Source organism: Oncorhynchus mykiss, chromosome 3 (assembly GCF_013265735.2).
Source record: "Oncorhynchus mykiss isolate Arlee chromosome 3, USDA_OmykA_1.1, whole genome shotgun sequence".
NCBI lineage: Eukaryota > Metazoa > Chordata > Actinopteri > Salmoniformes > Salmonidae > Oncorhynchus > Oncorhynchus mykiss.
The window spans coordinates 46,718,457-46,862,635 of NC_048567.1; the positions used below are offsets into that span (position 1 = coordinate 46,718,457).

At 41.6% G+C, this 144,179-nt stretch overlaps 3 protein-coding genes across 4 annotated transcripts; 2 read left to right on the forward strand and 1 right to left on the reverse strand.

The window, feature by feature from the left end:
• Positions 1-226: 226 nt before the first annotated feature.
• rprma (reprimo, TP53 dependent G2 arrest mediator candidate a) lies at positions 227-3,367 on the reverse strand. The gene has a single exon (XM_021597022.2). The coding sequence runs from the start codon at positions 3,165-3,167 to the stop codon at positions 2,856-2,858; it is 312 nt and encodes a 103-aa protein (XP_021452697.1). The 5' UTR covers positions 3,168-3,367; the 3' UTR covers positions 227-2,855.
• A 2,231-nt stretch (positions 3,368-5,598) lies between these two features.
• LOC110520045 (polypeptide N-acetylgalactosaminyltransferase 13) lies at positions 5,599-58,936 on the forward strand. 2 transcript variants are annotated; one of them, XM_036974307.1, is made up of 13 exons: positions 5,599-6,067; positions 11,170-11,432; positions 23,834-24,002; positions 29,925-30,091; positions 30,476-30,683; positions 32,276-32,446; positions 36,709-36,826; positions 36,928-37,108; positions 40,734-40,873; positions 41,995-42,093; positions 43,007-43,141; positions 45,106-45,320; positions 55,375-55,492. In XM_036974307.1, exons 2-12 carry the CDS (start codon positions 11,291-11,293, stop codon positions 45,289-45,291), a joined length of 1,716 nt encoding a protein of 571 aa, XP_036830202.1. In that variant the 5' UTR covers positions 5,599-6,067; positions 11,170-11,290; the 3' UTR covers positions 45,292-45,320; positions 55,375-55,492. The 2 variants fall into 2 exon arrangements, with proteins under 2 accessions (XP_036830202.1, XP_036830203.1); XM_036974308.1 differs by lacking the exon at positions 45,106-45,320 and having other exon boundaries at positions 55,375-58,936.
• Positions 58,937-82,601: 23,665 nt separating this feature from the next.
• On the forward strand, positions 82,602-113,832 carry LOC110520046 (G protein-activated inward rectifier potassium channel 1-like). The gene is made up of 3 exons (XM_021597024.2): positions 82,602-84,206; positions 84,797-85,013; positions 111,741-113,832. Exons 1-3 carry the CDS (start codon positions 83,367-83,369, stop codon positions 112,376-112,378), a joined length of 1,695 nt encoding a protein of 564 aa, XP_021452699.1. The 5' UTR covers positions 82,602-83,366; the 3' UTR covers positions 112,379-113,832.
• Positions 113,833-144,179: the final 30,347 nt, after the last annotated feature.

The following is a 144,179-nucleotide window of genomic DNA, read 5'->3' on the forward strand; positions in this document are numbered from 1 at the left end:
ATAGGCAGAAGTGGAAGTCATCATCTGATACAATGTACACACACACACACACACACACACACACACACACACACACACACACACACACACTTTAAGAGGCAGCGTGGCGTACAGCTGCCTTGTTTTTAACCAACCCTGTTTAGCCCATACCTTATCAATCTCAGACCTACATGTTACAGATGCCTACTCCCCCATTTATAATGAAAATTACCACATATTGCAATCATTCAAATAAATGAAATACATGTTTAATAATGCAATGACTATTATAATACAATACAATTAAATACAGGAAGAGAGAAGATATTTGGATGAAAATATACAGTCTATAAATCAGCTGGCTTAATACATGGATGATACTAAACACAGTTTAAGCTATATAAATACAATCATCTAGATTATTTTTCCATAGTTTAGATAGGATCAGTTTCCACAACTCATTGGCTACCACTAACTTGTTCAGGGTAATCTAATTATCCATATCTCTATGATGGCTGATCATTTCATCTAATGGGTAACACTTCATTGGGTTAACTGAACTTCACTGAGTTCAGGTTGGTGTTGAATGTATAATCTCATTCAACCGAATTGACACTTACGCATCAGATACTATCAAAGTTGTTATGCTTAGGATTTTATCAAGGGCAAATGGGAATATCATGAAGTACCTGTAATGGCTGCACACAAAATACTTAATGATATAGTATTAGTTTGAGAGAACATTTATCAAACAAAATGTTCTATTTGTTATGACACTCATGTCTCACTAGCATTCAAGTGTAATTATTAGGTGAGATAGAGAGTGGTTTGGGACTTCGGCCGGTGACACACCCCGTAGGCTATGCTGCCGTCCATCAATCATAACACATCTTAATGGGCCTTGTCAAACGCGATTCAGTAAACTGTAAAGGGTGGGTCACCAGATTGATTTGTCCTCGACGGCAAGGCAGGCAGGAAGCGTGATTTCGGAGGAAGTGAAACGACTTTAGACGCTTTTCAACTTTAACACCGTTCCATTGGAGCAGGGGCACAGGTGGCTTATCAGAGTGTAGCAGTTTGTGCAGTGCAGTCCTCCTTGGTTTGATTTGACAAGACAAGTCATTTTTGAGGAGGGACTGTTTGGTTCCCCCCGGGGGGCTGCATTGGGGGAAGCTGGGGTGGGGGGGGGGGGGGCAGAACAACAGATGCTTTCACTGAGGGGAGAGAAGCCACACTATGGTCTATACAGGAACAACTACATAATACAGACAGAGAAGGAGAAAATGTCACAATCTCTGACTGCAGTGCAATCAATACATATAGTGTGTAAAATGACATGTATTTCAAACCATCGGCAGCGTAGCCTAGTGGTTAGAGCGTTGGACTAGTAACCGGAAGGTTGCGAGTTCAAACCCCCGAGCTGACAAGGTACAAATCTGTCGTTCTGCCCCTGAACAGGCAGTTAACCCACTGTTCCCAGGCCGTCATTGAAAATAAGAATGTGTTCTTAACTGACTTGCCTGGTTAAATAAAGGTTAAAAAAAAAAACACCCCAAAAAATATGTTTATATAATGAATTGAAATCATGTGCATATGTCTAAGAGTGTTATAGAAAACAGGAGACCACCACATTAGAGAGAATGAATTGATCAAACCAAGATAAGTCCTATATAGTGGATTGTTATAACACCATGCATTTGTGAGTTAATCATGTTCAAGGTCCCCAGACAAAGAGAGGTCTAAATGTGGTCACACTACAATATCCGACACACTAAAGAATAGTTGGGTTGTTTTTTTAACCCATCATTTAGAGTGTATATGTTTTCTGAGCATCTGATATGGTACGAACACTGTCAGGCAGGTTTCCATTAAACCCCAGACTGATCAATGGGACTAGGACGTCACACATCAATCCTGGAAAAAGCAACCTTGCTCATCACATTGGTTTCAGTGGTTCACCATTGGGGGCTCCAAGAGTCAATCTCCAACAAGGTGCTAATGTCACACATTTTCTCTCAATGTGCCCTGTCAATTATGACATTTCCACACTTTCAATAGAATATGCTGCAAAAATAAATGTGGTGATATTAAAATAATAAACAGTACATGTTTAATATATTGATACAGTATAAAATGTTATCATTTGAAGGGTTTTGTAATCAGAATGATCTCAATACAACTGAAATAGTCATACTGTGGCCATGATTGTTTGAAATGAACACAGAGCAGATTGATGGACAATCAGAATCGCTCAAACTGAAAACGTCAACATAATTACATGATGAATTTATTTCAATAAACAAAGATAAACTACTGTTGTTTTATTATATATCCACCTTCCATGCATTTAACCACTCACTATTTACAAATGTTCAATAGGAAACCCATTAGACACATTGACTAAATCATAATACTGACTTGCATATTGTATGCAAAAACACATAGGTATTTTTCAAAAACATTCATTCATCCCCATTGCTTTAGCAATACGAGAAAGTGTTAGAAGTAAAAAACGATTGTCACGTTGACAAATAGGCTATAACAATCTAGTGCGTCCAATTCAAATGATAGTACAATTCAATTGACATTGTTTGTTTGTCTTTAACAAAAAGTGAAAGATGATTTTGGCTATATACTTCTTGGAGATGTGTGTCCTTAAAATGTTTAGCCCTACCCCTAATTTGTCCCCTGACTGTTCAGTCACCTGCTGGATCCTACATTTTCGTCAACTGACAAGAAATGAACAATGGAGACTGGATTTTATGTGAAAATTGAGCTCCGTCTCTCTGCTGTTGGTGAAAACTGGATTAATCATCTGGGCATCAGTGGTAGGACAAATCATTTTGACAAAGTCTCCAAAAGCGCTCTTTGGGCTACTAATATGCCCCAACAATGACTGTTTCTACCTCTTTGGATGGTCTTCTGTCCGTCACCAAAAAGTTGATCATTCCCTCTGACTTAATGAGAAGGTTGCAGCCCAAAAAGAATATACCGAAAACCACCGTGAGCGATAACACGCACATAACGGCAATCTGGACAACTCTCATGAGAAAGAGACTTCTCTCATCCGGAGTCGGCGCCACGAAACCATTATCAGTCACCACTGATGAAAAGTTACAACAAAAAATATCTTCAGTCTTATTGAAAAGTCCTGAGCTCTCCGTTTGATTGAAAGCGGTAGAATTCATCTCCACTTTTCAACGTTCAGTTGGCACCACAAATAACAGCCAAAAGCGCACTTTCAAGCGCAATTTCAGAAAAATTCCCCACAAGCGCAGAAAAAAATTAAGAGTGAGAACCAGGAGATTGAAATGCCACCTTTAAATCTGGTATAGGTCTTCTGGTGTGTATCAAACTGCTTTGGCATACCTTTCCAAATGTTCTCTTCCCAGCCACAGTGCATTTATGATGTTCCAGCAACCCATGGTTATTATAACCTACCTGGTTGGGTGAAACCATTTCAGGACGCACAGGAGAGAGCTGTTTTCCAAGAGTGTATAGTAGTAGCGCCACCATGAGCATGATCAATGAAACACGCAATGCGTAATTGGATGGCTGAAAACCCTGCACCTGCCCATTCCATCCAGTCCAATAATGGGGAAAATAAATGCAATTTGGTGAAAAGGTGCAATTTTGGATTCAATATCAAATATTGGTTTACATTTTTATAATGTAGCAGATTTTTTATTTTATATTGTTATTGTCAGTTAATACAGTCTCAACCTCTGTCGAATTCGCGTCGTGACTCTTTAATTTCATAGGTGCGCAGAGTGAACTTGATTTAGCTCGCACGCCGGTGCCGGGTACTCAGGCTCAGAGCTTTTATTTTGGAATCATTCCATTGGCCCATATGGACGTCAAGCCTAAACTCTTTCGTCCCTGCACTCCGGGCTAGCTAATTCAAGTGTACATTATGATCAATACTGTAATGAAACAGCAGGGAGCAGGTCTCGAACCCTCGACATTCTAGCTCGTGCGGCAGGGTCGATTTCCGCGTTTATAAACCCAGGGTCGTTACAATACTTTCACTGACATATAGTGGATGTCAAATGGTGTATCTAAAACGAATTAATTAATTGAATCTTAATTAATGTATCCTTTAGAAAATACATGCATATATTGCTGTTTTCCAAAGTATATCCAAATGCAATCAATTCTAGTCTGAACTATGCCTTTTTAATTATACTTACTATGCCCAATATTTGACCCGAACTATAGTCTTTGACCTACTGTACATGTACCCTATTGGTATAAATGCCTGACTTTTTACTGTTACGTGTTGTTGGAGCTGAAAGCTGAATGAATGTTATATTATTGAGATAATAAAGACTTGAAAAATATGCCTACTGTAGCTCATCCCTGGTTCCAAACTAAATCATCAGCAGATGGCAGTATAGTACTTGATGTAGAAAAGTGACACCATTGTATGTAACCTCCTCTCAGAGCATTTAGTATTATTCTGTACACAAATCCGGGAATCTCCAATTAGGATGATACAGTACATTAAGTTTGGTATGGTTACGTTGGACACATGGTTACTTTAGGCAAAAAGAAAAGGTTAGAGGATGGGTGGACATTTAACGTGAACGTCTACCAATCCAAAGGTTGCGAGTTCAAACTCATCATGGACAACTTTAGCGTTTTAGCAACTTTTAAACTACTTCCTACTTTTTAGGTACTTTGCCACATCTTTAGCATGTTAGCTAACTATCCCCCTTAACCCTTTTAAATAACCCTTCGCCTAAACCCGAACCTTAACCCTTTTATCTAACCCTTCCCCTAACCTTAACCATAACCCCTAGCCTAGCTAACGTTAGCCACCTATCTAGAATTTGTAACATCATATCTTCGCAAATTGGTAACATATTGTACATTTTACTCATTCGTAACATATTGTATATTTTGCAAATGTGTAACATATAATACAAATTGTAATTCAAAAACATATCATAAGAAATGAGCGATTGGAATCCAAAAATTAATACATACAATACGAAACATACTAAATGGAGAGTCTCAGATTTACTTACAGAATAATACAAAATGCTCTGAGACCAGTTTGTGGCATGAGAACAGAGCAGTGCTAACATAGTAAACCTAGGTCTAGGTTACAAAACTGGCACTCAAAACATTTTCTGTTCAGTTTTGCTGTGATGAGAATTAGGGCCAGATTGAGAAATGATTCATTCTTCTGGATAATATTGGTTTGTATAAGGTGCCAACTTTGCTCCTAATTTAGGTTGAATTGATTTTGAATTGTTCATACATCAACTCAAATTTTGGAAACACCAAACGACAATCACACAATTTGAACAAAGACTTTATAACTATCTACTGACTATTTAACGTTATAGATCCTACATATTAACTCATTATTAACTGTGTATAAACTACTTATATTTTCAGATATAGCCTACAAATGATTCATACCACGAATATATTATATTATGTATTGTAAGATATTTCAATATGTCGTGTGTAACCTATGTATTTGACTTTTGTGCTTTAGGCTATTTCCCATATGATGCACACTGAAAGAAATACATTTACCAGACGCCCTTGATGCTCAGGATCAGCAGGACTTCCTGATCGACGTGACTTGCAACCAATTACGGATGAATAAAAGGACTATTGCCTCTATAGTTTTCATGGTAGATTGCACCAGAATGTATCGCCTGTCCGTTACCCCGTTATACATTATTCTTTCCGAGAACAGGTGGATACAAAGACATATCATTTTGCGCTGCATAGAATGTTAGAGATTACAGGGGAACTTGTTTAGGCTACAATATATCGGTAGTCTACGTGTCGCGTCGGGGGGACTGCGGTACATCTGAAGACGGACTAGCAAAGACTGTCAAGCAAGGAAGATTGCCAACCAGCAACATCATCGGGACGTAAAATTATGCTCTTCATTCAGATACAGGTTTCCCGTCTGCGGAACATTTGGATTGATAGTTTGATTTACCATTTCAACCATTCAAAAATGATTAGTGAATTACATTAGTGCTGTTAACCCAATGCAACACGTTGCTGGCAAGCGAGAAATCATTGTGCCATTAATTGATTACAATAAGACATATTTTCTGTAAGTATTGTACAAAATGACATGTTTCTTGAATGACGTGCTTTCATATTTCAGCATTCAGACAATGTCATAAGAGATGGCTACAGTAGAAATGTTCATTTGGAATATAGCATGTTCTAGTGTTCCGTCTATTAATTACTAGATTCTAGACTGTCAATTAGATATTGCAGGAATGTAAGGTCCTATATCAGCCTGCTGCTGATATAGGCTGTATCTACAATATTTGTTGTAACATTGTCGCTAAGCTTTCCAATTAGATAATCTTAGTCTTGAATGTAGGAATGATATCGATGAGCTGTAGCCTGGATATACACCTGTCCTTCTGCAGCAGTTTGAAGTCAATACCCTACTCATCCATCATAATGACAAGATTGTTGTGGAGGTCCGATATCAAGGATGACATTTTGCCACACGATTGTTCTAGCAATTTACCTTTCGATATAGTGCTGTGAGGCCGGGTTGGGGGTCATTCAAAAATGGGAAAAATCTTTGACACAAATAGCTTCGCTTTTTTTTTTTTTGCTTCTCTTCACTTATTGAACAGTCATTGAAAACAGATGGCCTATTGTAATTATTGAATTGTAATTTCAGTATTACTTCCTGAATTGACTGCCTTGTATTCAAATTGAACCCAACCCTGCAGTGAGACACTGGTAACAGTTGAAGTGGTAGTAGCCAGTGGGCACTCAAATAGGTCAACAAGTTAAGTCTCACTTAGCCTATTTGTTACGGACACGTTGTCTTTAGATCAGTTCAGCTGTATAAAGACAACAGATGAATCGATATGTTCCCTTTTAGCCTATTTATCGGTCTGCTGCTGAGTGGAGGGAGTGTGCGCTTGGCTTTCCACCATATCACACCCTGTGGGTTGTCTCTCACTTCATAATGGTCTCGATGAATCGAGTGGTACGATACTTACATTACGTCCTCTTCCTGGGGATCTACCGTCCTATAGGTTTTCCGGTCCAACCCTCATAATGCGTAGCCTCGTACTACCATCCTGATCTCGTGAGCTTGGGATGGATATAAGTGCACAGAATGGGCACCTGGAGGAAAATGGGGGAGGGTCATGCTTTTTCAATTTCAGTCAAGGGGAGGATTTAGTATTTTCTTTTTTCAATATAGTCCAGGGGAGGGTCATGTACTTTGTAAATAATGAAATGTTGATATTTGTCAGTGTTTTGGAATTTGTTGCTTATTAGGCTATATATCGATGTGTGGCTGATGCCGCCCCGCATCTCTGATTCTTCGCTGGGCGTGCGCCTATAGGCTATTTAGTGTGGTCTCAATCAAATGATCCATAGCCTATAGGCTACGAAGTGCATGCTTGGAGAAGAACAGAACAAAGTTATATTCACAAGATAGCTTCTGGGATGGTGTAAATACAACTAGGCTGCATTAGACACTGCAATGGATATTACAATCCTGAGCCCCGGCCTGCTCTGCTCTTGCTGATTCCATTTTTTTTTGTGTGTGTGCTGCCTAACCAATGGCTGTGCTGTGTAGGTCTATGATGGCAGTTCAGGAGGAGAGTCAAAGGCTTCTTCTGAAAATAATTTATGATTAGGCCTAGTCCAAATAATCTAGTCTTGCACGCGGACTGGCCTATAGCCTATGCTCTGTTCGGTTTGAGAATGAGAGTGCGAAGCTACATCCTTCTATAGCCGAGGAGACCAAAAAAATTGATTTTGCTTGAAAAGTAATCTAATTCTGTCAGTATCAATTGATTAAAGATATTCACTTTCTGTACAGTAGAAGATGTTTAAACCCAGACAGCTTTTAGGGAAACACTTGTGACCCTCTCAAGTTGGGTTAAGCCATAGAAGAAGAGTAGCCAGCAGTGTCACTAGGTCTACTCTGTCTGGGTAGGTTAACTTGTGGAAGTACCATGCTCAGATTCCTAACGAAGTCTCAGATTCAATTATTTGCAAAAAAGGGGACAGTTTCATTGCAGACAAGACACACTGATTTAGAATTGGAGAAATATGATCAGATGAACACATGGGCCTATCTCTCTGTCCATTCTTATTATAAATAACGTTCACTCCCTAAGTTCACCAGATCAGGATGGTAGTGTGAGGCTAACCAAAGCACACCTGTTTTTACTAATTAGCTGCTCACCCAGACCTTTAAATAGCTGAATCAGGTATGTTGGGTTACGACTGGACTGAACCTACAGGACGGTATCTCCAGGATGAGAGTTGTGGGGCCCTGCCCAATACATATGCCACTAAAGTATTCCCTCGTGTACTTTAGTAGCACAGCCCACCTCTTCCCTTTGTTATTGACGTCGTCACAGCACCCCATTGGATCGGAGCGACGGACGGACTTAAGAGGATCAGCCCTCTAGTCCATCCTGATAATCATTTCCTGTCCCCTGAATGCCTAACGCTGAACGATTTGTGCTGATTTATCCTTTTCTGAACATTGTAAAAGATTGGGCTCAAAGTGCTCCCTGTCATAATGCTTATATCAGTGGCCCTGGAGTGTACCTAAGTGAGCTTGTATTAAGAGAAGTTCAGTCTGCTTCTTGAGTGAAGAATCATGTACTTCAGATAATTCTGCATCTGGGATTCCAGAATAAACCAGTCAGAACTGATAGAGGACATTAGAGCTGAATTGCCATTGTTTGAACTTCAGAGCAGCCTTGTTTGATGTGTAGGAGTATGGGTACAGTCAAACAGTAACTGTCAGTGTCAGAGGTGCCCAAAAAATGTTACACTTCTGGCCCGTGGGTTAAAGCGTCAAAGCGTCGCCACGGTCAATAAGGTTTGCGTTGTTCCGACAAGTGTTTTCAGCTGAAATGTATGCTGTAATGAGGGGAGAGACCTTGTTGTAGTGCACTGCTCAACAGACAGGAAATATTCATCCGTGCAGATGGTTGGACTAATGACCCAGCCGCTTCAGAGGGGGAACGCGAGCGTCGCCTCCAGCCTGGTTGGTGGCACCAGACCCAAACATTGCACTCGACAGTTCTAAGCAGATGGCCGCGGGAAAACACAGCAGACATGTTTCCGAGTTTTTTTTTTCTTCTTCTCTCTGCAGAAATTAGCATAGAATTCAATATGATGAAAGTAGCGTGGAGTAAGGTTCCAAGCGGTCTAGTGTTACTAGGCGTTGGTCTCTTTCATTTCAATCAGATTCATGATGTGTTGGAAATGGAGGATTTGAATACCTTATCACCGGAATCTATACATTTTTATGGTTTGCGAAAAGTCTGCAACAGATGACAACATTGCACACAAAGGAGTCTTTATTTTATTAGACTGCCGTTCTCAAGGCCATTTTGGGGCTAATGTCCCACCTTAGATGTCCTGTAAATTTGGTTAAGCTTTGTAGGTCTACTTATGACAGAAAGCGGCCAATTATGAACCATTGTCAGTGTGACTGGTTGTTTACGGGGCTGTGACGCTACTAATAAACATGACTGGGTGACCAGGCTTATTTTTGGAAGCGATAACAGTTAACTCAGGACAGGCTTGTCATCTACTGTGATTGACGAATACAGGAAGCAGAGGGGGATGTTGTGAGCGCAACGACGTTGAGGGAGGGTTGAGGTCAATTATATCTTGCTGAACGGATGGCCATCCATTTTTCATTTCAGAGAGGTCCGATTTTCTCCATGTAGCCCTTATTACAAATAACGTTCACTCCCTAAGTTCACCAGATCAGGATGGTAGTGTGAGGCTAACCAGAGCACACCTGTTTTTACTAATTAGCTGCTCACCCATACCTTTAAATAGCGGAATCAGGTATGTTGGGTTAGGCCTGGACTGAACCTACAGGACGGTATCTTTGTTTTTGGAAGCGATAACAGTCAACTCAGGACAGGCTTGTCATCTACTGTGATGGACGTATACAGGAAGCAGAGAGGGATGTTGTGAGCGCAAAGACTGCACTACGCTGCACCTATGCAGCAGGAGAATGATAAGGAAATGGGAGAGTCAAATTTCCTTCTGGGGATGAGTCTAGAGGGGTGTTATAAGAACCCTCCATTGGCATAGGGCCTTGAGCATATTGGAGGATGATGTGGGTAAACAAAAATGCGCACACACACACACACTTATACACACACACACACACACACCACTTCAACGTACACCAAGGGGGTTTCTGTTTTCAGTTGTATTTTTGCGTGTGGTTATGTGACCGCGTTTATGGAAACTCAATGCCCCACAGAACACTCCAATACCAGAATTTGTGTGTAAGACAGAAATATTTGATAGCCTTTTATGCCATTTAATATGGTCTAATTTCCCCCCGAAACGAAAACGCAAGACTTTGGGATCATGGATAGCTCTTATTGCTTTACAGGATATTTAAAGGGAAAGTACCACAGTGCAGACCTTTCAGTCAAAGCAACCTTCTTGTACATCCTAACATTCGATTGGAGATGAACATTTGTAGGAGGAAAATAGAAAACGTGCAAAGCATGCTCTATTTCAGTTGTGATCTAATCCATCACTATCGTAACAAAGTTGTCAGGTGGATATGAATTAATATTATGAAAAGAGTGTCCATTTTGTTAACATTGTCTATTTATTCTCTTCGGACTGCTTCTTTTAGAGCGGTCTTGTCCGGCACATCTATTGTGATTTTACACACACACAGTTTCATACAGGGAGAATTGAATGCAGCTTGTTGCCTCTGTAAACCAGTAATTCTCCTTAGAGAAAGTCACATTACATAGCAATTTTTTTTTTTTCATGTGGAATACTAGTGAGGTGTTCATTTCATTCCATTGAGATTTCTGTTCCGCACAAACATTCTCATTGGACTGAAATCTATCTGCCTGGTCTAGGCAAATCTGCCAATAAACCACAGATGATATGCAGACTCTCTGAGGAAGGAATTAGCTTTCTGCTTTTCTCTCTCAAATGGAAAAATACCAAGTCATTGTCAACAACCGTGTTCCATACCAAAAGACATGTTCAAAGGAAGTTAGCTGTTGGTGGAAGCTGTATGGTGAAATCAATGAATTCTCCTCAGTTTCATTGTCACAATGTTCACTCTTAACATTTCATCAATTAAATGGTTTCTTTTCATTTCTCAAAGTTCTCCCTCCAACCAGGTCTGTGTGTTTTTCTCTCCTCTCTCTGTAGTGGGATGACATCCCGGTGTGTCTCCCCTCCGTTACCTTGTTTAGTCTCCAGAGTTCCTGCTTTCTGTCAGGGGCCAGCCTGCTGATTCCTCTCTGCCGCCACGTCACGTCACGGGGGGCCGATGCGGCGTTTCGTATACTGTAAGGTGGTGCTGACCACCTCGCTTGTCTGGGTGCTGGTGGATGTCTTCCTGCTGCTCTACTTCAGTGAATGTAACAAATGTGACGACAGGAAGGACCACTCACTGCTGCCTGCTCTCAGAGGTGAGCCCGAAATTGAATCAACTTTATTAATCCCATGAGGTGAAAGGTGAACTTTAGGTTTCTCACCAGCAAGACACAAACAACAACACCAAAAGCATACGTCAGAGACGCATAGACAATGCACCGATGGTTGGTGAAACAAGCACAACTGATGACTTCCATAGAAGCCAATGGATTTGATACTATAGTCTTAAAACCTAATCAAACATACATTAGAGCGTTTGCTCTGTAGATGTGGGTTTGTGGCCCTGTGAAACAGTCACCATGACTCAGGCTAGACAGACATTTATTTGACACAGATTTGCCAGCTCGACACGGTAGTCCAACTCAAACAAGTAATTGTCCGATGTAAACACTGTAGTCCTATTCAAATTACACTATTCTCATGCTATTACTTTTGGGAAGTTTGGAGAACAAACACCAAAGTAACTTCAAAGAAAAGCAATGGAGTTACTAATAAACTTGTTGAATCTCAGCCTGGGTGCACAATTAAGAGAAAAACACTTGAGAATGAGAAAAGGGGTTGAGTTTCAAATGGCACCCTATTCCCTGTATACTACACTACTTTTGACCAGCGTTCATAGGGCTCTGGCTGAAGCTAGTGCACTTTATAGGGAATAGGGTACCATTTGGGATACACTATGCCTTGATCCAACTGTTGGCTTCAGTTGGATCTTCCGTATCCCTGTTTAATCAAGCTTATCCACAGGAGTGTCCTTTCCTTCTCTGGCCCAGTATTTCCCGACATGGCCTTTCCAGTAAGCAGGTTTACAAGTGGCCCGCTAAGCTGCTTTCAAGGTTGGAATTGGGGAGAAACCTCTGCCAGAATGGAGCTAAAAAGTTACGTGGCCTTCTCGATTCCAGACTCATTTCCATCACAACAAGTGCCTGAAGTTAGAGTACATACGAGTTACTTATGCTCTTAGTTGAATTGAAATGGTGTTATCCGGTTTGGCACATGCGCTCAGCATTGAGGTCATTTTCCGACTAAATATGTCAGTGTAAGCTTTTGGGGGAATTAATGGCTTAGGATTTTGGCAGTCTGTCACCCATTCTCTCTGTTGCTTTAAGAGGCTCCAATGAACATCGTAAAATGTATTTGGTTGGCCTAATGGTCTTTGATGCTTGTATTACACATGTTAATATTATTTAGTTTAGGCCTTTTTTTACATTCTTAAAGGGATAGTTCACCAGTATGTCATTATGTCATTTGGGTGAATCCCTTAAATAAAGTGATAGACCATTCTTGATACACACAGGAAACTGTTGAGTGATGCAGTTCTTGACACAAACCGGTGCGCCTGGCACCTACTACCATACCCTATTCAATGATGATCTTTTTGGCCTTCCTGTGACATCGGGTGCTGTAGGTGTCATGGAGGGCAGATAGTTTGCCTTTAGTGATGCGTTGTGCAGACCACACCACCCTCTGGAGAGCCTTGCGGTTGAGGGCGGTGCAGTTACCATACCAGGCTGTGATACAGCCTGATAGGATGCTCTCGATTGTGCATCTGTAAAAATTTGTCAGGGTTTTGGGTGACAAGCCAAATTTCTTCAGCCTCCTGAGGTTTAGGAGGCACTGTTGCGCCTTCTTCACCTCACTGTCTGTGTGGGTGGACCATTTCAGTTTGCCTGATGTGTACGCGGAGGAACTTAAAACGTTCCACCTTCTCCACTGCTGTCCCTTCGATGTGGATAGGGGGGTGCTCCCTCTGCTGTTTCCTGAAGTCCACGATCATCTCCTTTGTTTTGTTGACCTTAAGTGAGAGGTTATTTTCCTGACACCACACTCCGAGTGCCCTCATCCCTCAGTCTCGTCATTGTTGGCAATCAAGCACACTACTGTTGTGTCATCTGCAAACTTAATGATTGAGTTGGAGGTGTGCATGGCCACGCAATCGTGGGTGAACAGGGAGTACAGGAGGGGGCTGAGCACACACCCTTGTGGGGCCCCAGTGTTGAGGTTCAGCGAAGTGGAGATGTTGTTTCCTACCTTCACCACCTGGGGGCGGCCCGTCAGAAAGTCTAGGACCCAATTGCACAGGGCGGGGTTGAGGCCCAGGACCTCCAGTTTGATGATGAGCTTGGTGGGTACTATGGTGTTGAATGCTGAGCTGTAGTCAATGAACAGCATTCTTACATACAGTTGGGCAAAAAAGTATTTAGTCAGCCACCAATTGTGCAAGTTCTCCCACTTAAAAAGATGAAAGGCCTGTAATTTTCATCACTTCAACTATGACAGACAAAATGAGAAAAAAAATTGTAGGATTTTTTATGAATTTGCAAATTATGGTGGAAAATAAGTATTTGGTCACCTACAAACAAGCAAGATTTCAGGCTCTCACAGACCTGTAACTTCTTCTTTAAGAGGCTCCTCTGTCCTCCACTCTTTACCTGTATTTACCTGTACAGTCACACTCCAAACTCCACTATGGCCAAGACCAAAGAGCTGTCAAAGGACACCAGAAACAAAATTGTAGACCTGCACCAGGCTGTGAAGACTGAATCTGCAACAGGTAAGCAGCTTGGTTTGAAGAAATCAACTGCGGGAGCAATTATTAGGAAATGGAAGACATACAAGACCACTGATAATCTCCCTCGATCTGGGGCTCCACGCAAGATCTCACCTCGTGGGGTCAAAATGATCACAAGAACGTTGAGCAAAAATTCCAGAACCACACGGGGGGACCTAGTGAATGACCTGCAGAGAGCTGGGACCAAAGTAACAAAGCCTACCATCAGTAACACACTACGCCGCCAGGGACTCAAATCCTGCAGTGCCAGACGTGTCCCCCTGCTTAAGCCAGTACATGTCCAGGCCCGTCTGAAGTTTGCTAGAGAGCATTTGGATGATCCAGAAGAAGATTGGGAGAATGTCATATGGTCAGATGAAACCAAAATATAACTTTTTGGTAAAAACTCAACTCGTCGTGTTTGGAGGACAAAGAATGCTGAGTTGCATCCAAAGAACACCATACCTACTGTCAAGCATGGGGGTGGAAACATCATGCTTTGGGGCTGTTTTTCTGCAAAGGGCCCAGGACGACTGATCCGTGTAAAGGAAAGAATGAATGGGGCCATGTATCGGGGGATTTTGAGTGAAAACCTCCTTCCATCAGCAAGGGTATTGGAGATGAAACGTGGCTGGGTCTTTCAGCATGACAATGATCCCAAACACATTGCCCGGGCAACGAAGGAGTGGCTTCATAAGAAGCATTTCAAGGTCCTGGAGTGGCCTAGCCAGTCTCCAGATCTCAACCCCATAGAAAATCTTTGGAGGGAGTTGAAAGTCCACGTTGCCCAGCAACAGCCCCAAAACATCACTGCTCTAGAGGAGATCTGCATGGAGGAATGGGCCAAAATACCAGCAACAGTGTGTGAAAACCTTGCAGAAAACGTTTGATCTCTGTCATTGCCAACAAAGGGTATATATATATATAACAAAGTATTGAGATAAACTTTTGTTATTGACCAAATACTTATTTTCCACCATAATTTGCAAATAAATTCATTTAAAATCCTACAATGTGATTTTCTGGATTTTTTTCCCCCTCATTTTGTCTGTCATAGTTGAAGTGTACCTATGATTAAAATTACAGGCCTCTCTCATCTTTTTAAGTAGGAGAACTTGCACAAATGGTGGCTGACTAAATATTTTTTTGCCCCACTGTAGGTATTTCTCTTGTCAGATGGGATAGGGCAGTGTGCAGCATGATGGCGATTGCATCGTCTGTGGACCTGTTGGGGCGGTATGCAAACTGAAGTGGGTCTAGGGTGGCGGTGATATGTATTACACCCGCGCGTGGTGCAATCAATATGCTGATAAAATTTAGGTAACCTTGTTCTCAAATTTGCTTTGTTAAAATCCCCAGCTACAATAAATGCAGCCTCAGGATATATGGTTTACATAGAGTCCAGTGAAGTTCCTTGAGGGCCGTCTTGGTGTCTGCTTGAGGGGGAATGTACACCGCTATGACGATAATTGACGAGAATTCTCTTGGGAGATAATATGACTAGCATGCGTCCCCGCCCTTCCTCTTCCCAGAGAGGAGAATATCCCTGCCGGCGCGATGCATGGAGAAGCCCGGTGGCTGAACCGATTCCGACAACATATCCCGAGAGAGCTATGTTTCCGTGAAACAGAGAATGTTACAATCTCTGATGTCTCTCTGGAAGGCAACCCTTGCTCGAATTTCATCTACCTTGTTGTCAAGAGACTGGACATTGGCGAGTAGTATACTCAATCCATGTCTCAATTGTATCAAGGCTTAAAAATCCTTCTTTAACCTGTCTCCTCCCCTTAATTTACACTGATTTGAAGTGACATCAATAAGGGATCACAGCGTTCACCTGCATTCACCTTGTCAGTCTGTCACGGAAAGAGTGTGCTTAATGCTTTGTATGCTCAGTGTATGACTACAATACATTTATATACTGCAGTTTCTGTGTAGTATTGTATAATTTGTATTTTATTGTGTAGCAAAACATGTCTTTTACACATGTTGGTTTTAGATCGGATGATTACCTATGATATCCATTTGTGGTAATTATGCAACCAAATGTATTACATCAATTTACACGCCGTACAATATTATACAACCATACAAGCACCACACTATGACTAAGGAATCACAACTTATGAAGTCCTACAGTAAGCCATATGGATTGGATCACTCTCAATTGCATTATATCTAATTTGGACAAGTGGACGCCGATTCTAGCGTGTACACAATCTAGTCAATAGTGGACTTTTAAAGAATGTTTGATTCCAGGTGAGGGTAGGTACACCTCAGCGGTGGCTCGGTCTATGTTGGGTACTGCATGAAGTTATGATTTGAGTGTTATTAGTTGTATATCCTGTCAATACGACACATGATATGCACCGTCCAATGAAATGCTTACTTGCAGGTTCCTTCGACATTGCAACAAGAAATAAAAGATAAGAGTACCAACAGAAAGGAAACGGGTGCCGTTTGACGTTAAACCCAACAAAAAGGTTGACGAAAGCTGTGCAAGAGGGTAAAGCGTTTGGTCATGGGTAAGCCATTGTAGCAGACGTCAGAAGTATTCAGTAACCACCGACTTCACTAAATAGCTTATTGATTTTATTAATCAGTTATGTACATGTAGTCAGCATTGTTTGTTCCCAGAACATTCTGTGCCATCTCTTGGTGTACAGTGGAACTGTACAGTGGCTCCTATAAAATAATGTCCTCTAGTTTAGACAGAATTATGTTTTTCTGTTTTTGAAGCTATCAAAAATACATAAAACAATACTGACCACATTGTGTTTCAAACCTTCTATAATCTTGGAATTTAGGATATACTTACAGAAAAATGCCAATTGTCCTAGCAGTGTGTTTGTGTAAGCACTAAGTCAGCAGTGTCAATTTCCTTTCAATTCGTGCCACATTAAGACCTAGACAACCAAGTGAGGGGAGTTCCTAACTAATTAATGACCTTAATTCATCAATCAAGTACAAGGGAAGAGCGCAAACCCACAGTCACTTGGCCCTCCAGGAATTGAGTTTGATACCCTTGCACTAAGCCAATTGAGTGACTTCACCAAGTGCTAGCCCTTTATAGTGCATTACTTTTGACCAGAGCCCTACAGGGTCCTTGGTCAAAGTTAGTGATCTAAATAGGGAGCCGTATGAGATGCATCCAGTCTCTTAACGCAGCAACCTTGTACAGGCTACAAAGTCCCCTTCCACTCTACAAAGTAAAATAAGCATAGAAATGGCTTGAGGATGTTGGAAATCAAGCTAAGATCATATAATATAATCAGAGCCGCCTGCAGATCAATGTGATATCCCACATGGCTTGAGCCTTTGCTCCCACTTGATAAGCAGGCTTCACAGCCTTTCTGGAGAGAATCAATGATTCCAATTTGAGTTTGAAAATCACATTGGGAACTGCTGATGGAAACCAAAAGAGCACAGTTCTTTTGAAATGGAAAACAAAATGTAAAATTACTTCAATTGCCATTTGAGTAATTTAGCAGATGCTTCTATCCAGAGTGACTTAGTTAATGCATTAATCTTAAGCTAGGTTCGACAACATACAGGCATAGTAAACAGCTACTTTATTGAGGAAAAGTATATCAGCAAAGTCAGAGCTAGACATCCAAGATGCCGACATCCAAGATGAGATATCTGCCAGGCACGAAGAGATGAACGTCACCACCTGGGTGACAGAAGGAGGGATGGAGAAAATTAGTTGAGTGTCATCCGCATAGCAATGATAGAGACCATGTGAGAACATGATGTAGCCGAGTGACTTGGTGTATAGAGAGGGCCTAGAACTTATCAAGGGGTCAAGCTCATTGAGGAACTCTCCCAGGGCACCTGCTGGGCGATAGATGAAAGCAATATTAAGCCTGAGTGGACAAGTGACAGCATATAATTAAAATGAGATGGATTTGAAAGAGAGAATGAAAATCTCCAGTTTTGAGAAATTAGTAGCCCACAACCGCGACGACCAGATGCTTTCGGACTATGAGAGAAAATGTAGTCAGATGGAGAAGCAGTGTTCTCTGGGGTTATCCATGTCTCCGTCAGGGGCCCCCCCCAAAAAAAACAAATCAAGGGATTGAATGGCAGCATAAACTGAGATGAACTCTGCGTTCTTGACCGCAGATCAGGCAGTTCCAAACATTGCCAGAGACCCAAAATTGCACAGAGGTTGTGAGCGCAGGGTACACTAAATTAGAAGGGATGTAGCCAAGGTGTGGGGAGAGTCTATAAAGCCTACAGGGGAGAGGAGTGTACAGGTATCGAAAACACATACGGTAGTTACCAAAAATACAACAACAAAAAAGCTACATGAGATCAGGAAAATCAATAGGTAAGATACTCTTTCCTTCCTCGAACAACTCGGCAGAACCGTCTCCGTTTCAGCGATGAGACCACCGCTAATACGGCCGCCGTTTGGAAACCAGTGGAGACTGAAGTACTAACACTCATTTCTAATTGCCTAGCAGGGGTGAAGAGCACAACCCCCCCACCCCCCCCCCCCCCAACGTACTAATTGCTGATTGCCTCGGAGAGGAGAAACCACTCCCCCTCCAGTACAGCCACTGATTACCAAACAAGTCACAAATTGCCCTGCCCCTCGATCCTGGTTGATGTGTCAACAATCATCTGAAGCATATGAGCAGTCAGCAGTTCACACAGAAAGTAGGCCTCTGGGAAGACGGGCAGCACTTCAAGTAGGTGGCCCTAGCTAGCAAAAAAGACGGTACTAGACCGCAGCAGATAAAGACAAAAAATATCAGGAGTCCTCTACCTATAGAATGGCGCACCACATAGCCGCTGTTGCAGTAAGCTCTTAGCACTGTCACTTGTGGATTGCAATACTGGATACTGTATTCGTACTTATTTGTCCATTTAATAACTCAACAAAAGTTTTAAGTAGGCTAATCGATTAATCTCCATTTATGTCCCCCCCAAAACTGTAAACAGATGTTTTACAGGAAAGAGGAATGAAAGAATAGAGCACTCTTGTTTTTGCTCAACACTATTGACCGTGTCTCTACAGACCCGTTGTATGTGAGTGTGAAGACCGTGAAGCAGTAATTGCTGACAAAATCACTGGACAAGGACTAGGGCTGAAGTTACTGTTGTCGTGGTCCATGTCAGGTGGTCAGTAATGGGTTTGTTGGGCTGAAGAGCCAGAGAAAAGGGCAGATGCCACAGTCATTTTTTTTATTTCTAAGCCCGTGGATAATATTGAGCAGTTCACTTGAACTTGTGAGGATACTGTGCGTGTTTTCATATAGAAATCATGACATTGGTGGGTGTCTGGTCACCTGGAGGCTCTCTCTCTCTATCTCTCTCTGATAAACACTGTCGTGAAAAGAGCACGACAATGCCTCTTCCCGCTCCGGAGGCTGAAAATATTTTGCACGGGCCCTCAGATCCTCAAAAAGTTCTACTGCTGCACCATTGAGAGCATCTTGACTGGCTGCATCACCGCTTGGTATGGAAAATGCTTGGCATCCGCCCGCAAGGCACTACAGAGGGTAGTGCGTACTGCGCGCTACATCACTGGGGCCGAGCTCCCTGACATCAAGGATCTCTATACCAGGTGGTGTCAGAGGAAGGCCCCAAAAAGGCTCAAAGACTCCAGCCACCCAAGCCACAGACTGGTCTCTGCTACAGCACGGCAAGCGGTACCAATGCACCAAGTCTGGAACCAACAAGACCCTGAACAGCTTCTTCCCCCAAGTCATAAGAATTCTCAACAAGACTTCTAAATAGCTAATCAAATTGCTACCTGCAAATGGTTACCTCTGTTGCACTGACTCTATGCACACACACTGTACTCTACCCACAGTCTCACACATACTTACACTGACACCCCAACACACACACGCACACGCGCACACATACCATATGTTTCAAGTTATTAGTTGTGTTGTATGTACAGGATATACATGGTATACACCGTTCAACTAAATGCTTACTTGCAGGTTCCTTCTCGACAATACAATAACAATAAGAAATAATATAAGAGAATAAAACGAACATAAATTAAATGGGTGCCATTTTACGTTAAACCCAACAAAAAATGTTTCCATTACGAATTGGATTCGATGAAAGCTGTGCAAGACAGCAAGGGTTTGGTAATGGGTAAGCCATTGTAGCAGGCGTCAGAAGTATACAATAGTTACCGAAATCACCTACTCAATAAGCAAATAGCATATTGATTTTATGAATAAATTATGTAGACATAGTCAGCATGTCAACATTGTCGGTTTCCCAGAACATTCTGTGCCATCTCTGGGTGTACAGTAGAACTGAATAGCTCATCCTGTAAAGCCTCAAAAACAGAAATAGATCATTCTATCAAAAATACATAACACAATTCTGACCACATTGTGTTTCAAACCTTCTATAATCTTGGAATTTAAGATATAGTCACTTATCAAATGGATACCCGGACTACCTGGCACTGATTATGCACACACAGTCTCACACATACTTACACTGACACACTGAAGATAGCCCTATTTGGTAAAAGACCAAGTCCATATTATGGCAAGAACAGCTCAAATAAGCAAAGAGAAACGAAAGCCCATCATTACTTTAAGACATGAAGGTCAGTCAATGTGGAACATTTCAAGATCTTTGAAAGTTTCCTCAAGTGCAATCGCAGAAACCATCAAGCGCTATGATAAAACTGGCTCTCACGAGGACCGCCACAGGAAAGGAAGACGCAGAGTTACCTCTGCTGCAGAGGATAAGTCCATTAGAGTTAACTGCACCTCAAATTGCAGCCCAAATAAATGCTTCACAGAGTTCAAGTAACAGACACATCTAAACTGTTCAGAGGAGACTGTGTGAATCAGACCTTCATGGTTGAATTGCTGCAAAGAAACCACTACTAAAATACAATAATAAGAAGAGACTTGATTGGGCCAAGAAACACGAACAATGGACATTAGACCAGTGGAACTCTGTCCTTTGGTCTGATGAGTCCAAATTTGAGATTTTTGGTTCCAACCGCCATGTCTTTGTGAGACGCAGAGTAGGTGAACGGATTATCTTCTCATGTGTGGTTCCCACCGTGAAGCATGGAGGAGGAGGTGTGATGGTGTGGGGGTCCTTGGCTGGTGACACTGTCTGTGATGTATTTAGAATTCAAGGCACACTTAACCAGCATGGCTACCACAGCATTCTGAAGTGATACGCCATCCCATCTGGTTTGCTCTTAGTGGGACAAAAAACATTTTTTCAACAGGACAATGACCCAAAACACACCTCCAGGCTGTGTAAGGGCAATTTGACCAAGGAGAGTGATGGAGTGCTGCATCAGATGACCTGGCCTCCACAATCACCCAACCTCAACCCAATTGAGATGGTTTGGGATGAGTTGGACTGCAGAGTGAAGGAAAAGGAGCCAAAGAGTGCTCAGCATATTTGGGAACTCCTACAAGACTGTTGGAAAAGCATTCCTCGTGAAGCTGGTTGAGAGAATGCCAAGAGTGTGCAAAGCTGTCATCAAGGCAAAGGGTGGCCGTTTTGAAGAATGTCAAATTTCAAATATATTTTGATTTGTTTAGCACTTTTTTGGCTACGACATGATTCCATATGTTTTATTTTATAGTGTTGACGTCTTCACCATTATTCTACAATGTAGAAAATACTACAAATAAAGAAAAACCCTTGAATGAGTAGGTGTGTCCAAACCTTTGACTGGTACTGTATGTGTACAGTACAATTACCTTGTACCCCTGCACAACAACTCGTTGCTGGTACTCCCTATGTATATCCATGTTATTTTCTCCTCCCTATGTTTAACCATGTTATTTTCTACTCCCTTATATATAACCATGTTATTTTCTACTCCCCTATATATAACCATGTTATTTTCTTCTCCCTATGTTTAACCATGTTATTTTCTACTCCCCTATATATAACCATGTTATTTTCTTCTCCCTATGTTTAACCATGTTATTTTCTACTCCCTTATATATAACCATGTTATTTTCTACTCCCCTATATATAACCATGTTATTTTCTTCTCCCTATGTTTAACCATGTTATTTTCTACTCCCCTATATATAACCATGCTATTTTCTTCTCCCTATGTTTAACCATGTTATTTTCTTCTCCCCTATATATAGCCATGTTATTTTCTTCTCCCCTATATATATATATATATTTTTTTACTTTTTATTTGTTATTCTCTGTGTATTTTCTTCCTCGTGTCACTATTTACATTTTTTAATTAACATTTTATCTTCAACTCTGCATTGTTGGAAAAGGACCTGTAAAGTAAACATTTCACTGTTAGTCTACCCCTGTTGTTTTACGACGCATGTGACAAATAACATTGGATTGATTTGATGTACTGTCTCATGAGAAAGAGCGAGACTAGGAACAATGTTCGGTCTCATAAGTCCCTCAGTTGAAGCTGTAATGTTTGTTACCTCCCGATACATTTAGACCCTTTTTCAATCAGTGAGGTTACAAATATAGTATGTTTCAGACAGTATGGCTGGCCTTTCAGCTCTTTGTGCACCATTTATCTAAAGTAGTGTCTGTACAAATAGATTGATGGATGATCTGAGTGGCTGTGGTGGGCATGTGTTAGATGGATAGTTCATTGAATAATCCAGCTCAGCTCTCTCTGCAAGCCCATCGGGTTTAAGCCATTGTCCTAATGGAGGGTGTCACCACCGAGAAGAACCTCGATCAGATCAGAGTCTAAACCTCCACCAGCCCAGCATTGGAGCTCTAGGAGGGTTGACTGGGGATGCGTCCCAAATGCACCCTATTCCCTTCATCGTGCACTACTTTTGACCAGGGCCCGTTGGGCTCTGGTCAAAAGTAGCACACTGTAAAGGGAATAGGGTGCCATTTGGAATGCGAAATGGGAATCCTCTTAACCTGGGGCCTTTTGAGCAAATGTGAATGGTCCCCCATGGAAATCACTCCCTCTGGTTTAAGAGATTATCGGAGTGCGGAGCATAAATCCACTGGAGATTATTTACCTTTGGATAATTGTGAAGCATTGTGGAGCGGTGTGCAGCAGAGGCAGCTTGTTTTCAAGGCTTTAATGGATCTTCAGTAATGCTGATTGATCAGATATATGAGCTGATATTTTTAAACAGCAATGAGGGCTGCTGTTGTAACGCTCTCATTACTTCCTCATTCATCAGTGAGAGAGAGAGAGAGAGAAGGGCTCGTCCTAAATCTCTGGACAAATCCTGGATTTCCCCAACAGGCCCAGATGATGCTTGGCTAGGAGGACATGACTGTATGGCAGATGATAAGAAGAGTAGTTAATAGATCCAGAATGCTTTGGTGAAGCTGCATCAGTGTCAGACTGATCAGCATGTCATTGGCTGGTAGGGACATTTTAATGACCTCAGCGTTCAAAGCCTGACGATGTGGCATATTTCATTTTACACTGATATGCGACCAGTCTTTCTCTGTTAGACAAATCAAATCAAACTTTGTTTGTCACATGGGCCGAATACAACAAGTGTAGACCTAACCGTGAAATGCTTACTTACAAGCCCAGTTTACAGTTTACCAAATAAACTAAAGTAAAAAATAATAGAAATGTAACACAATAAAATAACAATAACCAGGCTATATACAAGGGGTACCGGTACCGAGTGATCTGAGGTCAATATTTCTCTGTTAGAAACACTCTAGTCTAGTCTACAGCATGCTTAATTTGCTCACGGTTCATTTTAAGTTAATTTGCTTGCCCACAGTTCTGTACCTTTAGTAATATATACACTATAACAGTTGTAGCTACATTTAGCAGATTTCAGTAGCTGAAGTTCAATGTTTGGACCTTCCGCTTCCATTGAAACAACAGTGAAATATCACATTTAACACAGAAGTGTAAAATATGCAACATGTCTCCCTATTGTCTTGCAGCAGTCATGTCGCGAGCCCACGAGGGCCCGGGGGAGATGGGGAAAGCGGTGGCTATCGCAAAGGACGAGCAAGAGAAAATGAAGGAGCTCTTTAAGATTAACCAGTTCAATCTGATGGCCAGTGACATGATTGCTCTCAACAGGAGTCTGCCGGACGTGAGACTGGACGGGTGAGTGAACTCGGCCTTTTCCCAGACACACACTGTGAATTACCCCCGCTGACCTCTTTACTCGGCACTACACACACCACCCACTATGACAGCCCCGTCTACCGCTACACCTCAGAAGCCCTAATACCTCCACTTCGCTTCGCAACATGCTCTGGTTCTCAAAAAGGGCCAACATGTTGGATCTACTTTCTGCCCTTTTTCACTAGTTGTTGTTTTAGTCCAGAAACTTCCGCTGAATTCACCGGGAAACCACACTACGCTGACACGCAACTTTGAGAATGACAACATGGCGTGTCATTTTAGGAGCAGCCGCAGCAATGCGAAGCAAAAGAGACTGTCTGCCAAATAACTAAGGTTCAACAGAACATTTTGATATCGTCTGGAATGAACCAATTTGTTAACTTTGATTAAGACGACCCGTTGGGGCAGAATGAAAGGAGATATTAAACGTTTCACACTGCGCCTCACCCCCTGTCTAAGTCCTCGGACTCCTCAGGATTCATTCCATGATGTAACATACTCTAATTCAGTGGTGGCTGGTGAGGGGACGAGGACTCATAGTAATGACTGGAATGGAATCAATGGAGCAGCATCTATCTCATGGAAACCATGTGTTTGATGTTTTTCATACCATTCCGTTTATTCCGTTCCGGCGATTCCAAGGAGGCCGTCATCCCATTTCAAAGTGCCACCAGACACCACTGCTCTAATTGAAGAACATTAGACTCAAAGAGATTATTTGCCCGTGTGGTATCCATCACGGTCTTCGTGTGTTTACTTCAGCCGTGACAGTCTGAATGGGAGAAGGGCTTTGTTTACTGTCGCCCAAGACCTACTAGAGCTGGATAATGAAAACCCAAAGGGCAATTTGGGTGAAATATGATCCACATTTATCTTGAGCAGCTGATCGAGAGACAGGTCTTCTCTCCGGGAGACAGCCCAGTGATTTTGTGTTTCTGTGTTCCTACAGGACATTCTTTGTCCACTGTTCTTTAGAATGTGCTCTTTGTGGTATTGAAAATAGGAACATTGTCAATACAACAATATTAAAAAAACGATGCAGGGAATGTAAGCATATGCCAATACTGTGAACATTGTCTATATTGTTTATATATTACCCACCGCCTCGAAAATCAACTGTCCCCCCATGGGGTTTACATTGCTATAACATTTTATATGAAAAGTTATCACACAAAAAAAAGGAACATTTACAATATATGTGAACACTGCACGCACTCCATTTCACACATGTACAAGGATTGTGCTAAGTTTAATTCTTGTAGATTTAGCGAATTATGAATTCCACTTTAATGAACTAGTCCTATCGTATATTTAAGCAATAAGGCACCTCAGGGGTTTGTGGTATATGGCCAATATATAAGGGCTGTATCCAGGCACTCCGCTTTGTGTCGTGCGTAAGAACAGCAATTAGCCGTGGTATATTGGCCATATACCACAAACCCCCAAGGTGCCTTATTGCTAATGTAAACTGGTTACCAATGTAATTAGAGCAGTAAAAATACATGTTTTGTCATACCCGTAGTATACGGTTTGATATACAATGGATATCAGCCAATCAGCATTCAGGGTTGTAACCACCCAGTTTATAATGAAGAATTTGTACAAAAGAGCCATAGATCTAGGTCTGTGGTCTGTTGATTTTATTTTACCCCAAGAGAGTGCCAAGCTGCAGAATCGTACTAATTGCATCTCAAAATCTTCCTCAAACTCGCCAGTACACCTTGGAACGTTATTAAAGAACTCAGCTTGGCTTTGCAAGACTGTGAGGGAGAGGGTTATTGTCATGGGGTGTAATAGGCAGTGGTTGAAAGAAATAAGATGATCGCTCAGTGGCTAGTAGCTAGCTACCCTGGTGCTCCCATTCTGTCAGTCTGTCCTGTCACCCGTCGTGGGGTGAATGGGATAAACCTACTGTCCGCTCCAATCGCCTGTCACCTCCCACTTCCAACCCGGCTGCCTCCTCTCTATCTTTAATGCACCCTCCTCATACTTTATTTAACATTACAATCTACACTACATGGCAGGCTTGCCCTGCCTTTGGTCTGTATCTCTGGGGGTGTGTGACTGCATCCCAAATGGCACCCTATTCCCTACAGTGCCTTCGTAAAGTATTCATATCCCTTGACTTTGTCCACATTTTGTTGTGTTACAGCCAGAAACACAGCCTACACAACAAAACCCCAATCATGACAAAGTGAAAACCTGTTATTACATTTAAAAAATATATATATATATATTTTTGAAAATGAAATACAGAAATATCTAATTTTAAGCATCTTTGTCAGCGATTACAGCTGTGAGTCTTTCTGGGTAAGTCTCTAAGAGCTTTCCACATCTGCATTGTACAAGATTTTCCCATTATTCTTCAAGCTCTGTCAAATTGGTTGTTGATCTTTGCTGGACAACCAATAGATCTTGCCATAGATTTTCAAGTAGATTTAAGTCAAAACTGTAACTAGGCCACTCCAGTGTAGCCTTGTATTTTATGTTTTGTCCTGCTGAAAGGTGAATTCATATCCCAGTGTCTGGTGGAAGGCAGACTGAACCAGGTTTTCATTTAGGATTTTGCCTGTGTTTTTTTACACCCCCCCCCCCCCCCCCCCCCCTGAAAAAAAAAAAACCCAGTCCTTAACGATTACAAGCATGATTCAGCCACCACTATGCTCGAAAATATGGAGTGGTTCTCAGTAATGTATTGGATTTTCCCCAAATATAACACTTTGTACTCAAGACAAAAAAGTGAGTTGCTTTGCTACTGTTTTGCAATATTACTTTAATGGCTTGTTGCAGACAGGATGCAAGTTTAGGATCATTTTTTATTCTGTACAGGCTTCCTTCTTTTCCTCCTGTCAATTAGGTTAGTATTGTGGAGTAACTACAATGTTGTTGATCCATCCTCAGTTTTCTCCTATTACAGCCATTCAACTCTGTAGGAGTTTTAAAGTCACTATTGGCCTCATGGTGGAATCCCAGAGCGGTTTCCTTCCTTCTTTCTACCCATCTACCAATGGGAGCCCTTCTTTACGAGGCTTTGGAAAACCTCCCTGGTCTTTGTGGTTGAATCTGTGTTTGAAATTCACTGCTCGACTGAGGGACCTTACAGATAATTGCATGTGAGAGATGAGGCAGTCATTCAAAAATCATGTTAAACTTTATTATTGCACACAGAGTGAGCCCATGCAACTTATTATGTGACTTGTTAAGCACATTTTTTACTCCTGAACTTACTTAGGCTTGCCATGACAAAAGGGGTTGAATACTTATTGACACAAGATATTTCAGCTTTTCCCTTTTAATTCATTAGTAAGAAATTCAATAAACATAATTCCACTTTGACATTATGGGGTATTATGTGTATGTCAGTGTAATCTGTTTTCAATTCAGGCTGTAACACTACAAAATGTGGGGAAAGTGAAGGGGTGTGAATACTTTCTGAAGGCAGTGTATGTGAGCCCTGGTCGGAAGTAGTGGTCTGTATAAGGAATAAGGTGCCATTTGGGACACAGCCTGTGTGTGTGGAGCAGCATGCCATTTAGCACAGCACAGTGTTCAAATCACATTTTATTGGTCACATACACATGTTTAGCAGATGTTATTGCAGGTGTAGCGAAATGCTTCTGTTTCTAGCTCCATCAGTACAGTAATATCTAACACGTAATATCTAACAATTTCACAACAATACACACACATTTTAAGTAAAGGAATGGAATTAAGAGTTTATACATATTTGGACGAGCAATGTCGGAGCGGCATGGACTAGAATACATGGAGATATAGAATAGAATACAGTATATACAGTGCCTTGCGAAAGTATTCGGCCCCCTTGAACTTTGCGACCTTTTGCCACATTTCAGGCTTCCAACATAAAGATATAAAACTGTATTTTTTTGTGAAGAATCAACAACAAGTGGGACACAATCATGAAGTGGAATGACATTTATTGGATATTTCAAACTTTTTTAACAAATCAAAAACTGAAAAATTGGGCGTGCAAAATTATTCAGCCCCTTTACTTTCAGTGCAGCAAACTCTCTCCAGAAGTTTAGTGAGGATCTCTGAATGATCCAATGTTGACCTAAATGACTAATGATGATAAATACAATCCACCTGTGTGTAATCAAGTCTCCGTATAAATGCACCTGCACTGTGATAGTCTAAGCGCAGAGAGCATCATGAAGAACAAGGAACACACCAGGCAGGTCCGAGATACTGTTGTGAAGAAGTTTAAAGCCGGATTTGGATACAAAAATATTTCCCAAGCTTTAAACATCCCAAGGAGCACTGTGCAAGCGATAATATTGAAATGGAAGGAGTATCAGACCACTGCAAATCTACCAAGACCTGGCCGTCCCTCTAAACTTTCAGCTCATACAAGGAGAAGACTGATCAGAGATGCAGCCAAGAGGCCCATGATCACTCTGGATGAACTGCAGAGATCTACAGCTGAGGTGGGAGACTGTCCATAGGACAACAAACAAAGAGAGAGTCGTATATTGCACAAATCTGGCCTTTATGGAAGAGTGGCTAGAAGAAAGCCATTTCTTAAAGATATCCATAAAAAGTGTTGTTTAAAGTTTGCCACAAGCCACCTGGGAGACACACCAAACATTTGGAAGAAGGTGCTCTGGTCAGATGAAACCAAAATTTAACTTTTTGGCAACAATGCAAAACGTTTTGTTTGGCGTAAAAGCAACACAGCTGAACACACCATCCCCACTGTCAAACATGGTGGTGGCAGCATCATGGTTTGGGCCTGCTTTTCTTCAGCAGGGACAGGGAAGATGGTTAAAATTGATGGGAAGATGGATGGAGCCAAATACAGGACCATTCTGGAAGAAAACCTGATGGAGTCTGCAAAAGACCTGAGACTGGGACGGAGATTTGTCTTCCAACAAGACAATGATCCAAAACATAAAGCAAAATCTACAATGGAATGGTTCAAAAATAAACATATCCAGGTGTTAGAATGGCCAAGTCAAAGTCCAGACCTGAATCCAATAGAGAATCTGTGGAAAGAACTGAAAACTGCTGTTCACAAATGCTCTCCATCCAACCTCACTGAGCTCGAGCTGTTTTGCAAGGAGGAATGGGAAAAAATTTCAGTCTCTCGATGTGCAAAACTGATAGAGACATACCCCAAGCGACTTACAGCTGTAATCGCAGCAAAAGGTGGCGCTACAAAGTATTAACTTAAGGGGGCTGAATAATTTTGCACGCCCAATTTTTCAGTTTTTGATTTGTTAAAAAAGTTTGAAATATCCAATAAATGTCGTTCCACTTCATGATTGTGTCCCACTTGTTGTTGATTCTTCACAAAAAAATACAGTTTTATATCTTTATGTTTGAATCCTGAAATGTGGCAAAAGGTTGCAAAGTTCAAGGGGGCCGAATACTTTCGCAAGGCACTGTACATATGAGATGAGTAGTGCAAAATATGTAAACCTTATTAAAGTGACTAGTGTTCCAAGTATTAAAGTGGACAGTGATTTCAAGTCTATGTATATAGGGCAGCACTCTCTGAGGTGCTATATATTCATGTAATTTCTGCTGAGATTAGCTTTTAAATGGATAGTCATTGAATCAACAACTGGAAATCTATGGGAAAAGATAGCATGTCATTGTGCTAAGGTCTAGAAGCGATGCACCCTTGCCGTCACTGCTGAAAAAAATCCTGGGGGAAACACTGGTGCAGCATATACTAAGTCTTGTGAACTTTGGCTTTGTTTGAAAGCAGTTCATTTTGTTACAACGCTCTGAGGTCAATTTCAGCCACATATATTTTACATTCACAAGCATGTCACACAACTATGCTCACTGTTGATAGCACTCTACTGTAGACACGCATCAGGAGTAGCAGCCTATTTGACCTCTTAACCAGAGCTCCCGTTGTCCGTCCATCAGTTGCAAGACGAAGGTGTACGCGGACGATCTCCCCGACACCAGCATAGTGATCGTGTTCCACAACGAGGCGTGGAGCACCCTGCTCCGCACTGTCCACAGTGTCATCAACCGCTCGCCACGGCACCTGCTGCAGGAGATCCTGCTGGTGGACGACGCCAGTGAGAGAGGTACTGTAGCTGGGTCCAGCCTAAACCATCAACTAACTAGCTTCACTGAGTTTAAAAGGTCACTCTGGGATTAATACATGCAGTTCTTAGTATTGTGTGATAGTATCGATGTAAAATTTGAAAGACAATCGGCCCTTGATAATTGTGAATGAATATGGAAAACAACACTGCACAATGAAGTTCTATGGGAGTTTGAAACATGTCTGTAACATGTCTGTAACATGTCTGTAACGTTCTTTGTATTAAAGGATAATAATATACCACATTTGAAAGAAAATCGGCACTTGCCTTGATAACTGTGAATGAACGCGGGAAAAACACCAAACAATTAAGTTATTCCGGGCGTTTGAAACATGTCCTCTCTGATGTGTCCTCTTCTGTCAGACTTCTTGGGAAAGAAGCTGGAGAACTATGCTCGTACCCTGGAGGTTCCCGTGCGGGTCCTGCGGATGGAGCAGCGAACGGGGCTGATCCGGGCCAGGCTAAGAGGGGCAGCTGCCACACGGGGACAGGTCATCACCTTCCTGGACGCCCACTGTGAATGCACAGTGGGCTGGCTGGAGCCTCTGCTGGCCAGGATCAAAGAGGACCGGTAAGGAGCTCCACCATCACCACGCTCGATGTAAATGGAACACACGGCAATGGGTAGACATGAGGGTGCTGAGGCTCGAAAGCAAATCATCTCTGCTCTGTTCTCTTCCTGCTGCCTCAGTGAGATGCTAACTCATTAGCCTTCCGCTTGTCTTCTGTGTCGTCTGAAAACTGGATCTGACGTTAATGGTAGACACTAGCTCGACTTTATAGCAGGCAACGACACCAATGCCCGTGACAGCTGTGTGCCCCATAGCTGAGTGGCAGCTTGTTTTGTCACAACGCTGTCTGCCGCTTCTTTATACCGTGGGAGATACAGTAGAATGTGATTGCACTGAGTCAGTTGTTGGTGGCTATTTGTAAGTGACAGCAGGGTTGAAATCCTATTATTTGGAATCGTGGTTATATTAATGAAGTAATGGTGTGGTTATTCTAATCCTGTTTCAGGATTGCACTTGCTTGTTCGGTGGGCGAAGGTTTCCTTCTACATGAAAGGGAGAAAGTGTAGATGGACTGAAAATGTATTTGCCCCCCCCCCCACCCCCTTATCTCTCTTATCTGGTGTCAGACATCCACCCATTTTGCCTCAGGTGCCAGGCAGAAATTAGTTTAGTATTACCGAGGAGATTATATTATGGAGCCATTACACTTTTACGACCCTGCACGTTTATTGACGTGTAAAAGTAGGTGCCGGAGCATAAAAGTGCACAAACACTGATTAGATTTAGACCAGGAAGTGAAGTGGGTGCTGAGTGAAGGGGATGCGTTGAATGAATTCCCTGCAGCACCTAGAGGCTGGGTGGGTCCCAAGTGGCACCCTATTTCCCTACCTAGTACACTACTTTTGACCAAAGCCCTATGGGCCCGGGTCGAAAGTAGCGCACTAGGGAATAGGGTGCCATTTGAGACGCACGCCTTAAAGGTTACCTTCAGCTTTACTGTAAAACTCCTACTGAAGCAAACCGTCTGAGGCCACACATCCATACTGTGTTGTCATTGTCAACATAATCAACATGCATATATTCCATTTCCTTTTGACTGTAAGTAGCTTCCCACTGAAGCAATATGTTACCTCCGGTCAGTGTTGTTCTCCTAATGGATATGTTTATAATGAGTATGGACCAGCCGATGATTTACTAATATTGAAATAAACTCATAATGAAGCTGGGGATAATGCCACCGCTGTAGAAATGCATGGTCAGCAGTTAGCTATTTGTCTCGGCGCTCACCTGAAGAATGAACAGTTATGGCACCATTAGCTTTGTAAATTATTTATTCCTTTATTATTTATTTTGTGGATGAATTAATGCTGTTGGCTCTGCCAGCCAAGCAGTTTAATATAACCAGGCGTGGAATATTGTTAATGGAAATGACACAAAGTTTTGGGGTTTAAGGGAAGGAAGTGAATAAATTGAAGAGACTGCCCAGTCCTACAAAGTCATTTTCTGAAGTTGATTCCACATGTCATTTATCTAGGGCTTTCTTTCACTATTTCCTGTAACAGGAATGCTTTGGATTTCTCCGTGGTTGTTTAGGCTGTCAATGTATTTCTTGTCAAATGAATGCCTTATCTTTCTCTTCGTGGTTGTTTAGGAGATCTGTGGTATGTCCTATAATCGATGTGATCAGCGACGAGACGTTTGAATACATGGCGGGCTCAGACATGACCTACGGAGGATTCAACTGGAAGCTGAATTTCCGTTGGTACCCCGTGCCTCAGAGAGAAATGGACAGGCGCAAAGGGGACAGGACATTACCACTCAGGTACACACATATATGCCTTTATCTGTTGCCCGAGTTGAAATGAGTTTATTTGGCACCCTATTCCCTTTGTAGTGCCCTACTTTTGTAAAAGTAGGGCACTATAAAGCAGGGGTGCTCGACTCTTACCCTTTGAGGTCCGAACCCTACTGGTCTACCTGACAATTAATTGCACGCACCTGGTGTCCCAGGTCTAAATCAGTCCCTGATTAGAGGGGAACAATAAAAAAAATGTAGTGGAGGACAGTAACATTAAAGACCAGTTTACTGAAAAGCCTCGTAAAGACAACAAATATTCGCTCTCTAGCGTTATCATTTCAGGTGAGAGTAGGTTGTTGGTAGTGCTGGGAAGTCGCAGAGCTGACATCATTGGTGTGGATTTCTTTAGAAGCCCTCTTCTCCGATAGCTGTCAGAGCTGCATCATTTGGAGATAGATTGCATTGCTGTGAAATACTGACTTAGCTGCGAGGCCAATGTTTTTTTAATATGTTTTTGTTGTTGTTGTTGTTGTTATTTGATACAGGAGTTGTAGTTTCACGGTGTAGCTAGTTTCATTTTGGAATACAAGAAAAATAGATCAATGAAGCTGGTGTTGCAGAAATATTGACACACCTCTCCATCAATTCTATTTTATTGGACAGAGCAACAACACGGTATTATGATGGTGTCCCTCAATGCTTCATACATCTGATTTTCATTGTCTTAAAAGAAGATTGTCATCTCCAAGCCCCTAGCGGTGTCTGTTTGCTTCTTTTTAGCAGAATGAAAACGGCAGAGAGTGGATCAAACAATGAAATAATCATTTTGCATTGAGATTGTCAGTCTAGGTCAGGTTTTTTTTTTGTGTGTGAAATGCTAGTGTCCAAAGTGCCCATTTGTTTGATGAAGAGCTAGGCAATTAATCATGTCTTGCTGTCTTATTTCCAAAGCCCCCAGACATTCTTTTAATTATTTTTTTTATTTCGCCTTTATTTAACCAGGTAGGCCAGTTGAGAACAAGTTCTCATTTACAACTGCGACCTGACCAAGATAAAGCAAAGAAGTGCGACACAAACAACAACACATGGAATAAACCCACATACAGTCAATAACACAATAGAAAAAGTCTATATACAGTGTGTGCAAATGGCGTAAGGAGGTAAGGCAATAAATAGGCCATAGTAGAGAAGTAATTACAATTTAGCAAATGAACACTGGAGCGATAGATGTGCAGATGATGATGTGCAAGTAGAAATACTGGTGTGCAAAAGAGCAGAAAAGGTAAATAAAAACAATATGGGGATGAGGTTGGTAGTTGGATGGGCTATTTACAGATGGGCTGTGTACAGCTGCAGCGATCGGTAAGCTGCTCAGATAGCTGATGCTTAAAGTTAGTGAGGGAGATACAGTGCCTTGCGAAAGTATTCGGCCCCCTTGAACTTTGCGACCTTTTGCCACATTTCAGGCTTCAAACATAAAGATATAAAACTGTATTTTTTTGTGAAGAATCAACAACAAGTGGGACACAATCATGAAGTGGAACGACATTTATTGGATATTTCAAACTTTTTTAACAAATCAAAAACTGAAAAATTGGGCGTGCAAAATTATTCAGCCCCTTTACTTTCAGTGCAGCAAACTCTCTCCAGAAGTTCAGTGAGGATCTCTGAATGATCCAATGTTGACCTAAATGACTAATGATGATAAATACAATCCACCTGTGTGTAATCAAGTCTCCGTATAAATGCACCTGCACTGTGATAGTCTCAGAGGTCCGTTAAAAGCGCAGAGAGCATCATGAAGAACAAGGAACACACCAGGCAGGTCCGAGATACTGTTGTGAAGAAGTTTAAAGCCGGATTTAGATACAAAAAGATTTCCCAAGCTTTAAACATCCCAAGGAGCACTGTGCAAGCGATAATATTGAAATGGAAGGAGTATCAGACCACTGCAAATCTACCAAGACCTGGCCGTCCCTCTAAACTTTCAGCTCATACAAGGAGAAGACTGATCAGAGATGCAGCCAAGAGGCCCATGATCACTCTGGATGAACTGCAGAGATCTACAGCTGAGGTGGGAGACTCTGTCCATAGGACAACAATCAGTCGTATATTGCACAAATCTGGCCTTTATGGAAGAGTGGCAAGAAGAAAGCCATTTCTTAAAGATATCCATAAAAAGTGTTGTTTAAAGTTTGCCACAAGCCACCTGGAAGACACACCAAACATGTGGAAGAAGGTGCTCTGGTCAGATGAAACCAAAATTGAACTTTTTGGCAACAATGCAAAACGTTATGTTTGGCGTAAAAGCAACACAGCTGAACACACCATCCCCACTGTCAAACATGGTGGTGACAGCATCATGGTTTGGGCCTGCTTTTCTTCAGCAGGGACAGGGAAGATGGTTAAAATTGATGGGAAGATGGATGGAGCCAAATACAGGACCATTCTGGAAGAAAACCTGATGGAGTCTGCAAAAGACCTGAGACTGGGACAGAGATTTGTCTTCCAACAAGACAATGATCCAAAACATAAAGCAAAATCTACAATGGAATGGTTCAAAAATAAACATATCCAGGTGTTCGAATGGCCAAGTCAAAGTCCAGACCTGAATCCAATCGAGAATCTGTGGAAAGAACTGAAAACTGCTGTTCACAAATGCTCTCCATCCAACCTCACTGAGCTCGAGCTGTTTTACAAGGAGGAATGGGAAAAAATGTCAGTCTCTCGATGTGCAAAACTGATAGAGACATACCCCAAGTGACTTACAGCTGTAATCGCAGCAAAAGGTGGCGCTACAAAGTATTAACTTAAGGGGGCTGAATAATTTTGCACACCCAATTTTTCAGTTTTTGATTTTAAAAAGTTTGAAATATCCAATAAATGTCGTTCCACTTCATGATTGTGTCCCACTTGTTGTTGATTCTTCACAAAAAAATACAGTTTTATATCTTTATGTTTGAAGCCTGAAATGTGGCAAAAGGTCGCAAAGTTCAAGGGGGCCGAATACTTTCGCAAGGCACTGTATAAGCCTCCAACTTCAGCGATTTTTGCAATTCGTTCCAGTCATTGGCAGCAGAGAACTGGAAGGAAAGGCCGGCCAAACGAGGTGTTAGCTTTGGTGAGATATACCTGCTGGAGCGCGTGCTACGGGTGGGTGGTGTTATGGTGACCAGTGAGCTGAGATAAGGCGAAGCTTTAGCTAGCAAAGACTTATAGATGACCTGGAGCCAGTGGGTCTGGCGACGAATATGTAGCGAGGGCCAGCCGACGAGAGCATACAGGTCGCAGTGGTGTATGGGGCTTTGGTGACAAAACAGATGGTACTGTGATAGACTGCATCCAGTTTGCTGAGTAGAGTGTGGGAGGCTATTTTGTAAATGACATCGCCAAAGTCGAGGATTGGTAGGATGGTCAGTTTTACAAGGGTATGTTTGGCAGCGTGAGTGAAGGATGCTTTGTTGCGAAATAGGAAGCCGATTCTAGATTTCATTTTGGATTAGAGATGCTTAATGTGAGTCTGAAAGGAGAGTTTACAGTCTAGCAGACACCTAGGTATTTGTAGTTGTCCACATATTCTAAGTCAGAACCATCCAAAGTAGTTTTGCTAGTGCTGGCAGCGGGCAGCGATCTGTTGAAAAGCATGCATTTCATTTTACTAGCGTTTAAAAGCAGTTGGAGGCCACGGAAGGAGTGTTGTATGGCATTGAAGCTCGTTTGGAGGTTTGTTAACACAGTGTCCAAAGAAGGGCCAGATGTATACAGAATGGTGCCGTCTGCGTAGAGGTGGATCAAGGAATCACCCACAGCAAGAGCAACATTGTTGATATATACAGAGAAAAGAGTCTGCCCGAGAATTGAACCCTGTGGTACCCCCATAGAGACTGCCAGAGGTCCGGACCATGGGCCCTCAAATTTGACACACTGAACTCTATCTGAGAAGTAGTTGGTGAACCAGGCGAGGCAGTCATTTGAGAAACCAAGGCTGTTGAGTCTGCCGATAAGAATACGGTGATTGACAGAGTCGAAAGCCTTGGCCAGGTCGATGAAGACGGCTGCACAGTACTGTCTTTTTATCGATGGCGGTTATGATATCGTTTAGTACCTTGAGAGTGGCTGAGGTGCCCCCGTGACCAGCTGGGCATCCTGTCCATCGAGCAATATTGTTCAGCAATATTACTGTATGTTATTGATTATTTGTAAGCGGATCCGTTTCTCACTTTGTAAGATAGGTGTCTCTTGTCAAATGTGTTTCTTTATCCACTCTCATTGTTTTTCTCTTGTAGAACCCCTACTATGGCTGGAGGGTTATTCTCTATTGACCGGACATATTTTGAAGAAATTGGCACGTACGATCCAGGGATGGACATTTGGGGCGGAGAGAACTTGGAGATGTCTTTCAGGGTGAGTGGTTAAGAATAGAGGGTTATTATGACAATGATTGTGTGGGTGTGTGTGGGTGTGTCTGTGTGACCACGTGTGTGTGTGACCACTTGTATGTGCAGATCTGGCAGTGTGGCGGCTCGCTGGAGATTATAACATGTTCCCACGTGGGTCATGTGTTCCGGAAGGCCACCCCATACAGCTTCCCCGGGGGCACAGGCCAAGTCATCAACAAGAACAACAGGCGATTGGCCGAGGTGTGGATGGACGGCTTCAAAGACTTCTTCTACATCATATCACCAGGTACGCTACCACGCTTCCGTTTGAACCTGTTGTCTCTCAGCGGGTGGGAATGCATATGGAGTGGGAATGCAAACCTGGGTTCAAATACCCATTTGAACCCAGATCATTTAAAATACTTCAACTGGGATTGATGGACCCACTGGGCACAGACGTCAATTCAACGTCTATTCCATGTTGGAAACAATGTTGATTCAACCAGTGTGTGCTCAGTGGGGAGTTTCCTGGCACAATGGAACCAATAGAATTATTGGAAAATGTAAAACCCCGCCCACCTGGCACTCCAGGCAGACTAAAGCAAACTAAAGCGATGTAATATATTTCAAATAGTAGTGAAACCCAGTTCTGATGGAGCGGCAATGCATATGGTCTGGTAAATCGCTGCGCTCCGAGCATGTACTTTTAAGTGTGAAATCAGCCTCTCGCCGTCATGTTGGGTATAGACTGGTTGTTTTTTTAGCAACGAAACCGATGCGTCAGCAACGAAGGGGCAAAACAGACTGGGTTGGCTAAGATTGTTGACATGTAAACTCCCAGCTAGCACATAACGTTCTGAGAACCATATGTATCTTAGAGCTTGGCGAGAGCGTGGTTGTCCTATGGTTGTTTTGCATATAACCTTCCCACAACGTTCTGGGAATTGTGCAGGATGCCCAGTTCAATGACGGCATGTCACAATAAAAAAGAAATGGGTTTGGATGATTATTAATGCCTAAGCCAATGAATTTCCATGTGTCCTATCTGTGCTTGGAGTTCACAGTTAACCTAAGCTAGCGGTGTTATTATAAATCTCATTGAAACATGTTCTCAGAACGTTATTTAAATACCTTCAAATAACCTTTAATATCCCGTCTTATAATGTTAATTAAACCTCACTGGAAAACTTTCAGGGAACCATAGTAAAAAAAAAAAATGTGATCCTCCCTGCAATCTAAAAATTCATAATTCCCAGAGCAGATGAAATGTTCACTTCTGTTCTCAGAACAATTCAAAAACGTTCAGTTTTGCTCGTCAGGAAACGCATGTCTTAGTTCCCAGACCCAATGGGAAACTAAAACGTACAGTACGTTCCCACAACGTCCAAGGAACCAAATGTTATAGCTGGGCTATATTTTGTCTCTAAATGTTTATTGAAAACATAAATACAGGTGCACAGTGAGCGATTGTTGTCTCATATGCATTGTCACAGTTGTTGGTTAGCTAGCTAGAGAATTTGAGCTATAGTAGCATAAACATGACATCAGTCAAAACAAGACAAGGTATCAATAACAATATACAACGAGCTGGAACGAGCCCACTACAATTCCCCATGTGGCAGCTTCGTATCACTGTTGCGAGCTATTTGACCCTTCAGAATCATAACAACATCCGCCTTCCGGCCACATCAATGCGCGCGCCACCTAACAATTTTTTCAGAATGGCACAAATTCCCCGATATCAGTGGCATGTAGGTGGGTTCTGAAAATAGGTATCTCCTGTCGTTTTGCATTCACCTCGTGACTGTTATTATTCTGCTTACATGCATAGAATACATAGTATTGACCTATATTGGTTAGCGTAGCCTCCTATACCAATACTATGCATGTCAGGCACCATAACACCTTTCGCTTGTCTTAGAGGAGTATATATATATATTTTTTTTTTCACAGCCAATTCCTCATTACTGTATGTTTTTCAGGCCAGGGTCATTTCTCCTTTGTACTGTACTGAATGCCTTGAGCTTTGTAACTAGAGGATATGTAGCAAAATGGTTGGAAAGGGAAGCAACCCGTACCGTATCTTATTAAAAAAAATTATATGTATATTCATTTTAAATATTTGTTTGTATTTCATACATATTTTTTTATTTTTAGAGGGGGTAGATCAGCTTTCATATTGCGGGGTAGATTGTAGCTTCCAGTACTGTATCTAGCTATATTTGACCTTCCTACTCTGGCTCACGTTGCTTCTCCTCCTGGTCTCATTGAGTCTCAAGTACAATATGTCTTCGCTCTACTGTTCTTTGCATTCATTCGTCTTCCGGTGAGTTCCTACGCTGCTCTTGACGTGCCAAACAAGGCAGGGCATTGTGTTATGTTCAACTGCATGTCTCCCCACTTTGATCTTTTATTCATTGGAATAGTGCTATACTAAGTATCCTTCAAGATGTTCGACTGGAGATTTCCGGGAAATTGCGTTCACGTATTCAAGGGAGACGGTTGCTGTTTATGATCTCATGGGAAGCTCAGACAATGTTGTCCCCACAGCCTAGCGATGCAATACGATTGGCAAGAGATTGGCAGCTGAGTATCCAAGTAATGTTGGAGCCAAGTTATGAGATTAGATTTATGCAGTACCTTGCCAATATCTAGTTACATTTTGCATGAAAGGCACCCTTTCCAGGTTTCCAGAATGCTCTTTAGTCTGTCTTCTGAGGAGTCAATGGGGGCTCAGTACCCTAAGTGATTCCTGAAAAAGCATACTCGCAGTATCCGGTCGGCATTGAGTGTCTGCTCTTCCAGGATATAACAGGGGATGGTCAGGTCAGGGCAGCTCCACTGTTAGTGCATATCCCACTCTATTCCCTTTATCAGGAGTGGGCAAACATTTTTTTTTTGCTTGTGGGACAGAAAAAGGACAGTTATTTGAAAATAAATATATAGGTCCATTATCATTTCTATATAATTTCTATCTATTCTGAACAAGAAATATAAATGCAAAATGCAATTTTACTGAGTTACAGTTCGTATAAGGAAATCAGTCAATTGAAATAAATAAATTAGGCCCACCCACTGGGGAGCCAGGCCCGGCCAATCAGACTGAGGTTTTCCCCATGAAAGGGCTTTATTACTTCTCAGTTTCATCAGCTGTCCGGGTGGCTGGTCTCAGATGATCCCGCAGGTGAAGAAGCCGGATGTGGAGATCCTGGGCTGGCGTGGTTACACGTGGTTTGCGGTTGTGAGGCCGGTTGGACATACTGCCAAATTCTGTAAAACGACATTGGAGGCGGCTTATGGTAGAGAAATGAACATTAAATTCTCTGGCAACAGCTCTGGTGGACACTCCTGCAGTCAGCATGCCAATTGCAAAACTTGAGACATCTGTGGCATTGTGTTGTGTGACAAAAAAACTGTACAGTGGCCTCTTATTGACCCCAGCACAAGGTGCACCTGTGTAATGATCATGCTGTTTAATCGTCTTCTTCAAATGCCACACCTGTCAAGTGGATGGATTATTTTAGCAAATGAGAAATGCTCACTAATGTAAACAAATTTGTGCACAAAATTTGAGAGAAATAAGCTTTTTGTGCGTATGGAACATTTCTGGGATCTTTTATTTCACCTCATGAAACATGGGACTTTACACTTTACATGTTGCGTTTATATTTTTGTTCAGTGTATTTTTAGATGTTCAAGTGTGGCCTGGAGTGTTTTTTTTTTTAACCCAAAATAACATTTAGGATTTTTTTTAATTGAATGCGGGCTCTTCTCTCAACAATGGTTATGCTGAAAATAAAACCGATGTTAGCACAGATCAGGTCCCCTCTGTCCATTCATTATAATCTAAAAGTCTAAACTGGTCCTAGATCAGCACTACCAGTCTGACATGCTCGATACACATTGCTCCGTGGTCTTGGTTTGTGTTGCAGGTGTGGCCCGGGTGGACTATGGAGACGTGTCCTCTCGCAAGGCCCTGCGTGAAGCTCTGCAGTGCAAACCCTTCTCCTGGTACCTGGAGAACATCTACCCCGACTCTCAGATCCCCCGGAGATACTACTCACTTGGTGAAGTATGAAGTCTTTCAGATACTGCAGCCCAATACACCTCTCCTGACCCTGGAGAAAACCCTAATGGCACCCTATTCCCTACACGGTGTACTACTTTTAACATGGGCCCATACGGAATAGGGTGTCATTTGCAGTGCAAGTCATCCATTTGCTATCGTAAGACTGTAGTCCTACTTCTCTTTAAAGTGAGTCAGAAGACCTGGATGTTCCAAACATTGAAACTGGACGATAAATAACCTCATGCGTTTGTTTAGTTGTGGTTTCAAAGCACAGGATAGAGTTGGCAAACAACATTCTAGCTAACAGGTTAGCACCAGGCAAAGAGGGGAATGGTCTTGATAACATACAGTATGCCAATAAAAAGAAAGGCCACGATTGATAGAGAGCATGTCAAATAATGTGACCAGTTGGGAGTTTGGAGAGCTGAGGTTGTAATCCCCAAGTTGAATTCTGCTGAGGCTTGAGGATTTTACAGCCTGCATCCAATGTACTGCAGTAAAAGCTGTCTATGGCCACGGAACAGCAGCAGCAGCAGCCTGAGTCTTCCCTTCCCCTCTCCTACCCTCGCGCCGTCTGCTCCTTGATTGACTTACTCCATAGCACACATCCCACTTTTAACATCCCCAGTCATTAGCTTTTATATCATTTAATTAGGAACAATACCATTCCTGCATAGTAAGCAGGTTATACAACACCTAGCGTATAGCCTAGGCTCTAGGAGTATATTACTTAGATATTAGATGGCTCATTAAATAATAATTTGGGGTGTGGATTTGTGGGAATACTTAGATCACCACTGATCTGATTTATGTAGCCATTTGCGATGCTAAGCAAGGTCCTTAATTATGACTTACATCACTGGTGAAATATAGGCAATGAGTTTAGATTGCTTGTTTTATTGAACAGTAAATATTTAATTAGATTATGACATCTGGGCCACAGAGAAAAGACACAGGTGCTTTTCATTTTGACACCTGGAAATGAAGTGCCAGTGTTTGACGAGAGGATACGCCATTTCTTCTTCCGTTATAAACGGTGGCTTTTGTTAGCTGTAGATATGCCAGGGTGGATGGAAGGATGGTAATTATGAGTCCAATGTTTTTATACTCCTTTCTACCCCTAGATCAGAAATGTTGAAACAAACCAGTGTGTGGACAACATGGGCAGAAAGGAGAACGAGAAGGTTGGCTTCTTCAACTGCCATGGCATGGGTGGGAATCAGGTAAGGAGACTGCAGAAAGAAGAGCGGGAGCTATGGACCCATGGACCTTTCCCAGAGGAGAGAGCTATGGACCCATGGACCTTTCCCAGAGGAGAGAGCTATGGACCCATGGACCTTTCCCAGAGGAGAGAGCTATGGACCCATGGACCTTTCCCAGAGGAGAGAGCTATGGACCTAAATTCCTAGGTTTTCCAGACATCCCAATTGGAAGATTCACTGAATCCGGCGGGAATTAGCCGGAAAAATCTCAGAATTGTGGGAAGTTACCAGAATTAGTCCCTTCCAAATCGACCATGTCAGTAATTTCTTATTGGCAGGAAGGTTATTATCCCAGCCCTAAAAGCCTACTGTTTTCGGGCAAACTCCCAGGTTCTCTGATAATACTTATCCCGTGCAAATCGTCATCCCTGTGTTTTGAGGGATATTACAGAGTTTTAACAGGTGCCGCGTCCCAGTTTGGTTAAGAACATGGGGAACAAATTGATGTTTAACACAAAGTGCTATGCTCGTAGCCTACAGGCGAATGATCTGTTTTGCCACATATCAACTTTCCTAGTGCGATACCTCTCTTTTAAAAGACGAAGCGGACAATCCGTCAGGTAAATCAAATGTCTGTATAGGTTACAGTTCATGGTTCTTCTTGATATGCATTATTATTGAGATGTTCTCCAAGCTGAAGGCCTTCAGGCCAATATTAGGCTATCCCTAGACATTTGAAAAATATCCACGCCGAGAAGAGCCTCCAGGCTTCCGTCATAACTGTCAATTGTGAGCGAGGAAAAAAATAAATCACCACATGACGTGCTGGGGTAATAATTACATAACCGACGTTCTATAGTAATTACTAATCCTGTGCGAACAGTGCTTCGGAGAGATACTACTAGGTGTATGACCGTCTCGTTTTCTCTGCCAGGTGTTCTCGTACACGGCTGATAAGGAGATCCGGACAGATGACCTGTGTCTGGACGTGTCTCGCCCCCATGGCCCTGTGGTCATGCTGAAGTGTCATCAAATGAAGGGGAATCAGATGTTTGCGTATGACGCAGAGGTAAGACCAAGACTCCCCCTGTATAATACTGCGTGAGTCGTGACGGGAGGGTTGTAAAACTAGGATTATGATGCTTTTGCCTGATTGTCCGGAGTCATTTATTCACTATTATTACATTGGAAGAGATGTAATATGTATAATGACACACCTGTACTAATACATCAAAAAAAAATATGTTATGATTGTTTTGAGCCACCAGATGGTGCTACATGTCAGGAGTTGGGCTTCTGTTCAACTCCTGGACAATCGCCTTCATTCTGTTGCCCTGTGCACATTGCAGTCCATAATATTCCCCATTTATTAAAAATGTTCTCCTCTCATGTAGTATGTTGGCAAGTGGGAATATGATTTCGAGGTAAGCTTGCTGACCTGGTTCTCGTGAATGTTGTCATCTAGTTGATGTAGACAAGTGTGTATAAGTAATGTGTTTGGTAGGTAGTAGTACCTTGTGCTTAGTGGTTGTAAGGCCAGTGTTTATCCCTCGTTAGTCCATGAAGTCCTGTGTGACGTTGTGTCAGTAGTCAGTAGGAGTGTTCATGTTAATGCTCTGGGGAATGTGACCTGTTAGCCAGACCAGGGGACTGATCAGACTCCACTCTCCAGTTACGTCCCACACTGCACTTCGTTGACTCGGGCATAGTTGCAAAATTCCATTAACTTTCCCAACATTCCGTGGCTGTCCAGAAATCCTGGGTGGAAGATTCCTGGAATTCTTGGGAATTTTGGGGAAAGTTACTGGAATTTTGCAACAATATGACAGTAATGTTAGACACTACTGAATGGCTAATGATATTCCAACAGATTGGTTTTCATTTCAATGGTCCAGGGCTGAATAATACAGTCCTATATATCTCCATAATATATCTAGCATGCAAATCATCTATGCTAATTCTAGTGCTATTTTTGATGCTCAGCAGACTTTGAAACAGGCACAGCGTACTATCCCTGCACCAACAATAGGGCATTTTGAATTCCTAAAGGGAAACCGTAGGACACAGCGGTAACCTTAATATTAACAATTATTGTCAATATATTTCTTCCACTGGGACGGACACATTCTTATGTTCTGCCTGCTTGAGTACGGTGTCACCTGTCAGTGATTAAGATCTCTCATGTCACTGTCGACTTTGAAAAGCCCCCATCTATTCCTGTCCAACCCTAGATCCAGCTATTTTCGCTTTTTTACTTTAGTTATATATATATATATAATATGAAACATGAATAATTCATGCATTGAGAAATGTCCCTGACATATAGGGCGGTGGGGTTTCAATGCCTCTCTCAATGGCCTGATTATTGTTTAGCAACGGTGTGATAGGCGATACTGCTGATCCCAGCCCGTACTATTAACCATTTCATCTGGTCATCATTTTCGAGCAGAGAGAAATACCTGACTTTTACATTCTCCATATTCCAGGTGATCAGAGCCTGTGGACTGAAAGAGGTGTCGGTACTCACTTTGGGTACTCGTTTATATTAAGGTGCAGAAACGCTGCAATATTTTAAAGCCTGTACTCAAAGCAGTAGAACATTTGACGTGCCGGTACTTAGTAACAGTGTGTACCGGACCAATTCAAGCACTGGTCAGAGCCATCTCTCTACTCACCTCTATTCTCAATCCCTCCCTGCTCATCTTTTAGGACTGTGGAATATCAGTCCCACCGCACCACAAGTCTCAAAAATGTCTATCAAACTAGGGAATCTGGTTGAAGATTGTCTGGTTGTACGCAAAGTTGGTTCCGTTCTGAGCGACACTCCAACATGGTCCAACTGTAACCTTTGTCCTCCGTTAGATAGGTTGTGTGGAATAGTTATTTTGGAAATGGAAGTATACAGTACTGTCGATGATCTTGTTGGTCCTTCCTGGCCTGAGTACTGGCTCTGTCCTAGCGATTCTCACTTACTCCCATCTCCTCTTGTCTGTCCATGACATGTCCATCCTCCATCCGGATGCCTATCCACAGAAGCACACGTTCCTCCACATCATCACCCAGTCGTGTCTGACCATCAGCAGGCTGGAGGACGGCACTTGGGGCCCCACGGTGGAGTACTGTAATAGTAGCCCCTTGCAAGCCTGGGTCCTGAGGAACTTCACCCGGCTGGAGGTGTTTAGGAAGCTGTACTACAGCCCCACCGATTACTTTCTGTAGGGGCTGTCTTCCTGCATGGGTCACCGCAGGTCAGTATTGTACTACCAGACCTAGTGGAGGTCTTAGTGTGTAGTAGTCTAGTGCGTAGTGGTCTAGTGTGCCAATAAAATTAGCCCGTCCTGCTATATCTCTGCTCACCAGCCATTACTGGTGTAGTTGGCTAGTGTGTAGTTGTCTAGTCTGGTGTGTAGTGTCTAGTCTGTAGAGCTGGAGTCGTGCGACTATGTGGTGGAATAGGCTGTCACGTTGCTTTAGTAAGCAGCTTTTGACCTCACAGAAGGTTTGTTTTTCCATTTCCTTTGCCTCAGCCTTGACATGTTGTTCTTGGAGCTTGAGCCGGTTGGGATTGGGGAACGTTTCTGTTCGTTAGTCAAAGTGTGCCATGCAAAGCAGTTTCAAGGGCATTTAGTAGCATTTACCACTGACCTTTTGATATGAATGCTTAATGACAGGAGCACAGAGACACATAAGGTGGTGTATACATGGCGCTATCTGCAAAGACCTTTATCCAGCCTTCTTCTGCACCAAATTAGATCTCATTTGACATGTATTTTCCTACAGTACGTTCATATCTTATTTTGATACAACAACAACAACAAAAATCACTGGCTGCGGCCCCTCATACGGTGGTGCTCATTAAATGAGAGCCGAGGAGACATGGTCGTTTTTTTTTTGGTACAATTTTTAGCTGATTACCGAGCTATTTGATGGGCAGATTGAAATGGGCTCGCCTTTGTTGACAAGTTCTTTTGAAGTGATCCTTCTTTCATGGCGCTGGCCTCGGGAACGTGGGGGCTGCCTTTTGAACACACGCCATAACAGCTGTGTTCAGCTTGCAGCATGCGCTCATTGTCTGAGGACTGCATTTCAATCACCACTCCTCATTTCCATTTGACCTATCAATATTCTAAATCTAGCCTGGACGCTCGCTGCAAGTAACTACAGTCTTCTGTTTAATATATGCGCTTTCTTTCTGTTTGTCATTCCCATAACTTTAGCCTTGGTTACCTCTTTCCAGTACCTCTGTAATTCATTAGGAGTTTATTTGCCTGTTAAACAGTCTGTGTCTGCCTGGTAAAGACTGTATTCATGGCAGTGTGCTTTCCTTTTCAGACTACCGCTGATTTCAATTGGGTGAGTTGCGTTCAGGGTTATTGCTCTTTGTAAAAGGGACGGTGGCAGAGCAGCCTGCTGTCAGACGGCCTTATTCCCTGTTCTGCTCCTGACGGTGTTCGCCGTCCTTGAGAGTAACACTGCAAGACACTCCCTGAACAAACAATATTGCGACCACCACCTCAAATGCCACCCTATTCCCTTTATAGTGCACTACTTTTGACCGAAGCTCTATCAGGCCCTGGTCAAAAGTAGAGCACTATAAAGGGAGTAAGATGCCATTTGGGATTCACACACCGTTTCCTGATCTGATCGTCGCCTGCTCCCTCAAATGGCAAAATGCCACGAAACAAATGTCCATTAAATCTGTTGGTACGGTGGTGATTTTCTTTACATGCCAGGCTCTGTTTTTAAGCGTAGTTAGTGTCAGCACAAACGCACATTTTAAAAGAGATCCTGCATCTGTCAGCGAGTCCGGTCGTCGACTCTTCCTTGTGAAGGACACAGCGGATAAATGTTCTTCGCCCTGGGCTGACTCCTAGAAACCATCTTCATTTAATTAGCAGGTCTCAGCTGTGCACACACACGGCACAGAGCTCATGAGCCACTCGCTGGGACTGCCTCAGCTGTAAATGGGACTTTTTTTTATTGCCACTGAGGAGCAATTAAATAATTATGAGCAGAGGAATCATCCCCCACATTTCTAATATTTTCATTAAATATGGATTGGTTTTCCTCTGTTCTATTTTCTTCATTCTCTCTTCTCTGCACTGCGGAATGGTGGGATCTTGCAGTGATGGCAGACATAGCACCTCTATCATTGCCCTGGCCATGTCCTTATGATTAATAAATAAGCTTTAGTGTAGTGAAGGTTCAGACCTTACTGTCAGGTACAGGACTATAATGGCAGATATTACAATTCGGGTTTGATAATGTAATAGTATTTGAACAGGTATGGTTTTTGAGAACATCAATACATGAATATGTTTTATTCATGAAAAAAAAAAGCAGAACATTGTATTATTAATTTATATTTTTGTAAACCTTTGACTGTTAAGTGCACCAAAACCTGCCTGAGTGGTTTTTACTGTAATGCCCGGTCCATCTCCTCTCCGGTGAAGTCATTTTTTTTACAAAACACAGAGAGAACAAAGAGAAAGATAGTGGAGAGTGTGTGTGTGATGGTGCTCTGTATGCAGGTAGAGTTTATTGAAGTTTTTACCTCACGACCCAAAAACAAACCATCTGGGTCTGTCGTACCCATTCAAAACATAAAAGGCTGAATACAGAACTGGAAACGTCCTCTATAACTTCGGAAATAATCATTGCCTGAAAGTCAAAGACGATAATTGCTGCAAAGTCAATATATTCAGCTACAGTATGTGGACCGTTTGACATTTTTTGATTCAGTGGGTTCTTAGTCATGACTAAAACCTTGCCTGATTGCAACAAAGACATTGCACCAGCGGGTTACCAGCAGGTTACCGCCGGATTTCTTAACACGCTACTAAAGGGAGATTACATAGTGCTCCGAGCTAAAAAATAACCCTGGTTGCAATGAAACAGCAGCGGAATAAAACTAGTAAACCAGCTGATCTGACACTGTTACGGTGTCAAGCCGTCTTAATACTAGACAGCGGTAAAGGCATGGGAAATTGTCATTTTTCCTGCGTTCACTACTCCCGCCCCAATGAAGAAACCATCCTATCAGGAACAACAAAATCAAAACATATAACAGATAAATAGCAGAATGTGACATACTACAATGATTTGACTGATGATAAAGTAATTGAAGATCAGCTTTTAGCACGTTGTAAATGAAAGTAATCTGGATTGCAGAAATGTGTGATAGACAGTTGAAATATACTTTTGAAACCAGTTCAAAATCAGTTCAAAACCCCTCGTAAGACATCACAGTAAAATAGAAGGATGTATTGCAAAAGGAATTAGTAAAGTGTTAGTGTACTGTACTGGGAAAGATTGGTTAGTCTGTGGACATCTGAGGGTTGGAATTAAGATTGGAGTGATTGATATGCCGATACACTTGGAGTCCAGTGTGATTAGGAAATAAACTATGTATGTATGTGCATTTTTATGTTTTCTACCAGGGGAGAGGTGTGTAGGGGCATAAAAAAAATATATATATATATATATACAGTACCAGTCAAACGTTTGGACACACCTACTCATTCAAGGGTTTTCTTTATTTTTTACTATTTTCTACATTGAAGAATAATAATAAAGACGTCAAAACTATAAAATAACACATATGGAATCATGTAGTAACCAAAAAAGTGTTAAACAAATCCAAAACTATTTTGTATTTTACATTCTTCAAGGTTGCCACCCTTTGCCTTGATTACAGCTTTGCACACTCTTGGCATACTCTCAACCAGTTTCATGAGGAATGTTTTTGCAATAGTCTTGAAAGAGTTCCCACATATGCTGAGCACCCTTTGGCTGATTTTCCTTCACTCTGCAGTCCATCTCATCCCAAACCATCTCAATTGGGTTGAGGTCGGGTGATTGTGGAGACCAAGTCATCTCATCACTCTCCTTGGTCAAGTAGCCCTTACACAGCCTGGAGGTGTGTTTTGGGTCATTGTCCTGTTGAAAAACAAATGATTGTCCCACTAAGCCCAAACCAGATGGGATGGCGTATTGCTGCAGAATGCTATGGTAGATATGCTGGTTAAGTGTGCCTTGAATTGTAATTAAATCCCTGACACTGTCACCAGCAAAGCACCCCCACACCTCCTGCTCCATGCTTCACGGTGGGAACCGTACATGCGGAGGTCATACGTTCACCTACTCTGCGTCTCACAAAGACATGGTGGTTGGAACCAAAAATCTCAAATTTGGACTCAGATTTCAGAAAAAAAGCACAGATTTCTACCGGTCTAATATCCATTGCTTGTGTTTCTTGGCCCAAGCAAGTCTCTTCTTATTATTGGTGTCCTTTAGTAGTGGTTTATTTGCAGCAATTCGACCATGAAGGCCTGATTCACGCAGTCTCCTCTGAACAGTTGATGTTGAGATGTGTCTGTTACTTGAATCATTTATTTGGGCTGCAATCTGAGGTGTAGTTAGTGCAACTCTAATGAACTTATCCTATTCAGCAAAGGTAACTCTGGGTCTTCCTTTCCTGTGGTGGTCCTCATGAAAGCCAGTTTCATCATAGCTCTTGATGGTTTTGCGACTGCACTTGAAGAATCTTTCAAAGTTCTTGAAATTGTCCAGATTGACTGACCTTCATGTCTTAAAGTAATGATGAACTGTTGTTTCTCTTTGCTTGTTTGTGCTGTTCTTAGACTTAGCCGCATTTTAGTAAAATACTATCCTCTGTTCACCACCCTTAATTAACTTGTCACGACACAACTGATTGGCTCAAACGCATTAAGAAGGAAAGAAATTCCACAAATTCACTTTTAATATCACACACATGTTAATTAAAATGCATTCCAGGTGACTACCACATGAAGCTGGTTGAGAGAATGCCAAGAATGTGCAAAGCTGTCGTCAAGGCAAAGGGTGGCTACTTTGAAGAATCTCAAATATAAAATATATATATTTTTTTAAACTTTTTTTGGTTACTACATGATTCCATGTGTGCTATTTCATAGTTTTGATGGATTCACTATTATTCTACAACATTTGAAAATAGTAAAAATAAAGAAATAAATAGGTGTGTTCAAACTTTTGACTGGTACTGTATGTGTATATATGTACAGTTGAAGTCGGAAGTTTACATACACCTTAGCCAAATACATTTAAACTCAGTAAAAAAAAATAATTAATCCTAGTAAAAATCTCTGTCTTAGGTCAGTTAGGATCACCACTTTCTTTTAAGAATGTGAAATGTCAGAATAATAGTAGAGAGAATGATTTATTTCTTTGATCACATTCCCAGTGGGTCAGAATTTTACATGCACTCAATTAGTATTTGGGTAGCATTGCCTTTAAATTGTTTAATTTGGGTCAAACCTTTCGGGTAGCCTTCCACAAGCTTCCCACAATAAGTTGGATGAATTTTGGCCCATTCCTCCTGACAAAGCTGGTGTAACTGAGTCAGGTTTGTAGGCCTCCTTGCTCGCACCTGCTTTTTCAGTTCTGCCCACACATTTTCTATAGGATTGAGGTCAGGGCTTTGTGATGGCCACTCCAATACCTCGACTTTGTTGTCCTTAAACCATTTTGCCACAACTTTGTAAGTATGCTTGGAGTCATTGTCCATTTGGAAGACCCATTTACGACCAAGCTTTAACTTCCTGACTGATGTCTTGAGATGTTGCTTCAAAATATCCACATAATTTTCTTTCCTCATGATGCCATCTATTTTGTGAAGTACACCAGTCCCTCCTGCAGCAAAGTACCCCCGCAACATGATGTTGTGTCCCCCCCCCCGTGCTTCACGGTTGGGATATGAAGCAGTGGCTTCTTCCTTGCCGAGTGGCCTTTCAGGTTTTGTCGATATAGGACTTGTTTTACTGTGGATGCAGATACTTATGTACAGTGCCTTGCGAAAGTATTCGGCCCCCTTGAACTTTGCGACCTTTTGACACATTTCAGGCTTCAAACATAAAGATATAAAACTGTATTTTTTTGTGAAGAATCAACAACAAGTGGGACACAATCATGAAGTGGAATGACATTTATTGGATATTTCAAACTTTTTTAACAAATCAAAAACTGAAAAATTGGGCGTGCAAAATTATTCAGCCCCTTTACTTTCAGTGCAGCAAACTCTCTCCAGAAGTTCAGTGAGGATCTCTGAATGATCCAATGTTGACCTAAATGACTAATGATGATAAATACAATCCACCTGTGTGTAATCAAGCCTCCGTATAAATGCACCTGCACTGTGATAGTCTCAGAGGTCCGTTAAAAGCGCAGAGAACATCATGAAGAACAAGGAACACACCAGGCAGGTCCGAGATACTGTTGTGAAGAAGTTTAAAGCCGGATTTGGATACAAAAAGATTTCCCAAGCTTTAAACATCCCAAGGAGCACTGTGCAAGCGATAATATTGAAATGGAAGGAGTATCAGACCACTGCAAATCTACTAAGACCTGGCTGTCCCTCTAAACTTTCAGCTCATACAAGGAGAAGACTGATCAGAGATGCAGCCAAGAGGCCCATGATCACTGGATGAACTGCAGAGATCTACAGCTGAGGTGGGAGACTCTGTCCATAGGACAACAAAGTATATTGCACAAATCTGGCCTTTATGGAAGAGTGGCAAGAAGAAAGCCATTTCTTAAAGATATCCATAAAAAGTGTCGTTTAAAGTTTGCCACAAGCCACCTGGGAGACACACCAAACATGTGGAAGAAGGTGCTCTGGTCAGATGAAACCAAAATTGAACTTTTTGGCAACAATGCAAAACGTTATGTTTGGCGTAAAAGCAACACAGCTGAACACCCATCCCCACTGTCAAACATGGTGGTGGCAGCATCATGGTTTGGGCCTGCTTTTCTTCAGCAGGGACAGGGAAGATGGTTAAAATTGATGGGAAGATGGATGGAGTCAAATACAGGACCATTCTGGAAGAAAACCTGATGGAGTTTGCAAAAGACCTGAGACTGGGACGGAGATTTGTCTTCCAACAAGACAATGATCCAAAACATAAAGCAAAATCTACAATGGAATGGTTCAAAAATAAACATATCCAGGTGTTAGAATGGCCAAGTCAAAGTCCAGACCTGAATCCAATCGAGAATCTGTGGAAAGAACTGAAAACTGCTGTTCACAAATGCTCTCCATCCAACCTCACTGAGCTCGAGCTGTTTTGCAAGGAGGAATGGGAAAAAATGTCAGTCTCTCAATGTGCAAAACTGATAGAGACATACCCCAAGCGACTTACAGCTGTAATCGCAGCAAAAGGTGGCGCTACAAAGTATTAACTTAAGGGGGCTGAATAATTTTGCACGCCCAATTTTTCAGTTTTTGATTTGTTAAAAAAGTTTGAAATATCCAATAAATGTCGTTCCACTTCATGATTGTGTCCCACTTGTTGTTGATTCTTCACAAAAAAATACAGTTTTATATCTTTATGTTTGAAGCCTGAAATGTGTCAAAAGGTCGCAAAGTTCAAGGGGGCCGAATACTTTCGCAAGGCACTGTATTTCTCCCTTAAGGTGATCTTACCTGACCACAACCCCCCTGTGCATCTGATTAAAATCACCATGGGAGCATTACCAGAGTTGATAAGTTGTTCTGTCCTGTACCCGATAAATTGGATAGGCATATTTTTATATATTCTAGGGTAGGCCACATTGCCATAGAAAATATTGTGTGGTAAACAAGGAAATGAAATACTTTATTTCAGTTTTACAGAATGATTATTAAATAGATAAATAGCCCTTAGGGCTCTATTCAATCCATATCATGGAAGTTCAGCGTTAAAGCGTGATTGGAATTTAAAGGCAATGTTCCTGTGTCTATGCACAATCTGTAAAGCTTCTGCGATAGATTAAATAGCGCCTGGCAAGATCAAATTGTTCCGATGATTAATACCCAACAGAGGGTGAAATAGTTTTGAAAATGTTGGTTTGCAACAAATATTTTCTATTATATTGACAAGATAGTCGAGTGACCGCTCTAACAATGGAAATGTATTTCCTCAAAGATGGAAGGCAGGCGGGAGGAGGTGTGATCAGGTGGGACTATTCCAGCCAATGAGAGGGCAGATACGTGAGTGAACGATAAGTACAACTCCGATATAAAGTTTTTTTTTTCCCAAAGTTGCCCAAATGACACATGCTATCCACTTATCATTGCATTCGTAACTACTTAACGAACCACTACAAAACTTCTATTCGATCAAATAAGCCGCACGTAGCAAATGAGCAATTCCACTTTTTGTTGACCCAATTTGACACTCATTGACCTCCATACAAAAATTCCCCGCTTTGTGGTTATTTCGCGGACCGATTTTGGGCGGTGTAAACAACTGTGCCTATTTCTCTGTGGTTGCAATCAGGACTAAAAGATAACCCTGACATCGACACTATGGAGCGCTAAATCAGGGGCGGAGGATGGTTGCAATTCAAATCAGCCGTGCGAGGGATTTTAGCGACTATTGATGGTTTAACGAGAGATCAGCTGGCGATAATCAAGTGGCCAATGTTAGTTGCAATCGTCCCCAATTAGGCTGCTAATGAGTTCCCTTTTAACTTGAGGGTAAAAACGAAAGCTTATGCAGAAAGGTACCTCATACCTACGGTAAAATATGGTGGTGGATTTTTGATGTTACGGGGCTATTTTTGCGTGCACTTGTCCTGGGGCCATTTGTTAAGGTCAACGGCATCATGAACTTTACGAAGTACCAGGACATTTTAGCCAAAAACCTGGTCGCCTCTGCCAGGAGGCTGACATTTGGCCGCAAGTGGATCTTCCAGCAAGACAATAACCCCAAGCACTAATCAAAATCCACAAAGAAATTGTTCATTGATGCAAAATTTACATTTTGCAATCTCCAGACATGAACACCATTGAAAACCTGTGGTTTGAATTGAAGATGTCAGTCCATAAGAGCAGACAAAGGATATCAAGGATCTGGAAGGATTTGTGTATAGAGGAATCCAATCTCATTAAACATTTTAGATAAAGGCTCAGTGCTCGTGTATTGGGGGGGGGGGGGGGGGGGGGGGGTCTTTTTAAGATTTATTTTTTATTATTGTCACTTGTTAAAATATATCTCTTTCTCTCAGCAATTGCATTAGTATAAAATGATGTTCCCATTTTTTGTTGTTGTTGGCGCATACAATATAGCCCAGTATTTGTATTATTCATTTTATACAGTGTTTTTTGATCATCTGTATCAAGGGTGCCAATAATTATGGACCTGACTATATAAAACGTTGTACTCTGAACCCCACGTCCTCTATTACTTTCAACTTTCAAGCCCATCTGATTCCTCCCCTACTGTACAGTAAGTCAGGCGGGACATGTTGCCGGTCGAGCGATGTGTCTCGTCGCCAGTTGTATGTAAAAAATGATGTACTTGTACTGTACTTCTACAATGGCTCTGGGTGATGACTGGTGTCCCAACACACACACAGAGCTGTATCATATTACCTCTAACAGACCAGGGATGTGTCCCAAATGGCACCCGTGTCCATGTATAGTGCACTACTTTTGACCAGGCCTCAAACCCCAAGTGGGTTGAGCTGGAGATTCATTGCATGGATGCACCTGTTCTGACACAATACAGCTAACGCTATCGGTTGGAAATGTGTCATTTTATTTCCTCAGAAGTGAAACGTGGCCAAATGGCAGGAATTGGAGTCTACCCCGTCTCTGCTCTGTATGGACATTTTGACTAGAGTAGTGACTGGTGAAGTAGGTATAAAATGGCAAAGTACAGTACCTCTGACAAAGAGAGAGCAAGTGGCCATAACTGGTTAATTAAGACCTTTTATGCTACCTCTCCTTGCCGTTAGTCTTGGGGCTTAAGTATCGACACGAGGAAACACTCAAAAGATTATCGACACTCAAAAGATTGATTTCTACAAAACGAATCCTCTTGAGGTAAAAGAGTCCAGAGATTCATTCAAGAGCCTTGATTTTTAGCACAAAATTAATGTAGAAAGACTTATTTAGTGCAACATAAATCAGCATAATTTCAATACCCAATGATGATGTTTCTGTAAATGAAATGTAATCCACATACAACCTGCTGGAAAATATACTGCAAAATCTGTATTAGCGGGTGGAGGACATTCATTTTGAAGTATCTCTAATCTTCCCAGTAACCATCTTTCTGGCTGCAAGGTGGAGCAGAGGCTAAGAACCCAGCCTATGTGCTCAGTGCATAATGCTCATTCCACCTTTGTGTGTGTGTGTGTGTGTGTGTGTGTGTGTGTGTGTGTGTGTGTGTGTGTGTGTGTGTGTGTGTGTGTGTGTGTGTGTGTGTGTGTGTGTGTGTGTGTGTTTCTGCCTCTGTTTGCCTGCGCCTCTCTCCCCAGCGGCTGACCCTGCTGCACGTCAACAGTAACCAGTGTCTGGACATGCCTACTGAGGAGGACAAGATGGTGCCCACCCTGAGAGACTGCACAGGCAGCCGCTCCCAGCAGTGGTTCCTCCGCAACATGACACTGACGCTCTGATCTGACGAGGAGCAGGACCTCCAACTTCACTCACCACCACCCTGGCCAGTTTCGCCCCCACCTGAACCACCGCCCACTTCGCTCCCGCTGGCCACTACCTTTGCCTCGCTCCACCAGGTATTTTTTTTTAAATCATGCACACGCTCCTGCCTCCTTCAACACTCGCAGGTGGGGAAGAAGCAGGCAGGTAGCAGCCTGTGTTTTTTGTGTGTTTTTTTTCCCACGGGGCTTCGGAGGCTCGGCAAGGGCGTTATCTGCGATTCCGATCCCCTCATTCAATCAATATTACACACAGTGGCTGGCAAGAGGTTGGCGTGCACACTCTCAGCCAGAAAATATCTGTATGGTTGACTCATATGAACGGGTCTGAGGTGACGTTGACTCACACTTTTACATATGGAGGAAGCTGGAATCAGAGTGACTATCGCACTGACGGTACCGTATATGTCAGATGGCTCTCAAACCTGGTCGGGTGTGCGTTCAGAGGTTCCCGACTTTTGTACAGCAGCAGCACCGATAGCAGGACACCATTTGTACGTCTGTGGGATCTCGCAGACTATGTACTCTGGCTCTGAACACAAGTGTGTGTTTAAAGCTTAGCCCTGAAAAGAGATGATTCTGTTCGGACATTGTACACCCCCCAATTCACATCTATGTTGGAGCCACGTAGTACATCTGAGGGTGAAGGGTAAGGGTTGCTGTTGTTGATGGGTACATATCAAGAGGCTGACAAAACGCAAAACAGAGGTGATACAGAACTCGTGCATGGAGGCATATAGCTGTCAAATCTAATTTACCATTATCCAATTTGCATTACAAATGTAATTTCGGCAGCTTTTTTGCTTCAATGCTCAATGGCATAAAGGTTTGCACTGTCCCTTTTGTAATTACAGGAAATAGATATGTCATGTCATAACACTGTTTCAAAACACAACTGTATATCTGAGGCCAAAGTTACTTGGATTGATACGGTATGCCTTAAGAGAAATAGTCCATTATTGAATGGGTCAAGGAATTTAGAGAAAGGAAAAAATCTTGACAAGCTTTGCCTCAAAGTCAACCCGGAGTAGTTGTCACAGAATGCAGTTGTTTGTTGAAATTGTTTGTACTGCACTGTAGCACGGTCCGCTCCCCAAACATTGGGTTATTGAATGTATCGTTTATTTTGGATACGTCTGTCTACTTGAAGGTTCCCTTATTCTACTTTAGACATTATGTCCATCACTTTCATTAAAATAGTTTACTTATCATTTGCACGGTTCATTATAACATATCATTTGCCCGATCTAAACATAAAGCAAAAATTATCTGTCGACATGAAAAGGTTGTGAGTGCATTTACAATGTCGGTTTGAATATCAAGTTTCTTGTTTATTTAATTAAGCTATTGTGAAGTCTAAAGCTCCCCGAAACATCTCAGCATTAGTGAATCGATCAATATGAACAATGGCAACAGTATAATGAGACTAAACAAAACTCATCGTGTTTTACCACTTTACTGTGCCATTTTGATGGTCAGTCAAACGATGCGTCCTGAATCGTACCCTGTTGTACTATTTTTGAGCAGGTCTCATAGGGCTCTGGTCTAAAAGTAGTGCTCTATATAGGTAACAGGGGACCATTTGGGATGCATGAAAAAATGTCTTGATTATGATCAAGATTTTTTGAAAACGGATCAACTATGTTTTTCAATGGATTGTCAAACCGGACCCGCTGACATCCATCCGGTGGTGTAAATAAATAACGGCCATCATCATGTTTTCGTCGTCACAGTGACTGTACATACAGAACCAATTATTTTTCTAAGACGCTGTGAAACTTGAAAGCCCCGTTGAAATGTAGAGCGTGGCATGGTTATGTCATTGAATCCATTGCCCGTGCGCTGTTCAGAAATACCAATGGAACTCTGTTAATGCTTTCTAGGGGGTTTTATGAAATGTGCAATGTGTTTTAGAGGTTCATCAGCAAAAACCCACAAACTACCTAATGGACATTACTGTACTAAAACGGATTCAAACTATCTCGATGCTTGAACACTGTCATATCTATGCCTACTGTTTGTTTGGCATTCAGACTCAAATGAAATGAACTCTGTTTACGTTCATATATATTTATCGTTTAGTTTCACCTAGATTATCTTTAGGTGTAGGGTGAAGTTGCCCCTAGACTCATATCCCCCCACTAATAGTTAAGGTTGGGATTGGGGAAGAGGAAGCTGATCCTAGATCTGTTCCGACAGTAGGGGAAACTTCACCCCGTAGCTTATCTTGACATGCATGGTACTACAATAGGAATGTACTATAGATTGTGTTTGAATTTTGAACTGTTACCCTGTACATGTATTGGTCTAAGCTGATGTATGTTACCTGTTTGTACATTTTTGTAAAAAAACACCCCCAAAAAAAGAAGAAGAAATGAAAAAAAGTTATCTTGATGGAATCTGCCATGTGTTTGATTACTGGGGGATGATACGAACCAATGAAACGGTGAACGACAAATCGAATAAATCTGTTGTTGATTAAACATTTCTGTTGAAACTTTTAGGGCCCCCCCCCCCCCCCCTGTGTCTCCCGTCTCCTCCTTAGCTCTAGGGATGCGTCCCAAATGGCATCCTGTTTTCTATGTGCTGCACTACTTTTGACCAGGGCCCATCGGGCTCTAGGTCCCTGGTCAGAAGTAGTGCTCTATAGAGGGAATAGGGTGCCATTTGGGACTCAACCTTAATATCTACTAGGAGCCTGGTGGGCGCTTTAACCATGGCTCAATGATACGCTCATTATAGTTGCTGGGTCAGGTCTAGAGTTAGTCTATGGAGAAGGTCCAGTATAAACTGGGTCCGGGTTTCAATCTGATTGCCCTTTGCCGACAATGCGTCCTTTAAAGGCAATGTTCCCGCTTTCGCAGAGACCACATTCACGGTAAACGCTGCATATAAAAAAATATATATATATGTATTTTCCTTCTAGCACTGACTTTGATAATAACTACTTTATTGAGGGAAAATGTACTTGCTATGGCTGTGTATATGTGGTTGTCTCACCCAGCTGTCTTGAGATGAATGCACTAATTGTAAGTTCGCTGTGGATAAGAGTGTCTGATAAATGACTAAAATGTTAATATGTCGGCGCAAACTGAAACGGCCTTTTAAATGGCGCGTTGTCGACAAACCCGCGATCGGATTGAATCTCATGTCAAAATGGCTTCCAATAAAGACTCGGTCTAAGGTTGAGGTCTTGACGACAAACGATTTCACACTAATTTGGTTTATAGAGGCCTTACATTACTGGAAAACTGTCTCAAAGCGTATTTGCATAATATTACATGTAATGGCATAACTTAATTGCTTCACTGTATATTTCCCTTTTCCCCACCCACATCAGAGAATGGGAGTTTTTTTTTAAAATAAATATTTGTAAACCTCTCCAAGGCAACCACTCCAGTGTAATTAATGACTCCTCATGGGGCCCAATCTGAGTTTGGCTACACAACACTTCGGCACCTCTGCACAGCGGCAGGCAGCAAGGCACTCCGAGGCAGGCAGGGAGGCAGGCACCCTAAGCCAGCATCAATCAGCCAGGCTCACACCTGCGGGCTGCTGTGGGGCCTAGACAGACAAATCAGGACACATGGGGATAAATAAGACAGCCACACAGGGGCTGCCAGTCTATTACAGGGATGAGATGGTCTAAAATAAGAGCATAATGGAAGCCTTATCTGACTGGGCTCGCTGTGGCGCTAAGAGGTACTGCATGATTAGTGCCCCTCACCATGGAGACAGCCGGGGATTTAACGCTTTCACGTCTGTGTTCGTCTACTGTAACACACAAAAAAAGGGATTGCATTTCCGACACGGCTGCCATGAAAAGCCTCAACACTCACACGATTTATGGGCCATTATACACCAGCGTCCTCGGTCGTGATTATAGAGACGTTTCACACCCAGTATCCTGAAGAAACGGCAGTGCATTAGCTACTACAGCACTTGACTACTACGTTCGCCGTCCCCTTAAATGTGTTCCGCTATTCACCCGATTTCAATTTGTTTTCCTTCCCAACATCAACACCCTCACGGTTAAATGCAAGGGAGGAAGGCCACGGTCCTAGACTGGGTTGGTCCTCTCTTTCTCCTCGTGTCTGATATGTACATGATCGCGTGTGTCTGCCAGCCTCTCTCTCCCTGCTAGTGCGCTTGATATATGGGATTTTATTCAGCCGGAGAAGTGAATCCAATAATGGGGAGAGAGGAGGGGAGAATCAGCAGCCTGGATGGCCCCTTTCTTCTCACACAGGATCAGAGGTCCAGAGGAGTAAGCCTGCCCTTGATTGTTGTGGGGACCTGCACTTCCACTGTGCCCAGAATGAAACATAGCTTTAATTAGAGATGGTTTGAGGCAAGACTGTGTGGGAGACTGGGGAGACTGATCAATTGCCATGGGAGAGCTGTCTGTCTTGTAGTAGTACATCTCAAATGTACAGATCTTGACAGCGACCCAAATGGCATCCTATTCCCTAGACGGCGCACAATTTTTTTTTTTGATGCACCTCTCTGGTCAACAGTAGTGCACTATATAGGGAACAAGGGTTCCATTTGGGATGCGGACCCTAGACAATCTGCAGCGACTGATGCAGAAGCCACTGACGTGGACGGCGGTTGTGCAATCCCTGGCGCAATCTGGATATTGACATGTTTAAGGGAAGTGATTGTAAAAAAAACAAAAAAAACGACTTCTATGTGATAATGGCCATTTAGACAGTAAGGCAGTGATTAGAAGGAGGAACCCTTCTTCTAACCACAGTAATTGTGTGGTAACCAATGTTCAATCACCAGGAGCTGGTGCATTAGCAACAAGCCCTGTTGTGCTGCTATTCTAGACAATGAAAACATCCATATAGGACTCGCTGTTTCCTGTGTTTCTGAAAAGGATGCCTACTAAAAGTACTGTATAATAAAGTATGAATTCCATTTGTGTAGTTACTCATTCAGGGGTGTTTATGCCTTGCAATACAGTATCTTATATGAGTGAAATGGTTTGCCAGTGTGTATTAACTCTGACCCACAACCCTTTATAATAATTATACACTATATATATATATATATATATATATATATATATATATATATATATATATATATGGTTAAAGAAAAGCTGATCTACTGTATGGAAGACAATCATCTCAGATCTTGGACAGATGTAATATCGTTTGATCACCACAAGATGTTGACAGTTTATTGTGTGCCTCAGTGGCTCTGTCTATTTGACCCAGCTGTGTTTTAGATTAGCCACTACACGCTCTCATGTTACATGACAGAAGAATGTTTGGGGGCCTATTATTGTTTCAGTACGGAGTGGCCCAGTGTGCATCGCAAATGGCAGAGCTCTGGTCAAAAGTAGTGCACCATATGAGGAAGAGTGGGCCATTTGGGACGGAGGCCATGTTCCCAGATCAAGTCAAAACGCTATCTTTGCTGAAAGGCTATCACAACCCATTTCTTTCGTGGACAGAGGATTGCTGATCAACCTTGAGCTGCGTTTGGAAATCAACATAGGCACAATAAAACAAGGTCGTACAGTATTTCAAATAGAGGACAACAGCATTGGTGAGAAATAGGGTGCCGAATCAACCAACCTAATATGTGACCAGAAGCATGGCCCCATGCAGTATCCCTGATCAGAAGGATTATGGAGTGAGATGGGAAGGGAAATGAGAGAAGATCTTGTCAAGTGATTGGCTGTTCTTCCCAGCAAATGACCTCAAGTGCCATCTCTGCTGATACAGAGTGCACGATAAATGCATGTCCCCTACGTCTCTCTGATTAGATTAATAAATCAATCCCGGCCGTCCTATCAGGTCTTGCCCAGGCTATTTTTATGAAATGGGTTATACAAGAATGTCAAACTTTCTTCCTTTAAGCTCTTGATGGGAGACAGTATATTGGCTAAAAAATATATTGATTAGCAGAGTAGGCCTATATCATTTCCTTACACAAGATTTGCCGATGATGGGAATCCGAAATACCATTCACTTGAAATGGAATAGAAAACCTGATATCATCCTTTTACATGTGCGATCACAACTAGGAAGTGTTTTATTCTGTACTCTTTGCAATGTGCATTACAGATCCCCGAACCCCCTTCTAGGATAATCTTAAGACAAGAATGAATCTGCATTCCCCCCCCCCCCCTTCCAGTGTGTGAACTGTGAAGAGACTTAGATCAATCTCTAACCCAAATCCTCTATGTACTTTTGAGTGACACATGCAGTATGAAACTGAAAATGTAAAACTAATTGCGTGTGAGTGTGTGGGTTAAAGGCATTGCTCACAATTAAAGGGATTGTTCAGACAGCATTTTCGAAGGGTCCCTTGTGACTGACTGACCTAGCCGGGAGCAACCATAAATAGCCGTGCAATAGCAGACTCCCTTGCACCATATGTCAATGCTAGCTGGGTAATTTACTTGCTTTGATTCTGACGCCTGCGCGGTAAGAGTGAATCCACATGGAAACAAGTAGCTGTTTAAAGCCTAATGATTTTCAGAATAGCCAAACACGGTCTGAAATGGACAAAAAGCAATAGAACAGGAGGGTAACACTTCACCGTCTTCTTACGACTGTGTGATGATCGGTTAGTGTTAACCTCTTCTTGTACCGTGTAAATGTCGTCGCTTGTCATGCTGTATTATGACTGATTGCACAGTAATAAGAACACAACAGGTTAACATAGTGACTTCAATACACATGGACACTAAGTTATCCAGTTAGGCCTAAGTAGCATATCTACTAAAAGTGCAGACAGACACATTGTCAAGTGTTGTGACAGGGTATGGATGCCTGGCAAAAGTTTAGCTGTATGTGTCTGGAAACGTAGCAATTAAAAAGCTCGAGCTCACAGCACAAGAGTAGACCTTTGTCCAGCCAAAGCTAATGGCTTCATCTTTGCACAGGAATCAGTATCTGAGTAGCCTCTTCCTCTTAATGAGGGAAGTACACATATAAAAGGTGACCTGTGTCACCCCACACTCATTATAAAATGACTGAATGCTGCAGTTCGTTTGTGTTCTTCTTCGTCTACCTGGTATAATGAAGGCCTCGGTGACTGCTGCCTGGTAAAAAAAAAAATGGTTCCCTTCCCTCTTTCCCTCGAGAGACTTGAATTATTACTTCAGACACACGCTGCTATTGGGTGCACATTAAACGTGTTAGCTGTTACACAATCCTTCGTTTGGCAAGTGTTCCGTTGGTTTTAGCCAGCCACAGACTTTGTGCTGTTTTTAGAATGTGATCATTTGTACTGCACAGACGTGTACAGACTTGAGGTGAGATAACAGCAAATGGATGAAGACGAGCGCTAATGAGATGCTGGCTGCAAACAAACAGCCTCAACACTCATATTGATCTTGAAGAACCAGGTGGGATACCAACGCACGTCAAATTGGTTGGAAAATTATCGAGTGAGTGTTTGAAGTTGCTCACAGTAGCTGAATACACTTGACGAAAGTGGGGAAAAGTGCAGTGTATTTCTATATCTATGTATCTGTTAATATACAGTACCAGTCTGTATTTCTATATCTATGTATCTGTTAATATACAGTACCAGTCTGTATTTCTATATCTATGTATCTGTTAATATACAGTACCAGTCTGTATTTCTATATCTATGTATCTGTTAATATACAGTACCAGTCTGTATTTCTATATCTATGTATCTGTTAATATACAGTACCAGTCTGTATTTCTATATCTATGTATCTGTTAATATACAGTACCAGTCTGTATTTCTATATCTATGTATCTGTTAATATACAGTACCAGTCTGTATTTCTATATCTATGTATCTGTTAATATACAGTACCAGTCTGTATTTCTATATCTATGTGTCTGTTAATATACAGTACCAGTCTGTATTTCTATATCTATGTATCTGTTAATATACAGTACCAGTCTGTATTTCTATATCTATGTATCTGTTAATATACAGTACCAGTCTGTATTTCTATATCTATGTATCTGTTAATATACAGTGCCAGTCTGTATTTCTATATCTATGTATCTGTTAATATACAGTACCAGTCTGCTTGAACACACCTACTCATTCAAAGGTTTTTCAATATTTTTACTATTTTCTACATTGTAGAATAATAGTGAGGACAGAACTATGAAATAACACATATGGAATCATGTAGTTACCAAAAAAAGTGTTAAACAAATCAAAATATATTTTATATCTGAGAAGAAGCCACCCTTTGAAAGTACCCTTTGCCTTGATGACAGCTTTGCATGAGAAACACGAATGGACATTAGACCATTAGTGGAAATCTGTCCTTCGGTCTGATGAGTTCAAATGTGAGATTGTGGCTCCCACTTTACAGCCTTATTCTGAAATGTATATATACAGTGCCTTGCGAAAGTATTCGGCCCGGCCCCCTTGAACTTTGCAACCTTTTGCCACATTTCAGGCTTCAAACATAAAGATATAAAACTGTATTTTTTTGTGAAGAATCAACAACAAGTGGGACACAATCATGAAGTGGAACGACATTTATTGGATAATTCAAACTTTTTTAACAAATCAAAAACTGAAAAATTGGGCGTGCAAAATTATTCAGCCCCCTTAAGTTAATACTTTGTAGCACCACCTTTTGCTGCGATTACAGCTGTAAGTCGCTTGGGGTATGTCTCTATCAGTTTTGCACATCGAGAGACTAACATTTTTTCCCATTCCTCCTTGCAAAACAGCTCGAGCTCAGTGAGGTTGGATGGAGAGCATTTGTGAACAGCAGTTTTCAGTTCTTTCCACAGATTCTCGATTGGATTCAGGTCTGGACTTTGACTTGGCCATTCTAACACCTGGATATGTTTATTTTTGAACCATTCCATTGTAGATTTTGCTTTATGTTTTGGATCATTGTCTTGTTGGAAGACAAATCTCCGTCCCAGTCTCAGGTCTTTTGCAGACTCCATCAGGTTTTCTTCCAGAATGGTCCTGTATTTGGCTCCATCCATCTTCCCATCAATTTTAACCATCTTCCCTGTCCCTGCTGAAGAAAAGCAGGCCCAAACCATGATGCTGCCACCACCATGTTTGACAGTGGGGATGGTGTGTTCAGCTGTGTTGCTTTTACGCCAAACATAACGTTTTGCATTGTTGCCAAAAAGTTCAATTTTGGTTTCATCTGACCAGAGCACCTTCTTCCACATGTTTGGTGTGTCTCCCAGGTGGCTTGTGGCAAACTTTAAACAACACTTTTTATGGATATCTTTAAGAAATGGCTTTCTTCTTGCCACCTTTCCATAAAGGCCAGATTTGTGCAATATACGACTGATTGTTGTCCTATGGACAGAGTCTCCCACCTCAGCTGTAGATCTCTGCAGTTCATCCAGAGTGATCATGGGCCTCTTGGCTGCATCTCTGATCAGTTTTCTCCTTGTATGAGCTGAAAGTTTAGAGGGACGGCCAGGTCTTGGTAGATTTGCAGTGGTCTGATACTCCTTCCATTTCAATATTATCGCTTGCACAGTGCTCCTTGGGATGTTTAAAGCTTGGGAAATATTTTTGTATCCAAATCCGGCTTTAAACTTCTTCACAACAGTATCTCGGACCTGCCTGGTGTGTTCCTTGTTCTTCATGATGCTCTCTGCGCTTTTAACGGACCTCTGAGACTATCACAGTGCAGGTGCATTTATACGGACACTTGATTACACACAGGTGGATTGTATTTATCATCATTAGTCATTTAGGTCAACATTGGATCATTCAGAGATCCTCACTGAACTTCTGGAGAGAGTTTGCAGCACTGAAAGTAAAGGGGCTGAATAATTTTGCACGCCCAATTTTTCAGTTTTTGATTTGTTAAAAAAGTTTGAAATGTCCAATAAATGTCGTTCCACTTCATGATTGTGTCCCACTTGTTGTTGATTCTTCACAAAAAAATACAGTTTTATATCTTTATGTTTGAAGCCTGAAATGTGGCAAAAGGTCGCAAAGTTCAAGGGGGCCGAATACTTTTGCAAGGCACTGTATATATATATATATATATATATATATATATATATATATATATAGATATATAATTTTTTTTACTGAAATATTACATTTGCATAAGTGTTCAGACCCTTTATTTTGTTGAAGCACCTTTGGCAGTGATTACTGTCACGATCGTCGTAAGCATACTCGGACCAAAGCGCAGCGTGATATCGGTTCAACATCTTTTTATTTAAGGGAACCGAACAAAAAAGCAATGAAGAATACACGACACGTGAAGCTCATGCAGTGCTCACAGGCAGCTACACAAAAACAAGATCCCACAAAACACAGTGGGGAAATGGCTGCCTAAATATGATCCCCAATCAGAGACTATGATAAACAGCTGCCTCTGATTGGGAACCACACCAGGCCAACATAGAAACAAAACACCTAGATAGGAACACCACCCCTAGTCACACCCCGACCTAACCAAAATAGAGAATAAAAAGGCTCTGTATGGTCAGGGTGTGACAATTACAGCCTACATTTTTATTGAGTATGATGTTACAAGCTTGGCACACCTTTATTTGGGGAGTTTCTCCCATTCTTCTCTTCAGATCCTCTCAAGCTCTGTCAGGTTGGAAGAAGAGCTTCGCTGCACAGATATTTTCAGGTCTCTCCAGAGATGTTCAATCGGGTTCAAGTCCGGGCTCTGGCTGGGCCACTCAAGGACATTGAGACTTGTCCTGAAGCCACTCCTGCGTTGTCTTGGCTGTGTGCTTACGGTCGTTGTTCTGTTGGAAGGTGATCCTTCGCCCCAGTCTGAGGTCCTGAGCACTTTGGAGCAGATTTTCATCAAGGATCTCTCTGTACTTTGCTCCGTTCATCTTCCCCTCAACCCTGACTAGTCTCCCAGTCCCTGCCGCTGAAAAACATCCCCACAGCATGATGCTGCCACCACCATGCTTCACCGTAGGGATGGTGCCAGGTTTCCTCCAGACTTGACGCTTGGCATTCAGGCCAAAGAGTTCAATCTTGGTTTCATCAAACCAGATAATCTTTTTTCTCATGGTCTGAGAGTCTTTAGGTGCCTTTTGGCAAACTGCAAGTGGGCTGTCATGTGCCTTTTTCTGAGAAGTGGCTTCCATCTGCCCACTCTACCATAAAGGCCTGATTGGTAGAGTGCTGCAGAGATGGTTGTCCTTCTGGAAGGTTCTCCCATTTCCACAGAGGAACTCTGAAGCTCGGTCAGAGTGACCATCGGGTTCTTGGTCACCTCCCTGACAAAGGCCCTTCTCCCCCAATTGCTCCGTTTGGCCGGGCTGCCAGCTCTAGGAAGAGTCTTTGTGGTTCTTAACTTCTTCCATTTAAGAATGATGGAGGCTACTGTGTTCTTGGGGAGCTTCAATGCTGCAGAAATGTTTCAGTACCCTTCCCCAGATCTATACCTAGAAACAATCCTGTCTCAGAGCTCTATGGACAGTTCCTTTGACCTCATGGCTTGGTTTTTGCTCTGACATGCACTGTCAGGTGTAGGACCTTATATAGAGAGGTGTGTGCCTTTCGAAATCATGTCCAATCAATTGACTGTATGACAGGTGGACTCCAATCAAGTTGATCAATGGAAACAGGTCAATGGAAACAAGATGCACCTGAGTTCAATGTTGAGTCTCAAAGCAAAGGGTCTGAATACTTATGTAAATAAGGTATTTCTGTTGTTTTTTTTTTGCAAAAAAATCATTAAGGTGTATTGTGTGTAGCTTGATGAGGGAAAAATGTATTTAATCAATTTTAGGATAAGGCTGTAACGTACCAAAATGTGGAAAAAGTCAAGGGGTCTGAATACTTTCCGAATGCACTGTATATAGCCAAATTATCGTTACTCGTGTATTATTCCTTGTGCTACTATTTTTCAGTTTTTCTATTGTTTATCTTTTTTCTCTCTGCATTTTTGAGAAGAGCTGTAAGGTAAATATTTTACTGTTAGTGTATACCTGCTGATTACGAAGCGTTTTCACATTTATTTTTCTCTTCCGAGCGATTGTATGCGGTCTGGGACCTGCACACAATTTTGGCATTTTGTCTCTCTGTGTGTAGTGGTGCCTGAGAAGTGGGTATACTATACTATTTCCAAAATGGCCGACATGGTGAAGGAAAGGCACCCTGTGTGAAAAATTGTATGAGAAGCAGTGACATACACTCTGAATTACCTAATATTATAAACCCCATATTGGTCTTTCACAGTCAGGACAACCCAAGCTGTACTGTGCAAGTAGGCTAATAGTAGGCCTACTATTGAAACAGATAAATGAGTCTGTGAACCGAGTCAGAAATTCACAGGTTTCTGATTTCCCCCATTTTTTCATGTTTTTGCCCTCAAAGTCACACTTTTTTTAGTAGAAAAATAACAGCATTTGATATTGTAGGTCCTTAACAATGCTTACACCACATCACAAGACCAATTTTGAGGTCTGGGGGAAAAAATCTAAGAAATTTTGATTTTTTTTGTGTGTAGTTACCCTTTAGTTCAAGTGCACAGGCACCTAGCACTGTTGTTTGGATAGTGGTATTTCTGTAGCACATGCAAAACAAATGGCCACTGGATTGATGCAAATAAGCATGAAATCATTCTGCCAGGTAGGCATAGGCTACTTTGTAACTAGCTAACATTTAATTGAGAAGGTTATTGGGAAAGCCTTTCCATCTACCAGAGTACGGTTAGGCCTATCATTAGCATCACTATATTTCTCCTGTTACTTCACTGTTTGAAACCTGAATGTTTTACTTCATATCAGGAGGCATGTCTTACCTTGCTTCAAAGTCACCTATAGCCAAAATCCCACCATAGACGCGTGGAGGCAATTATTTTACATTGACTTCTTTATGTGCTTTCTCCTATTCTATTAGTTTTCATTCTTTCATTGTCTAGCAGCCAAAGGCATTATCCTAGTTATATTAGCAGCCCATGATAGTTGTTGCATCTTTAGATCTCTCTTTCTAAATTTCGAACAGATATTTCCATCTCTGTCCATGAAACCATTAACATGTGCGTTTTGGAACATTCGCTCACAGATCTACCACCGTGTGCCTAAAATGTGAAGAAATAATAGTTTGTCAACATTTTAAGCCAAACATTCTGATCTGTTCCATCAGCCTTATTCATTGATATGGCATACAGTGGGGCAAAAAGGTATTTAGTCAGCCACCAATTGTGCAAGTTCTCCCACATAAAAATATGAGAGAGGCCTGTAATTTTCATCATAGGTACACTTCAACTATGACAAACAAAATGAGAACATTTTTTTCCAGAAAATCACATTGTAGGATTTTTTTATGAATTTATTTGCAAATTATAGTGGAAAATAAGTATTTGGTCAATAACAAAAGTTTATCTCAATACTTTGTTATATACCCTTTGTTGGCAATGACAGAGGTCAAACGTTTCTGTAAGTCTTCACAAGGTTTTCACACACTGTTGCTGGTATTTTGGCCCATTCCTCCGTGCAGATCTCCTCTAGAGCAGTGATGTTTTGGGGCTGTTGCTGGGCAACACGGACTTTCAACTCCCTCCAAAGATTTTCTATGGGGTTGAGATCTGGAGACTGGCTAGGCCACTCCAGGACCTTGAAATACTTCTTACGAAGCCACTCCTTCGTTCCCCGGGCGGTGTGTTTGGGATCATTGTCATACTGAAAGACCCAGCCACGTTTCATCTTCAATGCCCTTGCTGATGGAAGGAGGTTTTCACTCAAAATCTCAAAATACATGGCCCCATTCTTTATTTCCTTTACACGGATCAGTCGTCCTGGTCCCTTTGCAGAGAAACAGCCCCAAAGCATGATGTTTCCACCCCCATGCTTCACAGTAGGTATGGTGTTCTTTGGATGCAACTCAGCATTTTTTGTCCTCCTAACACGACGAGTTGAGTTTTTACCAAAAAGTTATATTTTGGTTTCATCTGACCATATGACATTCTCCCAATCTTCTTCTGGATCATCCAAATGCTCTCTAGCAAACTTCAGACGGGCCTGGACATGTACTGGCTTAAGCAGGGGGACACGTCTTGCACTGCAGGATTTGAGTCCCTGGCGGCGTAGTGTGTTACTGATGGTAGGTTTTGTTACTTTGGTCCCAGCCCTCTGCAGGTCATTCACTAGGTCCCCCCGTGTTCTTCTGGGATTTTTGCTCACCGTTCTTGTGATAATTTTGACCCCACGGGGTGAGATCTTGCGTGGAGCCCCAGATCGAGGGAGATTATCAGTGGTCTTGTATGTCTTCAATTTCCTAATAATTGCTCTCACAGTTGATTTCTTCAAACCAAGCTGCTTACCTATTGCAGATTCAGTCTTCCCAGCCTGGTGCAGATCTACAATTTTGTTTCTGGTGTCCTTTGACAGCTCTTTGGTCTTGGCCATAGTGGAGTTTGGAGTGTGACTGTTTGAGGTTGTGGACAGGTGTCTTTTATACTGATAACAAGTTCAAACAGGTGCCATTAATACAGGTAAAGAGTGGAGGACAGAGGAGCCTCTTAAAGAAGTTACAGGTCTGTGAGAGCCTGAAATCTTGCTTGTTTGTAGGTGACCAAATACTTATTTTCCACCATAATTTGCAAATAAATTCATAAAAAATCCTACAATGTGATTTTCTAGATGTTAGATTTTTTTCTCTCATTTTGTCTGTCATAGTTGAAGTGTACCTATGATGAAAATTACAGGCCTATCATCTTTTTAAGTGGGAGAACTTGCACAATTGGTGGCTGACTAAATACTTTTTTGCCCCACTGTATACTTCCACTACCTTGATACACATCGTGGGGATTAAGACATGAGAATACGCAATGCTCACTGAAAAATAAGTGGGTATACGGAGTATACCTACATATTCCATTGCATTGTGGAATACTTGTTTCTGTTTAGCTTGAAGGGTATTCTAGAGCATGCATTATTTCCCTAGAAAGCACAGTATTTTTGCATGGTAGAATTCAATGGCCATAGTTCATTCTTGCATGTTCTATGTTTGAGATGCCTTTGAAAGCAAAAGTCGATTTGAAACATTGGCATTGTTGAATTCCATTTTCATGATGGAAAACTAGGACAGATGGTTTGGTTAGCTAAACTAACAAGTCTGTTTGTTTGGTTACCATGAGAACTGCTTTTTTTTTTTTTTTTTTTACATTGGATAGTAGAGACTCAGAGCTACAAAATGGTATATCATACACAGCATTTTTTAGGAACAATGGGAAAGTCATTCTGCTTTGAAAGTTGATACACTGAGAAAATGGCCTTTGAATGTTTTGTTACCTACTGGAGAGCTCTCCTTTGTCTACACCCATTCAGCATTGTTCACACCGTCTTAAGCCAGCCCCACCCATCTCTTTAAGGATTCACATGAGGTCATGTGCTAAACAGTGAGTAGTGTAGTAAAGATTAAGACTAAAAGTGGTAGTAGCCTACAATAAGGAAAAAATCCAGGTAATCAGAAAGTGTCCAGATAAAAATATTGTACAAATATTACATGACGCTTAACCAGACACACATGTCTAAATTGATGGGTCATGTGAAATAAATGCTATAACCCCCAGCCATGTTCAGGGGTGGAAAAATAACTAAATTGTCATACTTGAGTAAATAATTTAAAATTCTTTATATTAAACCAGACAGCACAATTTTTTTCTCATCGACGGATAGCCAGGGGCACAATCCAACACTCAGAAATAATTTACAAATGAAGGATTTGTGTTTAGTGAGTCTACCAGATCAGATGCAGTAGGGATGTTCTCTTGATAAGTGTGTGAATTGGACAATTTCCCTGTCAAAATGTAACGAGTACTTTCGGGTGTCTGGGAAAATGGATGGTGTAAAAAGTACATTATTTTCTTTTGGAATGTAGTGAAGTAAAAGTTGCCAAAAATATAAATAGTAAAGTAATGTACAGATACCCCCCAAAATACTTAAGTAGTACTTTAAGTGCTTTGAACACTGCCCAAATGCCTTCACACCATACATTAGCATACTTTATATACTGTTACACACACACTTATCACATAGTATTCCATACATAAGTTAAGGCCATGCAACCTGAGTTGAAACCTCACTGAGGTGCACATGTACAGTACATAAACAGATGCATGCGCCATATATTTATGTGGATGCGCCATATATTTTTGTGGTGGACATTTGATACGGTCACATGATATTGTTGTGGTATGTCACAAAATCATGTTACGACCACACATATCAATATCCATGTTATATATCAATATTATGTTAAGTCAAATCAAATCAAATTTTATTTGTCAAATACACATGGTTAGCAGATGTTAATGCGAGTGTAGCGAAATGCTTGTGCTTCTAGTTCCGACAATGCAGTAATAACAAGTAATCTAACTAACAATTCCAAAACTACTGTCTTGTACACAGTGTAAGGGGATAAAGAATATGTACATAAGGATATATGAATGAGTGATGGTACAGAGCAGCATAGGCAAGATACAGTAGATGGTATCGAGTACAGTATGTACAAATGAGATGAGTATGTAAACAAAGTGGCATAGTATAAAGTGGCTAGTGATACATGTATTACATAAGGATACCGTCGATGATATAGAGTACAGTATATACATATACATATGAGATGAATAATGTAGGGTAAGTAACATTTATATAAGGTAGCATTGTTTAAAGTGGCTAGTGATATATTTACATCATTTCCCATCAATTCCCATTATTAAAGTGGCTGGAGTTGAGTCAGTGTCAGTGTGTTGGCAGCAGCCACTCAGTGTTAGTGGTGGCTGTTTAACAGTCTGATGGCCTTGAGATAGAAGCTGTTTTTCAGTCTCTCGGTCCCAGCTTTGATGCACCTGTACTGACCTCGCCTTCTGGATGATAGCGGGGTGAACAGGCAGTGGCTCGGGTGGTTGATGTCCTTGATGATCTTTATGGCCTTCCTGTGACATCGGGTGGTGTAGGTGTCCTGGAGGGCAGGTAGTTTGCCCCCGGTGATGCGTTGTGCGGACCTCACTACCCTCTGGAGAGCCTTACGGTTGAGGGCGGTGCAGTTGCCATACCAGGCGGTGGTACAGCCCGCCAGGATGCTCTCGATTGTGCATCTGTAGAAGTTTGTGAGTGCTTTTGGTGACAAGCCGAATTTCTTCAGCCTCCTGAGGTTGAAGAGGCGCTGCTGCGCCTTCTTCACGATGCTGTCTGTGTGATTGGACCAATTCATTTTGTCTGTGATGTGTATGCCGAGGAACTTAAAACTTGCTACCCTCTCCACTACTGTTCCATCGATGTGGATAGGGGGGTGTTCCCTCTGCTGTTTCCTGAAGTCCACAATCATCTCCTTAGTTTTGTTGACGTTGAGTGTGAGGTTATTTTCCTGACACCACACTCCGAGGGCCCTCACCTCCTCCCTGTAGGCCGTCTCGTCGTTGTTGGTAATCAAGCCTACCACTGTTGTGTCGTCCGCAAACTTGATGATTGAGTTGGAGGCGTGCGTGGCCACGCAGTCGTGGGTGAACAGGGAGTACAGGAGAGGGCTCAGAACGCACCCTTGTGGGGCCCCAGTGTTGAGGATCAGCGGGGAGGAGATGTTGTTGCCTACCCTCACCACCTGGGGGCGGCCCGTCAGGAAGTCCAGTACCCAGTTGCACAGGGCGGGGTCGAGACCCAGGGTCTCGAGCTTGATGACGAGCTTGGAGGGTACTATGGTGTTGAATCCCGAGCTGTAGTCGATGAACAGCATTCTCACATAGGTATTCCTCTTGTCCAGATGGGTTAGGGCAGTGTGCAGTGTGGTTGAGATTGCATCGTCTGTGGACCTATTTGGGCGGTAAGCAAATTGGAGTGGGTCTAGGGTGTCAGGTAGGGTGGAGGTGATATGGTCCTTGACTAGTCTCTCAAAGCACTTCATGATGACGGATGTGAGTGCTACGGGGCGGTAGTCGTTTAGCTCAGTTACCTTAGCTTTCTTGGGAACAGGAACAATGGTGGCCCTCTTGAAGCATGTGGGAACAGCAGACTGGTATAGGGATTGATTGAATATGTCCGTAAACACACCGGCCAGCTGGTCTGCGCATGCTCTGAGGGCGCGGCTGGGGATGCCGTCTGGGCCTGCAGCCTTGCGAGGGTTAACACGTTTAAATGTCTTACTCACCTCGGCTGCAGTGAAGGAAAGACCGCATGTTTTCGTTGCAGGCCGTGTCAGTGGCACTGTATTGTCCTCAAAGCGGGCAAAAAAGTTATTTAGTCTGCCTGGGAGCAAGACATCCTGGTCCGTGACTGGGCTGGATTTCTTCCTGTAGTCCGTGATTGACTGTAGACCCTGCCACATGCCTCTTGTGTCTGAGCCGTTGAATTGAGATTCTACTTTGTCTCTGTACTGGCGCTTAGCTTGTTTGATAGCCTTGCGGAGGGAATAGCTGCACTGTTTGTATTCGGTCATGTTACCAGACACCTTGCCCTGATTAAAAGCAGTGGTTCGCGCTTTCAGTTTCACACGAATGCTGCCATCAATCCACGGTTTCTGGTTAGGGAATGTTTTAATCGTTGCTATGGGAACGACATCTTCAACGCACGTTCTAATGAACTCGCACACCGAATCAGCGTATTCGTCAATGTTGTTATCTGACGCAATACGAAACATCTCCCAGTCCACGTGATGGAAGCAGTCTTGGAGTGTGGAGTCAGCTTGGTCGGACCAGCGTTGGACAGACCTCAGCGTGGGAGCCTCTTGTTTTAGTTTCTGTCTGTAGGCAGGGATCAACAAAATGGAGTCGTGGTCAGCTTTTCCGAAAGGGGGGCGGGGCAGGGCCTTATATGCGTCGCGGAAGTTAGAGTAACAATGATCCAAGGTCTTTCCTCCCCTGGTTGCGCAATCGATATGCTGATAAAATTTGGGGAGTCTTGTTTTCAGATTAGCCTTGTTAAAATCCCCAGCTACAATGAATGCAGCCTCCGGATAAATCGTTTCCAGTTTGCAGAGAGTTAAATAAAGTTTGTTCAGAGCCATCGATGTGTCTGCTTGGGGGGGGGTATATACGGCTGTGATTATAATCGAAGAGAATTCTCTTGGTAGATAATGCGGTCTACATTTGATTGTGAGGAATTCTAAATCAGGTGAACAGAAGGATTTGAGTTCCTGTATGTTTCTTTCATCACACCATGTCACGTTGGCCATGAGGCATACGCCCCCGCCCCTCTTCTTACCAGAAAGATGTTTGTTTCTGTCAGCGCGATGTGTGGAGAAACCCGTTGGCTGCACCGCTTCGGATAGAGTCTCTCCAGTGAGCCATGTTTCAGTGAAGCAAAGGACGTTACAGTCTCTGATGTCCCTCTGGAATGCTACCCTTGCTCGGATTTCATCAACCTTGTTGTCAAGAGACTGGACATTGGCAAGAAGAATGCTAGGGAGTGGTGCGCGATGTGCCCGTCTCCGGAGTCTGACCAGAAGACCGCCTCGTTTCCCTCTCTTTCGGAGTCGTTTTTTTGGGTCGCTGCATAGGATCCACTCCGTTGTCCTGTTTGTAAGGCAGAACACAGGGTCCGCGTCGCGAAAAACATATTCTTGGTCGTACTGATGGTGAGTTGACGTTGCTCTTATATTCAGTAGTTCTTCTCGACTGTATGTAATGAAACCTAAGATGACCTGGGGTACTAATGTAAGAAATAACACGTAAAAAAACAAAAAACTGCATAGTTCCCTAGGAACGCGAAGCGAGGCGGCCATCTCTGTCGGCGCCGGAATCTTGCTAAGTGGATGGGTCTCTACAGAAGGTGTGAACAGCCAAATGGTTACTTGCATAGTAGCAATATCAGAAATAGATGGTGTCAATATAAATAAAATATAGAGTATGTACAAGAACAATATCAATAATGATATGAGTGATAGACAAGGTAGTTATACGAATACAATCAGGGGTAAAGTGGCTGAGCAGCAGGATAAAAAATGTAAAATAGTAGCAGCAACGTATGGCGTGTGTTAGGAGAGAGTCATTTGAATAGAGACACTGCAGATAGTGCTGATGACTGTTCCGTCCGAACCACGCATGAACAAGGGAATCTATATTCGGAGAGCCTGTTTCTGTCCTGCCCTTGACTTTGGTGCAGGGCATGTGATGTCCATAGCCTCTTCGTCACAAAACTCCCTGATCTTCTCAATAAGAGAAGTTTGTCTAGCTGTGTCCAGTCCAGCTGGTGCTTGTACAGGCAGACCATCTATGGGAGGAAGGATGTCGGCATTGCGCAGCAGCTGAAACCTGGTCCCGACAGTCAGAAATGTCCTTGGCGACAACAACACCAGGCTCCAGAGCATCGAAGCTGTAAACCAGGCAATAACAACAACAAGAAATCATAAGACATTACAACCCTGCACAACATCAATTCACCTCCCAAGTTTAGATAAGAAGAATAACCTCATGCAATGCAATGAAAATGATTTTCACCTGAAGTGCTGGTACTGCTTGATCTCTGGCAACGGCCTGAAGTACGGAGTCAGGTGTTGTTGCCAGCCATAGCTTTCCTCCAGCACCGTACCATCCTCCAGTCCAACCAGCTGTGGGATGTTGACCCCTGTCACAGTACTGTCCTTCACAACACCAGCAATCTCAGACAGTGTTCATTCTGTTCTTTCTGAAGCGCTGCTTGATGAGGCCGAAGCACCAGCACCAGGGGCAAACTTGGCGTGGCCTGTGATCAGGAAGTGAAGGTCCAGACCGTGGTGGAGCTTGTGCACGGTCCGCCAAGCACAATACCAGAGCACAGACTTGTTCTTGTTATGGTATTGGTATTGTTCTTGTTATCACAATTCAGGTCCACACGTGTTTTCCAAACTCTGTAGTTGGTTAAGAAATGGTGCATGTAGTTGATGACTCCGCTGCTGCCTTTGCTGGGCCAGCTCTCTTTTTGATGGGAGGCATTAGACCATTCTCCCTGTATGACTGGTAGAGGAGAGTCCGGCGAGTTCTACTGATGCTGAAAGACAAATTCCACAAACATTTTTGCATTATTATACAATAGATGTCATCTCAGAATGCCATTTCACATCACCACACATACAGTGGGCCAAAAAAGTATTTAGTCAGCCACCAATTGTGCAAGTTCTCCCACGTAAAAAGAGAGGCCTGTAATTTATCATAGGTACACTTCAACTATGACAGACAAAATGAGAAAAAAAATCCAGAAAATCACATTGTAGGTTTTTTATGAATTTATTTGCAAATTACAGGCCTCTCATATTTTTAAGTGGGAGAACTTCCACAATTGGTGGCTGACTAAATACTTTTTTGCCCCACTGTACTTCATACACGTAATGGTAGCTAGCTAACTAGCAACACAAACCGATTGTCATAGCTACATAAAGTTAACCAAACAGGTTCAATGTTAGCTAGCAAACATTAGGCTATAACTAGCCATGCGAAATGGCATTCTGAGAAAACATCACTAAAGTTACACACAATTCATACACGTAAATTAATTAACAGCAAGCGTTAACGTTAGCTAGCTTAAAAATGAACTATAATCCCAATCCATAGAGTAACGTTACTAGCAATACAAACTGACTGTCATAGCTAAAATTAAACAAATAAATTAGGTTCAATGTTAACGTTAACTAGCAAGCCAGCCATCAAACTCCTCCTGCTGGCACTTAACTTCGAATGAAAATAACTTTCTGACAAAATTAGAAACGTATAATATCTGAAAATGTAGCTAGATTCTTACCCGTAAACATGGATGAAAGCTTCACTGCAGACTACAAACCCTTTCATTAAATAAGACATCCTGTGTCATTTCAGTTTAGTTTGCACAGCTTGTTTTCTCTTTGTGCTCCACTGATTTCAAAACTCGGTCAACTTCTTCCGTGACAACAACACTGTTGATCGCTGTTTCTTCCTCATCACCATCATCAGAAGACTCTACAATGAAAATGTTTTTACCTAAAATCAGGGATTTCCTCATCGTCTGATTCAGAGTCAGAGAGAGTCAGCATGGCACGATCGTCCTCCAGAAAGTATTCCATCACAACTTTTTCCCGCTGACCTTTGTTGATAGGGCCTGATAAATTCAGGGCAGCAATGTTATTGAGAGCAGTAGCAACATATTTGCAGTTCTCTGTGGCTACTGCAGTAGAAAGGATTATCTATGCATAACGAGCTGCTCATTTGATAGACACAAGATGCTACACCACAGAATAATCGGAAATTCATCTCTTGGCATGTCCAGCCCACTCATTATCTCAAGCCAATTATGGCTAGCGTGAAGGTTCCTATCTTTTTCTTTGGCTAAACCAACTAGGCTCTTAATTTAACAACTTTATTAGTATTTATAGATTGCATAAAAGTTTGTTATTAAGGCACATGAAAGTTCACATGTTCAAGAAAGGTATTTCTGCCAAAAAACACATTATCACACCCTGACCTTAGAGATCCTTTTTATGTCTCTATTTTGGTTTGGTCAGGGCATGAATTGAGGTGGGCATTCTATGTTTTCTATTTCTGTGTGTTTGGCCCGAGTGTGGTTCTCAATCAGAGGCAGCTGTCCATCGTTGTCTCTGATTGAGAACCATACTTAGGTAGCCTTTTCCCAACTGTGTTTTGTGGGTAGTTGTTTTCTGTTTTTGTGTCTTCAACAGACAGAACTGTTTCGTGTTGTTACATTTTGTTATTTTGTCTCAGTGTTCAGTTTTTTTTATATAAAGAATCATGAACACGTACCACGCTGCGCTTTGGTCCACACCTTCTTCATACGACGATCGTTACACACAAAATATTTTTTACGTTCAAATGGCTCTCCTGTGAAGTCGTGAATTGCGACATAAGCCTAGTTTCCTGAATCGGGTCACATTTTGTCTTGTTTCTACTGAAGTAATTCATATGAAAACAACCCAAGCTGCCAATTTCAGTACCTATCATTAGCCATACAGAAAACCTGCTAGCTAACATGCTACGAAATAGAGATTAGAGTAACTTGTGTTTATTTGTGGAACTTAGGTTATTGTTTGCTAGCTCAAATGATATTGAGTTAGTGATATTTATTTCATATAGCCAAGTTGCTTTTTTTATATAACAAGTTGCTTGTTTCTGCCAGTGCTATTCGTTTGGAAACTCTCCCAGCTTCGTAACTAATAAGAACATTATCTAACTCAGTAGTTATAAGAAAATTAGAGTAGAGTGGAGGCAGCAACACTGCTTTGCTCGGGAAGCTGACACTCCCCTGATCGTCTCACTTCCCCTCTACAAAGACAACCAGCTAACTAATTAATCTGACCATGAGTCTTGAAGAATGTGTACCATATACAGCCTTTACGGTTATCATCGAACCCTGCTGGTCACCTATGAACATATTTATGAACGTCTTTTTGTGTGCTCTATCCTGCCTGATCACCCATCAGTCTGACAAAACTATAAGCACATAATGATCTTAGAAACAATCTGGCCACTAAGGGCTTTATAAAAAAATCATTGTGAATGATGATTGACTGATTGAATGAAAGTGCTGTATAGCTTTATGATGATACTGTATATGTGTGGGGGTGTTTGTGTGTAATGGGATTTGACTGATTTATTGAATGGAAGTAATGTATAGCATCATGATTTCGTTCAGTTTATTAGGATCCCCATTAGCTATTGCAGATGCAGCAGCAACTCTTCCAGGGGTACCACGTGATTATACTGTGTGTGTGATTGTGTCTAGGGAAATTCTCACTTGTGGAGACATTTCCCACGTCCCCATGAGGACAAAGGCTATTTTGGGATTAGGGTTAGATTTACGGTAAGAGTAATAGGTTAGGTTTAGTGTTAGGAGTTGGTTTAGGGTTTGGTTTACGGTTAAGGTTAGGGTTATGGTAAGGGTTAGGGTTATTTTATTATGGAAACCCTTAAGAGGTGATTATTAGAGAGTATCTGTATGGCTGTGGAAAAGAGAGGAAGGGAGAGAGTGTGTGCATATGTCTGAAAGAGAGGGAGAGATTATGATCCTGACGACCATTGTATCCTATTTGTTCCTCTGTTCCTCTCTCTCTCTCCCTCTGTTACTCTAGGTCAGTGAGCGAGGGAAGCGGTGGAGAGTCAGGGCTCAGCAGCAGAAGGCGGGGGGGGGGGGGGGGAGTTAGAGATGACTGGAGGCATAGAGCTGTGGAGCGAGGAGGAAGAGAAGGGAGGAGTGGAGCAAGAGGAGAGGAGGGTGAGAGGAAGAGGAGAAGGAACAGGAGGGAGAAGAATATGGAGAGGAAGAGGAACATTGAGAGGAGGAGGAAGAGGGAGAGCACACTACAGAGGGGAGCCTACATTTCCATGGAGTGCATCTACCCTAAGTCTCATCATTCACCCATGTACCACACAGCTTACTTTGTGAAATTTGTAGGTCTCGTTTGTTGAATTTGGATCCAAAAAGTTAATGTACCTACATAGCTGCTCAAAGCGATTGCATGGCATATTTCTTCCTATGTGTGGTACCCTGAGGGCGGCGACAGTCGACCAGTGTGGGGGACCCTGCAAAGGCATCTTCCAAGAAACCGCAGGTGCTGGTCCCTGAAGGCATTCAAAATGCAGCTTGTGCATTCACTTTGTGATATGGCTACTGTGGATGAAAGCGGGGAGACAATAATGTTTCACCAAGAGTGGTTACTCCTAATTTGAAAAGCAGGCCACTCCCTGGTGAAGTTTGAAGGGAGCAAGAGAGAGTGTGTGGTGTGCATCCGGAGTGGACGCAGGGCAAATAGTGGGAGATGTGTAGGAACCTCCTTTGGGTGCTCTACGTGTTCTGTGACACTTTGCAGGATGGGGCCGTGCTTCCAGAAGTTGTATGACATGTTGTAGGCTAAATGTAAACATTAAAGTGACAGTGTGAAATATGTATTTGTCCTGCATGTCTTCTGGGGAAATTGGGTACTTTTTAAAAATCGTGTTTTGTATCTTCTCTCAGTATCTGTCTGCAGTCACTGAATTCAAAGTAGGCTACTGTCAAAGTAGGCTCATATCTCTATGAGCTCATATCTCTACATTTGTAAATAGTCTCTGAATAGTTTGCATTTTTACATTGTTACAGAAGTAAGAGTCTTTGTCAGTCCAATAGCCTACTTTGTGTGGGTGCATTTGGAGTTTTGCTGTAAATCTTCCTCTTGAAGTTGAAGTCAGAAGTTTGCATACACCTTAGCCAAATACATTTAAACTCAGTCACAATTCCTGACATTTAATCTGAGTAAAAATTCCCTGTTTTAGGTCAGTTAGGATCACAACTTTATTTTAATAATGTGAAATGTCAGAATAATAGTAGAGAGAATTGTTTATTTCAGCTTTTCTTTCTTTCATCACATTCCCAGTGGGTCAGAAGTTTACATACACTCAATTAGTATTTGGTAGCATTTCCTTTAAATTGTTTAATTTGGGTTAAACGTTTTGGGTAGCCTTCCACAAGCTTCCCACAATAAGTTGGGTGAATTTTGGCCCATTCCTCCTGACAGAGCTGGTGTAATTGAGTCAGGTTTGTAGGCCTCCTTGCTCACACACGCTTTTTCAGTTCTGCGCACACATTTGTGATGGCCACTCCAATACCTTGACTTTGTTGTCCTTAAGCCATTTTGCCACAACTTTGGAAGTATGCTTGGGGTCATTGTCCATTTGGAAGACCCATTTGCAACCAAGCTTTAACATCCTGACTGATGTCTTGAGATGTTGCTTCAATATATCCACATAATGTTTCTCCCTCATGATGATCTATTTTGTGAAGTGCACCAGCCCCTACTACAGCAAAGCACCCCACAACATGATGATGCCATCTCGGTGCTTCACAATTAGGATGGTGTTCTTTGGCTTGCAAGCCTCCCCCTTTTCCCTCCAAACATAACGATGGTCATTATGGCCAAACAGTTCTATTTTTCAGACCAGAGGACATTTCTCCAAAAAGTATGATCTTTGTCCCATGTGCAGTTGCAAACCGTAGTCTGTCTTTTTTATGGCGGTTTTGGAGCAGTGGCTTCTTCCTTGCTGAGTGGCCTTTCAGGTTTTGTCGATACAGGACTCGTTTTATTGTGGATATAGATACTTTTGTACCCGTTTCCTCCAGCATCTTCACAAGGTCCTTTGCTGTTGTTCTGGGATTGATTTGCACTTTTCGCACCAAAGTGCGTTCATCTCTAGGAGACAGAACGCGTCTCCTTCCTGAGCGGTATGACGGCTGCATGGTCCCATTGATTTTCTGGAATTTCCCAAGCTGTTTAAAGGCAGTCAACTTAGTGTATGTAAACTTCTGACCCACTGGAATTGTGATACAGTGAATTATAAGTGAAATAATCTGTCTGTAAACAATTGTTGGAAAAATGACTTGTGTCATGCACAAAGTAGATGTCCTCACCGACTTGCCACTTAACAAGAAATTTGTGGAGCGGTTGAAAAACAAGTTTTAAAGACTCCAACCTAAGTATATTTAAACTTCCGACTTCAACTGTCTCTACTACTTGTTGCATTTACTGATGTGTTGTCAATTTCTACATGTTGTTCCACTTTGTAGAAGTTTCATGGCATGTTGTCGGCTAAATGCGAACACTCATGTGACAGTGTGACGTGAATTTGTCCTACAAATCTTTTAAGGAAATTGTCTCTGAACAATAGTTGTGTTTTTTTATTTTTTATCTTCTCCCTTTATCTGTCTATGTAATACTTGTTGCATTCACTGAATTGTTGTCAAAGTAGGCAACTGTATCTACATTTTGTTTCAGGCCAGGTCTGTACTAAATCTTATTGAGGTTATGTACATTTTGAAAGTCTCTGAATAGTTGTTTGCATGTTTACATGGTTACTTAAATAAGAATCGTTCTCAATGAAGTCTACTTTGTGTGAAAATATATATATTTTTTAACAAATATTTATAAGTATAATATATTATAGTTCGTACAATTTGAATGAGTAATTTAGTCAAATGTACTACAATTTAAATACACTAATTATTTGTTGTTGTGTTGAGTGTTAATAGTTTTTTTGATAGTGAGTGTCTTTACACAATGGAAGACAAAATGAGTGTTATTCCTATTGACATGACTGTGGTGTCATACCTGGGGCCTCTGCCTGGGGCCTGCAAATCACTAAGGCCGCCCCTGTTTGTAGTACCAGTAGGAAATAGTGAGTGCATCGTTGTATAAGGAACGTGCAGTGCGCAGGAGCCGTGAAGGGGAAAATCGAGAGAAAGAACGAAACAGCTGCTGTTGGATTCTTAATACCTGCGTCCATAAGAACATCACAAGAAAAATCCCACCAGAAGAGGAAAAGGGGAAGCATGAAATACAGCTTGCAGGCATCATCGGTAAGGGGAACCACATAAGTATGAGCGGACAGTAAATTGTTCCCCGAATCCATAATTTTCCATCATATTCCACTGTCATAGGACTGAATGCAGATCCTATGTGCGCCCGCAGTAGCACAAAGCGGAGGTTTGGGAACCAAATTGTGTCCAACACCAACGCTGAAATCGGATGTACAGTACGTATTGTGCCGTTTCATATTGACCACGGTTTCTAATCACATTTACCAACGATTCATTAATTACCTACCGGATCCAGATTGCTTGATGGGGCGTCGAAACTTTTCAACGAAGCGTTTCAACTTTTAACCCAAGGTGTGGACTTCACGGAGGAGGAAAGTGTTGAACCAACCTGCATTGGTCTAACCTGGGAGGGCGATAAGTAATCAGCAGCGCCTCACCAAAGAATAATCTGTTCAAAAACCTGAACTGCAACGGACGCGTTTGGATAGCAGATGATCCTGTGCGTAATTGTTTTATAGCGGACTCCTTTTCGGGTGAAGAGCTCTTTGTTGTGATTGAAGTGACATTAGCCCTCTCTTATTTTCATGGCTTTGGAGTGCAGTAGTAGGAACAGTATGTGGAGCGAGGGGACAGTGCATGATTAGTTCGTTACAGAACGCACTTTCCTCGCCTTATTTCCAGTTCCAAGATATTGGACACAACACAAGGACAATTGCTGCAACTACAACGAAGTCCTGTACAGAAATAGACTTTACATTAAATCCTTCAGATTATTTCTCTCGCTGCTGCCATCGTAGTATGTCTGCACTCCGAAAGAAATTTGGGGACGATTATCAGGTAGTGACCACCTCATCCAGCGGGTCTGGATTCAACCAGCCGGCACCAGAGAAGAAGAAGAAGAGGCAACGCTTTGTGGACAAGAACGGGCGATGTAACGTCCAGCATGGAAACCTGGGTGGTGAAACCAGTAGATATCTTTCCGATTTATTCACCACACTGGTCGATTTGAAATGGCGCTGGAATTTATTCATCTTCATCCTTACATACACGGTGGCATGGCTCTTCATGGCCTTCATGTGGTGGATCATAGCCTACATAAGAGGAGACCTCCATCGAGCCCACGATGACAAGTATACGCCATGCGTTGCCAATGTCTACAACTTTCCCTCCGCGTTTTTATTCTTCATAGAAACGGAAGCCACAATAGGATATGGCTATAGGTATATCACGGACAAATGTCCCGAGGGGATCATTCTCTTTCTTTTCCAGTCAATCCTGGGATCAATTGTTGATGCTTTTTTGATTGGCTGCATGTTCATTAAGATGTCCCAGCCCAAAAAAAGGGCAGAGACTTTGATGTTCAGTGAACATGCAGCTATTTCGATGCGAGATGGAAAACTAACTCTCATGTTCAGAGTCGGCAACCTGCGTAATAGCCATATGGTCTCCGCACAGATCCGCTGCAAATTGCTGAAAGTAAGTGGCACTTCTATGCCTCCATATAGCTCAACAATATTTGTGTATTAAAACGTTACAAAATACTTATTTCAGACGGTGTAATGCATTTGTTTTCTTATCGTTTAATTACGCACAATTAAATATTAAACACGGTTGGGAAAGATAATGAAATACATCGTTATTAGAATGAAGGTATTATTAAAGTGTATTATTCCCTGCTGATGTAACTTTTTATTTTTTACTTTCTTTGCAAATGGGCTTACCAATGTGAATTAAAAGCATCAAGCTATTAATTCCAGACACATTTAGTGGCAATGCTATAATGTTTACATTTTTATGAATCTAAACAATTTGATTAATAAACCCATAGACCCCATTTAAGTTGGAGCGCTATGGTGGTGGTCACTGGGTTAAACAACCTTTGATGTGGCTTGATGTGCCTGATTAGCTATAGCCCTCCTCATTGAATTGACTCACTCTGTCTATTTACTGATGATTGATCGCCTTTGATTGCTCACAAATTGTGGATGGCTGTCAGTATGGCTCGCTAGGTCGCAGTAGTTAAACTGTGTCTCTCTTTCAAACTCCATCTATGCACGCTTCCATAGTCTCGTCAGACGCCCGAAGGCGAGTTTCTTCCTCTGGATCAGTTGGAATTGGACGTGGGCTTCAGTACCGGGGCGGACCAGCTCTTCCTGGTCTCACCACTCACAATCTGCCATGTGATCGACACCAAAAGCCCATTCTACGAACTCTCCCAGAGATCCATGCAAACAGAGCAGTTTGAAATTGTGGTCATATTGGAAGGAATAGTGGAAACCACTGGTAAGTTATCACAAATACATCATTGTTCTTTCTTGTAGTATTATAGTAAAGACCATAGGCCTATTTCATGTCTATGCCCTGAGTTAAAGTGGTGCACTATGTTTGGCTCAGGCTAGAGTATATGATAGCAAAAATAAATGTGTGTTAGTATGAGTGTAATAATACAAGGATGAGTGTAAAGTGAATGAGTATAATGTGAAGTTGCAGGGTTTTACTCTAAGTGGCCAATGTTGACCCAGATGGGCTTGTCTAATGACCCCTGGGTGTTAGTGAATGTCATTGGTTGCATGATATTGGTTTTATGTGACACAGCTGGATAGGTTTATAAATAATATGTTCTGATTTGATTTTAGGTATGCAGTGGAAATGGCAAAAAAAACGAATTGTAATTTGATATATAGTAAGTCAACATTGACAGTGGTGCTTGGTAAGAAATACAACTAAACAAGAATGCTGGTAAATTGAGTTATTTTAGAAATAATTTACTCTGTTTTTATGAGATCTCCTAAAACATATCCCAAAAGAGTTGATGTCTAGGGAACATTATTGCTGTTTGAAAATACAAACCTCACACTCTTCTGGAGGGTACATTGTAAATAAAAAAGTAAGGTGATTACAATTGTAAGGCAACCAGCTGCAATAGGATTGTGAGTTTGCTCAACATTTGGGCATATAGCTGAACCAACATGCATTCAATTTGAGAATTTATTGGACCTTGTTTGCTTATTTACCAGACTGCCTTGCGTTTCGAGTGAATGGTAGTTACCACCCATTACTGTATTTGTTAGCGACAGAGACATGGTTGTTGTATTCAATTGTTTTCAGTACTGCAGCCTTCAAGTGAGTGTCTAAGTGAATATGTTATGTTTAATATTAAACTCTTTATGACAATACATTACATTTATCATAAGGCCTTTTGAGGGCCTATTTACACCCCAACACAATGGTCTCAAACTCCTGGTTTACAGGCCACAGCAAGTCTGCAAATCAGATTATGTGCAATTCCTATTGGAATCCAGCCAGAGTGAAGATATCCAACAACTGGAACTTTTAATATCCAGAAACCTGCATTTAGAATGACTGAAGATTGATTCAGATCTGTCGTTCTGCCCCTGAACAGGCAGTTAACCCACTGTTCCTAGGCCGTCATCGAAGATAAAATAAATAAATACAACTTATTAAGACTTGCCTAAATCATATAAACTGGAACAGCCATCTCAGTAACAGGTGCCATAAATCCAACTACTAGATTGGATTAGTTTAGAAAAATGTATGCTGTTTGTGTAGGATAATATTAATCAACCAATCAAAGTACATGCACAAACACAGGTATTGAAACAAACAATTCAGAAAATCTACCTGCAAAAGAGCATGCAGAGCATGATGGGGAAGGTTGAGTTCTTTTGAGAAAACATGAAATTGTAATTTGCCTCAGCAACCGTTTTCAAATTCAGCTGACTTCGAGCAGAGTTTGTTGAGTAAACAGAATTCAGCACATTCACTCAAATTCTAGTCCTTTTTAAGCCCACTCAACTCGCATAATAATGCTGAATAAGCAATTGGTTGAATGTACTTTACAGTGTTGCCTTCCAAAGGCAAACATGAACATGAGCATGCTGAGTGTGATGGGAAAGGTTTTGAGTTGTTTTGAGATAAAAAAAAAAATGAATGTAATTTTACTCAACAACCGTTTTCAAATTTAGCTCACTTTGAGAAGAGTTTGTTGAGTAAACAAACTTTAAAACACATGAGCTCTAATTCATGTATTTTTTTAAACTCCACTCAACTCACAGATTAACTCTGATTAAGCAATTGGTTAAATTGGCTTTTAAAAAAAAAAAAAACGTCTATACTTTGCATTCCCCTGTGCTTTTTGAAATTGGAAACATAAATTCAACAAGAACAGTATTGCCACATGTGATCATGGTGTGTAGGCATTTTCAAACTGTTCCCTTTGAGAGAGCTAATAAAAGGTTTTCAAGGGAGGGCATTTAAGATTGTGGAGTGACATAACTTTGTAGCAATCCTGTCTGACGCAGAACAGACCACTGCAGATTTACTTTAATCATGAACAAGTAGGTCCTCTACTGTACGTACGTGGCAGTAGCAGACTTTACAAGTAGATATCCACAAAAAAAAAGTCAAATTGTACATCAAATAGGAAATATTTTCAGTCCTCAGATTTTATTCAGAATCCAAGCTGTTTTCAATATAGTTTTTTTTATGTGTTGATCTGTAGCAACTGACACAGAACTCGTATAGTATATGAACATTTCATGGGGCTATTTTATTTATGAGGGTTTACAGAGGGATGGTATATAGAAAAAAAAAGGTGCAGAGAAATGACTATGATAAGTCTAACCTTACGGGAGCTGCCTTTTAAGATTCATCCTAAGAATTAGACATGTCTACATCTTCTCCCAATGTTTTGGATTCATCGGTCAGTCATTATCACATAAGATTCAAGAATGAATCTTTCACTTAGGAGGTAAAAGGTTCACATGCATCATATGCAACTGGATACAACAGCAAAATTCGACAGCACATTTTACTATAATTGGATTTGAACATGTTATTTTCTCAATGTCAATGTTAAATCTAGCTAGCACTGTAATCTTGACTGGGCCAATACAAACATACTGTATGTGTGGTATAAGGTTAAAGAACAAGAAAGAGATGACGATGTGAAAACAATATGTGGTTAAAAATGTATGTACAGTAAAAGTCTAAGCCTCAGACGCTTTCATTTTGGTCCAATGTAACTGTTTCCATGGCAACCTCTCCTTGAGCATTCCGGATTGCAGCACTGCACCTAAACTTAGATTTTATTCCTATGGTATGGGGGGGGGGTGAAACGGTTTTCTATCGCGTTCATTTTCTTGGCCCAGCTCTCTCACCCCGGAGTACTTCTTCATTATTAAGCTCATATTCACACAATGAGCTTCTCAAATCGTCGTCCCACCCGTTCATGATATCATCAACTCAAAGTCAGCAGCACATGACTTCCCATCTGTTAGATTATCAGAGTTTTGAACATAATCACTGCATGCATGAGATTATTATACAGTGCATTTGGAAAGTATTCAGACCCCTTCACTTTTTCCACATTTTGTTATGTTACAGCCTTATAATAAAATTGATTAAATTGTTTTTTTTCCATCAATCTTCACACAATACACCATAATGACATAGCAAAAACAGGTTTTTAGAAATGTTTGCAATTTGTTTTACAAATAAAAACTGAAATCACATTTACATACAGTACCAGTCAAAAGTTGACACCTACTCATTCAAGGGTTATTTATTTATTTTTACTATTTTCTACATTGTAGAATATTAGTGAAGTCATCAAAATGATAAAATAACATATCGAATCATGCAGTAACCATAAGTCTGTTAAACAAATCCAAAATATATTTTAGAGTCTTCAAAGTAGCCACCCTGTGCCTTGATGACAGCTTTGCACACTCTTGGAATTCTCTCAACCAGCTTCAGGAAGTAATCACCTGGAATGCATTTCCAACAGTCTTGAAGGAGTTCCCACATATGCTGAGCACTTGTTGGCTGCTTTTCCTTCACTTTGCGGTCCAACTTATCCCAAACCATCTCAATTGGGTTGAAGTCAGGTGATTGTGGAGGCCAGGTCATCTGATGCAGCACTCCATCACTCTCCTTCATGGTCAAATAGCCCTTACACAGACTGGAGGTGTATTTTGGGTCATTGTCTTGTTGAAAAATAAATAATAGTCCCACTAAGTGCTAACCAGATGGGATGGTGTATTGCTGGAGAATGCTGTGGTAGCCATGCTGGTGTGCCTTCAATTCAAAATAAATTGCTGACAGTGTCACCAGCAAAGCACCCCCACACCTTCTCCTCCATGCTTTACGGTGGTAACCACACATGCGGAGATCATCCGTTCACCTACTCTGCGTCTCACAAAGGCACAGAGGTCGGAACCAAAAATCACAAATTTGGACTCATCAGACGAAAGGACAGATTTCCACCAGTCTAATGTCCATTGCTTGTGTTTCCTGCCCCAAGCAAGTATATTCTTATTGATGTCCTTCAGTAGTGGTTTCATTGCAGCAATTCGAGCATGAAGGCCTGATTAACGCAGTCACCTCTGAATAGTTGATGTTGAGATGTGTCTGTTATTGGAACTCTGTGAATAATTTATTTGGGCTGCAATTTGAGGATGGTAACTCAAATGAACTTATCCTCTGCAGCAGAGGTAACTCTGGGTCCTTTCGTGTGGCGGTCCTCATGAGAGCCAGTTTCACAATAGCACTTGATGGTTTTTGCGACTGCGCTTGAAGAAATGTGGTCGAAGTTCATGAAATTCATGATCAAAGTTCTTTCAATTTTCCATATTGACTGACCTTAAAGTAAAGTAATGATGGACTGTCATTTCTCTTTGCTATTTTGTGCTGTTCTTGCCATAATATGGACTTGATCTTTTACCAAATAGGGCTATCTTCTGTATCCCACCCCTACCTTGTCACAGCACAGCTCTAGGAATAGTCTTGTTGGTTCCAAATCTCTTCCATTTAAGAATGATGGAGGCCCCTGTGTTCTTGGGGACCTTCAATGCTGCAGACATTTGTTGGTACTCTTCATCAGATCTGTGCCTCCACACAATCCTCTCTCTGTGCAAAATTCCTATTACTTTCCCAAAATTCCCTGGTTTTCCAGAAATCCTGGTTGGAGGGTTCCTGGATTTCCTGCTTATTCCATCATAATACCAGAAATCTTCCAAACAGGATTTCTGGAGAATCAGGGAATTTTTGGAAAGTCACCAGAATTTTGCAACTCTAGTCTATACACAGCTATTGAGAGTCATCATCATCATCAACGTCATGCCAGGGAACACTATACTGAATCACCGAGGTGCAATCAAATTCACTTCACTGTATGTGCAGAAGTGAAATTGCTCAGACTGCAATTGCTTCACCACTCTTCTGTTCGAAATGTTACATGAATTATACATTGTAAATCTAACATGCAATTTTGTACTTTAGTCCAATTCTCTGTCTTAATTTGAGATCAGAAACAATGCCATACTTCTTTGATCAGCTCAGTTAAATGATAAACAGGCTGTGATGTTCATTTGAATGTGATAAACTAGAGGAAGAATTCTGTCAGCAGCACAGAGTTTCTCCCTCAGAAGTTGTGTGGCACTTGATTACCACAACACTTTGCAGCTCTTCATTAAAAAAAAAGATGTGAAGCACTTCATTTCAGTTTTGTGTTCACTCATCAATTATGTTTAGAAAAACATTGGCACATCATCAGGAAATGAGCTTTATGAGTGGACTGCATACAATTAGGTTGGAGTCATTAAAACTTGTTTTTCAACCACTCCACAAATGTCTTGTTAACAAACCATAGTTTTGGCAAGTTGGTTAGGGCATCTACTTTGTGCATGACAAGTAATAAAAATAATAAAAAATCCCAACAGATTATTTCACTGATAATTCAATGTATCACAATTCCATTGGGTCAGAAATTTAAATACATTAAGTTGACTGTGCCTTTAAACAGCTTGGAAAATTCCAGAAAATGATGTCATGGCTTTAGAAGCTTCTGATAGGCTAATTGGCTAATAACTCACTGCCTCTTTGCTTGACATCATGGGAAAATCAAAAGAAATCAGCCAAGACCTCAGAAAAACAAATTGTAGACCTCCACAAGTCTGGTTCATCCTTGGGAGTAATTTCCAAATGCCTGAAGGTACCACGTTCATCTGTACAAACAATAGTATGCAAGTATAACCACCATGGGACCACGCAGCCGTCATACCTCTCAGGAAGGAGACACGTTATGTCTCCTAGAGATGAACATGCTTTGGTGCGAAAAGTGCAAATCAATCCCAGAACAACAGCAAAGGACCTTGTGAAGATGCTGGAGGAAACAGGTACATAAGTATCTACATCCACAGTAAAACGAGTCCTATATCGACAAAACCTGAAAGGCTGCTCAGTAAGGAAGAAGCCACTGCTCCAAAACCGACATCAACTGTACATGCTAATGATTGATGGGCTATTGGGAACATGCTGTGGCATTTACATGATGCTAAAGAGGTGTTTGCTAATATTTTCTGAACAAGTCCAGCCGGAAGCTGCAGTGGAACATTTTATTAGACCATTTTAAAAATGAGCAATTCCGCGGGTTGTTGCATGGCAAGCTGACATTGCATCTAGGCCGCTTTGGAAAAGATTCTTCCGGTTTTGAATATTTTAATACAAAATTGTGACGTCTTGGCCTGCCCAGCATTTACCAACAAAAACCATCACTCTTGATTTTGTTACAAAAATAGTAATTTCTGGTACAGCTGATTGTAGGGTACACCACAATGATGGGGGGAAAAAAATCACTGAAAAAGAAAGCTTTGCTGTGGCAAGTGAAGCTCTTGAGTTGTACAGCAGTAGTGCCTCTGGAGGTGAGCTGGAGGAAGTCTTCTGGTCTTTCATTAATGCCTCTCAAATGGCACCCTATTCCCTATGCAGGGCCCATATGGCCCTGGTCAAAAGTTGTGCACTACATAGGGAATAGGGTGCCGTTTGGGACAGACACAGGCCATAACTAGTTAGTTGTGCATTGACGTGGCTAGTCGTCTTGGCTTCCTCTCTGCCCCCTCCATGGCAAACCCAAGGCTTTTTTACGATTCACTGGTATTGGAGAACAAATTTAATCTTCCTTGTTATTGTGTTTCTGTTATTGTGTTTCTGCTATGTGTTCATGCTAAGACGTGTGTGTGGGTGGCATGAGACTGTTATGAATTGATTTAAAGTGGACTTGATGTTTATTCATATGTATCTGTGAGCATATAAATACAGTTTGTCTGTCTTGTGGACATTCTAGCATTGGATAAAGAAAGTGTTTCAGAGTTATACGTTGTAGCACAGTTTGGCTTATCCTTCCCCAAATAATTTGCCCATTGATTCACTCCTCTTATAGATTATAATGCATTTGATATGGAAACCTTGGGAACTGTGTGTTTACCATGTTTCAATGTAAATCATTAGTTATGAGCTTCTTGAATTCTATTGCTGTATTTTCAATGGATTCTCCCATCGTTGGCTTAGAGTTGAATATTGAACAAAAATCCTGCATATTGGACAAGAAGTATGAAAAATGTAAACTTGTAATGCATAACCAAGATCAAGCGTGTATAAATATAGCTTTCTCATCTGAGATTTGGGATTAGAGGAAGGGATTTGAGGTAGGTGCAGCAGTTTACAGATGAGCTTTAGGGGAGAATAATTAACAATTTATTAACAAGATAAGTTACTTTTTTTGGCCTAAAAACAAACAATTGAGTCATTGTGTGTCTCTTTTCAATTCTATTTTAAATTGTTGTAATTAGCTATAAAATATTATACACACACTTCACATACTGTATTATGAATACTATTGCCCATTTGAATATTGAAACTAAAATAAGCAAAATAGGAGTTTATCTTACACAAAGAATAGCAGCAGCATAATCCATTCAGAGGAATTGGCATATACAGAGCCTTGCGAAAGTATTCGCCCCCCTTGAACTTTGCGACCTTTTGCCACATTTCAGGCTTCAAACATAAAGATATAAAACTATTTTTTTGTGAAGAATCAACAACAAGTGGGACACAATCATGAAGTGGAACAACATTTACAACAACATTTATTGGATATTTCAAACTTTTTTAACAAATCAAAAACTGAAACATTGGGCGTGCAAAATTATTCAGCCCCCTTAAGTTAATACATTGTAGCGCCACCTTTTGCTGCGATTACAGCTGTAAGTCGCTTGAGGTATGTCTCTATCAGTTTTGCACATCGAGAGACTGAAAATGTTTCCCATTCCTTCTTGCAAAACAGCTCGAGCTCAGTGAGGTTGGATGGAGAGCATTTGTGAACAGCAGTTTTCAGTTCTTTCCACAGATTCTCGATTGGATTCAGGTCTGGACTTTGACTTGGCCATTCTAACACCTGGATATGTTTATTTTTGAACCATTCCATTGTAGATTTTGCTTTAGGTTTGGATCATTGTCTTGTTGGAAGACAAATCTCCGTCCCAGTCTCGGGTCTTTTGCAGACTCCATCAGGTTCTCTTCCAGAATGGTCCTGTATTTGGCTCCATCCATCTTCCCATCAATTTTAACCATCTTCCCTGTCCCTGCTGAAGAAAAGCAGGCCCAAACCATGATGCTGCCACCACCATGTTTGACAGTGGGGATGGGGTGTTCAGCTGTGTTGCTTTTACGCCAAACATAACGTTTTGCATTGTTGCCAAAAAGTTCAATTTTGGTTTCATCTGACCAGAGCACCTTCTTCCACATGTTTGGTGTGTCTCCCAGGTGGCTTGTGGCAAACTTTAAACAACACTTTTTATGGATATCTTTAAGAAATGGCTTTCTTCTTGCCACTCTTCCATAAAGGCCAGATTTGTGCAATATACGACTGATTGTTGTCCTATGGACAGAGTCTCCCACCTCAGCTGTAGATCTCTGCAGTTCATCCAGAGTGATCATGGGCCTCTTGGCTGCATCTCTGATCAGTCTTCTCCTTGTATGAGCTGAAAGTTTAGAGGGACGGCCAGGTCTTGGTAGATTTGCAGTGGTCTGATACTCCTTCCATTTCAATATTATCGCTTGCACAGTGCTCCTTGGGATGTTTAAAGCTTGGGAAATATTTTTGTATCCAAATCCGGCTTTAAACTTCTTCACAGCAGTATCTCGGACCTGCCTGGTGTGTTCCTTGTTCTTCATGATGCTCTCTGTGCTTTTGACGGCCCTCTGAGACTATCACAGTGCAGGTGCATTTATACGGAGACTTGATTACACACAGGTGGATTGTATTTATCATCATTAGTCATTTAGGTCAACATTGGATCATTCAGAGATCCTCACTGAACTTCTGGAGAGAGTTTGCTGCACTGAAAGTAAAGGGGCTGAATAATTTTGCACGCCCAATTTTTCAGTTTGTGATTTGTTAAAAAAGTTTGAAATATCCAATAAATGTCGTTCCACTTCATGATTGTGTCCCACTTGTTGTTGATTCTTCACAAAAAAATACAGTTTTATATCTTTATGTTTGAAGCCTGAAATGTGGCAAAAGGTCGCAAAGTTCAAGGGGGCCGAATACTTTCGCAAGGCACTGTATCATGTAGCAGATTAGCCAAGTAGTTGGGAGTATGCATTGGTCTGTTTTTTTTTTTTATCATTCACTGGAGAAATAGAAAAAGGAAACACACAACTCTCTGCTTAAACAGGTATAGCAGCACAAGACAAATGAGTCACTGCAGCCTAGGGACTACAGCCTGTGTGTGGTGTCAGGGGTGGCATAGCACAGGTAAACAGTGGCAGAATGGAGCTTGCGATAAGGCACACAGCTGTGAAAGGATAGACAGGCCGCTGGAGAAAGTGACCATAATTCATTCGGGAATAATTACACTCAGAGCGTGTCCCGTGCTGTTCCCCGCTCCTCCATTCAGCTCCGCACTCCAGCACTCTGCAGTTTCAAAGGGGTTAATGTGGGTTCAGCTGAGGAAGTCAGCCTTCTGAGCAAGTGAGAGCAGGAGTCTCCAATTAAATCTAACGTGCCCAGGATCAGAGCACGGAAGAGTCACGGCCCTCCCCATGGAGAGGAACCGGTGTCGGCAGGGCGCTCTGATAAGACACATCTTTAATAGCTTCCTGTTCTCCGGTGAGTTACAGTGTTCATTCATTTGTTTCATTTAACTTAATTTACGGTGGCTCTTTCACTACATGCCTCAGGCATTTCATTGCATTTAGAAAGCGCGTTGCACCTTTGTGTTTTTAATTACATGTTAATTGTGATTTAGCCACCAAATGCAGTGCTAGAATCATTTTTTCTCAGTTTATACACCACAAACAAATGGTATGGTGCCAAATAAGGGTTATTTGGCTTGTAACGACAGTGGGACCTTTTTTTGAAGGTTCTAGAAAGAACTATGCTCATAAGGTTATTAATTGAACCTGTATTGTGCTATAAATAATCCTTTCCTAAGGTTCCATGAAGAACCATTAAAAGGTTCTACTGTATATAGTCCCAGTAGAAATTCACATTATAATAATGAACTCCCCTCGACCACGCCCACAAATTGGAGAAAAACCAACATTCTTTCCTATTGAGCCCCATTGTAAAAGAGACATGTTCATTGTAGATTTTTTGTGAAACAGAAATAACAAAACATGCCAAAAAGCTGCTGTGTTGTTAAATGTACATGTAGCCAGATCCAAAATCCCAACCTACGATTCGCAATGCTTCCATGTAGGGAATTAGAGCCTGCGAGAAGAGCCCTGTGGCTTCAGGCTATTCCCTGTGGGAGAGTGGGAAATGTGGGGATGCATTGTCCAAGTAGACTACACGTGTGTGGAAAACATTTAAATCACAGGTAATACATTTCACTTGTGTAGTACAGTACGTTTGTAACTTCACTCACTACGTGTAGCCGTGTAGTCCGTTTGTTTGCGTTGTTGGTCTTGGCTAGCTTAATGTTCTGGTCGGTAGCTAGCTAGCACTCACTCACGTGGCTGCTAGCATCCTCATGAAAAGGGGCATATTACATATATATAAGTCGTGAGAATGCTTGGGAGCAGGGCAATGTTAAAGTCATCTAGACATGTTTTACTTTTCTTAAATGTAGTTTTGTAATTGACTAAAACAAGCGTACGAAAAAGATTACATTTTTCTGTGAGCCAATGAGGTAATCTAGGTAACTACAGGTTGTTTTCTCCACAGGTGGGCAGGGTCGCGACGTTTAATAGTGGGTCTTATAGTACCCAAAAAACGGTTCCACTCTGGTCCGACCCTTTTGGGGTCCAAACCCTGTTAAAAAAAAGGTATTTTTAGGTTTTACCTCCTTTTCTCCCCAATTTCGTGGTAACTATCGTGTCTCATCGCTACAACTCCTGTACGGGCTCTGGAGAGACGAAAGCCATGCGTCCCCCGAAACACAACCCAACCAAGCTGCACTACTTCTTAACACAGCACGCATCCAAGCCAGCCGCACCAATGTGTTGGTGCACCTGGCAAACTTGGCGCACTGCGCCCAGCCCGCCACAGTAGTCACTTGCGCGCGATGAGACAAATATCCCTACCGGCCAAACCCTCCCTAACCCGGACGACGCTAGGGAACATGCGGACCTCCCGGTCCCGGTCGCAGCCGGAGCCTGGGCGCGAACCCAGAGTCTCTGGTGGCACAGCAATGCATATATATACACACACACACATACATAAACGTTCTAGCGGACCAAACTAATGCACAGTACACCGTGGCCTGAGCCAGTTATCACTTTGTTTTCTATTCTTTAAAAAAATAGATATATATCTGAACTGTGTGGTTATACAAAGAACCTTTTGAGATTAAGGTTCTGTTAAGAACCCTAAAAAAGAGTTCCAATGGCCTCCCGGGTGGCGCAGTGGTCTAGTGGTCTATATATATATATATATATATAGCAGTGGTCTATATATATATATATTCTTGTTTAATAGCCATATTCTATTGTTAAAATGTATTATTGTGTTTATTAAGAAGATGAATCAGGTGTGCTAACTGGAACAGCTGGGGGTCCCTGAGGAGAGAATTGACAACTACTGACTTAGTCAACTGTTCTCAATTGACACAAGGCCATGTGTGAGTCTTTCACAAGACACGGTCACTGGCCATAATCATATATACAATGTGATAGCCTGACAACAGATTAGATAAACTGGCATGAAACTCACACTCAGGGTTGCACAAAATAGCTGGAAGCAAACCACACCCCAAAATATTATAATGGCCCACCACCCCTAGATTTTAATTATCACTTACGAGTTTTTGGAACTGCAAAGAACCATTGAAGGGCTCAAGGGTTCTTTGGGTCAGTATGGTTTCATATAGAACCAGAACCATCACCCTTCCCAAACAACCATTGAGGAACCCTTTTTTGTTAGTGTGTAATGTAGCACATGCACTCTGTAGTGTACATGTCTCATGTTGGATTTTTTTTTGTTCAGCTCAGTTCAGATACTTAATGTAATAGACTAAATCTAGATCGTGTTGAATTCCTCATGCACATGACCAGTTTGCATTAAGAGACTCCCACCGGGTGACAGCTTGCTTTGTCTAAAGTCCCACTGTGATAGAAAGTGTTGATTCACACAATCAATCAAGTTTATTTATAATGCTCTTTTTTACATCAGCCGAGGTCACAAAGTGCTGTACAGAAACCCAGCCTAAAGTCCCAAACATCAAGAAATGCAGATGTAGAAACACGGTGGCTAGGAAAAACTCCCTAGAAAGGCAGGAACCTAGGAAGAAACCTAGAGAGGAAACATGCTCTGAGGGGTGGCCAGTCCTCTTCTGGCTGTGCCAGGTTGAGATTATAACAGTACATGGCCAAGATGTTCATAGATGACCAGCAGGGTCAAATAATAATAATCACAGTGGTTGTAGAGGGTGCAACAGGTCAGCACCTCGGGAATAAATGTCAGTTGACTTCATAGCCGAGCATTCAGAGTTAGAGACAGCAGGTGCGGCAGAGAGAGGGAGACAAAAACAGCAGGTTTACCAAGGTAACACGTCCGGTGAACAGGTCAGGGTTCCATAACCGCAGGCAGAACAGTTGAAACTGGAGCAGCAGCACAACCAGCTGGACTGGGACAGCAAGGAGTCATCAGGCCAGGTAGTCCTGAGGCATGGTCCCAGGGCTCAGGTCCTCCGGGAGGGGAGGGAGAGAGAATTAGAGGGAGCATACTAAAATTCACACAGGACACCGGATAAGACAGGAGAAATACTACAGACATAAGACTGACAATAGCCCCCGAACACAAACTATTGCAGAATAAATACTGGAGGCTGAGACAGGAGTGGTCGGGAGACACTGTGGCCCCTGAACAGGGCCAACCAGGCAGGATATAACCCCACCCACTTTGCCAAAGCACAGCCCCCTCACCACTAGAGGGATATCTTCAAACCACCAACTTACTACCCTGAGACAAGGCTGAGTATAGCCCACAAAAATCTCCCCCACGGCTCGAACCCGAGTGGCACCAAACCCAGACAGGAAGATCACGTCAGTGACTCAACCCACTCAAGTGACGCACCCCTCCTAGGGACGGGATGGAAGAGCACCAGTAAGCCAGTGACTCAGCCCCAGTAAGCCAGTGACTCAGCCCCCATAATAGGGTTAGAGGCAGAGAATCCCAGTGGTGAGAGGGGAACCGGCCAGTCAGAGACAGCAAGAGCGGTTCGTTGCTCCAGTGCCTTTCCGATCACCTTCACACCCTTGGGCCAGACTACACTCAATCATAGGACCTACTGAAGGTTGAGACCGAGTCTGCGTCTCTCACATGGATAGGCAGACCATTGCAAAAAAAATAGCTCTATAGGAGAAAACCATGCCTCCAGCTGTTTGCTTAGAAATTCGAGGGACAATTAGGAGGCCTGCGTCTTGTGATCGTAGTGTACGTGTAGGTATGTACGGCAGGACCAAATCGGAGAGATAGGTAGGAGCAAGCCCATGTAATGCTTTGTAGGTTAGCAGTAAAACATTGAAATCAGCCCTAGCCTTTACAGGAAGCCAGTGTCGAGAGGCTAGCACTGAAGCACTGGAGACAACACACTAGAGAGCTTTACATTTCCTGACTATATAGTAATTTCACCAGGGATGAACTCCACATAATGGACATTTTGTTGAACAAGCTATGACATGGAGTATTCATTATCCCCTTCAGATGAACTGTGTTTGCTTCCCAAGGGAAAACAAGGTAATTGTCTCTTTGGGGATTTGTCAGGTCTCAGTTGAACTGTAATAAATCATGGGATGGAGGAAGGGGTGTGGCAGTGGGAGACCTGGGCTGAACTCATTTGGTGACGCCACTACACCTAAAGTAACGGGTCAGGCCATGATGTGTAGAACAGAGTCGTCATCACGCTACTTAGAGTTGGAAATAATTTTATCTTTGTCTCCAAGGACTTGCATGTGTTTTGGACTTAATATGCAAGTCTAATACGAATGTATTGTGTATAGTAGTATTGCAAATGTTACTTTATATGTGCCTATATAAAGTGTCACTTAGATTGTTGATAGGGGTATCATGTTGCCACTTTCGCCATCCAGAACTAAATGGAACCAGACAAGGATCTTGGTTATATTAAATAATCACTAAGGAAGGATGGGTAGCCTAGAGCTTGGTCAAAACTGACTGAAGATTGGGGCTCCTCATTAACTGTCTGTTATCGCAAAGTAATAAAGGTTGTGCTCTGCTTTTATTTATTTTTTGGCCACTGTGCAGTATTGATCGCTAGCGTCCGAGTGTCCCTGAAGTCCACGTTAATCGATCTCGGTCTAAACACACACAGCCACATTTACATTTTGTTCTTTGGGAGGTCGCTTCTAGCGGAGACGATCTTTGGGGGATGTCTGCTTTCTATTTCTGTCTTATTGACATGCTGTGGGGTACTGGACCTCACTCAACCCACAGTAAGAAAACACAAGCATAACGGAATATGCAATATCCCTTTTCCAACGGCTCCCGGCTAGGGTTAAATAGAGGGAAGTGGGTTACTGAGATCTACCGCCCAAACCCACTCCCTTGTCCATTGTGTTATCCTGCTTCTCTTTGTAGCAGCTTTTTGCCCATCCTCCCCATCTCCTATTCCTCACCAACACACTTTTTCCCTTGATAATGTCAGTTCCCCCCCCCCCCCCCCCCCCCTGCTTGTTAAGTGGTCTTGCTGTTGTGTACAGCCTTATGTTCCTGCGCCTGGTCTGTCACCTCACCCTGTGTAGAGGCTTGGCAGGCAATGGCAATCTCCTCTCTCTCACACACACACACACACACACACACACACACACACACACACACACACACACACACACACACACACAGCCCCTGCTCTGCTCTGCTGTTTACCTCCACACTGATGTTATTGCCTGAGCATTTTGGCTCCCTCAACACCCATCCCCCATAGCAGTACATTTCAACACCATTTTATTCTCAGCCAGTGAATTTCCTTCTCTGTGTTTTTTTTCCTTGCACACATTTTGCCTGCCGCATGTTGAAAGCTGAACGCTCGAGATGCAACCTTAATGAATTGATTAAATACTAAAAAACAGTATTACAACAGATTTAAATTCATCTATGAAGAATGAAAAGGAGAAAGCACGCCCCTAAAAGCTAGAGGTTTCTCTTTTCCTCAGCATACAGTGTATTTTGATGGTGGTCACCATAGAAACAGATTTGTCTAAGAGATCGGAACTGTTCCCGTAATAGATGTATCCGTTTCAGAATTTGATTGATTTTTTTCATCCTTTAATAGTCACAACGTGATGTGTCCTTTCAGGCGTTTTGTTGAAAAAAGGTGGCCATTCAGTTGTTAGGAACCCAAAGTACTGTACTCGGCAGAGTATTGTTACAGTATGTCCTGTGAATTCAACTGTTCCTTTTCCATTAAAAGCCAGGTAGCAGATAATGGGCCCTATCAGATATGCATGTAGTTGGTGCTGTATATTATTGAAAATACATGGGTTCTAATGATTTGTTAGTATACAATTTATGCTCCCCGCAAATAAAAACCACAAAGACTGATGGAAAGGCCCGAACATGGTAAGCTGGTGCCTAACGAAAATGACTGACAGACAATATTGATTCTAAATGTTATTTGTGTAATGACAATGAATTGTGAAATAGAAAACGAACTGCAATTTGCTAAAACTATTGTGATTGTGCATTAATTATAGCTAACCTTCAAATGGTACAGCTAACATAAGCTAGCTTTTATCTATCGTGATCGCTGGCAAATTAAATAGAAACAGACAATTATAGCTAAAGTACACAGAACAATAATATAAACGCACCATGTAAAGTGTTTGTTTCATGAGCTGAAATAAAAACATCCCAGAAATGTTCCATATGCACAAAAAGCTTGTTTCTCTCAAACACAGAGAGCACAAGTTTGTTTACTTCCCTATTAATGAGCATTTATCCTTTGCCAAGATAATTCCTCCACCTGACAGATGTGGCATATTAAGAAGCTGATTAAACAGCATGTTCATTACACAGGTGCACCTTGGGCTGGGGACAATAGAAGGCCACTTTAAATGTGTAGTTGTGTCACACAACACCATGCCACAGATGTCTCAAGTTTTTAGGGAGCAAAAACAAACGGAAGATAGAGGCGTACCTGCGCTATTTAGCCATCTGCGTCTCCGAACACCTGGGTGTAAACGGAAGATGGGTGCCACGAACGTGTTGTCACTGAAAGAAATACTGTCGGCTGCAACGGTGTTAAAACAGTGTACAGTTAGTGTTTGTGATATGAAAGTAGAGGGCTTTTTACTTCTTAAACTGTGCCGCAATTGAGAATGGATTCAAGTTTAGATGGAGTACTTGGCTGTTTTGGCAGCCAGAGCCAATTCGCCTCTAAACAGAACATGTAAGGTCCTTGGACAATACGGAGTAACGTTAGGATCCTTTAGTCCATTATTGGGCTCGTTAAGACGGTGCTCATAGGCTTGTATATTACCATCAGCAGAGGCTATATGACACACATTGCGGACATCAAGCTATAATATGACCAGCATTTAGCTACCAACAACTGGTAGACATGTTTGCATTTCTTTAGTTTCATCAGTGTTATTTAGATGGAAGATGTTAACTTAATGCGCCAGCGATAATGATGATAATGCTCAGTGCTGCTGATTGAGAAGCTTTAGAAGTTGGTGGTAGGGACAGCATCCACCGAAGCAACTTCCTGCTGAAGCCCCTCCTTCGATTGTCGATAGCAGTTGAAATTCCCAGGGATGAAATGCCCGCCTCATTCTCACAATATGTATCCCACTTCATAAAACGTTTTCAATTGCAATGGTCGAAAACTTCACTAAAACTTTGACAACAAAAAAAGATGATGTATAAAATACAATTGCTAGCTCGATACTGTTACTGTCTTTACGCTTACGGAAAAACCCCACACGTATTCAAACTAATTATGCGTTCAAATCCAAGTGGGAATTTAGCAGTTGTGATGTCGTAAATACCAGTTGGGTGCGTTTGTGCTTTGAACTAGTTGAGGAACGCTGATTGGCTAATGGCCAACAAGCTGCGTAAACCATAAACTAAAAGTACAGCTATCATGCTTGTAAACATATTGTAGTGTTCAGAAACCATCGGAAATGGATACTTCCTCAATTCCCGACTTGGAAGACAATTTATAAATTCAAACGATCCGCATGGAACTATACATTGAAGTTTAGAAGACGTGTTGTCTTCCAAGTGGGGGGAATTGAATAAGTATCGCCAAGTAAAGCTCGGTCTAAAATTCTCTGTGCTATGCTTTAAACTACCTACTATGTAAGGGCTGTATGGAAGCATTCACATATCACCAGCATTTCTAAGTGAAGACTTGTATTTCCAAAGTGTGACACAGAGCTTAGGGCGTTATGGGTTTGTTTCCAAAGTTAAGAGCTGATTAGGAGAAAACCTCAAACCCAACTTTAAGGACCACATTACAATATTATAAACATTGATTTAAGAATTTGTTAACATTTGGGAATGATTTCTTGGGGGTGATCTAAGTTACTAGTATATGTGTTTTTGGCATTGAGAAATAGGTGCTACACTCTTTTCAAATGGGGCATCTATTGGATGCTTATTCCCTCTGTCAGTTTGCTTCTCCGTGCTGCTCTAGCTTAGTGCATCTCTTTAATAAAGAAGTAGTCAAGCAGGGATGCATTCTTCTGCTTGTCAGCAACAACCTTCAACATGATGAATTGGTATTTAATTGTTGCTGCTCACCATTTTGTAAATTATTAAAGCATTCATATGTTAATGTCATTTATTACCAAAAAAGATCTGAACAGTGCTCTGATGCAAGGACAAGAGGGTTGAGTCGTGATTCTCTATTCACGGTCCAGATTCCCATTCTTGCTTCTGCTAGCGTTTTTTCTCATACAAAAACACTTCAGTTGCCTCTAAAGCCCTGATACTATGTCAGGGGACTGTGCTGACAGCCATATACTGGTGAGTGAGGGTGGGTGGATGAGTGCGTGTCTGTGCGTGTGTGTGTGGCTGTGTGCTTGCGTGCATGCACGTGTGTGTGTGTGTGTTTGTGAGAGGTTGTCTTACATCTGCAGATCCTTGTCTGTGATATAATTTAGAGGTCGGGGAGGACTCTTTACGCCCACCTTTCTCTCAGTGACTTGGGCTGTGGGTGTCGAAGTGCAGAAACATGCTAATCTGAATAACAAACAATCCTCTATTTGCATAAATATGTCCATTCTTAGCACCATTTGCATTTCATCTTTCCCCCCCCAAAAATGCAGGTTGTTGTGTAAAACAAGCTCAGGAAAGCACTTTTTGTGTTTTCTGAAGAAAAAATGATCTGTGTTTATTTTTTGATATGTAAGAACTGGGTAGAATGAAACAGGCATCTATCTACAGCCAGGATGCAAGACTCTGGTCCTCGAGGTCTGGGGACAATGGAGTTGTGCACCCCTGATATCCAGCATATGACTGAGACCATACAGCAAACAGAAAACAGCTCCTGTGGCTTCTATATTCTGGATAAGCTTATGTTAGAGACTCTGCTCCATGAATGCCAGTAAGCTTAGTGAGCCACCATCAAGCAGAAACTACTGACAAGCTTTCTGCTAGTCCACTTTCCATTCTCGGCACCCACAGAATCCGTTTTATCTCCCTGTCACTTTAGTGACTTGGCTGCTGTTCAATTTTGTTATATGACAAAAGCTAACTCAGTATTATCCAGCAGGACTGCATCTATTCCTCTGACACTTTGATAGACTCCCAAACACACAACCTCAGAGAGATCAACGTCCTCTGCAACGCCTCTTCAACCTCAGGAGGCTGAAGCAATTTGGCTTGTCACCAAAAGCACTCACAAACTTCTACAGATGCACAATCGAGAACATCCTGTCGGGCTGTATCACCGCCTGGTACGGCAACTGCTCCGCCCACAACCGTAAGGCTCTCCAGAGGGTAGTGAGGTCTGCACAACGCATCACCTGGGGGAAACCACCTGCCCTCCAGGACACCTATACCACCCGATGTCACAGGAATGCCATAAAGATCATCAAGGATAACAACCACCCAAGCCACTGCCTGTTTACCCCACTATCATCCAGAAGGCGAGGTCAGTACAGCTGCATCAAAGCAGGGACTGAGAGACTGGAAAACAGCTTCTATCTCAAGGCCATCAGACTGTTAAACAGGCACCACTAACATTGAGTGGCTGCTGCCAACATACTAACTCAACTCCAGCCACTTTAATAGTGGAAATTGATGTAAAAATGTATGACTAGCACTTTAAACAATGCCACTTAATATAATATAATGTTTACATACCCTACATTACTCTTCTAATATGTATATGTATATACTGTACTCTATATCATCTACTGCATCTTTATGTAATACATGTATCACTAGCCACTTTAAACTATGCCACTTTGTTTACATACCCTACATTACTCATCTCATATGTATATACTGTACTCGATACCATCCACTGCATCTTGCCTATGCCGTTCTGTATCATCACTCATTCATATATCTTTATGTACATATTCTTTATCCCCTTACACTTGTGTGTATAAGGTAGTAGTTGTGGAATTTGTTAGGTTAGATTCCTCGTTGGTTATTACTGCATTGTCGGAACTAGAAGCATAAGCATTTCGCTACACTCGCATTAACATCTGCTAATCATGTGTATGTGACAAATACAATTTGATTTTAACACTCTCTCAATAGCAACACATTATTGCATCAGAAGGGTACTGTATATTCAATTTGAAGAGCAACATTCCCCTGGCTTCTTGTAGATTCACCAATTGGAAAAAGGAGGGCGTTGTAGTGTTTTTTTCACAGCTCAGTTTTTTTTTTGCCTAATAATCTTCGATATGAAAACAGTAGTGTTTTGCAGGACTTTTCACGTTTCAAATGCTGTCTAGAATTAAAACAGTCCCTGGAATTATTGCCCTCTAATTTCACTATCTCATTAAAAGTCAATATTCTTTACATGAATTAATGATCTTACAGTGACATTGATGGGGCCATATCCAATTTCTACAGAGAAGGCATCACTGGGGAAGGAGTAGCTGGGTTTCTCCACGGTATGTACAGTACACCTGGGTGGAGTTGGGTTGAGATGACTGGGGGTGGAGTGTACCTCCGAATACACAGAGTCGCTGCCAGTTCAAACAAGGAAACAGTCAGTAAATGTATTTGACAAAAGATTTATTAAAAAGTGTGGATTTCAGCATACGAAGGAAGGCACGCAGCTACAGATGACAAACATGGGTATGCGGCACGGGTTTAAGAATGTACTTCTTTACAAGTATTGACTGACAGCGGCTCGACGTAGTAGGAGGTTCAGTCCGCCCAAAGCCGTCCGCTCTCAACTCCATTGATGTGATGTACATAGTGGAGTTGAGAAAAACTTGGCCTAGAGTGCAGGTGTAAAGTGATATTACCCAATATGCTGAGATGGCTCTAAAACAAGCTGACCCTACCATTGGTATCTGTCTTTGGGGCTTTGAAGAAGTGTTTGGACTTGGGACAGACGGTCTATCCAGCAATGCACATTACAGGGTATAAATTGGAAAATCGACGAGAGGTCTGGACACAGAGCGCAGTCTGTGTCCCGTGAGGATGAAAGAGCAAGACAGATGGTAATAGAGATGTATGAGAATAAAGTAACCTTTCGGTGTGCTTATTAAAGATGCTATTTGTAATATGAGATCCCGTCACTGATAAGTCAATATAAGATTTGAGCAAAACAAACACACTTTGAGGAGAAGTGATGTGCTGGAACAGATACAGGGGCATACAGGCAATCAAACCAGGTCACCGTGGTCAGGAACTAGGCGACATGATGCATCATCCAGTATTGAGTGATATAACCAGTGGTTTTAAGGATGGTTGTTTCGCTTGGGATGGTCAAAGACAAAAAATATACTTTTGTGTTGGATATTGTATGTACGCCACATTTGCCTCGAGTTGCACTCAAAGGTGACGATCCAAATAGCCTTTATATGGTGTGTTTATGCTCACGTATCGTTGGTAGATTTGGTTTCCATAGAAACACACAGTTCCAGGCAGGTATGACGATTACGTAAGGTCTTATTAAAACAAAAACAACCACACTTGTTTTCCATACAGCTGTGGCACAATTTCTGATGTTTTTCTTGTCATTGTTACAATTGCTTTCTCTCCTCTTCTAACGCTCACAATAAAAAATGTTTTGCAGTGTTTAATTGTGCTCATATCACCTCCATGTTTCCAAATGGTTATGATGGCAATTTGTCTGTAATTGTTTCTTTTTCCCAACGGAAGGGAAATCACAGAGCAGCCTCTTCACTGAGATTGTTGATGGCTTTTAGTATATGGATGCAGGAAGCTACCTACTTACGCAACACCAAATTACCTTCTTGTAATACTGTCGATGGTGCTTTTACAAAATAGCTGGGCTCTCCTCCAATATGAAGCCACTCAATAGGATGCAGGTCAGAAAACAGAGAGTTACCCAACAGTGAGTCATCACAAGTTTGATTATCTGATCTCAGAGAAGCAGTGTGATTATCCTTATTGTGTGCCAATCACTATAGATTACTGAGTATTATTATGTTACAGAATAAATGGAGGAAATATAATGATTTATTTGTGGCTTCAATAACTCCTGTCACACCCTCCGGGCCAGTTCCGTTGAACTTTATCACAATATTTTAATATCCTCTACTGATTATGCTCCATTAAGTGGTGTGCTATATTGATTTTTAATATGTTCTGTGTCTCTGGCAGTCTTTTGGATGTGACTTTTAGCTTACAGTGTTGTTGACTAATATAGCAGAGAGGCTCAGTTGGTAGAGCATGGTGCTTCCTATGCCAGGGTTGTGGGTTCAATTCCTGCTGGGACCACACATATGTAAATGTATGCACAACCAAAGATTTCAAGACTAAAGGCTGGGTGTGTTCGTAAATAGTAACAGTCCCTCCTGCAGCAAAGCACCTCCACAACATGATGCTGCCACCCCTGTGCTTCACGGTTAGGATAGGGTTCTTCTGCTTGCAACCCTCCCCCTTTTTCCTCCAAATATAATGATGGTCATTATGGCCAAACAGTTCTATTTTGGTTTCATCAGACCAGAGGACATTTCTCCAAAAAGTACGATTGTTGTCCCCATGTGCAGTTGCAAACCGTAGTCTGGCTTTTTTAATGCGGTTTTGGAGCAGTGGCTTCTTCCTTGCTTCCTTCCTTTCAGGTTATGTCGATATAGGACTCGTTTTACTGTGGACATAAATACTTTTGTACCTGTTTCCTCCAGCATCTGTTCTGGAATTGATTTGCACTTTTCACCATAAAGTACGTTCATCTCTAGGAGACAGAACGCATCTCCTTCCTGTGCGGTATGACAGCTGCGTAGTCCCGTGGTGATTATACTTGCGTACTATTGTTTGTACCGATGAATGTGATATCTTCAGGTGTTTGGAAATTGCCCCCAAGGATGAACCAGAATTGTGGAGGTCTACAATTTTTATTCTGCAGTTTTGGCTGATTTATTTAGATTTCCCCATGATATCAAGCAAAGAGGCACTGAGTTTGAAGGTAGGCCTTGAAATACATCCACAGGCACCATTCCAATTGCCTCAATTTATGTCAATTAGCCTATCAGAGGCTTCTAAATCCATGACATAATTTTCTGGAATTTTCCAAGCTGTTTAAAGACACAGTCAACTTAGTGTATGTAAACTTCTGACCCACTGGAATTGTGATAAGTGAAATAATCTGTCTGTAAAATACTGTTGGAAAAAACATTTGTTTCATGCACAAAGTAGATGTCCTCACTGACTTGCAAAAACTATAGTTTGTTAACAAGAAATTGTAATGACTACGAGTTTTAATGACTACATCCTATGTGTATGTAAACTTCCAACTGCAACTGTAGGCCTATGGGTATGCATAAGCTCTAACATGCATATGGGTGTTTTGAATTAATTATCACCTTAGAAAGCACTGTCCATTTCGTTGTTTTAGGCTTTGAAACAACATCCACTAGGATCACGTTTTCCACTCAGTTTCAACCTGTTGTTGAACTTCTTACTTCAAATTGATCAATCACAATTTTAAAAGGAAGATACTGTTTTAATGATAAGTGTTTGATTTGATTTTCGATCCCATTTGCATCGATGTCCGAGTGGTTAGAGGGACAATAGAGCACTCAACACGAAAGCACTCAGAACTGCAGAGCGATAGGGCAGAAATAATACTCAGAATACTCTGACCATACTCAATGTTCCCTTGGGCACATCTGTGACTTGACTGTGACTATTAAAAACTGTTATCAGCGGATTATTGCATGGACCGTGGAAACAGTGGCAGAAACACAGATGATCATAGCTTCAATTAAAGATAAACAATACCCACTGTAACACGATCTTTAGTGTCTTTGAACGCTTATGAATTCATTCCTTAAGAATTCTGATTCATTTATTGCTGCATCAACATTTTTAAACTAGTAGGCCAGTAGTTAGTATACAATGCGTGATACTGATATCAGGGCAACCACTCAGCTTCTAATGGACTTGAACAAGGCTCCAAGAACACAAGTGCTTCCAGCATTTTTATAGCTTCCATACTTAGTTAAAAGGAAATGTAAGAAGTGGCTCAGTTCAACGTCCTGGACTGACAAATGGTCAGATGTTGATCTCATCCCTGTTATAATTCGTTTTTGCTTAATGAATTCCTGAAATTAATTATGGGCGTGTGTAAAATACCGCCTCCCGTAGCCATGTTTTCCTAGACATTCAAATGTACAAAAGGTTGTTGCATGGAGCTCTGCTCAGGGTGAATGGATACAATGCAAGTAATCAGATCATGTAACTGTAATTACGATAGCATCTGCCGAATAACAGGGACGAGAGGGTTATCCTGAAGATGAACCCGTAGCTTTATGTAAAACAAATTCATGTTGCGGCTCATTAATTCAAACCTCATCATTCAATCCTCGTTATAATAATTTGTTTACGGGGATATGAGTGGAGTGTTTATTAAGCATTCACGATGCCTGGTGCTCATGATCGAGTATCTTAAATCCATGGAACTGAACCTTGTAAACGTGAAACTTTCCTTCACTGAGCCTTGATGGCAGCATGGCTGACCACACTGAGCTTGCTAAAAGAGTATAGCAGAAACCTGTCTCATATGACCTATCTTATCTACACCTCATGGCCAAAAGTATGTGGACACCTGTTCGTGAAACATCTAATTCCAAAATCATGGGCATTAATATGGAGTTGGTCCTCCCTTTGCTGCTATAACAGCCTCCACTCTTCTGGGAAGGCTTTCCACTAGATGTTGGAACATTGCTGCGGGGACTTGCTTCCGTTCAGCCACGAGCATTAGTGAGGTCGGCCACTGATGTTGAGCGATTAGGCCCGGCTCGCAGTCGCCGTTCTAATTCATTCCACGGGTGGGTGGGGTTGAGGTCAGACCTCTGTGCAGGCCAGTCAAGTTCTTCCACACCGATCTTGACAAACAATTTCTGTATGGACCTCACTTAGTGCACAAGGGCATTGTCATGCTGAAGCAAGAAAGGGCCTTCCCCAAAGTGTTGCCACAAAGATGGAAGCACAGAACTGTCTAGAATGTCATTGTATGCAGTAGCATTAAGATTTCCCTTCACTGTACTCACTAAGGGGCCTAGCCCAAACCATGAAAAACAGCCCCAAACCATTATACCTCTTCCACCAAACTTTACAGTTGGCACCATGCATTCGGGCAGGTAGCGTTCTCCTGGCATCTGCCAAACCCAGATGTGTCTGTCAGACTGCCAGATGGTGAAGCGCGATTCAACACTCCACTTTTCAAGAGTGCAATGACGGCAAGCTTTACACCACAATGGCAGCTGTGTGCGGCTGCTCAGCCATGGAAACCCATTTCATGAAGCTTCCCATGAACAGTTATTGTGCTGACGTTGCTTCCAGAGGCAGATTGGAACTCGGTACTGAGTGTTGCAACCGAGGACTGACGATTTTTACGCGCTTCAGCACTCGTGGTCCCGTTCTGTGAGCTTGTGTGGCCTACCACTTTGCGGCTGAGCCGTTGTTGCTCCTAGATGTTTCCACTTCAGAATAACAGCGCTTACAGTTGACCTGGGCAGCTCTAGCAGGGCAGAAATTGGCTGAAATAGCCGAATCCACACATTTGAAGGGGTGTCCACATAGTTGAATTTTGAATTTGAAGTCCCATGAATGGTAATATATCTTTTAACTTCCCAAAGAGATATGAGTTGTCAGGAAAGTCCATTGGACTCATTGCACCCTTGTCTTTGCTAAGCTTCCTGTGGTCCAGCATTGAAGTCATTTGATTATCTTAATATGCTCTCTTCTAGTTCCTAACCAAGGTCACTGTATGAACTGAATTGATGAGTAACAAAAGGCTCCAGGGTGACTTAGACAGAAGACATCTACTCATTTCGGGAAACTTTTCGAAAGTGTCAACACGATTCACTGCCTCTGAAATAGCAATTGTTTCCCTATCAAGGAAAGTCAAAATGAAAGCAGTCTTTTAGGAATAAAGATGTCCAGTCGTTTTAATGTTGAACAATTGTTTCCCTAGCGATGAAAGGCTAAATGAAAACAGTCTTTTAGGAATAAAGATGTCAAGTCTTTGTAATGTTGTACGATTGTTTCCCTATCAAAGAAAGGCAAAATGAAAGCAGTCTTTTAGGAATAAAGATGTCCAGTCGTTTTAATGTTGAACAATTGTTTCCCTAGCGATGAAAGGCTAAATGAAAACAGTCTTTTAGGAATAAAGATGTCAAGTCTTTGTAATGTTGTACGATTGTTTCCCTATCAAAGAAAGGCAAAATGAAAGCAGTCTTTTAGGAATAAAGATGTCCAGTCATTGTAATGTTGTACTCCGGCCAAAGACAATGAATCCACTGTACTGTATGCATTATGTGATAGATGAATGCTTGTAGTTGCTTATTTTCAGGCTCCCGGTATTGCTGCTCAAACATGAATGAGAACAAGAAGATACGCGTTACAAATGTGCACAACAGTGGCACCTTTAGTAGTGCATCATCTTAGCACTAATGTAGTGAATGACCAGTGACAGATGATGACCAATTAAGACATTTGTTGTGTGCTTTTTCTAATCACGTTAAAGAGTTATTGGTGAGAAGGAATGGCTGAGTTATTTTCTTGTCAGACCGGAGGAATTCTCTGAAAGCCAACATTGTTTATATGGTAGTGCTTTTCATCTAATAAGTAATTGCTGTATGGCCTCTAGGCCAGTACTGATATTCTCTGCTTCTTTCTCAAATTACTGAGGAATTAGTGTTATATGGAACCTGAGCATCAAATAATATTTTTTTTTGTAGGTACATTTCTCTGTTATATGTACTAATTAATCAAGTACATTTTGTGAGTGATATTGTTTGATGAATGAAAACAATCTTTTATGAACACTTAATTGGCACTGCGCCAGGCATGTAATTGAGTAAAGGGTTGCTCTTTGATTATGAAGTGTTTGTTTAACGCTGTGCTAGTCAAATATTTAATCTCCACAGCATTAGCCTCGTGCGCCTCGTGCACTGACAATCTGACATCATTCCCTGCGGTAGAGTCGAAGTCATCAAGTTCATTTCCTGCAATAATGATAATCAATCCAATCAACCATGATCTTTTTGTTTCTCTGTTTTGTCTGTGTTTGACAGGGATGACTTGCCAAGCGAGGACCTCTTACACTGAGGACGAGGTTCTATGGGGACATCGTTTCTTCCCGGTCATCTCCCTGGAGGAGGGGTTCTTCAAGGTGGACTACTCTCAGTTTCACGCCACGTTTGAGGTCAACACTCCCCCGTACAGCGTGAAGGAGCAGGAGGAAAACCTGCTCATGTCCTCTCCACTCATGGCCCCGTCCCTGTGCAACAGCGGCGAGGGAGGGAAGAACAGCTCCATGGACTGCCTGGAGAACCTGGAGGACAAGGAGAGCACCACCACCAAGCTGCCATCCAAGCTGCAGAAGATGCAAGGGGGCGGCTGCGGACGGGACGGGCTGCCCATGCCTAGGAAGCTGCTGAGAATGAGCTCCACCACTTCAGAGATGATCTACCCCGGGAGCATGGGGGAGCTGCCAATGAAGCTGCAGCGCATCAGCTCCGTCCCAGGCGTCTCCGATGAGAAACAGATGAGCAAGATGGTCTCCAAGATCAGCTCCGATCCCATCAGCCAATCCGTGGCAGACTTGCCCCCCAAGCTGCTAAGGATGCAGGGGGGAGGGGGGGTAGGGGGCCGAATGGACGGACACCTGCCCCCGAAACTCAGAAAGATGAATTCCGACCGCTTCACGTAGAATGGGCAACCCGTTTTAACTTATCACACCCCATACCCTTATTCCAACCCTTGTATTATTTCAAATTTATTAAAAGACATGATTCTTATACTCAAGAAAATGTAGTGTATATATTCGTACAGATATACCTTATATAAAGGGGGGGGGGGGGGGGGGGGGGGGGGTGATGGAATACAGAACATTTGTTCCTGGATGGAAGCATACGTGCTATGATGAAAGACCTCTGATTTCTTCAGGACAATGTACGATTAGCACAATCTGGCATGTCCAATACACTAACCGCATGCAAAACAGATTCTCTCTAATTTCTGGCATGACATTTATTGCTGTATTATTTTACAGAGATGATTTGAACAGTGACATTACTTACAATGGGTCCGAACATTTGCACAACGCCACGTGGTTTACAAAAATGGAGAACCTACATTACATGGGTCTAATTTACGGCGGAGAAGGCTGCATACATTTGATTTGAGTTGGCCGCTTTTGTTGTTTACTGTAAAATTGTGTGGCAACGCTCTGTTAAATGCATGCTACTATTATTATTGTCTTAGCTAGACAAAGGTAATAGACACAGATGTTTAGCCTTTACTATATTACCTTGTTTCCATTTCCACGTTTGTTCACGGCTGTATTTTTGGTATTTCATGTATAGGAGGATGTCTTACCATGTGAGATTTTTACACCTTCCTTAGTTCAGCAAGCGTACTGTATGTTGCTGGGCAATGCAATCTATATTTGCAAATGCATGGTCCACATCATATGACAGATTGGAACTGGGCACAATCTTATTAAGCAACGTGAGGTTACTTTTCAAGGTAACACTTATGTTGGAAGGGCCAATACTACCGCCTTATAAGCACAACATAACCATTACACAACACACAGTACACTATTTAGGGGTACTGTTCATGGCAGGAAGCATTTATGGCGTTTGGACAAATGTCCTGAGCAGTACTGTACAATGCCTCTTTGACATGGAAGTTAAAACAACTGAACACACGTGTTCGTGTATGCCTTCTCAAACAGTCGTTTTGAAGTTCAAATTATTATTTATTCGACTTTTCATTGAAAACGTGCACCAAAATTTCGAGTTAACTGTCACCGCATAGATATAGATTTAGAGGTGGACCTATATTTAGGAAAAAGTAACCACCTTTGTCTTAAGAGTCTATTATGCTCTCTCTTTAACTAAAGCAATAATGTTATTCTTAATGACTATAATCTTTATATACCCACAGGGTCTGCAGCAGCCCCATTACCAGTATATTTACAGAATCAATGCCATGGAACCTGGTCCTACTAAAACCACCAATGACGTTGTATGATACTCAAACTCTTCAGGAATAAAGATCTAAGAGGCAATTGTTGACACGTTGATTTAATGGGACACGGGTAGCTTGCTTTTTGCACTGTCACTGTCAAATAAATAAAAAGGCTTGCATAGAAGACCCGAAGTGTGTTAAAAAAGTCTAGTTGTTATGGACATTACATAACATGGTACAATATGTATTGAATGTACTATATGAATAAGTATGATTGGGGTTTATAGAGTTACCAAAAATAGTTTATTATATAATTCAATGCAGTATCATATCAAGCTTGCCGTCAGTTAAGTCTATTCTCTATCCAGAGATAAGCCTTTGTTCAGAATCTTAATAAGCTATTTCTAATATATGAGATAGATATGAATATGAGAGCTCCTGATGCCATTATCCTCAGTGGTTCTGGAGTAGAGTCTAAATCCTCATTATGCACCTTAAATCAGCACTTACCGCTACTGAGCCAATTTCACTTTTATCACCAAGGAGATCTTTGCAGCCGGTGCCATTTGCCTTTATCATCTGCCCTGAGAGCGGCGGTGTCGCTGAGATCTCTATCCGTTAAAGGTTTCATAACCGCACCCCCCAAAACGAAAAACTGCACTGCATTCATTGACTTCTGTGAACTTTGAAGACGTCGAATCTTTGTCATATGTTCTATGTCCCCCACAATTCATGGAACCAGACAGGGAATAACAGAAACTCTGACTTGCGATGCTGCTCAGACACGTTGGTTGAATTAGAATTAGCAGAGCAATTTCATTGAATTCAATTCCAGGGCTCTGCTGATGTGGCTCTCTTTGTTTCATTTGGCTGTCGAGAGTTTTATAAAGTGTAAGGGAACTTAACCGCAATAAAAGGCAAAAGGCATGTTGATATCTGAAGCGTTAAACACGTGAAGGAGTTATGAAAATGTTCATGCTTTTTCATACTAATATCCAGGAAAGTGAGGCTGCCTATTGCAAGGGAACTGCAGTAATTGGCAGCTGATTAGGCAAATAAATTAAATTTAGAGCTGGCTAGTAATGCACTTAAAATGACTAAATTCTCAGTTTTCGTCCATCAGCGGTTCCACAGAATCCAAGCGGTTGTAAAATAAAGACCCTCTCTCCATCGATTTGTTTTCCAAATAACAGAAATGTTCTTCCATTCAGCAATTTGCAATTATAATGCCACTTTGTTTTCATATCACGACAACAGTGGCACTGAGTTAAATATTAAACGCTAAATATAGCCCTGTTGACTTTACGACACTGACTGTTTGCGCCTCTCTCTCTCTCTCGCGCTCTCTCTCTCTCTCTCTCTCTCTCTCTCTCTCTCTCGGTGAGTGTCAGCCGAGAAGACACTTTAGGAATTCTACATTTAAATCATCTGCACCAGAGTTATGCTGTCCCTAAATAGCTTTATGGGGTAGTTGGTTTATGTCGGACACATCTTAGATTCAATGATTGGAAAGTGATTCCATCATCGTCAAATTCAATTAGTGACATACCGTACAGAGAACGTGAAGTGCCAATTGTTGCATGTAAGGGGATTCTTTGAGATCAGAGTGGAAATGTCCTTCATGTTATTGGAGCGTTACTCTCAGATTCACTCATCAAAAATGTAATGGGGTTCCACTATAATCAGAAAACCCAGTATTGCAGTGCTGTCGTTGCATTCATGCTCCATCTATAATATTGTACGTGTCAGTGGTTTCATGGAACTTAAAACCGACCTTCACCAACATGGTACGGCTACTAGAGTGATGTTGGAACTTAGGTCCCGGGCACATAATACTGGAGGACGATCTCACATGGTTTAAAGTGATGACCCGCTTCTGTTCAGGGACACTGAAAGCCATTTGCCTTGAGGATGAGTTTACAGAACTGTATGGGGATGTCCCATTTATTTAGACGTTTATGTGGTACCTCTGCATTTGGACTCATGACTCATGTGAGCACAAAGGTGCTAGTTGGGTCAACAAAACTAGCGTTTGGGTGTTTGTTGATGCCCAAGGCATCATTGAACAGCACGCGGTTCCATGGTACTCCGACACACTGGCGAAAGCAGGAGGAGTTGCCTTTCTTTGTCATTTTATACTGTAGCTATTGCCATTGTACGTCTAGACATCGACAAATGTTGAGCTCATTGTTAGTATGTAATTGGAGAAAGATGTTGCTATTCAAATTTCACCCCATTTCTCCTGCTGCTAGAACAATGACAGTCCTAACAATCGAGCCTTACGTCATTGAAACCGACGTTGCCTTGGGATTCATCCAAGGTTCTGTTGACAATGCCTCTGATGCTGTAACTCAGATTTACCCTTTCAAATCCACATGTGACATGTGCCATAATGACTTCATTCAACAAAGGCCAAGACTGACAGGAGAGGCGAGAGAAGTGCATTGCCGACTGAAGCTGAGGGGGCATAAACGGGTTGTGTAGGGTGAACAATGTTTTTGTCACAATCCCTCCAATCCAGTACATTTGCAGAATTTCAGTGATCAAAGTTGAGTCAGCAAGGCAGGATATTACTGTGAGGGTAAGATTAAGACGGTAGGAGAGAGTGAGAAGAGAGAGAGGGGGGGACAGGGAGAGAGTGAAAGAGGGAGAAAGAGATACTTTCCTGTATTTTTGTCTGATTCTGTCAAGGCTTGTTTCACAGATTCTCACCTCTCCGAATTCCTGTAACACAAAGAAAGCCAGCGAGGCTGAATTGCTATTTTTAGTTTATTGACGAACAAAACCTTAAGAACGATGATACATTTGGTGTGGTGCCAGAGACTGTTCTACAGTCTGTATAAAAAAAAGATCAAAATAAGTCAAAACAGTACTCTTCAACCAGTATTGGGAAGTATGGTAAATTGCAAGAAAAAGGCTCATGAACACACGTAAAAGACACAGACAATTAGACACACAGTTCACAAGATCAATGGGAAAGAGAGAACCCCCCCCCCCCCCCCCTGCACACACACACACACACACCCAAGCACTCTTTTATTCTCTCTCTATTTTTTCTCTTTCTAACTTTTCGCTCGCTCTCCAACATGTGCCCCCCCCCCCGACTCCCTCCACACATACACACAGGCACGCATACTCACAAACATATGCAACCTAACAGATGCCTCGTCTCTGGTGTATTGTATTTGTAAGAGAACTCTGGTGTAGGCGTCGGCAAAACAGCTCTGCACCTGAGTCAGAATCCATCTCGGCTCGAGTCGCCAGCAGCGAACGCACTGGAAAAGCGCTGAGGGGGAATCGCACCAGGCTCACTCTCTCTGGAATACTGTGCCTCTGTCCCAAATGGTACCCTCCTTTTGACCAGGGCCCATATGACTCTGATCAAAATAGTGCACTATATGGAATAGGGTGCCATTTCAGACACAGCCTGTTGACACTCTCCTTATTTACTTTCCCCCATCTCATGTTTGCTGTGAGATCCCCGTACAACTGTTGCCCTCCTTCTCTGCCAATATGATTTTGTTTACAGTGTGAGCACAGCCAGCAAAAAACTAAATTGGTTCTGTGAAGGTTCCCAGAACATTAGTTGCTGCAAATGTTCTCATAACACAGAAACTGTCCAGTCGTGCTGATGATTATATAATGTTTGTATAAAACATTCACCGGATGTTGCATGAACGCTCTCAGAACACGTTGTCCGTTGTTTAAAGGTTCCCAGAATGTTTCATTTCGTCGTGGGAACAGTCTGGTGAGAACATTGTGGGGACTTCACAAAAGCGATGTTCCCTAAACACATACGGTCCAGTTGTGTGGATGATTCTACAATGTTTCTTTTAGGGTGCAAAAAAACATTCACCTGATGTTACAAGAAAGTTCCCAGAACACATTTGGTCTGTTCTTTAAAGAGTACCAGCATATTTCTTTAGGTTGTGGGATCATTGTGGGGATATGACAAGAGATAGGTTCCCAAAACACAAAATATGACATTCATACATTGTTTAAGTTAGGTTGCACAGGACATTCCTATAATGTTGTAAGAATGTTGACAGAACACCTGGTCTAAGTTATTTAAAGGTTCCCAGAACTTTTTATTAAGTTATGGGAGTTTTCTGGGATGCCGCAATAATATTCTTGTCATATTCACATAGGTTGCACAGAACATTCCCATGATGTTGCACAATGTTCCACAATTTCCAAATAAGTTACTTTTTATGACATTCATAGCATATTCGTTTTAGGTTTAACACAATATTCCATTGAAGTTCACGCAATACACATTTGACCATGTCTTGGAGGTTGTCAGAACATTTCAAGAACATTTAGAAAATGTTATATTTAAGTTTGACCTAATATTACCACAACATTCACAGCATGAAAATGTGAAGCTTCTTCTTAAAGCATAAGAATCAGGTTGGAATACAATTATGTTTCTACCCAGAGTTAATTCATGTCAATTCACATTTGAAGGTGGCACAGAGACACATGGCATTTTCATTTCATAGGACATTTGAACAGCATTTAATTATACAAACACAACCATATATTTTTTTCACACTTCATATGTTGACAAACCTGCAACGTTTGGTTCCCAAGACAGGTATTTTATCCTCTGGACCACAAGGGAAGCTCTCTTACATTTCATTTTTTGTCAGTATATAGCCATGACAGTATGGCCAATCAGGAATTCTATGCTTCCTTTTCAGCCTTCGTAGACATAACTAACCCAGGGAAATACTGCTAACTGGGTTATCCATCATCACTTCAACCATCGTATTTATATGCTGCATACATCTGGGCCCATATTTACAAGGTAACCAAGACTATGAGTGTCGATCTAGGATCACAATTTTTTTTTTTCAGATCATGAAAAATAAGACAAGGGGGGATCATATCAAGCATCTCAAAGTAGGAATGATATCGGATTTGTTTTTTTAAACAGTAAAACAGTCGATTTATTCACAATGTTTTATTTCTTACAGTTTAAATTCTGCATTTCTGACTGGATTTATTCATCTGGATAAAATATAGATAAGTGCTGTTCAAATGTCCTATGAATGGGGGGGGGGGGGCTTTACAGCGCCCCTGCTCCGTACTCCCGATAAATCTATAACAAACTTATCCTGAAAACTTGATAACTTTACCCATACTTATTACTAAGAGAGTGGTGATATGCCTAAGAGATAAAACATTTAAAAAGGCAAGGGAAGCACCGAAACAGAACAAGAAACGACGGAAAAAGAACCTTTCACCATGGCCTCCTTGGAAACCAAAAATGGCACCATGACACCCCAGGGAGCAGCTAGGCTAGCTCACATCCTCAAAGTGATCAAAGAAGGCAATGACTCCCTCACAACACAATTTAACTTTAAAACGGCTGAGATCAGCTGCTCCATCTCAGCACAGATGGCTGAAATCAAAAACTCCATCTCAGTCTCCGTGGACTGCAGGCGACCAGCTCAGGACATGGTTGATTGGCTCGCTGACCGGGTTAATGTCACTGCTAGCTGGGCTATGTCCCACTAGCCTGGCTTATTACTTGCATAACCGGTAGGACTGCTTTGCAGGATTATACTATAGCTTACTGACAGATCAATGAGGTAAAACCCCAATATCCATGTAAACAAACTTTGTTTTTACCAGACTGACATTGTTTTTACGTTGTTATTTGGGACAGGCATGGTCCTCAGAGGCGTGCGTCACTATGATTTGTCAGACCTTTTTATATGGCTAAGCCATTACGTTTTATATATATATTTTTTTTTTTTCTCCCTGTCATGGTAGGTGTGTTGGGATCAGGACACCCGTTATTGGTTTTGTTTTTAACTTGCATCATATAAGGATGGGTGAAGAATTCTCTATTTTGGTTCATTTACTGGGCTCGAGCTCCAGGTTCACATTGGCCTTCATGTCAGAAATTGAATTTAGGAATAACCGACGCTGGGAGCGTATTTCCACCACAGGTTGGATTTGAGCTGGGCGCGTTCAAGAACAGCACAGAAGGGAATTGTTTGTTTTGTTTACTCTATATTACAGTTCATGTTTGTGAGAGACCTTTGATTTATAATATGTGTTTGACTACAGGATCACCGAAAATGGACAATAGAATATCCGACACCCTTATTGCACATGCTCCTGACATTTGCATTTATGTATTGAGTGAACAATATGGCTAAGATAGTAAACCATACATCATTGAACGTTAATGGACTGACTGGACCTGTTAAACAAAAACGAGTGCTTATGTGTTTGAAAAAGCTAAAGACTGATGTTGTGTTTATACAAGAAACACATCTAACGGACAGAACATAAAAAGTTCAAGTGGGAACGGGTAGGACAGTTCTTTCTTTGCCTCTTCATATAACATAAAGACACGGGGGAGTACCCCGTGTAGCAAAAACAATTAAAACAATTATTGATCCACTGGGATGTTATGTAGTGGTCCATGGCAGAATGTATTCTGAATATTGGACCTTGCTAAATGTCTATGCACCTAATTATGATGACCATATTTTTATTCAAGAGATATTCCTCAAGGTAGAGGAATTTCAGGGAACACTCTTAGTTGGGGGCGACCTTCATTTTTGAATAATTAGGATTCTGTGTGAGGAAAGCAACCTCAATTGACTAAGTCAGCCAAATGCGCCCTATCGTTTATGAAAGACTTACATTTGAAAGACACATGGAGACAGGTCCTTCTCACACCCGGATTGATTATTTTGTCCTTTCAGCACAGTTAACTCATTCAGTTGTGGAAACTGAGTATTTATCCAGAACTATCTCAGGTCATTCTTCCCTCACACTTTTTGTTTGGATGCTGGATGGAGATCAAGGGACCTATAGATGGCGCCTAAACCCAACTCCTTTGAAATAGGCATCATTTTGTCAATTTATCAGAGGCCAAATATTTTTTTTTCTGTCAAAGAAACTGTCTGTCCTCTCCCAATAGTTTAGTACTCCGGGATACATTAAAGGCATTTCTAAGGGGTCAAATAATGTTCTATACCAAAGGTCTCAAAATGAAATGTACTGCTGAATTTAATAAATTAGAGAATTAAATCCTATTGCTACAAAAAGAACACCAAAAATCTGTCTCTGAAGAAACATATCGCTCATTGGTGAGTAAAAAGCAAAAATATAATACCCAAAGTACTTACAAACGGAAAAGGTTATTCTTAGAACTAGGCAAATATATTATGAATTGGGGGAGAAAACACACAAAGTCTTGGCATGGCAGATAAAAGCTGAAGAGATTTCGAGAACCATTGAAACACAGAACGGTCAAGTGTCTCACAACCCGGAAGAGATTCATTCATTATTTAAACAATACCATTCTAAGTTATACACTTCTGATGGAACGGAACCAGCAATGATAGACACATTTTTGTTTACTATTGAACTACCACACCTCACACAGGAAGACCAAAACCCTTTACAAAAACAGAAATTGAAAAGGCAATTTCCTCTCTACAATCTGGCAAATCACCAGGAGACGATGGCTTTCCCCCAGGGTTTTATAAGGAGTTTAAGAATGTGCTTATTCCTCTCTTGATGGATGTTCTACATTTAGTTGCTGAGATGCCGAACCTACCGGATTCCTTTTCCACGGCTATTATAACAGTTATGCATTCAAAAAATAAAGATCCTCTACAATGCTCTACCTATAGGCCAATCTCGCTCCTCAATGCTGACTATAAATCGATTTCTAAGGTGATGGCTAATAGATTAGGACAATATTTGCCAAACCTGATTCAACACCGATCAAACAGGATATGGAAAAGATCCTCCACCAATAGGTTGTGCAGGTTATTCAACGTAATTCACATGGCCAGTGTGGGGAGTGATCCTAGTATAGCAGTATCGCTAGACGCTGAAAAGGCCTTTGAAAGGCTGGAGTGGCCATACCTATTCAAGATCCGTGCTAAATTTAACTTTCGTCCTTGGTTTTGTCGAATGGGTTAAGACTTTATGCCATGAAGCACGGCGCCAAGATCACCACTAATGGCACGATGTCAGACACATTCCCACTCTTTAGAGCTAGTAGACAGGGCTGTTCACTTTCTCCACTCCTTTTTTTGTGCTAGCCATAGAACCCCCGGTGGAGGCCAGATTAACGCACAAGATCTAATTGTTCACAGACAACATTATTTTGTTCCTCTCTGACCCGACCCGATCCCTCTCAAAACGACAGATGCTTTTTGGGTACATACAGCTCTATATCAGGTTACAAAGTCAACATGGACAAAAGTGAAATATTTCCACTGACTCGTTTTGACCATAGCATCTGTGAACGAACGGGTCCCTTCAGATGGTCGCCACAGGCATTAAAATATCTAGGAATCCGAGTTGATAATGACCTAAGATATTTGTACACGCTCAACTACTCTATCTTGGTTCAGAAGGTGGTGAATGGACCTGAATTGATGGATAGATCTGCATCTCACATTATTTGGGAGAATTAGCTGTATTAAGATGCATGTTCTGCCTAAAATGGCGCACATATTTCAATCTTTACCCACAATTCTTACCCAAGTTTCTTTTAAGTCCCTTAACAAGACCATAAGATCATTTGTATGGAACCGTAAAACTCCAAGGGTGAGTTTGGACAAGTTAACGTGGGATTAAAGTCTAAGAGGTCTCCGCCTACCAAATTTGAAGATGTATTACTGGGCAGCGCAAAGGAGATTAATTTAAATCTAATTTTAAACTGAACCAGCCCCTTCTTGGACCCAGATGGAAACGCTTGCTCTTAATGATTGGGAGTAATACTATCTACATGTGGAACCACAAGGCTATATTAACAAAAAAAAAACGAGCAATCCCTGTACCATCAATTTAGTAAGATCTTGGCATGAAATTTGTAAGTTATTTGGTCTGAAACAACACTTGTCACCCAAAACACCCCGGTGGCAAAACTGCAACACGATTCAACATTGGCATGAGAAGGGAAAAAGCATTGAGAACATTGTTATATAGATGGGGTACTTATGTCATTTGAGCATCTGAAAGATAAATAATTATTTATTTGTTATTTACGGTTAAGAAACTTGCTCAGAAGCACCCTTGGAGAAATGACTTTACCAAATCTATGTAATATTGAACAACTACTCCACGATAAACATGAATCGTTTAGATTTATATCCGGAGTTTACTTATTGCTAGTGCAACAATGCCCAATACCAGACGCACGTAAGTCAAGAGAGCGATGGGAATCTGATTTGCATATTACAATTGATGGCCGGACTATGATCGGACGTATTCCAAGATAGTGTGTCAGCGACCATCAACTCTAGATACAAATGTCTACATTACAACTTCCTCCACCAACTCTGACACCTCAGAGGTTACATACAGTTGAAGTCGGAAGTTTGCATACACTTATATTGGAGTCATTAAAACTTGTTTTTCAACCACTCCACAAATGTATTGTTAACAAACTATAGTTCTGGCAAGTTGGTTAGGACATCTACAAGTAATTTTTCCAGTAATTGTTTACAAACAGAATTTCACTTATAATTCACTGTATCACAATTACAGTGGGTCAGAAGTTTACATACACTAAGTTGACTGTGCCTTTAAACAGCTTGGAAAATTCCAGAAAATTATGACATGGATTTAGAAGCTTCTGATAGGCTAATTGACTAATCAGCTAATCATTTGAGTCAATTTGAGGTGTACCTGTGGTTGTATTTTAAGGCATACCTTCAAACTCAGTGCCTCTGCTTGATATCATGGGAAAATCAAAATAAATCAGCCAAGACCTCATAAAAGAAATTGTAGACCTCCACAAGTCTGGTTCATCCTTGGGAGCAATTTCCAAACACCTGAAGGTACAGCGTTCATCTATACAAACAATAGTACGCAAGTATAAACACCATGGGACCAGACATACCGCTCAGGAAGGAGGCGCGTTCTGTCTCCTAGAGATGAGCGTACTTTGGTGAAAAAAGTGCAAATCAATCCCAGAACAACAGCAAAGGACCTTGTGAAGATGCTGTAGGAAACAGGTACATAAGTATCTACATCCACATACATCTATGTCCTTTATCGACATGCCCTTGCTCAGCAAGGAAGAGGCCACTGCTCCAAAACCGCCATAAAAAAGCCAGACCACGATTTGCAACTGCACATGGGGACAAAGATCATACCTTTTGGAGAAATGTCCTCTGGTCTGATGAAACAAAAATTGAACTTTTTGGCCTTAATGACCATCATTATGTTTGGAGGAAAAAGGGGGAGGCTTGCAAGCCGAAGAACCCCATCCTAACCGTGAAGCATGGGGGTGGCAGCATCATGGTTCGGGGGTGCTTTGCTGCAGGGGGGACTGGTGCACTTCACAAAATAGATGGCATCATGAGGCAGGAAAATTATGTGGATATATTGGAGCAACATCTCAAGACATGAGTCAGGATGTTAAAGCATGGTCGCAAATGGGTCTTACAAATGGACAATGACCCCAAGCATGCTTCCAAAATGGCTTAAGGATAACAAAGTCAAGGTATTGGAGTGGCCATCACAAATCCCTGACCTCAATCCTATAGAAATCTTGTGGGCAGAACTGAAAAAGCGTGTGTGAGCAAGGAGGCCTACATACCTGACTCAGTTCCACCAGCTCTGTCAGGAGGTATGGGCCAAAATTCACCGAACTTATTGTGGGAAACTTGTGGAAGGCTACCCGAAACATTTGACCCAAGTTAAACAATTTAAACTCAACGCTACCAAATACTAATTGAGTGTATGTAAACTTCTGACCCACTGGCAATGTGATGAAAGAAATAAAAGCTGAAGTAAATCATTCTCTGTACTATTATTCTGACATTTCACATTCTTAAAATAAAGTGGTGATCCTTACTGACCTAAGACAGGGATTACCTATACTTTAAAAAATAAATTCAACTACTTTGTGAAAACATATCAGCCATTCCTGGACTATATGGAAAAACTTCCATTGGGGTTGGTGGGTGTGGGGGTTGCTGTAATGTACTGTTTGTATTGCTTTGTGTATGTGTTGGTCTCTCTTGTATTTTGTCTTATTTAGTCATTATTTGAATTATTACTATTCTAATTGAATTAATATTTTTTATTTTGTCATTTGTAATTGTTTTCATGTTGTTGTTTTTTTTTTTTTGGGGGGGGGGGGGGGGGTTGGGAGGGTTTATTTTCCTTTTGTTGTAGTACTTACTCTTGCTGTATTGTGTTGTTCTGTTGAAAAATAAAATACATATTTTTTTTAATCCAACGAACGAAATAAAAAATACTGTCTGTTTATATCACCTTGTAGTGGACCTCAAATGCAAATTGCCGTGACATCTGGAGAGAAACATAATGTGATGTATTCCAGGAGCTACACAATTGGAGCTTTAAGGAGCACACATTTGCATACTGAGAATGCTGTGGTAACACTGGGTAATACGTAAATATAACATTATATAAAAACAAAATATTTTGGAAATTGTGGAACATTGTGGGAATGTTCTGTGCAACCTAACTTAAAAAATGGTCTGAATGTCATCACAACTGAGCATATTTTGTTTGCTGGGAACCTATCTCTTGTAATGTATCCACACTGTTCCCACAACCTAATTAAATGTTCTGGGAACCTTTAAAGAACTCAGAAAAAGGCTGTTCTCTCAACATTTTTTAAATGTATTTTTATTTTTTTGCAACAGGATACAAAAATGATCCGTATGTCAGCACATCTGGACAGTTTTAGTGGTTTGGGAACCTATCTCTTGTCATATCCTCACAATGTTCCCACAACTTAAAGAAATATCCCGGGACACTGTTCTGTAAAGTAACACATCATGATATAGAACATAAACAAAAAAGGGAAGATGATGATGTAAACAGTTGTTTATTATCATTGTTCCATTCAGGCATTTTCCCACACAGCAGACAGGATGATGATGACTGCTGATGATGATGGAAAACAAGGACATTAAATGATATCAGAAATGCATGCCATATTTACCAATCATGTATGTGCTGCAGCCATGTACAAATTGATTGTTTTGCTGTTTAATTGGTATGATACACTATTACTTCATGCTCCTGCATCTTCATACCGGCACAAAGTAGCATACAAGGACGAGTAGATTGAATGAATTGATTTAAATTGAATTAAATATAATGATTCTAAGGATGGGGGGCTGCGTTTCCAGGAATCACATATTACCTTCCATTACGGAAGCCACTCACGTGATTTGTCAGAATAAGCAAAACCAGGACATGCTCATCAAATACATTGTCATGAGGAATCCTCTTCTGCAGGCTGCTTGAGCACCAATAAATCTGTGTTGTTCACCCATCTGTTGGATGGATACTGAATGGAGGGAAATGGACTTGTGCAGAGGGGTGGACTGGGACAAGAATTCAGCCCTGGCATTTTATCCACACCGTTCCACATCACAGCGCGCGCCGCCAACTTGCCAACCCACTCAGCCAGTCTGTCTGGGTTAAGCCTTATATGTTATAAAAGCCAAGCTAATGACTTCTTAGGCTATATTGCAAATCAGTGCCTGTCATATCTTCCTCTGAATCAACACCTACCCTAAGTATTCATTACTGTTATGGGGCTCCAGATGAACATTTCACCTTATTGCCACTAACTTCTACAATTGGTGGCACCTGCCCTTGATTTAGACAGTGAGTAATCATCTTAAAGTCATTCATAGTGCTTTATTAAGAAGTATAATAAATAGACTACTGAGCTATTTAAGATGTAAATAAATGACATGTCCAAGCAGGAGTGCATGATTCAAGATATTTTGATGTGCAACCTAATCCAGGGATCGTAATGCGTTTTGGGTTGACAATTAGACTATAGTGTCACACTCTGGCCATAGAGAGGCTTTTATTCTCTATTTTGGTTAGGCCAGGGTGTGACTAGGGTGGGCATTCTATGTTCATTTTCTATGTTTTGTATTTCTTTGTTGTTTGGCCGGGTGTGGTTCTCAGAGGCAGCTGTCTATCGTTGTCTCTGATTGAGAACCATACTTAGGTAGCTCTTTCCCACATGGGTTTTGTTGGTAGTTGATTTCAGTTTAGTGTTTTTCACCTTTCAGGACTGTTTCGGTTATTCCCTTTTATTTTTGTATTTAGTGTTCAGTGTCAATAAACAAACATGAACACGTACCACGCCGCACCTTGGTCCTCACCTTCTTCCACCAACAGCCGTTACATATAGTTGCTATTTTACTGTCAAAATAGGACTCTAGAATGTCATATATTTTCAATAGAGATGAATTACATGTATCTGTACGTGCACTAACTAATGTCATAAGGCTAGTTCATTTGGGGAAGAGGAAGTGGAAGTTTCCTTAGTCGTATGTACAGAATACACATGGCATACACTGTCCAACGAAATTCTTACTTGCAGGTTCCTTCTCGATAATGCTGCAACAATAAGAAATAATACAAAAGAATACAAACGTAAATGGCTCAGTAGAATAGAATAAGATGTTTAGCGTAAGTATAATACAAGGAGACACTATTTATAGAACAATATTTACACATGTATCAGGGAAGGGGGGATTGGGGGGCAAGTGTTTAAATTGTGCCGTGTTAGCAATAGTTAATAAGAGTTTGGTATCAGTAGTTGTGATGTGTGTGTGTGTAGCATGAATGTATATGTGTGTGTCCGTGTGGGTGGGTGTGTGTGTGTGTCAGTGCAGGTGGTCAGTCCAGTTCAATTGTTCAGCAGTCTGATGGCTTGCAGATAGAAACGGTCTCTGAGACTGGCGATATCAGACCTTATGCACTGATACCGTCTGTCCGACTGTAAGGGAGTGAACAGCTCATGTCTGGGGTGTGTGGAGTCTTTGATGATGCTGCGGCACTTCCTCGGGCACCGTGTCTGGTAGATGTCCCGGATGGGTGGGAACACGGCCTCAGTGATGTACTGGGCCGTCTTCGTCACTCGCTACTGGGCCTTGCGGTCGTGGACAGGAGCAATTCCTGTACCAGGCCGTGATGCAACTGGTCAAGATGCTCTCAATGGTGCAACGGTAGTATTAGGAGAGGACCTGGGGTGGCATGGCTTAGGAAGTAGAGGTTCTGTTGCGTCCCTCTTGACATGAGTTGCGGTGTTGGTGGTCCATGTCAAAACACATGAACGAGATCGCTGACTCAAAACATAATACCCACTGCTAGTAGCCATGTATTCATCCAACATTAAATGTCATATCCTAAAAAAAACTTGGCAGTTGTAGGCTACTACCAAAGAGAACTAGACTCTTATGCCCTCGCAGTAACCATTGCGCATCACACGCCAGCTCTGCTCCATATCTCAAAGCCATATCAAATATTGGTTGTACAATAATTGCTACTGAGCAAAACATTGAGAGTTGAGAAAAAATGTACATACCTTCAGAAAGCTGAGTCCCTCTCTTCGACAGAGGATGATGCATCCAAAATTGTATTTTTTTTGTAATGTTATTACGGTCAGAACACATTTTTCTCTCAAGCTCAAGGGGGGAGAGGACTGTGGCTTGCTCATTACAGCAGCAAGCCCTAGCGAGGACATAGGCACAGGAGCAGGGCAGACTTTCATTACATTGTTCCTGTCCGGGGGTATCGTCGAACGGGGCCACAGTGACCCCCGACCCACTCCTGTCTCTGTCTCCAGTATCTACTGTGGTCTATGTGCCGGGGGGCTAGGGTTAGTCTGTTATATCTGGTGTAATTCTCCTGTCTTATCTGGTGTCCTGTGTGAATTTATGTATGCTTCCTCTAATTCTCTCTCTCTCGCTCTCTCCCTCCCCTCATCGGACATGCTACCTTTTCCTAGACCTACTGTTTTCGACTCTCTCTCTCTCTCTCTCTCTCTCTCTCTCTCTCTCTCTCTCTCTCTCTCTCTCTCTCTCTCTCTCTCTCTCTCTCTCGCACCTGCTGTCTCGACCTCTGAAGGCTCGGCTATGTAAAGCCAACTGACATTTACTCCTGAAGTACTGACCTGTTGCACCCTCCACAAGCACTGCTCATTATTTGACTCTGCTGGTCATCTATGAATGTTTGACCATCTTGAAGAACAATCTGGCCTTAAATGGCCATGTCTTCTTTTAAGCTCCATCCAGCAGAGCCATAAGAGGACTGGCTCTCCAAGGTTCCTGCCTTTCTAGGGAGTTTTTCCTAGCCACCGTTCTTCTACATCTGAATTACTTGCTGTTTGGGGTTTTAGGCTGGGCTTCTGTATAGCACTTTGTGACATCTGCTGATGTAAAAACGGCTTTATGAATACAGTGGGGCAAAAAAGTATTTAGTCAGCCACCAATTGTGCAAGTTCTCCCACTTAAAAAGATGAGAGAGGCCTGTAATTTTCATCATAGGTGCACTTCAACTATGACAGACAAAATGAGGGGAAAAATCCAGAAAATCACATTGTAGGATTTTTTATGAATTTATTTGCAAATTATGGTGGAAAATTAGTATTTGGTCACCTACAAACAAGCAAGATTTCTGGCTCTCACAGACCTGTAACTTCTTCTTTAAGAGGCTCCTCTGTCCTCCACTCGTTACCTGTATTAATGGCACCTGTTTGAACTTGTTATCAGTATAAAAGACACCTGTCCACAACCTCAAACAGTCACACTCCAAACTCCACTATGGCCAAGACCAAAGAGCTGTCAAAGGACACCAGAAACAAAATTGTAGACCTGCACCAGGCTGGGAAGACTGAATCTGCAATAGGTAAGCAGCTTGGTTTGAAGAAATCAACTGTGGGAGCAATTATTAGGAAATGGAAGACATACAAGACCACTGATAATCTCCCTCGATCTCAGGCTCCATGCAAGATCTCACCCCGTGGGGTCAAAATGATCACAAGAACGGTGAGCAAAAATCCCAGAAGCACACGGGGGATATAGTGACCTGCAGAGAGCTAGGACCAAAGTAACAAAGCCTACCATCAGTAACACACTACGCCGTCTGGGACTCAAATCCTGCAGTGCCAGACGTGTCCCCCTGCTTAAGCCAGTACATGTCCAGGCCCGTCTGAAGTTTGCTAGAGAGAATTTGGATGATCCAGAAGAAGATTGGGAGAATGTCATATGGTCAGATGAAACCAAAATATAACTTTTTGGTAAAAACTCAACTTGTCGTGTTTGGAGGACAAAGAATGCTGAGTTGCATCCAAAGAACACCATACCTACTGTGAAGCATGGGGGTGGAAACATCATGCTTTGGGGCTGTTTTTCTGCAAAGGGACCAGGATGACTGATCCGTGTAAAGGAAAGAATGAATGGGGCCATGTATCGTGAGATTTTGAGTGAAAACCTCCTTCCATCAGCAAGGGCATTGAAGATGAAACGTGGCTGGGTCTTTCAGCATGACAATGATCCCAAACACACCACCCGGGCAACGAAGGAGTGGCTTCGTAAGAAGCATTTCAAGATCCTGGAGTGGCCTAGCTAGTCTCCAGATCTCAACCTAATAGAAAATCTTTGGAGGGAGTTGAAAGTCCGTGTTGCCCAGCAACAGCCCCAAAACATCACTGCTTCAGAGGAGATCTGCATGGAGGAATGGGCCAAAATACCAGCAACAGTGTGTGAAAACCTTGTGAAGACTTACAAAAAACGTTTGACCTCTGTCATTGCCAACAAAGGGTATATAACAAAGATAAATTGAGATATACTTTTGTTATTGACCAAATACTTATTTTCCACCATAATTTGCAAATAAATTCAAATTAAATTTTTTTTCTCATTTTGTCTGTCATAGTTGAAGTGTACCTATGATGAAAATTACAGGCCTCTCTCATCTTTTTAAGTGGGAGAACTTGCACAATTGGTGGCTGACTGAATAATGTTTTGCCCCACTGTAAATAAATAAATACATTTGATTGATTGATTGATTGATACAGGAATCATAAGGATAATGCACTTCACTGTTTGACCATGTTCTTTGTTTTATTAGTCGTGCATAATCATGGTTTTAGCTGCCCAAAAAATAGGACGTTTTTAAGTGAGGGGACAACGTGAATGTGCTCTTTCTATGTTTAAAGGCACACTTTCTGTTTTTTACAATACATTTTCTTCGCTGTCTAACTGATGGCAGAGTCATAGCAGGTCTCTTTGCTGATGCCGCGTTTGACTTTGAATGTGGGTTTGCGTAAACTCAGCTTAGCCAAAAAACTGGGGGTTGGCCGTTGCCCACTGATCAGCCAAAGACTCATTATGGGTTAGTATAACAAAAATAAATATTTACAGGCCCACAGGTCACCATTTTCGTGGTTATATTTTTATACAATATATGTATTTTGTGTGTCTCAATTTTGACCAGCCTTTTCTATATGCGTGTGGGACTCCACTGCATGTTCTGCTGCTCTATGCTCTGCTATGGAAGTGCCATGGTTTCATAAGCCAGTCCCTAGTTACACGTGTCACGTTCTTTAAAGTTCCATGCACATATATACAGTCGTTCACACACACAGTCCATACACAAAAAATAACAAATGATCCAAGGAAGAATCCCATACCGTGAGTGAACTACGTTAACTTTACAGCGACAAGAATAATCCTATTGTTCATGACACATGGAAACAAGTCTGTGATGAAATGAAGGCAAACACGTTCAAATACATTCTCATCGAATAGAATATTGACGAGGAAGGCTCAATGTCTTTGTGTGAGAATTAGTCGTTAACTGATGCAATCGAAATACCTCATGATGAGGGTTTTTCCCATATACTTGTCTCCTAGCAACAGCAAATGGCCTTCGAATATTAATTGTGTTCTCAAAGTAATGCAAGGACTCTGAATTATAGGCCTCTATTGGAAGTCAACTATTACTATGACAGAAATATGAATTTAGAAGGGTTCCATTTCTAGCCGCTTGAAAATGTTCCTTGCTACAGCGATTCACTGCATCCATGTAACACTGCAATTCAATCTCCCCAGTCTCTGCACACACGCCACGTCATTTCACACGAGAAAACATTGAATTTGTCACGAAATATGATTATGTTGACTTGTGCGTTTACCTTTACCACGATTGTGCTCTTGATCTCAGGCGGTCAATGTTGAAGCTGGATTGTACACTTAAGCCATATTAATAAGTATATATTTTTTTTATTATACATGTAGTTCATATTTATACATAGCTCCCCTCCTTTATCTGTCTCTGGTTGAAATGGCCTGGTAAAATGCTGTTGAGGCGTGTTTTGGCCTGTTTTTGTCAACAAGTCCCCCGGTCCTTGTACTGTTAGTGTATAATGAATTGAGTTATCTGCTCTGTATTCTGTTCAATCAGATCCACTAAGGTGTAGCAAGGTGTAGAACGGTGTAGTGTATTCTTCATCAGAATATCCTCCTGGGATATTCTACAGCTCAACACAGCTTAGTACATTTTCCCTGGGCACTTGACTTCACTTATACATCTCTATCTTTAGCTCTCTCTCTCTCTCTCTCTCTCTCTCACACTCACACTCACTCACTCACTCACTCACTCACTCACTCAGAAAATGCCTTAGACTAAACAAATAAGATTAGATTAAACAAATAAACCTGTCCCTCATTTTAAGGTGTACCCTGATTCGCAAACTGAATTCTCATTTGAATGTGGTGAAACTGTTCCTTTTTGATAAAAACAACAACAAGACATTGAACATCTTTATTTTTTTTTATTTTACCAGGCAAGTCAGTTAAGAACAAATTCTTATTTTCAATGACGGCCTGGGAACAGTGGGTTAACTGCCTGTTCAGGGGCAGAACGACAGATTTGTACCTTGTCAGCTCGGGGGTTTGAACTTGCAACCTTCCAGTTACTAGTCCAACGTGCTAACCACTAGGCTACCCTGCTTTTACACTGTCAAATCACAGTGTAAAAGCAGGTGAGCTGGTTCTAATCTTTTTGGACATTTTCTGGTGTTTTGTGGTGGAAAACTGAGCAGGCCGAGCGTAACACGTCCACCCTGTCACCCCATAGACAGGCTGGACATGTTTTGCATTCAATTGACCCTCCCTGTTGCACACCACAAGCTTCCATTCCCCCTGTCACAAGGGAGTGTATGGCTGATTTAAGATGAAGTCGTCAATCCTCGTACGGTCAACCCTGGTTACTTTACCACTTACAGTCCTTTTTAAAATGTTACCTCTTGAGATGGTAAAAAGTTTTTTTTTAATTAAATTGAACATGTTCTTTTTATGACAGAATGTTAACATTTAAATTGAAAAACATACTGACCAAGATATAGTACTCAAAGGGCACCTAATTGGTGGAACGACCCCTTTAGCTCAGTGGGCTAACACAGTCTTGTGGCCCAGGAGAAGACCGTGGGTTCAACTTGACCTGACTAGTCAGACTCCTGAGGCCCTCTGTCTCTCCCAAAAATGTTAATGCAACACAAGTACCTCATAAATAATACAGTAGATGAATGATGGTTAAGTTTGAGTCCAGTTCTATACTGGGATGGAAGATGGGATAGCTTCTTCCACTTCAGGGCCAAAGCACTTATGAGACAGACCTAGCACTCTGTATGTAGAAACTTAAAAGCACCTCACTTCTATGTATTTTTTAAAACGCTATTAAAAGAGAAAGAAGAAGCAGCATTCACTTTGGTTCACTGCTGGAGCCTAAACTTCCCTAAGCTTTTATCCACAGGGAGCTAATTTATCAAAGCCTGTGTCCCTACTGGCGCCCTATTCCCTTGGGCCTACTTAGTAAGGTCCCTCAGTCGAGAAGTACATTTCAAGCACAGATTCAACCACAAAGACCAGGGAGGTTTTCCAATGCCATGCAAAGAATGGCACCCATTGGTAGATGGGTAGAAATAAAATAAGAAGATAATGATTATCCCTTCGAGCATGATGAAGTTATTAATTATGCTTTGGATGATGCATAAGTACACCCAGCCACTAGAAAGATACAGCCCACTGGGCAAAAAAACTGGTTGAATCAACATAATTTCATCCCCCCAAAATGAATGTGATGACGTTGAATCAACGTGGAAAACTGAAGACCGTGGGTTCGAACCGGTTGGTTACAGACAGCCGATGCGTTGTTGGTCACATAAAGTTCAACTTGACCTGACTAGTCAGACTCCTGAGGCCCTCTGTCTCTCCCAAAAATATTCATGCAACACAAGTACCTCATAAATCATACAGTAGATGAATGATGGTTAAGATTGAGTCCAGTTCTATACTGGGTTGGAAGATGGGGTAGCTTCTTCCACTTCAGGGCCAAAGCACTTATGAGACAGACTCTTGACTTCACTTGTACATGAAGTCAAGTGCCTACTCTATTTTTTTCATCCGTCTTTTAACCTAAATCCAATGACATGGTGACATTTTTGTCACCATGTCAACTCAACCAAATGTAAATCAAAACTAGACGTTGAACTGAAGTCTGTGCCCAGTGGGAGGTGTCCTTCCTAACTCAGTTGCCAGAGAGGAAGGAAACCGCTCATGGATTCACCATGAGGGCAATGGTGATTTAAATTATTATTTTACATTTTTTTCCTTTATCTTAGCAGGGAGTCACCATTGAGACCAGTATCTCTTTTTCAAGGGAGCCCTGCATATAACATTTCATAGAACCAAAAAATGTAATACAATATAAAACAAGTCAAATACAGCATGACACAAATTGCACAGACTAACATAAATATACGCAATATTCTCAGACACAATCAACTAAAACAAACACATTCTTTATTTTAACATTCCTCTGTCCACTCTCTAAACTGCCCCAGTGGCACTAAGGCCACTGTCTGTACTGCTTTTTAAAGATTATTCCAAACATAAGTGTATAAAACATCAAGGACACCTTCCTTATATTGAGTTGCACCACCCCTTTTGCCCTCAGAATAGTTTTAATTCATCGGGGCATGGACTCTACAACGTGTCGAAAGGTTGGATACAGACAGTCCATGCATTGTTGTCACATAAAGTTCAACTTGACATGACTAGTCAGACTCCTGAGGCCCTCTGTCTCTCCCAAAAATGTTAATGCAACACAAGTACCTCAAAAATAATACAGTAGATGAATGATGGTTTAGTTTGAGTCCACAGGGATGATGGCCCATGCTGACTCCAATGCTTCCCATAGTTGTGTCAAGTTGGCTGGATGTCCTTTGGGTGGTTGACCATTGTTGATTCACACAGGAAACTGTTGAAAAACCCAGCAGCGTTGCAGATCTTGACACAAACCGGTGCGCCTGGCACCTGCTACCATACCCCATTCAAAAGCACTTAAATCTTTTGTCTTGCTCATTCATCCTCTGAATGGCACACATACACAATCCATGTCTCAACTGTCTCAAGGCTTAAAAATCATTCTTTAACCAGTCTCCTGCCCTTCATCTACACTGATTGAAGTGGATTTAACAAGTGACATCAATAAGGGATCATAGCTTTCATCTTGATTCACCTGGTCAGTCTGTCATGGAAAGAGCAGGTGTCCTTAATGTTTTGTCCACTCAGTGTACGTGACTTCAAAGAGGTCCAGCCAACCTTTTGGTAAAGAATACAGTTATGAGTCATAAAACTGTCTTCTGAGATAAAACAAAGGGTGCTTTGATAAACGGCAACCAGTGGTTGAGAGTTAAGAGTAGAGGCAGCTGCACTTTGATAAATAGTATCACCATAATCAAGAACAGGTGGAAAGGTTGTCTGGACAGTCTGCTTCCTGGTGACTAGAGAGAGACAAAAAAGCTTTTAAAATCAGTAAGGGCTTCCTGTACAGCTGCAACGTTGGAATGTAGCCTTGTCACAGCCAGGTTATGCATACATAATAGTATAATCTGCAAATAGATTAAATGTACAACTTTTAACTGTTTGACCAATAGCATTTATATAAATAATGAAAAGAACAGGACCTAGAATTGACCTCTGCGGAACACCTTTAAGTACTTCAAGAAATTCGGACTTAACCCCATCGATCACGATGGCATGATTTCGGTCACTTACTGTAGATCAGGTATTCCCAAACTGGGGTACTCGCAATGCAGTCGGGGGTACTTCAAATAAAAAGGTGATTCACATGAAAACATTTTTTATAATAATAATTTAAAATATATATAATAATTCTTCACATTTTCAAATAGTCTATTTTATATTTTCCAACAGGGCTATACATTTGGGTGATGTTTTTTTCTTGCCTGAGTAGTCTCGTTTCACTGCAAAAAAAATGTGAATATTAATTAAACCAGTGAAATAACAACACAATGTCAAATACAGGTAGCCTAGACAAATTATTAATATCCAATCACATTAACCATTACTCTCTCAAGGGGATTCCACTAACGGTCTGTACGTAGCCAAACGTAGTTGCTGCTCATTCCGTTTGCTCGAAAATTGATAAATGGTTAAAAAAAGTAAGGCCCACGTCCAAATAGACACAAACTAGCTCCACTGGTAGTACTGCTACTACCAGCAGTACTACACCTGTACCTGTCAACGACACAAGTTGTTCTGCTTCCACGAGCACATCCAATGCTTGCATCAGTTGTCATGTATTGTCATATTATGTCTTGTTCCTGTTCTTTCTCTTCACTCCGTCTCCCTCTGCTCGTCGTATTAGGTTACCTTCTCTTCCCCTCCTTCCCCCAGCTGTTCCTCATCTTCTCTAACTACCTCGTTCACCCTTTTCCCACCTGTTCCCTTTTTTCCCTCTGATTAGGTCTCTATTTCTCTCTCTGTTCCTGCTTCTGTCTTTGTCAGATTCTCGTTTGAGTTTCTCATGCCAGAACCAAACTATCGTCTTGTTTGCTTCAACCTTGTCCTGTCCTGTCGGAATCTGCCTGTTCATCTGAGGCTACGTGTGATCAGGTACCTCTGTCCTCTACAACCCAGCTATTCTCCTCTGCTGCTAGAAGGGGACTCTAACCCAGCTATTCTCCTCTGCTGCTAGAAGGGGAACTCTTCTGTGATATTCAGAAGGACTTTATGTTTCATTTGTCGCCCTCTCTGCGGGTTGTTTATTTTGCCATCATATACATTTGAAGAGGATCTATGTCTTACCTGTGTTTTGACATTAAAGGACTCTGTTTTTGTTAAACCGCTTTTGGGTCCTCACTCACGTGCATAACATCAGTAATTCTACATTCGTTGTTAGCCCAGCTAGCATTGACACTGACAGTTGTGAATCTGATGCAGCCGAAGAGCTACTGCCCCCTTACTCAGGAAAGCACCGAACAACTGACGGGGATGTTGAACCATCGAAGAGGTGCAAATATGATGAGAACTTCAGTGATTTGGAGTTAAATTATATTGGGAGTAGTGCCTTTCCTGAGCCACAGTGTGTTGTTATATGTGCAAAAGTACTATCTCACAACTCGATGAAACATTCACTCTTGCGCAGACATTTAGAAACAAAACATACCAATTTTAAAAATAAGCCAAGGGAGTTTTTTGAATGAGAATTAAGACAACTTTTGAGTAGTAAGACATGTATAAAAGCAACAGATACCATTAATAAGAAGGGGCTAGAAGTGTATTATATGGTGAGCTACCGAGTGGCTAGGACAGGCAAGCCCCATATTATTGTGGAGGACATAATTCTTCCTGCTGCTGCAGATATGGCTGGGACAATGTTGGGGAAAAAGGCCCAAAAAACTATACAGACAATGCTTTCATCAAACAACACTGTTTCACGACGCATCAGTGACATGACAGGAGATGTTTTGAAACAATGACTGCTTCGCATACAAGCCAGTGAATTCTATGTGTTACAGCTGGATGAGTCAACAGACGTGGCAGGCCTGGCACAGCTCCTGGTATGTGTCCGTTATGTTTATGGGGGGTCAATTAAGGAAGACATCCTCTTCTGCAAACCACTGGAAACCAGGACATCAGGAGATTATATTTTTAAAGTACTGGACAGCTTTGTGACATGAAATGGACTTTGGTGGTCAAGATGTGTTGGTATCTGTACTGATGGCTCGAAAGCCATGACAGGGAGACATAGTGGAGTGGTTACGCTCGTGGAAACAGTTGCTCCCGACGCCACTTGGATACACTGCAGCATCCACCGAGGGGCTCTTGCTGCTAAAGGAATGCCTGGCAGCTTTGGTAAAGCAAGGCCCCTGAACTCTTGTGTATTTTCTGCACTATGTAATGATATGGGCAGCGACTATGTAACGCTTTTACAATATACAGAAGTGCGCTGGTTAAGTATTGGCACGTTATTTTAAATTGAGAAACAAGCTTTTCTTTACTGACCGTAATTTTCACTTGTCTGACCGCTTGCATGATGACAAGTTTCTCATATGACGCCTATCTGGGTAATGTTTTTTCTCACCTGAATGATCTGAATCTAGGATTACAGGGACTCTCCGCAACTATATTCAATGTGCTGGACAAAATTGAGGCTATGATTAAGAAGTTGGAGCTCTTCTCTGTCTGCATTAATTAACAAGGACCTTCCTCCATGCCCTGCCTCCAGTCCACTTACCGATATTTGAACAAGAGAGCCTCATCGAAATTGCAACAAGCGGGTCTGTGAAAATTGAATTCAATCAGAAGCCACTACCCCAAGATTTCTGGATTGGGCTGCGCTCAGAGTATCATACCTTGGCAAATCGCGCTGTTAAGACACTGATGTCCTTTGCAACCATGTATCTATGTGAGAGTGGATTCTCATCCCTCATTAGCATGAAAATTAAATACAGGCACAGACTGTGAGTGGAAAAGAATTTCAGACAGAGTTATGTGCATCCTTTCAAGCACACCCTTCTCATTAACCTGTGGTGAGTTATTCACCATTTTTGATGAACAAATAAAGTTTTATATGTAAGATGGTTAAATAAAGAGCAAAAATATTGATTATTATTATATTATTATTTGTTCCCTGGTCCTATAAAAGATCTTTGTCTCTTCCTACGAGCCGGGTTGTGATTAAAACTCACACAATAAATGTATCATATAGTGTGTGTGTGGCAGGCTTACAATGATGGCAAAAAACAACATTTGAGAGTGCGCTGACCCTGGTGTTAGAGGGGGTACGCAGCTGGAGGTTGAATGTTTAAAGGGGTACGGGACTTTAAAAGTTTGGGAACCACTGCTCTAGATAATGTTTTGACTTTACTTCAACATTAATCTGATGACTGTTATTTATCTAATCAACTATGTTTAATTGTTACCCAATTAGATTAATCATGTAACAATTAAATCATTAAGAATTGAGGCAGCACGAGAGCGGTTGTTTAAAGTTACGAACTCCAAAATTAAACTCTGAAAGTCTTTACTCGTTACATCAATAAACAATCAACTTATTAATCATAACCTCATATCATATCATCATTCTCAACAGTCATAACCTTCTTGCATCTTGCAAAAACCTGAGCCTTACCTAGGATTCAGTACTTAACAAATTGGTTTAATTATTTATTTACTAGCTAACTACATTTTTGTAGGCGAAATATCTCCGTTCTTTCTTCACGTTTGGCTCAGAAATCGCCCAGAAATTGCGGTCACCACAATGCCGAAAAATATTCCAAATTAGCTCCATAATATCGACAGAAACATGGCAAACATTGTTTATAATCAATCCTCAAGGTGTTTTTCTAATATCTATCGATAATATATCCGTCGGGACAATTCGTTTTTCAGGAGGACCGATTGGAGTAATGACTACCTCTGTATTTTACGCGAGAATCTCTCTCGGTGCCACCATGTGACCACTTACGCAATGTGGCCGCCTTTGGCTATTCTTCAACAGAAATGCGTAAAACTACGTCACAATGCTGTAGACACCTTGGGGAAGACGTAGAAAGTGTAAGCTTGTTGATGGCACATTCACAGCTGAATACGAACTCATTGGAACGCAGCGCTTTCAAAACCTGGGGCACTTCCGGATTAGATTTTTCTCAGGCTTTCGCCTGCAACATCAGTTCTGTTATACTCACAGACAATATCTTTACAGTTTTGGAAACGTTAGAGTGTTTTCTATCCAAAGCTGTCAATTATATGCATATTCTAGCATCTTTTCCTGACAAAATATCCCGTTTAAAACGGGAACGTTTTTTTTCCAAAAATGAAAATACTGCCCCCTAGTACCAACAGGTTATTAAGGACAACAAAGTCAAGGTATTGGAGTGGCCATCACAAAGCCCTGTCTTCAATCCTATAGAAAATCTTTAGGCAGGACTGAAAAAGCGTGTGCGAGCAAGGAGGCCTACAAACCTGACTCAGTTACACCAGCTCTGTCAGGAGGAATGGGACAAAATTCACCCAACTTATTGTGGGAAGCTTATGGAAGGCTACCGGAAATGTTTGACCCTGTAAAAAATAAGGCACCAAAGTAAGATTGAAAAAAATGTGGTAAAGAAATTAACTATTTTTCCAAAGCGTTATGTTTAGGGCAAATCCAACATGACACATCACATCATAGTTTCAAGCATGGTTGTGGCTGCATTAATTTATGGGTATTCTTGTCATCAGACTAGGGAGTTTTTTGGGATAAAAATAAAGGAAAAAACACAGCAAAATCCTAGAGGAAAATCTGTTTAAGTCTGCATTCTACCAGACACTGGAAGACAAATTCAACTTTCAGCAGGGCAATAACCTAAAACACGAGGCCAAATATACACTGGAGTTGAATACCAAGACGACATTGAAAGTCTCTGAGTGGCCTAGTTACAGTTTTGACTTAAATCGGCTTGATTTCAAAATGGCTATCAAAAAATGATCATCAACGAACTTGACAGAACTTGAAGATTAAAAATAACAAACACTGGCAATTATTGTTCAATCCAGGTGTGAAAAGCTCTTAGGATACATTTACACAGGCAGCCCAATTCTGATATTTTTCCACTAATTAGTCTTTTGACCAATTACATCAGATATTTTCACATCAGGTATTTTTCACAGCTGATCTGATTTATCAGTAGACCAATTAGTGAAAAAATAACACAATTGGGCTGCATTTACAGCCTTAGAGACTTACCCAAAAATAATCATAGTCGTAATCAAAGGTGATTCGAACATGCATTGACTCAAGGGGCTGAATACTTATCTAGTCGCTATATATTGTGTTTTAATGTATAAAAAATAAATAAAAGGACCATTAAATCCATTTTAATCCCACATTGTAACACAACAAAATGTGGGAAAAGTCAAGGGGTGTAAATATTTTCTGAATGCACTACTTTTGATCAGATTCCTATGGGCTAGGAATAGGGTGCCATTGAGATTCAGTAATAGTCTGTCTATAATTGCACACACTTCATTCTCAGTGGTCCCCCTCTGAGTGTTGATTTTCAAACACATCCAGCAAACTGAGCCAAACCAATCTTTTTCATTTATCGTCTGATTGCTACTCTCATCAGAACATATTTGAATAGATATTTCACTCGGATCTGATGCACTGTAAAAAAAAATAAAAAAAAGTCAACTTACAATTGTAAGGCAACCAGCTGCAAAAGGATTGTGAGTTTGCTCAACAAAATAGTGTTGGTGTTGGTGTTGATTCAGCAACCAGCTGCAGACCATGGTACTTGCCTATGGTACTTTCCTATGGAGCAACATGAGGAACTGCCACCAATTACTTTCAGGCTATGTTACAACCCTACACCCCAACCCAAGCACGCCGTTCTGCCACCTCTGGTGTCTTGGACCTCCTATCCCTACAGCAGAGAAGCTCCCTCTCACCCCAGTCAAAGCTCTTCTCTGTCCTAGTACCCCAATGGTGGAACTAGCTTCCCACTGAGCACCCCATGTCTGCTTTGGTTGTCAACAGACTTGTGGCTATTGTAGTGGATCAAAAACAATAAAAACTGAATGACTAAAAAGCACCCTAAGGAAAAGCAAAGCTATAAAGGTGTGTTTTAAGATCTCTTTTAAATATGTCTACAGTTTCGGCCCCCCTCAGGTTCTCTGGCAGGCTATTCCAGAGGCTGGGGGCATGATAACTAAAGGCTTCCTCTCCATGCCTCTTGGTCCTAGGCTTTAGGCAAGTTCCAGAGGACCTGAGGGACCTAATGGGTACATAACTTAAAAGCATGGCTGACATGTATTGGAGTGCACAATCGTGGATTGATTTAAAAACCAATAGAATTATCTAAAACTCACAGGCAACTAGTGCAGAGACCTTAAGGCTGTATTATGGTGGTCACACCAGATACTGACTGGTTTTCTGATCCACGCACCTACCATTTTTTTAAAGGTATCTGTGAGCAACAGATGCATATCTGTGTTCCCAGTCCATGATTAGGGCCAAACAAATGTATTTAAATTGACTGATTTCCTTATATGAACTGTAACTCAGTAAATTCTTTGAAATTCTTGCACGTTGCATTTCTATTTTTGTTCCGCATAATACAGCTGTAACAAGCTTGCGCCCTCTCCCACCAGGCTCTATGCCCCAGCAATTTGAGCCTGGGGAGGAGGGGTAGTAATGCCCTAACACAGTGGTCTGAAATTCCTGGTTTACAGGCCACATCAAGCCTGCAAGTCACATTATCGCTTGCAAAAGTGATGTGTAATTCCTATTGGGATCCAGCCAAAGAGAGGACATCCAACAATTATAAGATGTAATCACCTGCAACCTGCATTCAGAATGTTAGTTTAGAAAAATGAGTTATTTATGTTCGTGTAGCATAAGATGCTGGGAAATATGATAATGATGGGCGTGGATTTTAGTTTTTTTTGTTGTTGCAAAAATGAATCAGTACTTTACTCAACAATATTTTTCAAAATCAGCTCACTTCTAGAAGAGTCTGTTGAGTAAATACTTTAAAACATTAGCTCTAATTCTTGTCCTTTTTGAAGACCACTCAACTCACATCATAACACCGATTAAACAATTGGTTAAGTTGTCTTTTTTTTTAACAGTGTGGCTTGAAATGGGAAGTTGACTTGGTGGTAGATGAGCCAGGAGACCAAATCAAAAACGGCTTTTGACTTTGAGAGAGATGAGAGAGTGACTTCTTAATGATCTTCTTAATTTCCTACCGCCAGACAGCCAGGGCCTTCACGGCCACCTATAATCGCATGCCTGTGATTTCGAACTGACATGCTACCAGAAATAGAACAGTCTGCTCTGTCCTGGAAATAGACTAATAACCACATCAGACCAGATCGTGACTCGCTAAATATACTGCCATATCTCCACCTTTTCAAGAACACTGCTGGTTGAAGTTAGATATTCATTGCGACGCATTTAGCTCTTCCAAAATGTATTATTCTAAACTCAAAATGGAAACTAAGTCAGGAAATGTATTATGGAATAGTAAAACATGCGTTCAGTCCAGGAGAGGGATCAAGTATGTGTCCTCTGACAAGGAGTTATGTGTTGTACGTAGAAAATGGGGTGCAATTTGGGACACAGTCATAGATTTTTGGAGGCTTCGTGAAACTGAGAAGATGGCCTGTGCTGTGGAAGAAGGTCAACAAATTTAAATATAGTTCCCAGATCTTAAAAGAATCTTATCTCAGTGGGGTGGTTTCAGTGTCAGATTTCCCCCCTGCGGCTGTTTGACGTTAAGGAGCAATTATGCATTTGGGATGGCTCTCTCCAAAACTGCAAACCTGAATAATTTCCATACTGCATAGTCAATCATGTCCTTGTACTACCCCAGAGGCAAAACAAAACAGATAATGACCTTTGTTGATGTTCTTTCTGTAACATACATTGTGAATTCTATGTTGAATGCTTAACAGTCATCGGTGATCATTACAGTAATATTCTAGACGAGAGTAGATTTTGCACATTATAACAAATCCAGAGTAGCTTACTGTTGTCCATGAATTCACACAAAGAGGGAATCAATTGCAGCTGTTGGATTTAAGTAAGCACCACCAATTCCTGTAAAATGGTGAAATTAATTCAGAGCCGAGCTTCTGGAAGAACAGCGGAGTAGGCTATACAGAGCAGCAGGTCACAGGAGAGTTACAAACAGACTGGAGTCAGCCAGATGGGAGACATCTCTCTCACCTCGAGGGGAATGGTAAACGCATACGCCGGGCTAGACATTTGGGAGTTTGGCGCTGCACTCAAGCGGCTGTCATCTGCGAGCTCCTGAAATAGGAGCGGAAAAGAGAGGAAGTTCGATATGACGCATGGATAAAACAATATGCGACAAAAAAAAAGATGGTTGAGTCTAAGCGCTAAAAGCAGGATGTTGTTGGAAAATATGTTTGGCATCCCAAGCAGCCTGCGTGCTGTGGGTTTGGAAGCAGCTCATCTCAATGTTTGTATTTGTTTGAGTCAGATGCTGTCTGGGATTTTGATGCCTAGGGAAACATTTGGGCATTCTTATCAGTCAATCTCGGTGCAGGCCCGGATAGGCCGACGATTTTAATTAACACTGGAATTTCAAATGTCCTTTATAAATATAGTCAGAAAACAAGTCTATGAAAACCCTTCCTACATCATGAAGAATGTATACAAACCCACATTAAAAACAATAGTCGACAACGGCTGATGATTCAAATCTCAGAGGCAACGTACCAGGACAGCAGGAGTCATGATGCCCTGTCAAGGAGAATATATATTGTCTGTCAAGCACATGATGAGGTGGCTTTATATCCGCCACCATTTTCCCACCCTGACTCTGGCAACAACAATGCATGTCACACCAGCAGAATTCATCACCTACAGTACAC

Excerpts from the sequence above, each read along its gene's own strand:
- rprma (XM_021597022.2), bottom strand. The coding sequence starts at position 3,167 with ATGAATTCTACCGCTTTCAATCAAACGGAGAGCTCAGGACTTTTCAAT.
- LOC110520045 (XM_036974307.1), top strand. The coding sequence starts at position 11,291 with ATGCGGCGTTTCGTATACTGTAAGGTGGTGCTGACCACCTCGCTTGTC. Across the intron at positions 30,092-30,475 it reads GGACGACGCCAGTGAGAGAG|ACTTCTTGGGAAAGAAGCTG; the intron begins GTACTGTAGCTG and ends CTCTTCTGTCAG. Across the intron at positions 36,827-36,927 it reads ACTTGGAGATGTCTTTCAGG|ATCTGGCAGTGTGGCGGCTC; the intron begins GTGAGTGGTTAA and ends TTGTATGTGCAG.
- LOC110520046 (XM_021597024.2), top strand. The coding sequence starts at position 83,367 with ATGATTAGTTCGTTACAGAACGCACTTTCCTCGCCTTATTTCCAGTTC. Across the intron at positions 84,207-84,796 it reads TCCGCTGCAAATTGCTGAAA|TCTCGTCAGACGCCCGAAGG; the intron begins GTAAGTGGCACT and ends ACGCTTCCATAG. Across the intron at positions 85,014-111,740 it reads AGGAATAGTGGAAACCACTG|GGATGACTTGCCAAGCGAGG; the intron begins GTAAGTTATCAC and ends TGTGTTTGACAG.